This window comes from Ovis canadensis, chromosome 13 (assembly GCF_042477335.2).
Source record: "Ovis canadensis isolate MfBH-ARS-UI-01 breed Bighorn chromosome 13, ARS-UI_OviCan_v2, whole genome shotgun sequence".
Lineage (NCBI taxonomy): Eukaryota > Metazoa > Chordata > Mammalia > Artiodactyla > Bovidae > Ovis > Ovis canadensis.
In genome coordinates, this window is record NC_091257.1 from 14,989,031 (window position 1) to 15,129,266 (window position 140,236).

Below are 140,236 nucleotides of genomic sequence, written 5' to 3' on the forward strand. Positions count from 1 at the left end.
CTCTCGGGATTCCTCTCCCGTCGATGCCGGGGCCTAAGCCCTTGTGTGTAGTCGGGGCCGGAACCTGAGGATTCCTCTCCAGTGCTGACATGGATCTTGGGGTACTTCTGGAGTCTCCCCAGGGGAGTCAGTGCTCGTCTCGAATGCGGGCATGCACTTGCGCTTTCCTCCACAGCGGTAGCAGCAGTGTGACGCAGTCCGCCGGGTGGATCAAAGGATCTATGGTTTTCCCTCGAGTCTTTCCCACGAGTCTTTCCCACGAGGCTTTCCCACAGGGCGGTCCCACGTGCACACGTGGTGGGAGTCGATCCTCGGCTTGAAGGTCAAGGCAGTGCAGGGAAAACAGGTTCCTCTGGAATGGACTGACACATCTGGGGGACTCTTGGAATGTTGGCACGACCCTGGAGTTCCTCTCGCCTTTCCTGTGGAGAGTGCCTCCTCTTGAGATGCGACGGGAACGCCGGGAATTCCTTCCCTACGAAACAGGGAAAGGATCCCTCATCTCGAGCTAGGAGGCGGTAACGTGGCTCCCCTGGTTGTGTGCGGGACCCTCGTTCTTCTTCTCGAGTGGAGACGGGTATGTCGGGGAACTTCTTGAGTTGCAGCAAGGGTGAAAAGGACCCTTTGGAAGTTCCAGTGGTTAGATGTGATTAGCCTCGAGAAGCCTCAGCGGAAATGGGCCTCATCTCGCCTGGAGGGCAAAACCTCCTGGATTTTCTCCAGTTGGCAGGTGCTCTCGACTTACGACGGGGACCTCGGGGACACGCTCTGGTGGCCACAGGAAAGGCCAGTCCCCATGCGAGTTCCTCGGGGGCCTGTCGGGATTCCTCTCCCGTCGATGCCGGGGCCTAAGACCTTGTGTGGAGTCGGGGCCGGAACCTGTGGATTCCTCTCCAGTGCTGACATGGATCTTGGGGTATTTCTGGAGTCTCCCCAGGGGAGTCAGTCCTCGTCTCGAATGCGGGCATGCACTTGCGCTTTCCTGCAGAGCGGTAGCAGCAGTGTCACGCAGTCCGCCGCGTGGATCAAAGGATCTATGGCTTTCCCTCGAGTCTTTCCCAAGAGGCTTTCCCACGAGGCTTTCCCAAAGGGCTGTCCCACGTGCACACGTGGTGGGATTCGATCCTCGGCTTGAAGGTCAAGGCAGTGCAGGGAAAACAGGTTCCTCTGGAATGGACTGACACATCTGGGGGACTCTTGGAATGGTGGCACGACCCTGGAGTTCCTCTCGCCTTTCCTGTGGAGAGCGCCTCCTCTTGAGATGCGACGGGAACGCCGGGAATTCTTTCCCTACGAAACAGGGAAAGGATCATTCATCTCGAGCTAGGAGGTGGAAACGGGGCTCCCCTGGATGTGTGCGGGACCCTCGTGCTTCCTCTCGTGTGGAGACAGGTATGTCGGGGAACTTCTTGAGTTGCAGCAAGGGTGTGAAGGACCCTTTGGAAGTTCCAGTGTTTAGATGTGATTAGCCTCGAGAAGCCTCAGCGGAAATGGGCCTCATCTCGCCTGGAGGGCAAAACCTCCTGGATTTTCTCGAGTTGCGGCAGGTGCTCTCGACTTACGACGGGGACCTCGGGGACCCGCTCTGGTGGCCTCAGGAAAGGCCAGTCCCCATGCGAGTTCCTCAGGGGCCTGTCGGGATTCCTCTCCCGTCGATGCCGGGGCCTAAGACCTTGTGTGGAGTCGGGGCCGGAACCTGTGGATTCCTCTCCAGTGCTGACATGGGTCTTGGGGTACTTCTGGAGGCTCCCCAGGGGGGTCAGTCCTTGTCTCGAATGCGGGCATGCACTTGCGCTTTTCTGCAGAGCGGTAGCAGCTGTGTCATGCAGTCCGCCCCGTGGATCAAAGGATCTATGGTTTTCCCTCGAGTCTTTCCCACGAGGCTTTCCCACGAGGCTTTCCCACAGGGCTGTCCCACGTGCACACCTGGTGGGAGTCGATCCTCGGCTTGAAGGTCAAGGCAGTGCAGGGTAAACAGGTTCCTCTGGAATGGACTGACACATCTGGGGGACTCTTGGAATGGTGGCACGACCCTGGAGTTCCTCTCGCCTTTCCTGTGGAGAGCGCCTCCTCTTGAGATGCGACGGGAACGCCGGGAATTCTTTCCCTACGAAAGAGGGAAAGGATCCCTCATCTCGAGCTAGAAGCGGAAACGGGGCTCCCCTGGATGTGTGCGGGACCCTCGTGCTTCCTCTCGAGTGGAGACGGGTATGTCGGGGAACTTCTTGAGTTGCAGCAATGGTGTGAAGGAACCTTTGGAAGTTCCAGTGGTTAGATGTGATTAGCCTCGAGAAGCCTCAGCGGAAATGGGCCTCATCTCGCCTGGAGGGCAAAACCTCCTGGATTTTCTCGAGTTGCGGCAGGTGCTCTCGACTTACGACGGGGACCTCGGGGACCGCTCTGGTGGCCTCAGGAAAGGCCAGTCCCCATGCGAGTTCCTCGGGGGCCTCTCGGGATTCCTCTCCCGTCGATGCCGGGGCCTAAGACTTTGTGTGGAGTCGGGGCCGGAACCTGAGGATTCCTCTCCAGTGCTGACATGGATCTTGGGGTACTTCTGGAGTCTCCCCAGGGGAGTCAGTCCTCGTCTCGAATGCGGGCATGCACTTGCGCTTTCCTCCAGAGCGGTAGCAGCAGTGTGACGCAGTCCGCCGGGTGGATCAAAGGATCTATGGTTTTCCCTCGAGTCTTTCCCACGAGTCTTTCCCACGAGGCTTTCCCACAGGGGGGTCCCACGTGCACACGTGGTGGGAGTCGATCCTCGGCTTGAAGGTCAAGGCAGTGCAGGGAAAACAGGTTCCTCTGGAATGGACTGACACATCTGGGGGACTCTTGGAATGTTGGCACGACCCTGGAGTTCCTCTCGCCTTTCCTGTGGAGAGCGCCTCCTCTTGAGATGCGACGGGAACGCCGGGAATTCTTTCCCTACGAAACAGGGAAAGGATCCCTCATCTCGAGCTAGGAGGCGGAAACGGGGCTCCCCTGGATGTGTGCGGGACCCTCGTGCTTCCTCTCCAGTGGAGACGGGTATGTCGGGGAACTTTTGAGTTGCAGCAAGGGTGTGAAGGACCCTTTGGAAGTTCCAGTGGTTAGATGTGATTAGCCTCGAGAAGCCTCAGCGGACATGGGCCTCATCTCGCCTGGAGGGCAAAACCTCCTGGATTTTCTCGAGTTGTGGCAGGTGCTCTCGACTTACGACGGGGACCTCAGGGACCCGCTCTGGTGGCCTCAGGAAAGGCCAGTCCCCATGCGAGTTCCTCGGGGGCCTCTCGGGATTCCTTTTCCGTCGATGCCGGGGCCTAAGTCCTTGTGTGGAGTCGGGGCCGGAACCTGAGGATTCCTCTCCAGTGCTGACATGTATCTTGGGGGTACTTCTGGAGTCTCCCCAGGGGAGTAAGTTCTCGTCTCGAATGCGGGCATGCACTTGCGCTTTCCTCCAGAGCGGTAGCAGCAGTGTCACGCAGTCCGCCGCGTTGATCAAAGGATCTATGGTTTTCCCTCGAGTCTTTCCCACGAGGCTTTCCGACGAGGCTTTCCAACAGGGCTGTCCCACGTGCAGACGTGTTGGGAGTCGATCCTCGGCTTGAACGTCAAGGAAGTGAAGGGAAAACAAGTTCCTCTGGAATGGACTGACACATCTGGGGGACTCTTGGAATGGTGGCACGACCCTGGAGTTCCTCTCGCCTTTCCTGTGGAGAGCGCCTCCTCTTGAGATGCGACGGGTATCCGGGAATTCTTTCCCTACGAAACAGGGGAAGGATCCCTCAGCTCGAGCTAGGAGGCGGAAACGGGGCTCCCCTGGATGTGTGCGGACCCTCGTGCTTCCTCTCGAGTGGAGACGGGTATGTCGGGGAACTTCTTGAGTTGCAGCAAGGGTGTGAAGGACAGTTTGGAAGTTCCAGTGGTTAGATGTGATTAGCCTCGAGAAGCCTCAGCGGAAATGGGCCTCATCTCGCCTGGAGGGCAAAACCTCCTGGATTTTCTCGAGTTGCGGCAGGTGCTCTCGACTTACGAAGGGGACCTCGGGGACACGCTCTGGTGGCCTCAGGAAAGGCCAGTCCCCATGCGAGTTCCTCGGGGGCCTCTCGGGATTCCTCTCCCGTCGATGCCGGGGCCTAAGACCTTGTGTGGAGTCGGGGCCGGAACCTGAGGATTCCTCTCCAGTGCTCACATGGATCTTGGGGTACTTCTGGAGTCTCCCCAGGGGAGTCAGTGCTCGTCTCGAATGCGGGCATGCACTTGCGCTTTCCTCCAGAGTGGTAGCAGCAGTGTCACGCAGTCCGCCGCGTGGATCAAAGGATCTATGGTTTTCCCTCGAGTCTTTCCCACGAGGCTTTCCCACGAGGCTTTCCCACAGGGCGGTCCCACGTGCACACGTGGTGGGAGTCGATCCTCGGCTTGAAGGTCAAGGCAGTGCAGGAAAACAGGTTCCTCTGGAATGGACTGACACATCTGGGGGACTCTTGGAATGGTGGCACGACCCTGGAGTTCCTCTCGCCTTTCCTGTGGAGAGCGCCTCCTCTTGAGATGCGACGGGAACGCCGGGAATTCTTTCCCTACGAAACAGGGAAAGGATCCCTCATCTCGAGCTAGGAGGCGGAAACGGGGCTCCCCTGGTTGTGTGCGGGACCCTCGTGCTTCCTCTCGAGTGTAGAAGGGTATGTCGGGGAACTTCCTGAGCTGCAGCAAGGGTGTGAAGGACCCTATGGAAGTTCCAGTGGTTAGATGTGATTAGCCTCGAGAAGCCTCAGCGGAAATGGGCCTCATCTCGCCTGGAGTCCAAAACCTCCTGGATTTTCTCGAGTTGCGGTAGGTGCTCTCGACTTACGACGGGGACCTCTGGGACCCGCTCTGGTGGCCTCAGGAAAGGCCAGTCCCCATGCGAGTTCCTCGGGGGCCTCTCGGGATTCCTCTCCCGTCGATGCCGGGGCCTAAGCCCTTGTGTGGAGTTGGGGCCGGAACCTGAGGATTCCTCTCCAGTGCTGACATGGATCTTGGGGTACTTCTGGAGTCTCCCCAGGGGAGTCAGTGCTCGTCTCGAATGCGGGCATGCACTTGCGCTTTCCTCCACAGCGGTAGCAGCAGTGTGACGCAGTCCGCCGGGTGGATCAAAGGATCTATGGTTTTCCCTCGAGTCTTTCCCACGAGTCTTTCACACGAGGCTTTCCCACAGGGCGGTCCCACGTGCACACGTGGTGGGAGTCGATCCTCGGCTTGAAGGTCAAGGCAGTGCAGGGAAAACAGGTTCCTCTGGAATGGACTGACACATCTGGGGGACTCTTGGAATGTTGGCACGACCCTGGAGTTCCTCTCGCCTTTCCTGTGGAGAGTGCCTCCTCTTGAGATGCGACGGGAACCCCGGGAATTCCTTCCCTACGAAACAGGGAAAGGATCCCTCATCTCGAGCTAGGAGGCGGAAACGTGGCTCCCCTGGTTGTGTGCGGGACCCTCGTTCTTCTTCTCGAGTGGAGACGGGTATGTCGGGGAACTTCTTGAGTTGCAGCAAGGGTGAAAAGGACCCTTTGGAAGTTCCAGTGGTTAGATGTGATTAGCCTCGAGAAGCCTCAGCGGAAATGGGCCTCATCTCGCCTGGAGGGCAAAACCTCCTGGATTTTCTCCAGTTGGCAGGTGCTCTCGACTTACGACGGGGACCTCGGGGACACGCTCTGGTGGCCACAGGAAAGGCCAGTCCCCATGCGAGTTCCTCGGGGGCCTGTCGGGATTCCTCTCCCGTCGATGCCGGGGCCTAAGACCTTGTGTGGAGTCGGGGCCGGAACCTGTGGATTCCTCTCCAGTGCTGACATGGATCTTGGGGTATTTCTGGAGTCTCCCCAGGGGAGTCAGTCCTCGTCTCGAATGCGGGCATGCACTTGCGCTTTCCTGCAGAGCGGTAGCAGCAGTGTCACGCAGTCCGCCGCGTGGATCAAAGGATCTATGGCTTTCCCTCGAGTCTTTCCCACGAGGCTCTCCCACGAGGCTTTCCCACAGGGCTGTCCTACGTGCACACGTGGTGGGATTCGATCCTCGGCTTGAAGGTCAATTCAGTGCAGGGAAAACAGGTTCCTCTGGAATGGACTGACACATCTGGGGGACTCTTGGAATGGTGGCACGACCCTGGAGTTCCTCTCGCCTTTCCTGTGGAGAGCGCCTCCTCTTGAGATGCGACGGGTACGCCGGGAATTCTTTCCCTAGGAAACAGGGAAAGGATCCCTCATCTCGAGCTAGGAGGCGGAAACGGGGCTTCCCTGGATGTGTGCGGACCCTCGTGCTTCCTCTCGAGTGGAGACGGGTATGTCGGGGAACTTCTTGAGTTGCAGCAAGGGTGTGAAGGACCCTTTGGAAGTTCCAGTGGTTAGATGCGATTAGCCTCAAGAAGCCTCAGCGGAAATGAGCCTCATCTCGCCTGGAGGGAAAATCTCCTGTATTTTCTCGAGTTGCGGCAGGTGCTCTCGACTTACGACGGGGACCTCGGGGACCCGCTCTGGTGGCCACAGGAAAGGCCAGTCCCCATGCGAGTTCCTCGGGGGCCTCTCGGGATTCCTCTCCCGCCGATGCCGGGGCCTAAGTCCTTGTGTGGAGTCGTGGCCGGAACCTGTGGATTCCTCTCCAGTGCTGACATGGATCTTGGGGTACTTCTGGAGTCTCCCCAGGGGAGCCAGTCCTCATCTCGAATGCGGGCATGCACTTGCGCTTTCCTGCAGAGCGGTAGCAGCAGTGTCACGCAGTCCGCCGGGTGGATCAAAGGATCTATGGCTTTCCCTCGAGTCTTTCCCAAGAGGCTTTCCCACGAGGCTTTCCCAAAGGGCTGTCCCACGTGCACACGTGGTGGGATTCGATCCTCGGCTTGAACGTCAAGGCAGTGCAGGGAAAACAGGTTCCTCTGGAATGGACTGACACATGTGGGGGACTCTTGGAATGGTGGCACGACCCTGGAGTTCCTCTCGCCTTTCCTGTGGAGAGCGCCTCCTCTTGAGATGTGACGGGAACGCCGGGAATTTTTTCCCTACGAAACAGGGAAAGGATCATTCATCTCGAGCTAGGAGGTGGAAACGGGGCTCCCCTGGATGTGTGCGGGACCCTCGTGCTTCCTCTCGTGTGGAGACGGGTATGTCGGGGAACTTCTTGAGTTGCAGCAAGGGTGTGAAGGACCCTTTGGAAGTTCCAGTGTTTAGATGTGATTAGCCTCGAGAAGCCTCAGCGGAAATGGGCCTCATCTCGCCTGGAGGGCAAAACCTCCTGGATTTTCTCGAGTTGCGGCAGGTGCTCTCGACTTACGACGGGGACCTCGGGGACCCGCTCTGGTGGCCTCAGGAAAGGCCAGTCCCCATGCGAGTTCCTCGGGGGCCTGTCGGGATTCCTCTCCCGTCGATGCCGGGGCCTAAGACCTTGTGTGGAGTCGGGGCCGGAACCTGTGGATTCCTCTCCAGTGCTGACATGGGTCTTGGGGTACTTCTGGAGGCTCCCCAGGGGGGTCAGTCCTTGTCTCGAATGCGGGCATGCACTTGCGCTTTTCTGCAGAGCGGTAGCAGCTGTGTCATGCAGTCCGCCCCGTGGATCAAAGGATCTATGGTTTTCCCTCGAGTCTTTCCCACGAGGCTTTCCCACGAGGCTTTCCCACAGGGCTGTCCCACGTGCACACCTGGTGGGAGTCGATCCTCGGCTTGAAGGTCAAGGCAGTGCAGGGTAAACAGGTTCCTCTGGAATGGACTGCCACATCTGGGGGACTCTTGGAATGGTGGCACGATCCTGGAGTTCCTCTCGCCTTTCCTGTGGAGAGCGCCTCCTCTTGAGATGCGACGGGAACGCCGGGAATTCTTTCCCTACGAAACAGGGGAAGGATCCCTCATCTCGAGCTAGAAGCGGAAACGGGGCTCCCCTGGATGTGTGCGGGACCCTCGTGCTTCCTCTCGAGTGGAGACGGGTATGTCGGGGAACTTCTTGAGTTGCAGCAATGGTGTGAAGGAACCTTTGGAAGTTCCAGTGGTTAGATGTGATTAGCCTCGAGAAGCCTCAGCGGAAATGGGCCTCATCTCGCCTGGAGGGCAAAACCTCCTGGATTTTCTCGAGTTGCGGCAGGTGCTCTCGACTTACGACGGGGACCTCGGGGACCGCTCTGGTGGCCTCAGGAAAGGCCAGTCCCCATGCGAGTTCCTCGGGGGCCTCTCGGGATGTCTCTCCCGTCGATGCCGGGGCCTAAGACCTTGTGTGGAGTCGGGGCCGGAACCTGAGGATTCCTCTCCAGTGCTGACATGGATCTTGGGGTACTTCTGGAGTCTCCCCAGGGGAGTCAGTGCTCGTCTCGAATGCGGGCATGCACTTGCGCTTTCCTCCAGAGCGGTAGCAGCAGTGTCACGCAGTCCGCCGCGTGGATCAAAGGATCTATGGTTTTCCCTCGAGTCTTTCCCACGAGGCTTTCCCACAGGGCGGTCCCACGTGCACACGTGGTGGGAGTCGATCCTCGGCTTGAACTTCAAGGCAGTGCAGGGAAAACAGTTTCCTTTGGAATGGACTGACACATCTGGAGGACTCTTGGAATGGTGGCACGACCCTGGAGTTCCTCTCGCCTTTCCTGTGGAGAGCGCCTCCTCTTGAGATGCGAGGGGAACGCCGGGAATTCTTTACCTAAGAAACAGGGAAAGGATCCCTCATCTCGAGCTAGGAGGCGGAAACGGGGCTCCCCTGGATGTGTGCGGGACCCCACGTAATTCTTCTCGAGTGGAGACGGGTATGTCTGGGAACTTCTCGAGTTGCAGCAAGGGTGTGAAGGACCCTTTGGAAGTTCCAGTGGTTAGATGTGATTAGCCTCGAGAAGCCTCAGCGGAAATGGGCCTCATCTCGCCTGGAGGGCAAAACCTCCTGGATTTTCTCGAGTTGCGGCAGGTGCTCTCGACTTACGATGGGGACCTCAGGGACCCGCTCTGGTCGCCTCAGGAAATGCCAGTCCCCATGCGAGTTCCTCGGGGGCCTGTCGGGATTCCTCTCCCATCGATGCCGGGGCCTAAGACCTTGTGTGGAGTCGGGGCAGCAACCTGAGGATTCCTCTCCAGTGCTGACATGGATCTTGGGGTACTTCTGGAGTCTCCCCAGGGGAGTCAGTGCTCGTCTCGAATTCGGACATGCACTTGCGCTTTCCTCCAGAGCGGTAGCAGCAGTGTCACGCAGTCCGCCGCGTGGATCAAAGGATCTATGGTTTTCCCTCGAGTCTTTCCCACGAGGCTTTCCCACAGGGCGGTCCAACGTGCACACGTGGTGGGAGTCGATCCTCGGCTTGAACGTCAAGGCAGTGCAGGGAAAACAGGTTCCTTTGGAATGGACTGACACATCTGGAGGACTCTTGCAATGGTGGCACGACCCTGGAGTTCCTCTCGCCTTTTCTGTGGAGAGCGCCTCCTCTTGAGATGCGACGGGAACGCCGGGAATTCTTTCCCTACGAAACAGGGAAAGGATCCCTCATCTCGAGCTAGGAGGCGGAAACGGGGCTCCCCTGGATGTGTGCGGGACCCTCGGGCTTCCTCTCGAGTGGAGACGGGTATGTCGGGGAACTTCTTGAGTTGCAGCAATGGTGTGAAGGACCCTTTGGAAGTTCCAGTGGTTACATGTTATTAGCCTCGAGAAGCCTCAGCGGAAATGGGCCTCATCTCTCCTGGAGGGCAAAGCCTACCGGATTTTCTCGAGTTGCGGCAGGTGCTCTCGACTTACGACGGGGACCTCAGGGACCCGCTCTGGTGGCCTCAGGAAAGGCCAGTCCCCATGCGAATTCCTCGGGGGCCTCTCGGGATTCCTCTCCCGTCGATGCCGGGGCCTAAGACATTGTGTGGAGTCGGGGCCGGAACCTGAGGATTCCTCTCCAGTGCTGACATGGATCTTGGGGTACTTCTGGAGTCTCCCCAGGGGAGTCAGTGCTCGTCTCGAATGCGGGCATGCACTTGCGCTTTCCTCCAGAGCTGTAGCAGCAGTGTCACGCAGTCCGCCGCGTGGATCAAAGGATCTATGGTTTTCCCTCGAGTCTTTCCCACGACGCTTTCCCACGAGGCATTCCCACAGGGCTGTCCCACGTGCACACGTGGTGGGAGTCGATCCTCGGCTTGAACGTCAAGGCAGTGCAGGGAAAACAGGTTTCTCTGGAAAGGACTGACACATCTGGGGGACTCTTGGAATGGTGGCACGACCCTGGAGTTCCTCTCGCCTTTCCTGTGGAGAGCGCCTCCTCTTGAGATGCGACGGGAACGCCGGGAATTCTTTCCCTACGAAACAGGGAAAGGATCCCTCATCTCGAGCTAGGAGGCGGAAACGGGGCTCCCCTGGATGTGTGCGGGACCCCACGTAATTCTTCTCGAGTGGAGACGGGTATGTCGGGGAACTTCTCGAGTTGCAGCAAGGGTGTGAAGGACCCATTTGAAGTTCCAGTGGTTAGATGTGATTAGCCTCGAGAAGCCTCAGCGGAAATGGGCCTCATCTCGCCTGGAGGGCAAAACCTCCTGGATTTTCTCGAGTTGCGGCAGGTGCTCTCGACTTACGATGGGGACCTCAGGGACCCGCTCTGGTGGCCTCAGGAAATGCCAGTCCCCATGCGAGTTCCTCCGGGGCCTGTCGGATTCCTCTCCCGTCGATGCCGGGGCCTAAGACCTTGTGTGGAGTCGGGGCCGGAACCTGAGGATTCCTCTCCAGTGCTGACATGGATCTTGGGGTACTTCTGGAGTCTCCCCAGGGGAGTCAGTGCTCGTCTCGAATGCGGGCATGCACTTGCGCTTTCCTGCAGAGCGGTAGCAGCAGTGTCACGCAGTCCGCCGCGTGGATCAAAGGATCTATGGTTTTCCCTCGAGTCTTTCCCACGAGGCTTTCCGACGAGGCTTTCCCACAGGGCGGTCCCACGTACACACGTGGTGGGAGTCGATCCTCGGCTTGAACGTCAAGGCAGTGCAGGGAAAACAGGTTCCTCTGGAATGGACTGACACATCTGGGGGACTCTTGGAATGGTGGCACGACCCTGGAGTTCCTCTCGCCTTTCCTGTGGAGAGCGCCTCCTCTTGAGATGCGACGGGAACCCCGGGAATTCTTTGCCTACGAAACAGGGAAAGGATCCCTCATCTCGAGCTAGGAGGCGGAAACGGGGATCCCCTGGATGTGTGCGGGACCCTCGTGCTTCCTCTCCAGTGGAGACGGGTATGTCGGGGAACTTCTTGAGTTGCAGCAAGGGTGTGAAGGACCCTTTGTAAGTTCCAGTGGTTAGATGTGATTAGCCTCGAGAAGCCTCAGCGGAAATGGGCCTCATCTCGCCTGGAGGGCAAAACCTCCTGGATTTTCTCGAGTTGCGGCAGGTGCTCTCAACTTACAACGGGGACCTCAGGGACCCGCTCTGGTGGCCTCAGGAAAGGCCAGTCCCCATGCGAGTTCCTCGGGGGCCTCTCGGGATTCCTCTCCCGTCAATGCCGGGGCCTAAGACCTTGTGTGGAGTCGGGGCCGGAACCTGAGGATTCCTCTCCAGTGCTGACATGGATCTTGGGGTACTTCTGGAGTCTCCCCAGGGGAGTCAGTGCTCGTCTCGAATGCGGACATGCACTTGCGCTTTCCTCCAGAGCGGTAGCAGCAGTGTCACGCAGTCCGCCGCGTGGATCAAAGGATCTATGGTTTTCCCTCGAGTCTTTCCCACGAGGCTTTCCCACAGGGCGGTCCCACGTGCACACATGGTGGGAGTCGATCCTCGGCTTGAACGTCAAGGCAGTGCAGGGAAAACAGGTTCCTCTGGAATGGACTGACACATCTGGGGGACTCTTGGAATGGTGGCACGACCCTGGAGTTCCTCTCGCCTTTCCTGTGGAGAGTGCCTCCTCTTGAGATGCGACGGGAACGCCGGGAATTCTTTGCCTACGAAACAGGGAAAGGATCCCTCATCTCGAGCTAGGAGGCGGAAACGGGGCTCACCTGGATGTGTGCGGGACCCCACGTAATTCCTCTCGAGTGGAGACGGGTATGTCGGGGAACTTCTCGAGTTGCAGCAAGGGTGTGAAAGACCCTTTGGACGTTCCAGTTGTTAGATGTGATTAGCCTGGAGAAGCCCCAGCGGAAATGGGCCTCATCTCGCCTGGAGGGCAAAACCTCCTGGATTTTCTCGAGTTGCGGCAGGTGCTCTCGACTTACGATGGGGACCTCAGGGACCCGCTCTGGTGGCCTCAGGAAAGGCCAGTCCCCATGCGAGTTCCTCGGGGGCCTCTCGTGATTCCTCTCCCGTCGATGCCGGGGCCTAAGACCTTGTGTGGAGTCGGGGCCGGAACCTGAGGATTCCTCTCAAGTGCTGACATGGATCTTGGGGTACTTCTGGAGTCTCCCCAGGGGAGTCAGTGCTCGTCTCGAATGCGGGCATGCACTTGCACTTTCCTCCAGAGCGGTAGCAGCAGTGTCACGCAGTCCGCCGGGTGGTTCAAAGGATCTAAGGTTTTCCCTCGAGTCTTTCCCACGAGGCTTTCCGACGAGGCTTTCCCACAGGGCGGTCCCACGTGCACACGTGGTGGGAGTCGATCCTCGGCTTGAACGTCAAGGCAGTGCAGGGAAAACAGGTTCCTTTGGAATGGACTGACACATCTGGAGGACTCTTGCAATGGTGGCACGACCCTGGAGTTCCTCTCGCCTTTCCTGTGGAGAGCGCCTCCTCTTGAGATGCGACGGGAACGCCGAGAATTCTTTCCCTACGAAACAGGGAAAGGATCTCTCATCTCGAGCTAGGAGGCTGAAACGGGGCTCTCCTGGATGTGTGCGGGACCCTCGTGCTTCCTCTCGAGTGGAGACGGGTATGTCGGGGAACTTCTTGAGTTGCAGCAAGGGTGTGAAGGACCCTTTGGAAGTTCCAGTGGTTAGATGTGATTAGCCTCGAGAAGCCTCAGCGGAAATGGGCCTCATCTCGCCTGGAGGGCAAAACCTCCTGGATTTTCTCGAGTTGCGGCAGGTGCTCTCGACTTACGACGGGGACCTCAGGGACCCGCTCTGGTGGCCTCAGGAAAGGCCAGTCCCCATGCGAGTTCCTCGGGGGCCTCTCGGGATTCCTCTCCCGTCAATGCCGGGGCCTAAGACCTTGTGTGGAGTCGGGGCCGGAACCTGAGGATTCCTCTCCAGTTCTGACATGGATCTTGGGGTACTTCTGGAGTCTCCCTAGGGGAGTCAGTGCTCGTCTCGAATGCGGACATGCACTTGGGCTTTCCTCCAGAGCGGTAGCAGCAGTGTCACACAGTCCACCGCGTGGATCAAAGGATCTATGGTTTTCCCTCGAGTCTTTCCCACGAGGCTTTCCGACCAGGCTTTCCCACAGGGCGGTCCCACGTGCACACGTGGTGGGGGTCGATCCTCGGCTTGAAGGTCAAGGCAGTGCAGGGAAAACAGGTTCTGCTGGAATGGACTGACACATCTGGGGGACTCTTGGAATGGTGGCACGACCCTGGAGTTCCTCTCGCCTTTCCTGTGGAGAGCGCCTCCTCTTGAGATGCGACGGGAACGCCGGGAATTCTTTACCTACGAAACAGGGAAAGGATCTCTCATCTCGAGCTAGGAGGCGGAAACGGGGCTCTCCTGGATGTGTGCGGGACCCTCGTGCTTCCTCTCGAGTGGAGACGGGTATGTCGGGGAACTTCTTGAGTTGCAGCAAGGGTGTGAAGGACCCTTTGGAAGTTCCAGTGGTTAGATGTGATTAGCCTCGAGAAGCCTCAGCGGAAATGGGCCTCATCTCGCCTGGAGGGCAAAACCTCCCGGATTTTCTCGAGTTGCGGCAGGTGCTCTCGACTTACGACGTGGACCTCAGGGACCCGCTCTGGTGGCCTCAGGAAAGGCCAGTCCCCATGCGAGTTCCTCGGGGGCCTCTCGGGATTCCTCTGCCGTCGATGCCGGGGCCTAAGACCTTGTGTGGAGTCGGGGCCGGAACCTGAGGATTCCTCTCCAGTGCTGACATGGATCTTGGGGTACTTCTGGGGTCTCCCCAGGGGAGTCAGTGCTCGTCTCGAATGCGGGCATGCACTTGCGATTCCCTCAGAGCGGTAGCAGCAGTGTCACGCAGTCCGCCGCGTGGATCAAAGGATCTATGGTTTTCCCTCGAGTCTTTCCCACGAGGCTTTCCGACGAGGCATTCCCACAGGGCTGTCCCACGTGCACACGTGGTGGGAGTCGATCCTCGGCTTGAACGTCAAGGCAGTGCAGGGAAAACAGGTTCCTCTGGAAAGGACTGACACATCTGGGGGACTCTTGGAATGGTGGCACGACCCTGGAGTTCCTCTCGCCTTTCCTGTGGAGAGCGCCTCCTCTTGAGATGCGACGGGAACGCCGGGAATTCTTTCCCTACGAAACAGGGAAAGGATCCCTCATCTCGAGCTAGGAGGCGGAAACGGGGCTCCCCTGGATGTGTGCGGGACCCTCGTGCTTCCTCTCGAGTGGAGACGGGTATGTCGGGGAACTTCTCGAGTTGCAGCAAGGGTGTGAAGTACCCTTTGGAAGTTCCAGTGGTTAGATATGATTAGCCTCGAGAAGCCTCAGCGGAAATGGGCCTCATCTCGCCTGGAGGGCAAAACTTCCTGGATTTTCTCGAGTTGCGGCAGGTGCTCTCGACTTACGATGGGGACCTCAGGGACCCGCTCTGGTGGCCTCAGGAAAGGCCAGTCCCCATGCGAGTTCCTCGGGGGCCTCTGGTGATTCCTCTCCCGTCGATGCCGGGGCCTAAGACCTTGTGTGGAGTCGGGGCCGGAACCTGAGGATTCCTCTCCAGTGCTGACATGGATCTTGGGGTACTTCTGGAGTCTCCCCAGGGGAGTCAGTGCTCGTCTCGAATGCGGGCATGCACTTGCGCTTTCCTCCAGAGCGGTAGCAGCAGTGTCACGCAGTCCGCCGGGTGGATCAAAGGATCTATGGTTTTCCCTCGAGTCTTTCCCACGAGGCTTTCTGACGAGGCTTTCCCACAGGGCGGTCCCACGTGCACACGTGGTGGGAGTCGATCCTCGGCTTGAACGTCAAGGCAGTGCAGGGAAAACAGGTTCCTCTGGAATGGACTGACACATCTGGGGGACTCTTGGAATGGTGGCACGACCCTGGAGTTCCTCTTGCCTTTCCTGTGGAGAGCGCCTCCTCTTGAGATGCGACGGGAACGCCGGGAATTCTTTCCCTACGAAACAGGGAAAGGATCCCTCATCTCGAGCTAGGAGGCGGAAACGGGACTCCACTGGATGTGTGCGGGACCCTCGTGCTTCCTCTCGAGTGGAGACGGGTATGTCAGGGAACTTCTTGAGTTGCAGCTAGGGTGTGAAGGACCCTTTGGAAATTCCAGTGGTTAGATGTGATTAGCCTCGAGAAGCCTCAGCGGAAATGGGCCTCATCTCGCCTGGAGGGCAAAACCTACCAGATTTTCTCGAGTTGCGGAAGGTGCTCTCGACTTACGATGGGGACCTCAGGGACCCGCTCTGGTGGCCTCAGGAAAGGCCAGTCCCCATGCGAGTTCCTCGGGGGCCTCTCGGGATTCCTCTCCCGTCGATGCCGGGGCCTAAGACCTTGTGTGGAGTCGGGGCCGGAACCTGAGGATTCCTCTCCAGTGCTGACATGGATCTTGGGGTACTTCTGGAGTCTCCCCAGGGGAGTCAGTGCTCGTCTCGAATGCGGGCATGCACTTGCGCTTTCCTGCAGAGCGGTAGCAGCAGTGTCACGCAGTCCGCCGCGTGGATCAAAGGATCTATGGTTTTCCCTCGAGTCTTTCCCACGAGGCTTTCCGACGAGGCTTTCCCACAGGGCGGTCCCACGTGCACACGTGGTGGGAGTCGATCCTCGGCTTGAACGTCAAGGCAGTGCAGGGAAAACAGGTTCCTCTGGAATGGACTGACACATCTGGGGGACTATTGGAATGGTGGCACGACCCTGGAGTTCCTCTCGCCTTTCCTGTGGAGAGCGCCTCCTCTTGAGATGCGACGGGAACCCCGGGAATTCTTTGCCTACGAAACAGGGAAAGGATCCCTCATCTCGAGCTAGGAGGCGGAAACTGGGATCCCCTGGATGTGTGCGGGACCCTCGTGCTTCCTCTCGAGTGGAGACGGGTATGTCGGGGAACTTCTTGAGTTGCAGCAAGGGTGTGAAAGACCCTTTGTAAGTTCCAGTGGTTAGATGTGATTAGCCTCGAGAAGCCTCAGCGGAAATGGGCCTCATCTCGCCTGGAGGGCAAAACCTCCTGGATTTTCTCGAGTTGCGGCAGGTGCTCTCGACTTACGACGGGGACCTCAGGGACCCGCTCTGGTGGCCTCAGGAAAGGCCAGTCCCCATGCGAGTTCCTCGGGGGCCTCTCGGGATTCCTCTCCCGTCAATGCCGGGGCCTAAGACCTTGTGTGGAGTCGGGGCCGGAACCTGAGGATTCCTCTCCAGTTCTGACATGGATCTTGGGGTACTTCTGGAGTCTCCATAGGGGAGTCAGTGCTCGTCTCGAATGCGGACATGCACTTGCGCTTTCCTCCAGAGCGGTAGCAGCAGTGTCACACAGTCCACCGCGTGGATCAAAGGATCTATGGTTTTCCCTCGAGTCTTTCCCACGAGGCTTTCCGACCAGGCTTTCCCACAGGGCGGTCCCACGTGCACACGTGGTGGGGGTCGATCCTCGGCTTGAACGTCAAGGCAGTGCAGGGAAAACAGGTTCCGCTGGAATGGACTGACACATCTGGGGGACTCTTGGAATGGTGGCACGACCCTGGAGTTCCTCTCGCCTTTCCTGTGGAGAGCGCCTCCTCTTGAGATGCGACGGGAACGCCGGGAATTCTTTCCCTACGAAACAGGGAAAGGATCCCTCATCTCGAGCTAGGAGGCGGAAACGGGGCTCCCCTGGATGTGTGCGGTACCCCACGTAATTCCTCTCGAGTGGAGACGGGTATGTCGGGGAACTTCTCGAGTTGCAGCAAGGGTGTGAAGGACCCTTTGGAAGTTCCAGTGGTTAGATGTGATTAGCCTCGAGAAGCCTCAGCGGAAATGGGCCTCATCTCGCCTGGAGGGCACAACCTCCTGGATTTTCTCGAGTTGCGGCAGGTGCTCTTGACTTACGATGGGGACCTCAGGGACCCGCTCTGGTGGCCTCAGGAAAGGCCAGTCCCCATGCGAGTTCCTAGGGGGCCTCTCGGGATACCTCTCCCGTCGATGCCGGGGCCTAAGACCGTGTCTGGAGTCGGGGCCGGAACCTGAGGATTCCTCTCCAGTGCTGACATGGATCTTGGGGTACTTCTGGAGTCTCCCCAGCGGAGTCAGTGCTCGTCTCGAATGCGGGCATGCACTTGCGATTATCTCCAGAGCGGTAGGAGCAGTGTCACGCAGTCCGCCGCGTGGATCAAAGGATCTATGGTTTTCCCTCGAGTCTTTCCCACGAGGCTTTCCCACGAGACTTTCCCACAGGTCTGTCCCACGTGCACACGTGGTGGGAGTCGATCCTCGGCTTGAACATCAAGGCTGTGCATGGAAAAGAGTTTCGTCTGGAATGGACTGAAACATCTGGGGGACTCTTGGAATGGTGGCACGACCCTGGAGTTCCTCTCGCCTTTCCTGTGGAGAGCGCCTCCTCTTGAGATGCGACGGGAACGCTGGGAATTCTTTCCCTACGAAACAGGGAAAGGATCCCTCATCTCGAGCTAGGAGGCGGAAACGGGGCTCCCCTGGATGTGTGCGGGACCCTCGTGCTTCCTCTCGAGTGGAGACGGGTATGTCAGGGAACTTCTTGAGTTGCAGCAAGGGTGTGAAGGACCCTTTGGAAGTTCCAGTGGTTAGATGTGATTAGCCTCGAGAAGCCTCAGCGGAAAGGGGCCTCATCTCGCCTGGAGGGCAAAACCTCCTGGATTTTCTCGAGTTGCGGCAGGTTCTCTCGACTTACGACGGGGACCTCAGGGACCCGCTCTGGTGGCCTCGGGAAAGACCAGTCCCCATGCCAGTTCCTCGGGGGCCTCTCGGGATTCCTCTCCCGTCGATGCCGGGGCCTAAGACCTTGTGTGGAGTCGGGGCCGGAACCTTAGGATTCCTCTCCAGTGCTGACATGGATCTTGGGGTACTTCTGGAGTCTCCCCAGGGGAGTCAGTCCTCGTCTCGAATGCGGGCATGCACTTGGGCTTTCCTCCAGAGCGGTAGCAGCAGTGTCACGCAGTCCGCCGCGTGGATCAAAGGATCTATGTTTTTCCCTCGAGTCTTTCCCACGAGGCTTTCCCACGAGACTTTCCCACTGGGCTGTCTCCCGTGCACTCGTGGTGGGAGTCGATCCTCGGCTTGAATGTCAAGGAAGTGCAGGGAAAAAGAGGTTCCTCTGGAATGGACTGACACATCTGGGGGTCTCTTGGAATGGTGGCACGACCATGGAGTTCCTCTCGCCTTTCCTGTTGAGAGCGCCTCCTCTTGAGATGCGACGGGAACGCCGAGAATTCTTTCCCTACGAAACAGGGAAAGGATCCCTCATCTCGAGCTAGGAGGCGGAAACGGGGCTCACCTGGATGTGTGCGGGACCCCACGTAATTCCTCTCGAGTGGAGACGGGTATGTCGGGGAACTTCTCGAGTTGCAGCAAGGGTGTGAAAGACCCTTTGGACGTTCCAGTTGTTAGATGTGATTAGCCTGGAGAAGCCCCAGCGGAAATGGGCCTCATCTCGCCTGGAGGGCAAAACCTCCTGGATTTTCTCGAGTTGCGGCAGGTGCTCTCGACTTACGATGGGGACCTCAGGGACCCGCTCTGGTGGCCTCAGGAAAGGCCAGTCCCCATGCGAGTTCCTCGGGGGCCTCTCGTGATTCCTCTCCCGTCGATGCCGGGGCCTAAGACCTTGTGTGGAGTCGGGGCCGGAACCTGAGGATTCCTCTCAAGTGCTGACATGGATCTTGGGGTACTTCTGGAGTCTCCCCAGGGGAGTCAGTGCTCGTCTCGAATGCGGGCATGCACTTGCGCTTTCCTCCAGAGCGGTAGCAGCAGTGTCACGCAGTCCGCCGGGTGGTTCAAAGGATCTAAGGTTTTCCCTCGAGTCTTTCCCACGAGGCTTTCCGACGAGGCTTTCCCACAGGGCGGTCCCACGTGCACACGTGGTGGGAGTCGATCCTCGGCTTGAACGTCAAGGCAGTGCAGGGAAAACAGGTTCCTTTGGAATGGACTGACACATCTGGAGGACTCTTGCAATGGTGGCACGACCCTGGAGTTCCTCTCGCCTTTCCTGTGGAGAGCGCCTCCTCTTGAGATGCGACGGGAACGCCGAGAATTCTTTCCCTACGAAACAGGGAAAGGATCTCTCATCTCGAGCTAGGAGGCTGAAACGGGGCTCTCCTGGATGTGTGCGGGACCCTCGTGCTTCCTCTCGAGTGGAGACGGGTATGTCGGGGAACTTCTTGAGTTGCAGCAAGGGTGTGAAGGACCCTTTGGAAGTTCCAGTGGTTAGATGTGATTAGCCTCGAGAAGCCTCAGCGGAAATGGGCCTCATCTCGCCTGGAGGGCAAAACCTCCTGGATTTTCTCGAGTTGCGGCAGGTGCTCTCGACTTACGACGGGGACCTCAGGGACCCGCTCTGGTGGCCTCAGGAAAGGCCAGTCCCCATGCGAGTTCCTCGGGGGCCTCTCGGGATTCCTCTCCCGTCAATGCCGGGGCCTAAGACCTTGTGTGGAGTCGGGGCCGGAACCTGAGGATTCCTCTCCAGTTCTGACATGGATCTTGGGGTACTTCTGGAGTCTCCCTAGGGGAGTCAGTGCTCGTCTCGAATGCGGACATGCACTTGGGCTTTCCTCCAGAGCGGTAGCAGCAGTGTCACACAGTCCACCGCGTGGATCAAAGGATCTATGGTTTTCCCTCGAGTCTTTCCCACGAGGCTTTCCGACCAGGCTTTCCCACAGGGCGGTCCCACGTGCACACGTGGTGGGGGTCGATCCTCGGCTTGAAGGTCAAGGCAGTGCAGGGAAAACAGGTTCTGCTGGAATGGACTGACACATCTGGGGGACTCTTGGAATGGTGGCACGACCCTGGAGTTCCTCTCGCCTTTCCTGTGGAGAGCGCCTCCTCTTGAGATGCGACGGGAACGCCGGGAATTCTTTACCTACGAAACAGGGAAAGGATCTCTCATCTCGAGCTAGGAGGCGGAAACGGGGCTCTCCTGGATGTGTGCGGGACCCTCGTGCTTCCTCTCGAGTGGAGACGGGTATGTCGGGGAACTTCTTGAGTTGCAGCAAGGGTGTGAAGGACCCTTTGGAAGTTCCAGTGGTTAGATGTGATTAGCCTCGAGAAGCCTCAGCGGAAATGGGCCTCATCTCGCCTGGAGGGCAAAACCTCCCGGATTTTCTCGAGTTGCGGCAGGTGCTCTCGACTTACGACGTGGACCTCAGGGACCCGCTCTGGTGGCCTCAGGAAAGGCCAGTCCCCATGCGAGTTCCTCGGGGGCCTCTCGGGATTCCTCTGCCGTCGATGCCGGGGCCTAAGACCTTGTGTGGAGTCGGGGCCGGAACCTGAGGATTCCTCTCCAGTGCTGACATGGATCTTGGGGTACTTCTGGGGTCTCCCCAGGGGAGTCAGTGCTCGTCTCGAATGCGGGCATGCACTTGCGATTCCCTCAGAGCGGTAGCAGCAGTGTCGCGCAGTCCGCCGCGTGGATCAAAGGATCTATGGTTTTCCCTCGAGTCTTTCCCACGAGGCTTTCCGACGAGGCATTCCCACAGGGCTGTCCCACGTGCACACGTGGTGGGAGTCGATCCTCGGCTTGAACGTCAAGGCAGTGCAGGGAAAACAGGTTCCTCTGGAAAGGACTGACACATCTGGGGGACTCTTGGAATGGTGGCACGACCCTGGAGTTCCTCTCGCCTTTCCTGTGGAGAGCGCCTCCTCTTGAGATGCGACGGGAACGCCGGGAATTCTTTCCCTACGAAACAGGGAAAGGATCCCTCATCTCGAGCTAGGAGGCGGAAACGCGGCTCCCCTGGATGTGTGCGGGACCCTCGTGCTTCCTCTCGAGTGGAGACGGGTATGTCGGGGAACTTCTCGAGTTGCAGCAAGGGTGTGAAGTACCCTTTGGAAGTTCCAGTGGTTAGATATGATTAGCCTCGAGAAGCCTCAGCGGAAATGGGCCTCATCTCGCCTGGAGGGCAAAACTTCCTGGATTTTCTCGAGTTGCGGCAGGTGCTCTCGACTTACGATGGGGACCTCAGGGACCCGCTCTGGTGGCCTCAGGAAAGGCCAGTCCCCATGCGAGTTCCTCGGGGGCCTCTGGTGATTCCTCTCCCGTCGATGCCGGGGCCTAAGACCTTGTGTGGAGTCGGGGCCGGAACCTGAGGATTCCTCTCCAGTGCTGACATGGATCTTGGGGTACTTCTGGAGTCTCCCCAGGGGAGTCAGTGCTCGTCTCGAATGCGGGCATGCACTTGCGCTTTCCTCCAGAGCGGTAGCAGCAGTGTCACGCAGTCCGCCGGGTGGATCAAAGGATCTATGGTTTTCCCTCGAGTCTTTCCCACGAGGCTTTCTGACGAGGCTTTCCCACAGGGCGGTCCCACGTGCACACGTGGTGGGAGTCGATCCTCGGCTTGAACGTCAAGGCAGTGCAGGGAAAACAGGTTCCTCTGGAATGGACTGACACATCTGGGGGACTCTTGGAATGGTGGCACGACCCTGGAGTTCCTCTTGCCTTTCCTGTGGAGAGCGCCTCCTCTTGAGATGCGACGGGAACGCCGGGAATTCTTTCCCTACGAAACAGGGAAAGGATCCCTCATCTCGAGCTAGGAGGCGGAAACGGGACTCCACTGGATGTGTGCGGGACCCTCGTGCTTCCTCTCGAGTGGAGACGGGTATGTCAGGGAACTTCTTGAGTTGCAGCTAGGGTGTGAAGGACCCTTTGGAAATTCCAGTGGTTAGATGTGATTAGCCTCGAGAAGCCTCAGCGGAAATGGGCCTCATCTCGCCTGGAGGGCAAAACCTACCAGATTTTCTCGAGTTGCGGAAGGTGCTCTCGACTTACGATGGGGACCTCAGGGACCCGCTCTGGTGGCCTCAGGAAAGGCCAGTCCCCATGCGAGTTCCTCGGGGGCCTCTCGGGATTCCTCTCCCGTCGATGCCGGGGCCTAAGACCTTGTGTGGAGTCGGGGCCGGAACCTGAGGATTCCTCTCCAGTGCTGACATGGATCTTGGGGTACTTCTGGAGTCTCCCCAGGGGAGTCAGTGCTCGTCTCGAATGCGGGCATGCACTTGCGCTTTCCTGCAGAGCGGTAGCAGCAGTGTCACGCAGTCCGCCGCGTGGATCAAAGGATCTATGGTTTTCCCTCGAGTCTTTCCCACGAGGCTTTCCGACGAGGCTTTCCCACAGGGCGGTCCCACGTGCACACGTGGTGGGAGTCGATCCTCGGCTTGAACGTCAAGGCAGTGCAGGGAAAACAGGTTCCTCTGGAATGGACTGACACATCTGGGGGACTATTGGAATGGTGGCACGACCCTGGAGTTCCTCTCGCCTTTCCTGTGGAGAGCGCCTCCTCTTGAGATGCGACGGGAACCCCGGGAATTCTTTGCCTACGAAACAGGGAAAGGATCCCTCATCTCGAGCTAGGAGGCGGAAACTGGGATCCCCTGGATGTGTGCGGGACCCTCGTGCTTCCTCTCGAGTGGAGACGGGTATGTCGGGGAACTTCTTGAGTTGCAGCAAGGGTGTGAAAGACCCTTTGTAAGTTCCAGTGGTTAGATGTGATTAGCCTCGAGAAGCCTCAGCGGAAATGGGCCTCATCTCGCCTGGAGGGCAAAACCTCCTGGATTTTCTCGAGTTGCGGCAGGTGCTCTCGACTTACGACGGGGACCTCAGGGACCCGCTCTGGTGGCCTCAGGAAAGGCCAGTCCCCATGCGAGTTCCTCGGGGGCCTCTCGGGATTCCTCTCCCGTCAATGCCGGGGCCTAAGACCTTGTGTGGAGTCGGGGCCGGAACCTGAGGATTCCTCTCCAGTTCTGACATGGATCTTGGGGTACTTCTGGAGTCTCCATAGGGGAGTCAGTGCTCGTCTCGAATGCGGACATGCACTTGCGCTTTCCTCCAGAGCGGTAGCAGCAGTGTCACACAGTCCACCGCGTGGATCAAAGGATCTATGGTTTTCCCTCGAGTCTTTCCCACGAGGCTTTCCGACCAGGCTTTCCCACAGGGCGGTCCCACGTGCACACGTGGTGGGGGTCGATCCTCGGCTTGAAGGTCAAGGCAGTGCAGGGAAAACAGGTTCCGCTGGAATGGACTGACACATCTGGGGGACTCTTGGAATGGTGGCACGACCCTGGAGTTCCTCTCGCCTTTCCTGTGGAGAGCGCCTCCTCTTGAGATGCGACGGGAACGCCGGGAATTCTTTCCCTACGAAACAGGGAAAGGATCCCTCATCTCGAGCTAGGAGGCGGAAACGGGGCTCCCCTGGATGTGTGCGGTACCCCACGTAATTCCTCTCGAGTGGAGACGGGTATGTCGGGGAACTTCTCGAGTTGCAGCAAGGGTGTGAAGGACCCTTTGGAAGTTCCAGTGGTTAGATGTGATTAGCCTCGAGAAGCCTCAGCGGAAATGGGCCTCATCTCGCCTGGAGGGCACAACCTCCTGGATTTTCTCGAGTTGCGGCAGGTGCTCTTGACTTACGATGGGGACCTCAGGGACCCGCTCTGGTGGCCTCAGGAAAGGCCAGTCCCCATGCGAGTTCCTAGGGGGCCTCTCGGGATACCTCTCCCGTCGATGCCGGGGCCTAAGACCGTGTCTGGAGTCGGGGCCGGAACCTGAGGATTCCTCTCCAGTGCTGACATGGATCTTGGGGTACTTCTGGAGTCTCCCCAGCGGAGTCAGTGCTCGTCTCGAATGCGGGCATGCACTTGCGATTATCTCCAGAGCGGTAGGAGCAGTGTCACGCAGTCCGCCGCGTGGATCAAAGGATCTATGGTTTTCCCTCGAGTCTTTCCCACGATGCTTTCCCACGAGACTTTCCCACAGGTCTGTCCCACGTGCACACGTGGTGGGAGTCGATCCTCGGCTTGAACATCAAGGCTGTGCATGGAAAAGAGTTTCGTCTGGAATGGACTGAAACATCTGGGGGACTCTTGGAATGGTGGCACGACCCTGGAGTTCCTCTCGCCTTTCCTGTGGAGAGCGCCTCCTCTTGAGATGCGACGGGAACGCTGGGAATTCTTTCCCTACGAAACAGGGAAAGGATCCCTCATCTCGAGCTAGGAGGCGGAAACGGGGCTCCCCTGGATGTGTGCGGGACCCTCGTGCTTCCTCTCGAGTGGAGACGGGTATGTCAGGGAACTTCTTGAGTTGCAGCAAGGGTGTGAAGGACCCTTTGGAAGTTCCAGTGGTTAGATGTGATTAGCCTCGAGAAGCCTCAGCGGAAAGGGGCCTCATCTCGCCTGGAGGGCAAAACCTCCTGGATTTTCTCGAGTTGCGGCAGGTTCTCTCGACTTACGACGGGGACCTCAGGGACCCGCTCTGGTGGCCTCGGGAAAGACCAGTCCCCATGCCAGTTCCTCGGGGGCCTCTCGGGATTCCTCTCCCGTCGATGCCGGGGCCTAAGACCTTGTGTGGAGTCGGGGCCGGAACCTTAGGATTCCTCTCCAGTGCTGACATGGATCTTGGGGTACTTCTGGAGTCTCCCCAGGGGAGTCAGTCCTCGTCTCGAATGCGGGCATGCACTTGGGCTTTCCTCCAGAGCGGTAGCAGCAGTGTCACGCAGTCCGCCGCGTGGATCAAAGGATCTATGTTTTTCCCTCGAGTCTTTCCCACGAGGCTTTCCCACGAGACTTTCCCACTGGGCTGTCTCCCGTGCACTCGTGGTGGGAGTCGATCCTCGGCTTGAATGTCAAGGAAGTGCAGGGAAAAAGAGGTTCCTCTGGAATGGACTGACACATCTGGGGGTCTCTTGGAATGGTGGCACGACCATGGAGTTCCTCTCGCCTTTCCTGTTGAGAGCGCCTCCTCTTGAGATGCGACGGGAACGCCGAGAATTCTTTCCCTACGAAACAGGGAAAGGATCCCTCATCTCGAGCTAGGAGGCGGAAACGGGGCTCCCCTGGATGTGTGCGGGACCCTCGGGCTTCCTCTCGAGTGGAGACGGGTATGTCAGAGAACTTCTTGAGTTGCAGGAAGGGTGTGAAGGACCCTTTGGAAGTTCCAGTGGTTAGATGTGATTAGCCTCGAGAAGCCTCAGCGGAAATGGGCCTCATCTCGCCTGGAGGGCAAAACCTCCTGGATTTTCTCGAGTTGCGGCAGGTGCTCTCGACTTACGACGGGGACCTCAGGAACCCGCTCTTGTGGCCTCAGGAAAGGCCAGTCCCCATGCGAGTTCCTCGGAGGCCTCTCGGGATTCCTCTCCCGTCGATGCCGGGGCCTAAGACCTTGTGTGGAGTAGGTGCCGGAACCTGAGGATTCCTCTCCAGTGCTGACATGGATCTTGGGGTACTTCTGGAGTCTCCCCAGGGGAGTCAGTCCTCGTCTCAAATGCGGGCATGCACTTGCGCTTTCCTCCGGAGCGGTAGCAGCAGTGTCACGCAGTCCGCAGCGTGGATCAAAGGATCTATGGTTTTCCCTCGAGTCTTTCCCACGAGGCTTTCCCATGATGCTTTCCCACAGGGCTGTCCCACGTGCACACGTGGTGGGAGTCGATCCTCTGCTTGAACGTCAAGGCAGTGCAGGGAAAACAGGTTCCTCTGGAATGGACTGACACATCTGGGGGACTCTTGGAATGGTGGCACGACCCTGGAGTTCCTCTCGCTTTTCCTGTGGAGAGCGCCTCCTCTTGAGATGCGACGGGAACGCCGGGAATTCTTTCCCTACGAAAGAGGGAAAGGATCCCTCATCTCTAGCTAGGAGGCGGAAACGGGGCTCCCATGGATGTGTGCGGGACCTTCGTGCTTCCCCTCGAGTGGAGACGGGTATGTCGGGGAACTTCGTGAGTTGCAGCAAGGGTGTGAAGGACCCTTTGGAAGTTCCAGTGGTTAGATGTGATTAGCCTCGAGAAGCCTCAGCGGAAATGGGCCTCATCTCGCCTGGAGGGCAAAACCTCCTGGATTTTCTCGAGTTGCGGCAGGTGCTCTCGACTTACGACGGGGACCTCAGGGACCCGCTCTGGTGGCCTCAGGAAAGGCCAGTCCCCATGCGAGTTCCTCGGGGGCCTCTCGGGATTGCTCTCCCGTCGATGCCGGGGCCTAAGACCTTGTGTGGAGTAGGGGCCGGAACCTGAGGATTCCTCTCCAGTGCTGACATGGATCTTGGGGTACTTCTGGAGTCTCCCCAGGGGAGTCAGTGCTCGTCTCGAATGCGGGCATGCACTTGCGCTTTCCTCCAGAGCGGTAGCAGCAGTGTCACGCTGTCCACCGCGTGGATCAAAGGATCTATGGTTTTCCCTCGAGTCTGTCACACGAGGCTTTAACACCAGGCTTTCCCAAAGGATTGTCCCACGTGCACACGTGGTGGGAGTCGATCCTCGGCTTGAACGTCGAGGCAGTGCAGGGAAAACAGGTTCCTATGGAATGGACTGACACATCTGGGGGACTCTTGGAATGGTGGCACGACCCTGGAGTTCCTCTCGCCTTTCCTGTGGAGAGGGCATCCTCTTGAGATGCAACGGGAACGCCGGGAATTCTTTCCCTACGAAACAGGGAAAGGATCCCTCATCTCGAGCTAGGAGGCGGAAACGGGGCTCCCCTGGATGTGTGCGGGACCCTCGTGCTTCCTCTCGAGTGGAGACGGGTATGTCGGGGAACTTCTTGAGTTGCAGCAAGGATGTGAAGGACCCTTTGGAAGTTCCAGTGGTTAGATGTGATTAGCCTCGAGAAGCCTCAGCGGAAATGGGCCTCATCTCGCCTGGAGGGCAAAACCTCCTGGATTTTCTCGAGTTGCGGCAGGTGCTCTCGACTTACGACGGGGACCTCAGGGACCCGCTCTGGTGGCCTCAGGAAAGGCCAGTCCCCATGCGAGTTCCTCGGAGGCCTCTTGGGATTCCTCTCCCGTCGATGCCGGGGCCTAAGACCTTCTGTGGAGTAGGTGCCGGAACCTGAGGATTCCTCTCCAGTGCTGACATGGATCTTGGGGTACTTCTGGAGTCTCCCCAGGAGTCAGTCCTCGTCTCGAATGCTGGCATGCACTTGCGCTTTCCTCCAGAGCGGTAGCAGCAGTGTCACCCATTCCGCAGCGTGGATCAAAGGATCTATGGTTTTCCCTCGAGTCTTTCCCGCGAGGCTTTCCCACGAGGCTTTCCCACAGGGCTGTCCCACGTGCACACGTGGTGGGAGTCGATCCTCGGCTTGAACGTCGAGGCAGTGCAGGGAAAACAGGATCCTCTGGAATGGACTGACACATCTGGGGGACTCTTGGAATGGTGGCACGACCCTGGAGTTCCTCTCGCCTTTCCTGTGGAGAGCGCATCCTCTTGAGATGCGACTGGAACGCCGGGAATTCTTTCCCTTCGAAATAGGGAAAGGAACCCTCATCTCGAGCTAGGAGGCGGAAACGGGGCTCCCCTGGATGTGTGCGGGACCCTCGTGCTTCCTCTCGAGTGGAGACGGGTATGTCGGGAACTTCTTGAGTTGCAGCAAGGGTGTGAAGGACCCTTTGGAAGTTCCAGTGGTTAGATGTGATTAGCCTCGAGAAGCCTCAGCGGAAAGGGGCCTCATCTCGCCTGGAGGGCAAAACCTCCTGGATTTTCTCGAGTTGCGGCAGGTTCGCTCGACTTACTACAGGGACCTCAGGGACCCCCTCTGGTGGCCTCAACAAAGACCAGTCCCCATGCGAGTTCCTCGGGGGCCTCTCGGGATTCCTCTTCCGTCGATGCCGGGGCCTAAGACCTTGTGTGGAGTCGGGGCCGGAACCTTAGGATTCCTCTCCAGTGCTGACATGGATCTTGGGGTACTTCTGGAGTGTCCCCAGGGGAGTCAGTGCTCGTCTCGAATGCTGGCATGCACTTGCGCTTTCCTCCAGAGCGGTAGCAGCAGTGTCACCCAGTCCGCCGCGTTGATCAAAGGATCTATGGTTTTCCCTCGAGTCTTTCCCACGAGGCTTTCCCACGAGGCTTTCCCACAGGGCTCTCCCACGTGCACACGTGGTGGGAGTCGATCCTCGGCTTGAACGTCAAGGCTGTGCAGGGAAAACAGTTTCCTCTGGAATGGACTGAAACATCTGGGAGACTCTTGGAATGGTGGCACGACCCTGGAGTTCCTCTCGAGTTTCCTGTGGAGAACGCCTCCTCTTGAATGCGACGGGAACGCCAGGTTTCTTTCCCTACGAAACAGGGAAAGGATCCCTCATCTCGAGCTAGGAGGCGGAAACGGGGCTCCCCTGGATGTGTGCGGGACCTTCGTGCTTCCTCTCGAGTGGAGACGGGTATGTCGGGGAACTTCTTGAGTTGCAGCAAGGGTGTGAAAGACCCTTTGGAAGTTCCAGTGGTTAGATGTGATTAGCCTCGAGAAGCCTCAGCGGAAAGGGGCCTCATCTCGTCTGGAGGGCAAAACCTCCTGGATTTTCTCGAGTTGCTGCAGGTTCTCTCGACTTACGACAGGGACCTCAGGGACCCGCTCTGGTGGCCTCAGGAAAGACCAGTCCCCATGCCAGTTCCTCGGGGGCCTCTCGGGATACCTCTCCCGTCGATGCCGGGGCCTAAGACCTTGTCTGGAGTCGGAGCCGGAACCTTAGGATTCCTCTCCAGTGCTGACATGGATCTTGGGGTACTTCTGGAGTCTCCCCAGGGGAGTAAATCCTCGTCTCGAATGCGGGCATGCACTTGCGCTTTCCTCCAGAGCGGTAGCAGCAGTGTCACGCAGTCCGGCGCGTGGGTCAAAGGATCTATGGTTTTCCCTCGAGTCTTTTCCACGAGGCTTTCCGACGAGACTTTCCCACAGGGCTGTCCCACGTGCACTCGTGGTGGGAGTCGATCCTCGGCTTGAATGTCAAGGCAGTGCAGGGAAAAAGAGGTTCCTCTGGAATGGACTGACACATCTGGGGGTCTCTTGGAATCGTGGCACGACCCTGGAGTTCCTCTCGCCTTTCCTGTTCAGAGCGCCTCCTCTTGAGTTGCGACGGGAACGCCGAGAATTCTTTCCCTACGAAACAGGGAAAGGATCCCTCATCTCGAGCTAGGAGGCGGAAACAGGGCTCCCCTGGATGTGTGCGGGACCCTCGGGCTTCCTCTCGAGTCGAGACGGATATGTCAGGGAACTTCTTGAGTTGCAGGAAGGGTGTGAAGGACCCTTTGGAAGTTCCAGTGGTTAGATGTGATTAGCCTCGAGAAGCCTCCGCGGCAATGGGCCTCATCTCGCCTGGAGGGCAAAACCTCCTGGATTTTCTCGAGTTGCGGCAGGTGCTCTCGACTTACGACGGGGACCTCACGGACCCGCTCTGCTGGCCTCAGGAAAGGCCAGACCCCATGCGAGTACCTCGGGGGCCTGTCGGGATACCTCTCCCATCGATGCCGGGGCCTAAGACCTTGTGTGGAGTCGGGGCCGGAACCTGAGGATTCCTCTCCAGTGCTGATATGGATCTTGGGGTACTTCTGGAGTCTCCCCAGGGGAGTCAGTCCTCGTCTCGAATGCGGGCATGCACTTGCGCTTTCCTCCAGAGCGGTAGCAGCAGTGTCACGCAGTCCGCCGCGTGGATCAAAGGATCTATGGTTTTCCCTCGAGTCTTTCCCACGAGGCTTTCCCACGAGGCTTTCCCACAGGGCGGTCCCACGTGCACACGTGGTGGAATTCGATCCTCGGCTTGAACGTGAAGGCAGTGCAGGGAAAACAGGTTCCTCTGGAATGGACTGACACATCTGGGGGACTCTTGGAATGGTGGCACGACCCTGGAGTTCCTCTCGCTTTTCCTGTGGAGAGCGCCTCCTCTTGAGATGCGATGGGAACACCGGGAATTCTTTCCCTACGAAAGAGGGAAAGGATCCCTCATCTCTAGCTAGGAGGCGGAAACGGGGCTCCCCTGGATGTGTGCGGGACCTTCGTGCTTCCTCTCGAGTGGAGACGGGTATGTCGGGGAACTTCGTGAGTTGCAGCAAGGGTGTGAAGGACCCTTTGGAAGTTCCAGTGGTTAGATGTGATTAGCCTCGAGAAGCCTCAGCGGAAATGGGCCTCATCTCGCCTGGAGGGCAAAACCTCCTGGATTTTCTCGAGTTGCGGCAGGTGCTCTCGACTTACGACGGGGACCTCAGGGACCCGCTCTGTTGGCCTCAGGAAAGGCCAGTCCCCATGCGAGTTCCTCGGGGGCCTCTCGGGATTGCTCTCCCGTCGATGCCGGGGCCTAAGACCTTGTGTGGAGTAGGGGCCGGAACCTGAGGATTCCTCTCCAGTGCTGACATGGATCTTGGGGTACTTCTGGAGTCTCCCCAGGGGAGTCAGTGCTCGTCTCGAATGCGGGCATGCACTTGCGCTTTCCTCCAGAGCGGTAGCAGCAGTGTCACGCTGTCCACCGCGTGGATCAAAGGTTCTATGGTTTTCCCTCGAGTCTTTCCGACGAGGCTTTCCCACGAGGCTTTCCCACAGGGCGGTCCCACGTGCACACGTGGTGGAAGTCGATCCTCGGCTTGAACGTGAAGGCAGTGCAGGGAAAACAGGTTCCTCTGGAATGGACTGACACATCTGGGGGACTCTTGGAATGGTGGCACGACCCTGGAGTTCCTCTCGCCTTTCCTGTGGAGAGCGCCTCCTCTTGAGATGCGACGGGAACGCCGGGAATTCTTTCCCTTCTAAACAGGGAAAGGATCCCTCATCTCGAGCTAGGAGGCGGAAACGGGGCTCCCCTGGATGTGTGCGGGACCCTCGTGCTTCCTCTCGAGTGGAGACGGGTATGTCGGGGAACTTCTTGAGTTGCAGCAAGGGTGTGAAGGACCCTTTGGAAGTTCCAGTGGTTAGATGTGATTAGCCTCGAGAAGCCTCAGCGGAAATGGGCCTCATCTCGCCTGGAGGGCAAAACCTACCGGATTGTCTCGAGTTGCGGCAGGTGCTCTCGACTTACGATGGGGACCTCAGGGACCCGCTCTGGTGGCCTCATGAAAGGCCAGTCCCCATGCGAGTTCCTCGGAGGCCTCTCGGGATTCCTCTCCCGTCGATGCCGGGGCCTAAGACCTTGTGTGGAGTCGGGGCCGGAACCTGAGGATTCCTCTCCAGTGCTGACATGGATCCTGGGGTACTTCTGGAGTCTCCCCAGGGGAGTCAGTGCTCTTCTCGAATGTGGGCATGCACCTGCGCTTTCCTCCAGAGCGGTAGCAGCAGTGTCACGCAGTCCGCCGCGTGGATCAAAGGATCTATGGTTTTCCCTCGAGTCTTTCCCACGAGGCTTTCCGACAAGGCTTTCTCACAGGGCGGTCCCACGTGCACACGTGGTGGGAGTCGATCCTCGGCTTGAACGTCAAGGCAGTGCAGGGAAAACAGGTTTCTCTGGAATGGACTGACACGTCTGGGGGACTCTTGGAATGGTGGCACGACCCTGGAGTTCCTCTCGCCTTTCCTGTGGAGAGCGCCTCCTCTTGAGATGCGACGGGAACGCCGGGAATTCTTTCCCTACGAAACAGGGAAAGGATCCCTCATCTCGAGCTAGGAGGCGGAAACGGAGCTCCCCTGGATGTGTGCGGGACCCACGTGCTTCCTCTCGAGTGGAGACGGGTATGTCGGGGAACTTCTGGAGTTGCAGCAAGGGTGTGAAGGACCCTTTGGAAGTTCCAGTGGTTAGATGTGATTAGCCTCGAGAAGCCTCAGCGGAAATGGGCCTCATCTCGCCTGGAGGGCAAAACCTCCTGGATTTTCTCGAGTTGCGGCAGGTGCTCTCGACTTACGACGGGGACCTCAGGAACCCGCTCTGGTGGCCTCAGGAAAGGCCAGTCCCCATGCGAGTTCCTCGGAGGCCTCTCGGGATTCCTCTCCCGTCGATGCCGGGGCCTAAGACCTTGTGTGGAGTAGGTGCCGGAACCTGAGGATTCCTCTCCAGTGCTGACATGGATCTTGGGGTACTTCTGGAGTCTCCCCAGGGGAGTCAGTCCTCGTCTCGAATGCGGGCATGCACTTGCGCTTTCCTCCAGAGCGGTAGCAGCAGTGTCACGCAGTCCGCAGCGTGGATCAAAGGATCTATGGTTTTCCCTCGAGTCTTTCCCACGAGGCTTTCCCATGATGCTTTCCCACAGGGCTGTCCCACGTGCACACGTGGTGGGAGTCGATCCTCGGCTTGAACGTCAAGGCAGTGCACGGAAAACAGGTTCCTCTGGAATGGACTGACACATCTGGGGGACTCTTGGAATGGTGGCACGACCCTGGAGTTCTTCTCGCTTTTCCTGTGGAGAGCGCCTCCTCTTGAGATGCGACGGGAACGCCGGGAATTCTTTCCCTACGAAAGAGTGAAAGGATCCCTCATCTCGAGCTAGGAGGCGGAAACGGGGCTCCCCTGGATGTGTGCGGGACCTTCGTGCTTCCTCTCGAGTGGAGACCGGTATGTCGGGGAACTTCGTGAGTTGAAGCAAGGGTGTGAAGGACCCTTTGGAAGTTCCAGTGGTTAGATGTGATTAGCCTCGAGAAGCCTCAGCAGAAATGGGCCTCATCTCGCCTGGAGGGCAAAACCTCCTGGATTTTCTCGAGTTGCGGCAGGTGCTCTCGACTTACGACGGGGACCTCAGGGACCCGCTCTGGTGGCCTCAGGAAAGGCCAGTCCCCATGCGAGTTCCTCGGGGGCCTGTCGGGATTCCTGTCCCATCGATGCCGGGGCCTAAGACCTTGTGTGGAGTCGGGGCCGGAACCTGAGGATTCCTCTCCAGTGCTGACATGGATCTTGGGGTACTTATGGAGTCTCCCCAGGGGAGTCAGTGCTCGTCTCGAATGCGGGCATGCACTTGCGCTTTCCTCCAGAGCGGTAGCAGCAGTGTCACACAGTCCGCCGCGTGGATCAAAGGATCTATGCTTTTCCCTCGAGTCTTTCCCACGAGGCTTTCCCACGAGGCTTTCCCACAGGGCGGTCCCACGTGCACACGTGGTGGGAGTCGATCCTCGGCTTGAACATCAAGGCAGTGCAGGGAATACAGGTTCCTCTGGAATGGACTGACACATCTGGGGGACTCTTGGAATTTTGGCACGAACCTGGAGTTCCTCTCGCTTTTCCTGTGGAGAGCGCCTCCTCTTGAGATGCGACGGAAACACCGGGAATTCTTTCCCTACAAAACAGGGAAAGGATCCCTCATCTCGAGCTAGGAGGCGGAAACGGGGCTCCCCTGGATGTGTGCGGGACCCTCGTGCTTCCTCTCGAGTGGAGACGGGTATGTCGGGGAACTTCTTGAGTTGCAGCAAGGGTGTGAAGGACCCTTTGGAAGTTCCAGTTGTTAGATGTGATTAGCCTCGAGAAGCCTCAGCGGAAATGGGCCTCATCTCGCCTGGAGGGCAAAACCTCCTGGATTTTCTCGAGTTGCGGCAGGTGCTCTCGACTTACGACGCGGACCTCAGGGACCCGCTCTGGTGGCCTCAGGAAAGGCCAGTCCCCATGCGAGTTCCTGGGGGGCCTCTCGGGATTCCTCTCCCGTCGATGCCGGGGCCTAAGACCTTGTGTGGAGTCGGGGCCGGAACCTGAGGATTCCTCTCCAGTGCTGACATGGATCTTGGGGTGCTTCTGGAGTCTCCCCAGGGGAGTCAGTGCTCGTCTCGAATGCGGGCATGCACTTGCGCTTTCCTCCAGAGCGGTAGCAGCTGTGTCACACAGTCCGCCGCGTGGATCAAAGGATCTATGCTTTTCCCTCGAGTCTTTCCCACGAGGCTTTCCCACGAGGCTTTCCCACAGGGCGGTCCCACGTGCACACGTGGTGGGAGTCGATCCTCGGCTTGAACGTCAAGGCAGTGCAGGGAATACAGGTTCCTCTGGAATGGACTGACACATCTGGGGGACTCTTGGAATTTTGGCACGAACCTGGAGTTCCTCTCGCTTTTCCTGTGGAGAGCGCCTCCTCTTGAGATGCGACGGAAACGCCGGGAATTCTTTCCCTACAAAACAGGGAAAGGATCCCTCATCTCGAGCTAGGAGGCGGAAACGGGGCTCCCCTGGATGTGTGCGGGACCCTCGTGCTTCCTCTCGAGTGGAGACGGGTATGTCGGGGAACTTCTTGAGTTGCAGCAAGGGTGTGAAGGACCCTTTGGAAGTTCCAGTTGTTAGATGTGATTAGCCTCGAGAAGCCTCAGCGGAAATGGGCCTCATCTCGCCTGGAGGGCAAAACCTCCTGGATTTTCTCGAGTTGCGGCAGGTGCTCACGACTTACGACGGGGACCTCAGGGACCCGCTCTGGTGGCCTCAGGAAAGGCCAGTCCCCATGCGAGTTCCTGGGGGACCTCTCGGGATTCCTCTCCCGTCGATGCCGGGGCCTAAGACCTTGTGCGGAGTCGGGGCCGGAACCTGAGAATTCCTCTCCAGTGCTGACATGGATCTTGGGGTGCTTCTGGAGTCTCCCCAGGGGAGTCAGTGCTCGTCTCGAATGCGGGCATGCAATTGCGCTTTCCTCCAGAGCGGTAGCAGCAGTGTCACGCAGTCCGCGGCGTGGATCAAAGGATCTATGGTTTTCCCTCGAGTCTTTCCCACGAGGCTTTCCCTTGAGGCTTTCCCACAGGGCTGTCCCACGTGCCCATGTGGTGGGAGTCGATCCTCGGCTTGAAGGTCAAGGCAGTGCAGGGAAAACAGGTTCCTCTGGAATGGACTGAAACATCTGGGGGACTCTTGGAATGGTGGCACGACCCTGGAGTTCCTCTCGCCTTTCATGTGGAGAGCGCCTCCTCTTGAGATGCGACGGGAACGCCGGGAATTCTTTCCCTACGAAACAGGGAAAGGATCCCTCATCTCGAGCTAGAAGGCGGAAACGGGGCTCCCCTGGATGTGGGTGGGACCCTCGTGCTTCCTCTCGAGTGGAGACGGGTATGTCGGGGAACTTCTTGAGTTGCAGCAAGGGTATGAAGGAACCTTTGGAAGTTCCAGTGGTTAGATGTGATTAGCCTCGAGAAGCCTCAGCGGAAATGGGCCTCATCTCGCCTGGAGGGCAAAACCTCCTGGATTTTCTCGAGTTGCGGCAGGTGCTCTCGACTTACGACGGGGACCTCGGGGACATGCTCTGGTGCCCTCAGGAAAGGCCAGTCCCCATGCGAGTTCCTCGGGGGCCTGTCGGAATTCCTCTTCCGTCGATGCCGGGGCCTAAGACCTTGTGTGGAGTCGGGGCCAGAACCTGTGGATTCCTCTCCAGTGCTGACATGGATCTTGGGATACTTCTGGAGTCTCCCCAGGGGAGTCAGTCCTCGTCTCCAATGCGGGCATGCACTTGCGCTTTCCTCCAGAGCGGTAGCAGCAGTGTGACGCAGTCCGCCGGGTGGATCAAAGGATCTATGGTTTTCCCTCGAGTCTTTCCCACGAGTCTTTCCCACGAGGCTTTCCCACAGGGCGGTCCCACGTGCACACGTGGTGGGAGTCGATCCTCGGCTTGAAGGTCAAGGCAGTGCAGGGAAAACAGGTTCCTCTGGAATGGACTGACACATCTGGGGGACTCTTGGAATGTTGGCACGACCCTGGAGTTCCTCTCGCCTTTCCTGTGGAGAGCGCCTCCTCTTGAGATGCGACGGGAACGCCGGGAATTCTTTCCCTACGAAACAGGGAAAGGATCCCTCATCTCGAGCTAGGAGGTGGAAACGGGGCTCCCCTGGATGTGTGCGGGACCCTCGTGCTTCCTCTCCAGTGGAGACGGGTATGTCGGGGAACTTCTTGAGTTGCAGCAAGGGTGTGAAGGACCCTTTGGAAGTTCCAGTGGTTAGATGTGATTAGCCTCGAGAAGCCTCAGCGGAAATGGGCCTCATCTCGCCTGGAGGGCAAAACCTCCTGGATTTTCTCGAGTTGCGGCAGGTGCTCTCGACTTACGACGGGGACCTCAGGGACCCGCTCTGGTGGCCTCAGGAAAGGCCAGTCCCCATGCGAGTTCCTCGGGGGCCTGTCGGGATTCCTCTCCCATCGATGCCGGGGCCTAAGACCTTGTGTGGAGTCGGGGCCGCAACCTGAGGATTCCTCTCCAGTGCTGACATGGATCTTGGGGTACTTCTGGAGTCTCCCCAGCGGAGTCAGTGCTTGTCTCGAATGCGGGCATGCACTTGCGCTTTCCTCCAGTGCGGTAGCAGCAGTGTCACGCAGTCCGCCGCGTGGATCAAAGGATCTATGGTTTTCCCACGAGGCTTTCCGACGAGGCTTTCCCACAGGGCTGTCCCACAGGGCGATCCCACGTGCACACGTGGTGGGAGTCGATCCTCGGCTTGAACGTCAAGGCAGTACAGGGAAAACAGGTTTCTCTGGAATGGACTGACACATCTGGGGGACTCTTGAAATGGTGGCACGACCCTGGAGTTCCTTTCGCCTTTCCTGTGGAGAGCGCCTCCTCTTGAGATGCGACGGGAACGCCGGGAATTCTTTCCCTACGAAACAGGGAAAGGATCCCTCATCTCGAGCTAGGAGGCGGAAACGGGGCTCCCCTGGATGTGTGCGGGACCCTCGTTCTTCCTCTCGAGTGGAGACGGGTATGTCGGGGAACTTCTTGAGTTGCAGCAAGGGTGTGAAGGACCCTTTGGAAGTTCCAGTGGTTAGATGTGATTAGCCTCGAGAAGCCTCAGCGGAAATGGGCCTCATCTCGCCAGGAGGGCAAAACCTCCTGGATTTTCTCGAGTTGCGGCAGGTGCTCTCGACTTACGGCGGGGACCTCAGGGACCCGCTCTGGTGGCCTCAGGAAAGACCAGTCCCCATGCGAGTTCCTCGGGGGCCTCTCGGGATTCCTCTCCCGTCGATGCCGGGGCCTAAGACCTTGTGTGGAGTCGGGGCCGCAACCTGAGGATTCCTCTCCAGTGCTGACATGGATCTTGGGGTACTTCTGGAGTCTCCCTAGGGGAGTCAGTCCTCGTCTCGAATGCGGGCATGCACTTGCGCTTTCCTCCAGAGCGGTAGCAGCAGTGTCACGCAGTCCGCCGGGTGGATCAAAGGATCTATGGTTTTCCCTCGAGTCTTTCCCACGAGTCTTTCCCACGAGGCTTTCCCACAGGGGGGTCCCACGTGCACACGTGGTGGGAGTCGATCCTCGGCTTGAAGGTCAAGTCAGTGCAGGGAAAACAGGTTCCTCTGGAATGGACTGACACATCTGGGGGACTCTTGGAATGGTGGCACGACCCTGGAGTTCCTCTCGCCTTTCCTGTGGAGAGCGCCTCCTCTTGAGATGCGACGGGAACGCCGGGAATTCTTTCCCTACGAAACAGGGAAAGGATCCCTCATCTCGAGCTAGGAGGCGGAAACGGGGCTCCCCTGGATGTGTGCGGGACCCTCCTGCTTCCTCTCGAGTGGAGACGGGTATGTTGGGGAACTTTTTGAGTTGCAGCAAGGGTGTGAAGGACCCTTTGGAAGTTCCAGTGCTTAGATGTGATTAGCCTCGAGAAGCCTCAGCGGAAATGGGCCTCATCTCGCCTGGAGGGCAAAACCTCCTGGATTTTCTCGAGTTGCGGCAGGTGCTCTCGACTTACGACGGGGACCTCCGGGACCCGCTCTGGTGGCCTCAGGAAAGGCCAGTCCCCATGCGAGTTCCTCGGGGGCCTCTCGGGATTCCTCTCCCGTCGATGCCGGGGCCTAAGACCTTGTGTGGAGTCGGGGCCGGAACCTGAGGATTCCTCTCCAGTGCTGACATGGATCTTGGGGTACTTCTGGAGTCTCCCCAGGGGAGTCAGTGCTCGTCTCGAATGCGGGCATGCACTTGCGCTTTCCTCCAGAGCGGTAGCAGCAGTGTCACCCAGTCCGCCGCGTGGATCAAAGGATCTATGGTTTTCCCTCGAGTCTTTCCCACGAGGCTTTCCCACGAGGCTTTCCCACAGGGCTGTCCCACGTGCACACGTGGTGGGAGTCCATCCTCGGCTTGAACGTCAAGGCAGTGCAGGGAAAACAGGTTCCTCTGGAATGGACTGACATATCTGGGGGACTCTTGGAATGGTGGCACGACCCTGGAGTTCCTCTCGCCTTTCCTGTGGAGAGCGCCTCCTCTTGAGATGCGACGGGAACGCCGGGAATTCTTTCCCTATGAAACAGGGAAAGGATCCCTCATCTCGAGCTAGGAGGCGGAAACGGGCCTCCCCTGCATGTGTGCGGGACCCTCGTGCTTCCTCTCGAGTGGTGATGGGTATGTCGGGTACTTCTTGAGTTGCAGCAAGGGTGTGAAGGACCCTTTGGAAGTTCCAGTGGTTAGATGTGATTAGCCTCGAGAAGCCTCAGCGGAAATGGGCCTTATCTCGCCTGGAGGGCAAAACCTCCTGGATTTTCTCGAGTTGCGGCAGGTGCTCTCGACTTACGATGGGGACCTCAGGGACCCTCTCTGGTGGCCTCAGGAAAGGCCAGTCCCCATGCGAGTTCCTCGGGGGCCTCTCGGGATTCCTCTCCCGTCGATGCCGGGGCCTAAGCCCTGTGGGGAGTCGGGGCCGGAACCTCAGGATTCCTCTCCTGTGCTGACATGGACCTTGGGGTACTTCTGGAGTCTCCCCAGGGGAGTCAGTGCTCGTCTCGAATGCGGGCATGCACTTGCGCTTTCTTCCAGAGCCGTAGCAGCAGTGTCACGCAGTCCGCCGCTTGGATCAAAGGATCTATGGTTTTCCCTCTAGTCTTTCCCAAGAGGCTTTCCCAAGAGGCTTTCCCACAGGGCGGTCCCACGTGCACACGTGGTGGGAGTCGATCCTCGGCTTGAACTCAAGGCAGTGCAGGGAAAACAGGTTCCTTTGGAATGGACTGACACATCTGGAGGACTCTTGGAATGGTGGCACGACCCTGGAGTTCCTCTCGCCTTTCCTGTGGAGAGCGCCTCCTCTTGAGATGCGACGGGAACGCCGGGAATTCTTTACCTAAGAAACAGGGAAAGGATCCCTCATCTCGAGCTAGGAGGCGGAAAGGGGCTCCCCTGGATGTGTGCGGGACCCTCGTGCTTCCTCTCGAGTGGAGACGGGTATGTCGGGGAACTTCTTGAGTTGCAGCAAGGGTGTGAAGGACCCTTTGGAAGTTCCAGTGGTTAGATGTGATTAGCCTCGAGAAGCCTCAGCGGAAATGGGCCTCATCTCGCCTGGAGGGCAAAACCTACCGGATTTTCTGGAGTTGCGGCAGGTGCTCTCGACTTACGACGGGGACCTCAGGGACCCGCTCTGGTGGCCTCAGGAAAGGCCAGTCCCCATGCGAGTTCCTCGGGGGCCTCTCGGGATTCCTCTCCCGTCGATGCCGGGGCCTAAGACCTTGTGTGGTGTCGGGGCCGGAACCTGAGGATTCCTCTCCAGTGCTGACATGGATCTTGGGGTACTTCTGGAGTCTCCCCAGGGGAGTCAGTGCTCGTCTCGAATGCGGGCATGCACTTGCGCTTTCCTCCAGAGCGGTAGCAGCAGTGTCACGCAGTCCGCCGCGTGGATCAAAGGATCTATGGTTTTCCACGAGTCTTTCCCACGAAGCTTTCCGACGACGCTTTCCCACAAGGCTGTGCCACGTGCACACGTGGTGGGAGTCGATCCTCGGCTTGAATGTCAAGTCAGTGCAGGGAAAACAGGTTCCTCTGGAATGGACTGACACATCTGGGGGACTCTTGGAATGGTGGCACGACCCTGGAGTTCCTCTCGCCTTTCCTGTGGAGAGCGCATCCTCTTGAGATGTGACGGGAACGCCTGGAATTCTATCCCTAGGAAACAGGGAAAGGATCCCTCATCTCGAGCTAGGAGGCGGAAACGGGGCTCCCCTGGATGTGTGCGGGACCCCACGTAATTCTTCTCGAGTGGAGACGGCTATGTCGGGGAACTTCTCGAGTTGCAGCAAGGGTGTGAAGGACCCTTTGGAAGTTCCAGTGGTTAGAAATGATTAGCCTCGAGAAGCCTCAGCGGAAATGGGCCTCATCTCGCCTGGAGGGCAAAACCTCCTGGATTTTCTCGAGTTGCGGCAGGTGCTCTCGACTTACGATGGGGACCTCAGGGACCCGCTCTGGTGGCCTCAGGAAATGCCAGTCCCCATGCGAGTTCCTCGGGGGCCTGTCGGGATTACTCTCCCATCGATGCCGGGGCCTAAGACCTTGTGTGGAGTCGGGGCAGCAACCTGAGGATTCCTCTCCAGTGCTGACATGGATCTTGGGGTACTTCTGGAGTCTCCCTAGGGGAGTCAGTGCTCGTCTCGATTTCGGACATGCACTTGCGCTTTCCTCCAGAGCGGTAGCAGCAGTGTCACGCAGTCCGCCGCGTGGATCAAAGGATCTATGGTTTTCCCTCGAGTCTTTCCCACGAGGCTTTCCCACAGGGCGGTCCCACGTGCACACGTGGTGGGAGTCGATCCTCGGCTTGAACGTCAAGGCAGTGCAGGGAAAACAGGTTTCTTTGGAATGGACTGACACATCTGGAGGACTCTTGCAATGGTGGCACGACCCTGGAGTTCCTCTCGCCTTTCCTGTGGAGAGCGCCTCCTCTTGAGATGCGACGGGAACGCCGGGAATTCTTTACCTAAGAAACAGGGAAAGGATCCCTCATCTCGAGATAGGAGGCGGAAACGGGGCTCCCCTGGATGTGTGCGGGACCCTCGTGCTTCCTCTCGAGTGGAGACGGGTATGTCGGGGAACTTCTTGAGTTGCAGCAAGGGTGTGAAGGAACCTTTGGAAGTTCCAGTGGTTAGATGTGATTAGCCTCGAGAAGCCTCAGCGGAAATGGGCCTCATCTCGCCTGGAGGGCAAAACCTACCGGATTTTCTCGAGTTGCGGCAGGTGCTCTCGACTTACGACGGGGACCTCAGGGACCCGCTCTGGTGGCCTCAGGAAAGGCCAGTCCCCATGCGAGTTCCTCGGGGGCCTCTCGGGATTCCTCTCCCGTCGATGCCGGGGCCTAAGACCTTGTGTGGAGTCGGGGCCGGAACCTGAGGATTCCTCTCCAGTGCTGACATGGATCTTGGGGTACTTCTGGAGTCTCCCCAGGGGAGTCAGTGCTCGTCTCGAATGCGGGCATGCACTTGCGCTTTCCTGCAGAGCGGTAGCAGCAGTGTCACGCAGTCCGCCGCGTGGATCAAAGGATCTATGGTTTTCCCTCGAGTCTTTCCCACGAGGCTTTCCGACGAGGCTTTCCCACAGGGCGGTCCCACGTGCACACGTGGTGGGAGTCGATCCTCGGCTTGAACGTCAAGGCAGTGCAGGGAAAACAGGTTCCTCTGGAATGGACTGACACATCTGGGGGACTCTTGGAATGGTGGCACGACCCTGGAGTTCCTCTCGCCTTTCCTGTGGAGAGCGCCTCCTCTTGAGATGCGACGGGAACCCCGGGAATTCTTTGCCTACGAAACAGGGAAAGGATCCCTCATCTCGAGCTAGGAGGCGGAAACGGGGCTCACCTGGATGTTTGCGGGACCCCACGTAATTCCTCTCGAGTGGAGACGGGTATGTCGGGGAACTTCTCTAGTTGCAGCAAGGGTGTGAAAGACCCTTTGGAAGTTCCAGTGGTTAGATGTGATTAGCCTGGAGAAGCCTCAGCGGAAATGGGCCTCATCTCGCCTGGAGGGCAAAACCTCCTGGATTTTCTCGAGTTGCGGCAGGTGCTCTCGACTTACGATGGGGACCTCAGGGACCCGCTCTGGTGGCCTCAGGAAAGGTCAGTCCCCATGCGAGTTCCTCGGGGGCCTGTCGGGATTCCTCTCCCGTCGATGCCGGGGCCTAAGACCTTGTGTGGAGTCGGGGCCGGAACCTGAGGATTCCTCTCCAGTGCTGACATGGATCTTGGGGTACTTCTGGAGTCTCCCCAGGGGAGTCAGTGCTCGTCTCGTATGCGGGCATGCACTTGCGCTTTCCTCCAGAGCGGTAGCAGCAGTGTCACGCAGTCGGCCGCGTGGATCAAAGGATCTATGGTTTTCCCACGAGGCTTTCCGACGAGGCTTTCCCACAGGGCTGTCCCACGTGCACACGTGGTGGGAGTCGATCCTCGGCTTGAACGTCAAGGCAGTGCAGGGAAAACAGGTTCCTCTGGAAAGGACTGACACATCTGGGGGACTCTTGGAATGGTGGCACGACCCTGGAGTTCCTCTCGCCTTTCCTGTGGAGAGCGCCTCCTCTTGAGATGCGACGGGAACGCCGGGAATTCTTTCCCTACGAAACAGGGAAAGGATCCCTCATCTCGAGCTAGGAGGCGGAAACGGGGCTCCCCTGGATGTGTGCGGGACCCTCGTGCTTCCTCTCGAGTGGAGACTGGTATGTCGGGGAACTTCTCGAGTTGCAGCAAGGGTGTGAAGGACCCTTTGGAAGTTCCAGTGGTTAGATGTGATTAGCCTCGAGAAGCCTCAGCGGAAATGGGCCTCATCTCGCCTGGAGGGCAAAACCTCCTGGATTTTCTCGAGTTGCGGCAGGTGCTCTCGACTTACGACGGGGACCTCAGGGACCCGCTCTGGTGGCCTCAGGAAAGGCCAGTCCCCATGCGAGTTCCTCGGGGGCCTCTCGGGATTCCTCTCCCGTCAATGCCGGGGCCTAAGACCTTGTGTGGAGTCGGGGCCGGAACCTGAGGATTCCTCTCCAGTTCTGACATGGATCTTGGGGTACTTCTGGAGTCTCCCTAGGGGAGTCAGTGCTCGTCTCGAATGCGGACATGCACTTGCGCTTTCCTCCAGAGCGGTAGCAGCAGTGTCACACAGTCCACCGCGTGGATCAAAGGATCTATGGTTTTCCCTCGAGTCTTTCCCACGAGGCTTTCCGACCAGGCTTTCCCACAGGGCGGTCCCACGTGCACACGTGGTGGGGGTCGATCCTCGGCTTGAACGTCAAGGCAGTGCAGGGAAAACAGGTTCCGCTGGAATGGACTGACACATCTGGGGGACTCTTGGAATGGTGGCACGACCCTGGAGTTCCTCTCGCCTTTCCTGTGGAGAGCGCCTCCTCTTGAGATGCGACGGGAACGCCGGGAATTCTTTCCCTACGAAACAGGGAAAGGATCCCTCATCTCGAGCTAGGAGGCGGAAACGGGGCTCCCCTGGATGTGTGCGGGACCCCACGTAATTCCTCTCGAGTGGAGACGGGTATGTCGGGGAACTTCTCGAGTTGCAGCAAGGGTGTGAAGGACCCTTTGGAAGTTCCAGTGGTTAGATGTGATTAGCCTCGAGAAGCCTCAGCGGAAATGGGCCTCATCTCGCCTGGAGGGCACAACCTCCTGGATTTTCTCGAGTTGCGGCAGGTGCTCTTGACTTACGATGGGGACCTCAGGGACCCGCTCTGGTGGCCTCAGGAAAGGCCAGTCCCCATGCGAGTTCCTCGGGGGCCTCTCGGGATTCCTCTCCCGTCGATGCCGGGGTCTAAGACCTTGTGTGGAGTCGGGGCCGGAACCTGAGGATTCCTCTCCAGTGCTGACATGGATCTTGGGGTACTTCTGGAATCTCCCCAGGGGAGTCAGTGCTCGTCTCGAATGCGGGCATGCACTTGCGCTTTCCTCCAGAGCGGTAGCAGCAGTGTCACGCAGTCCGCCCTGTGGATCAAAGGATCTATGGTTTTCCCTCGAGTCTTTCCCACGAGGCTTTCCGACGAGGCTTTCCCACAGGGCGGTCCCACGTGCACACGTGTTGGGAGTCGATCCTCGGCTTGAACGTCAAGGCAGTGCAGGGAAAACAGGTTCCTCTGGAATGGACTGACACATATGGGGGACTCTTGGAATGGTGGCACGACCCTGGAGTTCCTCTCGCCTTTCCTGTGGAGAGCGCCTCCTCTTGAGATGCGACGGGAACCCCGGGAATTCTTTGCCTACGAAACAGGGAAATTATCCCTCATCTCGAGCTAGGAGGCGGAAACGGGGCTCACCTGGATGTTTGCGGGACCCCACGTAATTCCTCTCGAGTGGAGACGGGTATGTCGGGGAACTTCTCGAGTTGCAGCAAGGGTGTGAAAGACCCTTTGGAAGTTCCAGTGGTTAGATGTGATTAGCCTGGAGAAGCCTCATCGGAAATGGGCCTCATCTCGCCTGGAGGGCAAAACCTCCTGGATTTTCTCGAGTTGCGGCAGGTGCTCTCGACTTACGATGGGGACCTCAGGGACCCGCTCTGGTGGCCTCAGGAAAGGTCAGTCCCCATGCGAGTTCCTCGGGGGCCTGTCGGGATTCCTCTCCCGTCGATGCCGGGGCCTAAGACCTTGTGTGGAGTCGGGGCCGGAACCTGAGGATTCCTCTCCAGTGCTGACATGGATCTTGGGGTACTTCTGGAGTCTCCCCAGGGGAGTCAGTGCTCGTCTCGAATGCGGGCATGCACTTGCGCTTTCCTCCAGAGCGGTAGCAGCAGTGTCACGCAGTCCGCCGCGTGGATCAAAGGATCTATTGTTTTCCCACGAGGCTTTCCGACGAGGCTTTCCCACAGGGCTGTCCCACGTGCACACGTGGTGGGAGTCGATCCTCGGCTTGAACGTCAAGGCAGTGCAGGGAAAACAGGTTCCTCTGGAAAGGACTGACACATCTGGGGGACTCTTGGAATGGTGGCACGACCCTGGAGTTCCTCTCGCCTTTCCTGTGGAGAGCACCTCCTCTTGAGATGCGACGGGAACGCCGGGAATTCTTTCCCTACGAAACAGGGAAAGGATCCCTCATCTCGAGCTAGGAGGCGGAAACGGGGCTCCCCTGGATGTGTGCGGGACCCTCGTGCTTCCTCTCGAGTGGAGACGGGTATGTCGGGGAACTTCTCGAGTTGCAGCAAGGGTGTGAAGGACCCATTGGAAGTTCCAGTGGTTAGATGTGATTAGCCTCGAGAAGCCTCAGCGGAAATGGGCCTCATCTCGCCTGGAGGGCAAAACCTCCTGGATTTTCTCGAGTTGCGGCAGGTGCTCTCGACTTACGACGGGGACCTCAGGGACCCGCTCTGGTGGCCTCAGGAAAGGCCAGTCCCCATGCGAGTTCCTCGGGGGCCTCTCGGGATTCCTCTCCCGTCAATGCCGGGGCCTAAGACCTTGTGTGGAGTCGGGGCCGGAACCTGAGGATTCCTCTCCAGTTCTGACATGGATCTTGGGGTACTTCTGGAGTCTCCCTAGGGGAGTCAGTGCTCGTCTCGAATGCGGACATGCACTTGCGCTTTCCTCCAGAGCGGTAGCAGCAGTGTCACACAGTCCACCGCGTGGATCAAAGGATCTATGGTTTTCCCTCGAGTCTTTCCCACGAGGCTTTCCGACCAGGCTTTCCCACAGGGCGGTCCCACGTGCACACGTGGTGGGGGTCGATCCTCGGCTTGAAGGTCAAGGCAGTGCAGGGAAAACAGGTTCCGCTGGAATGGACTGACACATCTGGGGGACTCTTGGAATGGTGGCACGACCCTGGAGTTCCTCTCGCCTTTCCTGTGGAGAGCGCCTCCTCTTGAGATGCGACGGGAACGCCGGGAATTCTTTCCCTACGAAACAGGGAAAGGATCCCTCATCTCGAGCTAGGAGGCGGAAACGGGGCTCCCCTGGATGTGTGCGGGACCCCACGAAATTCCTCTCGAGTGGAGCCGGGTATGTCGGGGAACTTCTCGAGTTGCAGCAAGGGTGTGAAGGACCCTTTGGAAGTTCCAGTGGTTAGATGTGATTAGCCTCGAGAAGCCTCAGCGGAAATGGGCCTCATCTCGCCTGGAGGGCACAACCTCCTGGATTTTCTCGAGTTGCGGCAGGTGCTCTTGACTTACGATGGGGACCTCAGGGACCCGCTCTGGTGGCCTCAGGAAAGGCCAGTCCCCATGCGAGTTCCTCGGGGGCCTCTCGGGATTCCTCTCCCGTCGATGCCGGGGCCTAAGACCTTGTGTGGAGTCGGGGCCGGAACCTGAGGATTCCTCTCCAGTGCTGACATGGATCTTGGGGTACTTCTGGAATCTCCCCAGGGGAGTCAGTGCTCGTCTCGAATGCGGGCATGCACTTGCGCTTTCCTCCAGAGGGGTAGCAGCAGTGTCACGCAGTCCGCCCTGTGGATCAAAGTATCTATGGGTTTCCCTCGAGTCTTTCCCACGAGGCTTTCCCACGAGGCTTTCCCACAGGGCTGTCCCACGTGCACACGTGTTGGGAGTCGATCCTCGGATTGAACGTCAAGGCAGTGCAGGGAAAAAAGGTTCCTCTGGAATGGACTGACACATCTGGGGGACTCTTGGAATGGTGGCACGACCCTGGAGTTCCTTTCGCCTTTCCTGTGGAGAGCGCCTCCTCTTGAGATGCGACGGGAACGCCGGGAATTCTTTCCCTACGAAACAGGGAAAGGATCCCTCATCTCGAGCTAGGAGGCGGAAACGGGGCTCCCCTGGATGTGTGCGTGACCCTCGTGTTTCCTCTCGAGTGGTGACGGGTATGTCGGGGAACTTCTTGAGTTGCAGCAAGGGTGTGAAGGACGCTTTTGAAGTTCCAGTGGTTAGATGTGACTCGCCTCGAGAAGCCTCAGCGGAAATGGGCCTCATCTCGCCTGGAGGGCAAAACCTCCTGGATTTTCTCGAGTTGCGGCAGGTGCTCTCGACTTACGATGGGGACCTCAGGGACCCGCTCTGGTGGCCTCAGGAAAGGCCAGTCCCCATGGGAGTTCCTCGGGGGCCTCTCGGGATTCCTCTTCCGTCGATGCCGGGGCCTAAGCCCTTGTGGGGAGTCGGGGCCGGAACCTGAGGATTCCTCTCCAGTGCTGACATGGATCTTGGGGTACTTCTGGAGTCTCCCCAGGGGAGTCAGTCCTCGTCTCGAATGCGGGCATGCACTTGCGCTTTCCTCCAGAGCGGTAGCAGCATTGTCACGCAGTCCGCCGCGTGGATCAAAGGATCTCTGGTTTTCCCTCGAGTCTTTCCCACGAGGCTTTCCCACGAGGCTTTCCCACAGGGCTGTCCCACGTGCACACGTGGTGGGAGTCGATCCTCGGCTTGCACGTTAAGGCAGTGTAGGGAAAACAGGTTCCTCTGGAATGGACTGACACATCTGGGGGACTCTTGGAATGGTGGCACGACCCTGGAGTTCCTCTCGCCTTTCCTGTGGAGAGCGCCTCCTCTTGAGATGCGACGGGAACGCCGGGAATTCTTTCCCTACGAAACAGGGAAAGGATCCCTCATCTCGAGCTAGAAGGCGGAAACGGGGCTCCCCTGGATGTGGGTGGGACCCTCGTGCTTCCTCTCGAGTGGAGACGGGTATGTCGGGGAACTTCTTGAGTTGCAGCAAGGGTATGAAGGAACCTTTGGAAGTTCCAGTGGTTAGATGTGATTAGCCTCGAGAAGCCTCAGCGGAAATGGGCCTCATCTCGCCTGGAGGGCAAAACCTCCTGGATTTTCTCGAGTTGCGGCAGGTGCTCTCGACTTACGACGGGGACCTCGGGGACATGCTCTGGTGACCTCAGGAAAGGCCAGTCCCCATGCGAGTTCCTCGGGGGCCTGTCGGAATTCCTCTTCCGTCGATGCCGGGGCCTAAGACCTTGTGTGGAGTCGGGGCCAGAACCTGTGGATTCCTCTCCAGTGCTGACATGGATCTTGGGATACTTCTGGAGTCTCCCCAGGGGAGTCAGTCCTCGTCTCCAATGCGGGCATGCACTTGCGCTTTCCTCCAGAGCGGTAGCAGCAGTGTGACGCAGTCCGCCGGGTGGATCAAAGGATCTATGGTTTTCCCTCGAGTCTTTCCCACGAGTCTTTCCCACGAGGCTTTCCCACAGGGCGGTCCCACGTGCACACGTGGTGGGAGTCGATCCTCGGCTTGAAGGTCAAGGCACTGCAGGGAAAACAGGTTCCTCTGGAATGGACTGACACATCTGGGGGACTCTTGGAATGTTGGCACGACCCTGGAGTTCCTCTCGCCTTTCCTGTGGAGAGCGCCTCCTCTTGAGATGCGACGGGAACGCCGGGAATTCTTTCCCTACGAAACAGGGAAAGGATCCCTCATCTCGAGCTAGGAGGTGGAAACGGGGCTCCCCTGGATGTGTGCGGGACCCTCGTGCTTCCTCTCCAGTGGAGACGGGTATGTCGGGGAACTTCTTGAGTTGCAGCAAGGGTGTGAAGGACCCTTTGGAAGTTCCAGTGGTTAGATGTGATTAGCCTCGAGAAGCCTCAACGGAAATGGGCCTCATCTCGCCTGGAGGGCAAAACCTCCTGGATTTTCTCGAGTTGCGGCAGGTGCTCTCGACTTACGACGGGGACCTCAGGGACCCGCTCTGGTGGCCTCAGGAAAGGCCAGTCCCCATGCGAGTTCCTCGGGGGCCTCTCGGGATTGCTCTCCCGTCGATGCCGGGGCCTAAGACCTTGTGTGGAGTAGGGGCCGGAACCTGAGGATTCCTCTCCAGTGCTGACATGGATCTTGGGGTACTTCTGGAGTCTCCCCAGGGGAGTCAGTGCTCGTCTCGAATGCGGGCATGCACTTGCGCTTTCCTCCAGAGCGGTAGCAGCAGTGTCACGCTGTCCACCGCGTGGATCAAAGGTTCTATGGTTTTCCCTCGAGTCTTTCCCACGAGGCTTTCCCACGAGGCTTTCCCACAGGGCGGTCCCACGTGCACACGTGGTGGAAGTCGATCCTCGGCTTGAACGTGAAGGCAGTGCAGGGAAAACAGGTTCCTCTGGAATGGACTGACACATCTGGGGGACTCTTGGAATGGTGGCACGACCCTGGAGTTCCTCTCGCCTTTCCTGTGGAGAGCGCCTCCTCTTGAGATGCGACGGGAACGCCGGGAATTCTTTCCCTTCTAAACAGGGAAAGGATCCCTCATCTCGAGCTAGGAGGCGGAAACGGGGCTCCCCTGGATGTGTGCGGGACCCTCGTGCTTCCTCTCGAGTGGAGACGGGTATGTCGGGGAACTTCTTGAGTTGCAGCAAGGGTGTGAAGGACCCTTTGGAAGTTCCAGTGGTTAGATGTGATTAGCCTCGAGAAGCCTCAGCGGAAATGGGCCTCATCTCGCCTGGAGGGCAAAACCTACCGGATTGTCTCGAGTTGCGGCAGGTGCTCTCGACTTACGATGGGGACCTCAGGGACCCGCTCTGGTGGCCTCATGAAAGGCCAGTCCCCATGCGAGTTCCTCGGAGGCCTCTCGGGATTCCTCTCCCGTCGATGCCGGGGCCTAAGACCTTGTGTGGAGTCGGGGCCGGAACCTGAGGATTCCTCTCCAGTGCTGACATGGATCTTGGGGTACTTCTGGAGTCTCCCCAGGGGAGTCAGTGCTCTTCTCGAATGTGGGCATGCACTTGCGCTTTCCTCCAGAGCGGTAGCAGCAGTGTCACGCAGTCCGCCGCGTGGATCAAAGGATCTATGGTTTTCCCTCGAGTCTTTCCCACGAGGCTTTCCGACAAGGCTTTCTCACAGGGCGGTCCCACGTGCACACGTGGTGGGAGTCGATCCTCGGCTTGAACGTCAAGGCAGTGCAGGGAAAACAGGTTTCTCTGGAATGGACTGACACGTCTGGGGGACTCCTGGAATGGTGGCACGACCCTGGAGTTCCTCTCGCCTTTCCTGTGGAGAGCGCCTCCTCTTGAGATGCGACGGTAACGCCGGGAATTCTTTCCCTACGAAAAAGGGAAAGGATCCCTCATCTCGAGCTAGGAGGCGGAAACGGGGCTCCCCTGGATGTGTGCGGGACCCTCGTGCTTCCTCTCGAGTGGAGACGGGTATGTCGGGGAACTTCTTGAGTTGCAGCAAGGGTGTGAAGGACCCTTTGGAAGTTCCAGTGGTTAGATGTGATTAGCCTCGAGAAGCCTCAGCGGAAATGGGCCTCATCTCGCCTGGAGGGCAAAACCTCCTGGATTTTCTCGAGTTGCGGCAGGTGCTCTCGACTTACGATGGGGACCTCAGGGACCCGCTCTGGTGGCCTCAGGAAAGGCCAGTCCCCATGCGAGTTCCTCGGGGGCCTTCCGTGATTCCTCTCCTGTCGATGCCGGGGCCTAAGACCTTGTATGGAGTCGGGGCCGGAACCTGAGGATTCCTCTCCAGTGCTGACATGGATCTTGGGGTACTTCTGGAGTCTCCCCAGGGGAGTCAGTGCTCGTCTCGAATGCGGGCATGCACTTGCGCTTTCCTCCAGAGCGGTAGCAGCAGTGTCACGCAGTCCGCCGCGTGGATCAAAGGATCTATGGTTTTCCCTCGAGTCTTTCCCACGAGGCTTTCCGACGAGGCTTTCCCACAGGGCGGTCCCACGTGCACACGTGGTGGGAGTCGATCCTCGGCTTGAACGTCAAGGCAGTGCAGGGAAAACAGGTTCCTCTGGAATGGACTGACACATCTGGGGGACTCTTGGAATGGTGGCAAGACCCTGGAGTTCCTCTCGCCTTTCCTGTGGAGAGCGCCTCCTCTTGAGATGCGACGGGAACCCCGGGAATTCTTTGCCTACGAAACAGGGAAAGGATCCCTCATCTCGAGCTAGGAGGCGGAAACGGGGCTCAACTGGATGTGTGCGGGACCCCACGAAATTCCTCTCGAGTGGAGACGGGTATGTCGGGGAACTTCTCGAGTTGCAGCAAGGGTGTGAAAGACCCTTTGGAAGTTCCAGTGGTTAGATGTGATTAGCCTGGAGAAGCCTCAGCGGAAATGGGCCTCATCTCGCCTGGAGGGCAAAACCTCCTGGATTTTCTCGAGTTGCGGCAGGTGCTCTCGACTTACGATGGGGACCTCAGGGACCCGCTCTGGTGGCCTCAGGAAAGGTCAGTCCCCATGCGAGTTCCTCGGGGGCCTGTCGGGATTCCTCTCCCGTCGATGCCGGGGCCTAAGACCTTGTGTGGAGTCGGGGCCGGAACCTGAGGATTCCTCTCCAGTGCTGACATGGATCTTGGGGTACTTCTGGAGTCTCCCCAGGGGAGTCAGTGCTCGTCTCGAATGCGGACATGCACTTGCGCTTTCCTCCAGAACGGTAGCAGCAGTGTCACGCAGTCCGCTGCGTGGATCAAAGGATCTATGGTTTTCCCTCGAGTCTTTCCCACGAGGCTTTCCCACAGGGCGGTCCCACGTGCACACGTGGTGGGAGTCGATCCTCGGCTTGAACGTCAAGGCAGTGCAGGGAAAACAGGTTCCTCTGGAAAGGACTGACACATCTGGGGGACTCTTGGAATGGTGGCACGACCCTGGAGTTCCTCTCGCCTTTCCTGTGGAGAGCGCCTCCTCTTGAGATGCGACGGGAACGCCGGGAATTCTTTCGCTACGAAACAGGGAAAGGATCCCTCATCTCGAGCTAGGAGGCGGAAACGGGGCTCCCCTGGATGTGTGCGGGACCCTCGTGCTTCCTCTCGAGTGGAGACGGGTATGTCAGGGAACTTCTTGAGTTGCAGCAAGGGTGTGAAGGACCCTTTGGAAATTCCAGTGGTTAGATGTGATTAGCCTCGAGAAGCCTCAGCGGAAATGGGCCTCATCTCGCCTGGAGGGCAAAACCTACCAGATTTTCTCGAGTTGCGGAAGGTGCTCTCAACTTACGACGGGGACCTCAGGGACCCGCTCTGGTGGCCTCAGGAAAGGCCAGTCCCCATGCGAGTTCCTCGGGGGCCTCTCGGGATTCCTCTCCCGTCGATGCCGGGGCCTAAGACCTTGTGTGGAGTCGGGGCCGGAACCTGAGGATTCCTCTCCAGTGCTGACATGGATCTTGGGGTACTTCTGGAGTCTCCCCAGGGGAGTCAGTGCTCGTCTCGAATGCGGGCATGCACTTGCGCTTTCCTGCAGAGCGGTAGCAGCAGTGTCACGCAGTCCGCCGCGTGGATCAAAGGATCTATGGTTTTCCCTCGAGTCTTTCCCACGAGGCTTTCAGACGAGGCTTTCCCACAGGGCGGTCCCACGTGCACACGTGGTGGGAGTCGATCCTCGGCTTGAACGTCAAGGCAGTGCAGGGAAAACAGGTTCCTCTGGAATGGACTGACACATCTGGGGGACTCTTGGAATGGTGGCACGACCCTGGAGTTCCTCTCGCCTTTCCTGTGGAGAGCGCCTCCTCTTGAGATGCGACGGGAACCCCGGGAATTCTTTCCCTACGAAACAGGGAAAGGATCCCTCATCTCGAGCTAGGAGGCGGAAACGGGGCTCCCCTGGATGTGTGTGGGACCCTCGTGCTTCCTCTCGAGTGGAGACGGGTATGTCGGGGAACTTCTTGAGTTGCAGCAAGGGTGTGAAGGACCCTTTGGAAGTTCCAGTGTTTAGATGTGATTAGCCTCGAGAAGCCTCAGCGGAAATGGGCCTCATCTCGCCTGGAGGGCAAAACCTCCTGGATTTTCTCGAGTTGCGGCAGGTGCTCTCGACTTATGACGGGGACCTCAGGGACCCGCTCTGGTGGCCTCAGGAAAGGCCAGTCCCCATGCGAGTTCCTCGGGGGCCTCTCGGGATTCCTCTCCCGTCAATGCCGGGGCCTAAGACCTTGTGTGGAGTCGGGGCCGGAACCTGAGGATTCCTCTCCAGTGCTGACATGGATCTTGGGGTACTTCTGGAGTCTCCCCAGGGGAGTCAGTGCTCGTCTCGAATGCGGGCATGCACTTGCGATTTCCTCCAGAGCGGTAGCAGCAGTGTCACGCATTCCACCGCGTGGATCAAAGGATCTATGGTTTTCCCTCGAGTCTTTCCCACGAGGCTTTCCCACGAGGCTTTCCCACAGGGCGGTCCCACGTGCACACGTGGTGGGGGTCGATCCTCGGCTTGAACGTCAAGGCAGTGCAGGGAAAACAGGTTCCGCTGGAATGGACTGACACATCTGGGGGACTCTTGGAATGGTGACACGACCCTGGAGTTCCTCTCGCCTTTCCTGTGGAGAGCGCATCCTCTTGAGATGTGACGGGAACGCCTGGAATTCTATCCCTAGGAAACAGGGAAAGGATCCCTCATCTCGAGCTAGGAGGCGGAAACGGGGCTCCCCTGGATGTGTGCGGGACCCCACGTAATTCTTCTCGAGTGGAGACGGGTATGTCGGGGAACTTCTCGAGTTGCAGCAAGGGTGTGAAGGACCCTTTGGAAGTTCCAGTGGTTAGATGTGATTAGCCTCGAGAAGCCTCAGCGGAAATGGGCCTCATCTCGCCTGGAGGGCAAAACCTCCTGGATTTTCTCGAGTTGCGGCAGGTGCTCTCGACTTACGATGGGGACCTCAGGGACCCGCTCTGGTGGCCTCAGGAAATGCCAGTCCCCATGCGAGTTCCTCGGGGGCCTGTCGGGATTCCTCTCCCATCGATGCCGGGGCCTAAGACCTTGTGTGGAGTCGGGGCAGCAACCTGAGGATTCCTCTCCAGTGCTGACATGGATCTTGGGGTACTTCTGGAGTCTCCCCAGGGGAGTCAGTGCTCGTCTCGATTTCGGACATGCACTTGCGCTTTCCTCCAGAGCGGTAGCAGCAGTGTCACGCAGTCCGCCGCGTGGATCAAAGGATCTATGGTTTTCCCTCGAGTCTTTCCCACGAGGCTTTCCCACAGGGCGGTCCCACGTGCACACGTGGTGGGAGTCGATCCTCGGCTTGAACGTCAAGGCAGTGCAGGGAAAACAGGTTTCTTTGGAATGGACTGACACATCTGGAGGACTCTTGCAATGGTGGCACGACCCTGGAGTTCCTCTCGCCTTTCCTGTGGAGAGCGCCTCCTCTTGAGATGCGACGGGAACGCCGGGAATTCTTTACCTAAGAAACAGGGAAAGGATCCCTCATCTCGAGATAGGAGGCGGCAACGGGGCTCCCCTGGATGTGTGCGGGACCCTCGTGCTTCCTCTCGAGTGGAGACGGGTATGTCGGGGAACTTCTTGAGTTGCAGCAAGGGTGTGAAGGAACCTTTGGAAGTTCCAGTGGTTAGATGTGATTAGCCTCGAGAAGCCTCAGCGGAAATGGGCCTCATCTCGCCTGGAGGGCAAAACCTACCGGATTTTCTCGAGTTGCGGCAGGTGCTCTCGACTTACGACGGGGACCTCAGGGACCCGCTCTGGTGGCCTCAGGAAAGGCCAGTCCCCATGCGAGTTCCTCGGGGGCCTCTCGGGATTCCTCTCCCGTCGATGCCGGGGCCTAAGACCTTGTGTGGAGTCGGGGCCGGAACCTGAGGATTCCTCTCCAGTGCTGACATGGATCTTGGGGTACTTCTGGAGTCTCCCCAGGGGAGTCAGTGCTCGTCTCGAATGCGGGCATGCACTTGCGCTTTCCTCCAGAGCGGTAGCAGCAGTGTCACGCAGTCCGCCGCGTGGATCAAAGGATCTATGGTTTTCTCTCGAGTCTTTCCCACGAGGCTTTCCCACGAGGCTTTCCCACAGGGCGGTCCCACGTGCACACGTGGTGGGAGTCGATCCTCGGCTTGAACGTCAAGGCAGTGCAGGGAAAACAGGTTCCTCTGGAAAGGACTGACACATCTGGGGGACTCTTGGAATGGTGGCACGACCCTGGAGTTCCTCTCGCCTTTCCTGTGGAGAGCGCCTCCTCTTGAGATGCGACGGGAACGCCGGGAATTCTTTCCCTACGAAACAGGGAAAGGATCCCTCATCTCGAGCTAGGAGGCGGAAACGGGGCTCCCCTGGATGTGTGCGGGACCCTCGTGCTTCCTCTCGAGTGGAGACGGGTATGTCGGGGAACTTCTTGAGTTGCAGCAAGGGTGTGAAGGACCCTTTGGAAGTTCCAGTGGTTAGATGTGATTAGCCTCGAGAAGCCTCAGCGGAAAGGGGCCTCATCTCGCCTGGAGGGCAAAACCTCCTGGATTTTCTCGAGTTGCGGCAGGTGCTCTCGACTTACGATGGGGACCTCAGGGACCCGCTCTGGTGGCCTCAGGAAAGGCCAGTCCCCATGCGAGTTCCTCGGGGGCCTTCCGTGATTCCTCTCCTGTCGATGCCGGGGCCTAAGACCTTGTATGGAGTCGGGGCCGGAACCTGAGGATTCCTCTCCAGTGCTGACATGGATCTTGGGGTACTTCTGGAGTCTCCCCAGGGGAGTCAGTGCTCGTCTCGAATGCGGGCATGCACTTGCGCTTTCCTCCAGAGCGGTAGCAGCAGTGTCACGCAGTCCGCCACGTGGATCAAAGGATCTATGGTTTTCCCTCGAGTCTTTCCCACGAGGCTTTCCGACGAGGCTTTCCCACAGGGCGGTCCCACGTGCACACGTGGTGGGAGTCGATCCTCGGCTTGAACGTCAAGGCAGGGCAGGGAAAACAGGTTCCTCTGGAAAGGACTGACACATCTGGGGGACTCTTGGAATGGTGGCACGACCCTGGAGTTCCTCTCGCCTTTCCTGTGGAGAGCGCCTCCTCTTGAGATGCGACGGGAACGCCGGGAATTCTTTCGCTACAAAACAGGGAAAGGATCCCTCATCTCGAGCTAGGAGGCAGAAACGGGGCTCCCCTGGATGTGTGCGGGACCCTCGTGCTTCCTCTCGAGTGGAGACGGGTATGTCAGGGAACTTCTTGAGTTGCAGCAAGGGTGTGAAGGACCCTTTGGAAATTCCAGTGGTTAGATGTGATTAGCCTGGAGAAGCCTCAGCGGAAATGGGCCTCATCTCGCCTGGAGGGCAAAACCTACCAGATTTTCTCGAGTTGCGGAAGGTGCTCTCAACTTACGACGGGGACCTCAGGGACCCGCTCTGGTGGTCTCAGGAAAGGCCAGTCCCCATGCGAGTTCCTCGGGGGCCTCTCGGGATTCCTCTCCCGTCGATGCCGTGGCCTAAGACCTTGTGTGGAGTCGGGGCCGGAACCTGAGGATTCCTCTCCAGTGCTGACATGGATCTTGGGGTAATTCTGGAGTCTCCCCAGGGGAGTCAGTGCTCGTCTCGAATGCGGGCATGCACTTGCGCTTTCCTGCAGAGCGGTAGCAGCAGTGTCACGCAGTCCGCCGCGTGGATCAAAGGATCTATGGTTTTCCCTCGAGTCTTTCCCACGAGGCTTTCAGACGAGGCTTTCCCACAGGGCGGTCCCACGTGCACACGTGGTGGGAGTCGATCCTCGGCTTGAACGTCAAGGCAGTGCAGGGAAAACAGGTTCCTCTGGAATGGACTGACACATCTGGGGGACTCTTGGAATGGTGGCACGACCCTGGAGTTCCTCTCGCCTTTCCTGTGGAGAGCGCCTCCTCTTGAGATGCGACGGGAACCCCGGGAATTCTTTGCCTACGAAACAGGGAAAGGATCCCTCATCTCGAGCTAGGAGGCGGAAACGGGGCTCAACTGGATGTGTGCGGGACCCCACGAAATTCCTCTCGAGTTGAGACGGGTATGTCGGGGAACTTCTCGAGTTGCAGCAAGGGTGTGAAAGACCCTTTGGAAGTTCCAGTGGTTAGATGTGATTAGCCTGGAGAAGCCTCAGCGGAAATGGGCCTCATCTCGCCTGGAGGGCAAAACCTCCTGGATTTTCTCGAGTTGCGGCAGGTGCTCTCGACTTACGATGGGGACCTCAGGGACCCGCTCTGGTGGCCTCAGGAAAGGTCAGTCCCCATGCGAGTTCCTCGGGGGCCTGTCGGGATTCCTCTCCCGTCGATGCCGGGGCCTAAGACCTTGTGTGGAGTCGGGGCCGGAACCTGAGGATTCCTCTCCAGTGCTGACATGGATCTTGGGGTACTTCTGGAGTCTCCCCAGGGGAGTCAGTGCTCGTCTCGAATGCGGACATGCACTTGCGCTTTCCTCCAGAACGGTAGCAGCAGTGTCACGCAGTCCGCCGCGTGGATCAAAGGATCTATGGTTTTCCCTCGAGTCTTTCCCACGAGGCTTTCCCACAGGGCGGTCCCACGTGCACACGTGGTGGGAGTCGATCCTCGGCTTGAACGTCAAGGCAGTGCAGGGAAAACAGGTTCCTCTGGAAAGGACTGACACATCTGGGGGACTCTTGGAATGGTGGCACGACCCTGGAGTTCCTCTCGCCTTTCCTGTGGAGAGCGCCTCCTCTTGAGATGCGACGGGAACTCCGGGAATTCTTTCGCTACGAAACAGGGAAAGGATCCCTCATCTCGAGCTAGGAGGCGGAAACGGGGCTCCCCTGGATGTGTGCGGGACCCTCGTGCTTCCTCTCGAGTGGAGACGGGTATGTCAGGGAACTTCTTGAGTTGCAGCAAGGGTGTGAAGGACCCTTTGGAAATTCCAGTGGTTAGATGTGATTAGCCTCGAGAAGCCTCAGCGGAAATGGGCCTCATCTCGCCTGGAGGGCAAAACCTACCAGATTTTCTCGAGTTGCGGAAGGTGCTCTCAACTTACGACGGGGACCTCAGGGACCCGCTCTGGTGGCCTCAGGAAAGGCCAGTCCCCATTCGAGTTCCTCGGGGGCCTCTCGGGATTCCTCTCCCGTCGATGCCGGGGCCTAAGACCTTGTGTGGAGTCGGGGCCGGAACCTGAGGATTCCTCTCCAGTGCTGACATGGATCTTGGGGTACTTCTGGAGTCTCCCCAGGGGAGTCAGTGCTCGTCTCGAATGCGGGCATGCACTTGCGCTTTCCTGCAGAGCGGTAGCAGCAGTGTCACGCAGTCCGCCGCGTGGATCAAAGGATCTATGGTTTTCCCTCGAGTCTTTCCCACGAGGCTTTCCGACGAGGCTTTCCCACAGGGCGGTCCCACGTGCACACGTGGTGGGAGTCGATCCTCGGCTTGAACGTCAAGGCAGTGCAGGGAAAACAGGTTCCTCTGGAATGGACTGACACATCTGGGGGACTCTTGGAATGGTGGCACGACCCTGGAGTTCCTCTCGCCTTTCCTGTGGAGAGCGCCTCCTCTTGAGATGCGACGGGAACCCCGGGAATTCTTTGCCTACGAAACAGGGAAAGGATCCCTCATCTCGAGCTAGGAGGCGGAAACGGGGCTTCCCTGGATGTTTGCGGGACCCCACGTAATTCCTCTCGATTGGAGACGGGTATGTCGGGGAACTTCTCGAGTTGCAGCAAGGGTGTGAAAGACCCTTTGGAAGTTCCAGTGGTTAGATGTGATTAGCCTGGAGAAGCCTCAGCCGAAATGGGCCTCATCTCGCCTGGAGGGCAAAACCTCCTGGATTTTCTCGAGTTGCGGCAGGTGCTCTCGACTTACGATGGGGACCTCAGGGACCCGCTCTGGTGGCCTCAGGAAAGGTCAGTCCCCATGCGAGTTCCTCGGGGGCCTGTCGGGATTCCTCTCCCGTCGATGCCGGGGCCTAAGACCTTGTGTGGAGTCGGGGCCGGAACCTGAGGATTCCTCTCCAGTACTGACATGGATCTTGGGGTACTTCTGGAGTCTCCCCAGGGGAGTCAGTGCTCGTCTCGAATGCGGGCATGCACTTGCGCTTTCCTCCAGAGCGGTAGCAGCAGTGTCACGCAGTCCGCCGCGTGGATCAAAGGATCTATGGTTTTCCCACGAGGCTTTCCGACGAGGCTTTCCCACAGGGCTGTCCCACGTGCACACGTGGTGGGAGTCGATCCTCGGCTTGAACGTCAAGGCAGTGCAGGGAAAACAGGTTCCTCTGGAAAGGACTGACACATCTGGGGGACTCTTGGAATGGTGGCACGACCCTGGAGTTCCTCTCGCCTTTCCTGTGGAGAGCGCCTCCTCTTGAGATGCGACGGGAACGCCGGGAATTCTTTCCCTACGAAACAGGGAAAGGATCCCTCATCTCGAGCTAGGAGGCGGAAACGGGGCTCCCCTGGATGTGTGCGGGACCCTCGTGCTTCCTCTCGTGTGGAGACGGGTATGTCGGGGAACTTCTCGAGTTGCAGCAAGGGTGTGAAGGACCCTTTGGAAGTTCCAGTGGTTAGATGTGATTAGCCTCGAGAAGCCTCAGCGGAAATGGGCCTCATCTCGCCTGGAGGGCAAAACCTCCTGGATTTTCTCGAGTTGCGGCAGGTGCTCTCGACTTACGACGGGGACCTCAGGGACCCGCTCTGGTGGCCTCAGGAAAGGCCAGTCCCCATGCGAGTTCCTCGGGGGCCTCTCGGGATTCCTCTCCCATCAATGCCGGGGCCTAAGACCTTGTGTGGAGTCGGGGCCGGAACCTGAGGATTCCTCTCCAGTTCTGACATGGATCTTGGGGTACTTCTGGAGTCTCCCTAGGGGAGTCAGTGCTCGTCTCGAATGCGGACATGCACTTGCGCTTTCCTCCAGAGCGGTAGCAGCAGTGTCACACAGTCCACCGCGTGGATCAAAGGATCTATGGTTTTCCCTCGAGTCTTTCCCACGAGGCTTTCCGACCAGGCTTTCCCACAGGGCGGTCCCACGTGCACACGTGGTGGGGGTCGATCCTCGGCTTGAACGTCAAGGCAGTGCAGGGAAAACAGGTTCCGCTGGAATGGACTGACACATCTGGGGGACTCTTGGAATGGTGGCACGACCCTGGAGTTCCTCTCGCCTTTCCTGTGGAGAGCGCCTCCTCTTGAGATGCGACGGGAACGCCGGGAATTCTTTCCCTACGAAACAGGGAAAGGATCCCTCATCTCGAGCTAGGAGGCGGAAACGGGGCTCCCCTGGATGTGTGCGGGACCCCACGTAATTCCTCTCGAGTGGAGACGGGTATGTCGGGGAACTTCTCGAGTTGCAGCAAGGGTGTGAAGGACCCTTTGGAAGTTCCAGTGGTTAGATGTGATTAGCCTCGAGAAGCCTCAGCGGAAATGGGCCTCATCTCGCCTGGAGGGCACAACCTCCTGGATTTTCTCGAGTTGCGGCAGGTGCTCTTGACTTACGACGGGGACCTCAGGGACCCGCTCTGGTGGCCTCAGGAAAGGCCAGTCCCCATGCGAGTTCCTCGGGGGCCTCTCGGGATTCCTCTCCCGTCGATGCCGGGGCCTAAGACCTTGTGTGGAGTCGGGGCCGGAACCTGAGGATTCCTCTCCAGTGCTGACATGGATCTTGGGGTACTTCTGGAATCTCCCCAGGGGAGTCAGTGCTCGTCTCGAATGCGGGCATGCAGTTGCGCTTTCCTCCAGAGCGGTAGCAGCAGTGTCACGCAGTCCGCCCTGTGGATCAAAGGATCTATGGTTTTCCCTCGAGTCTTTCCCACGAGGCTTTCCGACGAGGCTTTCCCACAGGGCGGTCCCACGTGCACACGTGTTGGGAGTCGATCCTCGGCTTGAAAGTCAAGGCAGTGCAGGGAAAACAGGTTCCTCTGGAATGGACTGACACATATGGGGGACTCTTGGAATGGTGGCACGACCCTGGAGTTCCTCTCGCCTTTCCTGTGGAGAGCGCCTCCTCTTGAGATGCGACGGGAACCCCGGGAATTCTTTGCCTACGAAACAGGGAAAGGATCCCTCATCTCGAGCTAGGAGGCGGAAACGGGGCTCACCTGGATGTTTGCGGGACCCCACGTAATTCCTCTCGAGTGGAGACGGGTATGTCGGGGAACTTCTCGAGTTGCAGCAAGGGTGTGAAAGACCCTTTGGAAGTTCCAGTGGTTAGATGTGATTAGCCTGGAGAAGCCTCAGCGGAAATGGGCCTCATCTCGCCTGGAGGGCAAAACCTCCTGGATTTTCTCGAGTTGCGGCAGGTGCTCTCGACTTACGATGGGGACCTCAGGGACCCGCTCTGGTGGCCTCAGGAAAGGTCAGTCCCCATGCGAGTTCCTCGGGGGCCTGTCGGGATTCCTCTCCCGTCGATGCCGGGGCCTAAGACCTTGTGTGGAGTCGGGGCCGGAACCTGAGGATTCCTCTCCAGTACTGACATGGATCTTGGGGTACTTCTGGAGTCTCCCCAGGGGAGTCAGTGCTCGTCTCGAATGCGGGCATGCACTTGCGCTTTCCTCCAGTGCGGTAGCAGCAGTGTCACGCAGTCCGCCGCGTGGATCAAAGGATCTATGGTTTTCCCACGAGGCTTTCCGACGAGGCTTTCCCACAGGGCTGTCCCACGTGCACACGTGGTGGGAGTCGATCCTCGGCTTGAACGTCAAGGCAGTGCAGGGAAAACAGGTTCCTCTGGAAAGGACTGACACATCTGGGGGACTCTTGGAATGGTGGCACGACCCTGGAGTTCCTCTCGCCTTTCCTGTGGAGAGCGCCTCCTCTTGAGATGCGACGGGAACGCCGGGAATTCTTTCCCTACGAAACAGGGAAAGGATCCCTCATCTCGAGCTAGGAGGCGGAAACGGGGCTCCCCTGGATGTGTGCGGGACCCTCGTGCTTCCTCTCGAGTGGAGACGGGTATGTCGGGGAACTTCTCGAGTTGCAGCAAGGGTGTGAAGGACCCTTTGGAAGTTCCAGTGGTTAGATGTGATTAGCCTCGAGAAGCCTCAGCGGAAATGGGCCTCATCTCGCCTGGAGGGCAAAACCTCCTGGATTTTCTCGAGTTGCGGCAGGTGCTCTCGACTTACGACGGGGACCTCAGGGACCCGCTCTGGTGGCCTCAGGAAAGGCCAGTCCCCATGCGAGTTCCTCGGGGGCCTCTCGGGATTCCTCTCCCGTCAATGCCGGGGCCTAAGACCTTGTGTGGAGTCGGGGCCGGAACCTGAGGATTCCTCTCCAGTTCTGACATGGATCTTGGGGTACTTCTGGAGTCTCCCTAGGGGAGTCAGTGCTCGTCTCGAATGCGGACATGCACTTGCGCTTTCCTCCAGAGCGGTAGCAGCAGTGTCACACAGTCCACCGCGTGGATCAAAGGATCTATGGTTTTCCCTCGAGTCTTTCCCACGAGGCTTTCCGACCAGGCTTTCCCACAGGGCGGTCCCACGTGCACACGTGGTGGGGGTCGATCCTCGGCTTGAACGTCAAGGCAGTGCAGGGAAAACAGGTTCCGCTGGAATGGACTGACACATCTGGGGGACTCTTGGAATGGTGGCACGACCCTGGAGTTCCTCTCGCCTTTCCTGTGGAGAGCGCCTCCTCTTGAGATGCGACGGGAACGCCGGGAATTCTTTCCCTACGAAACAGGGAAAGGATCCCTCATCTCGAGCTAGGAGGCGGAAACGGGGCTCCCCTGGATGTGTGCGGGACCCCACGTAATTCCTCTCGAGTGGAGACGGGTATGTCGGGGAACTTCTCGAGTTGCAGCAAGGGTGTGAAGGACCCTTTGGAAGTTCCAGTGGTTAGATGTGATTAGCCTCGAGAAACCTCAGCGGAAATGGGCCTCATCTCGCCTGGAGGGCACAACCTCCTGGATTTTCTCGAGTTGCGGCAGGTGCTCTTGACTTACGATGGGGACCTCAGGGACCCGCTCTGGTGGCCTCAGGAAAGGCCAGTCCCCATGCGAGTTCCTCGGGGGCCTCTCGGGATTCCTCTCCCGTCGATGCCGGGGCCTAAGACCTTGTGTGGAGTCGGGGCCGGAACCTGAGGATTCCTCTCCAGTGCTGACATGGATCTTGGGGTACTTCTGGAATCTCCCCAGGGGAGTCAGTGCTCGTCTCGAATGCGGGCATGCACTTGCGCTTTCCTCCAGAGCGGTAGCAGCAGTGTCACGCAGTCCGCCCTGTGGATCAAAGGATCTATGGTTTTCCCTCGAGTCTTTCCCACGAGGCTTTCCGACGAGGCTTTCCCACAGGGCGGTCCCACGTGCACACGTGTTGGGAGTCGATCCTCGGCTTGAACGTCAAGGCAGTGCAGGGAAATCAGGTTCCTCTGGAATGGACTGACACATATGGGGGACTCTTGGAATGGTGGCACGACCCTGGAGTTCCTCTCGCCTTTCCTGTGGAGAGCGCCTCCTCTTGAGATGCGACGGGAACGCCGGGAATTCTTTCCCTACGAAACAGGGAAAGGATCCCTCATCTCGAGCTAGGAGGCGGAAACGGGGTTCCCCTGGATGTGTGCGGGACCATCGTGCTTCCTCTCGAGTGGTGACGGGTATGTCGGGGAACTTCTTGATTTGCAGCAAGGGTGTGAAGGACCCTTTGGAAGTTCCAGTGGTTAGATGTGATTAGCCTCGAGAAGCCTCAGCGGAAATGGGCCTCATCTCACCTGGAGGGCAAAACCTCCTGGATTTTCTCGAGTTGCGGCAGGTGCTCTCGACTTACGACGGGGACCTCAGGGACCCGCTCTAGTGGCCTCAGGAAAGGCCAGTCCCCATGCGAGTTCCTCGGAGGCCTCTCGAGATTCCTCTCCCGTCGATGCCGGGGCCTAAGCCCTTGTGTGGAGTCGGGGCAGGAACCTGAGTATTCCTCTCCAGTGCTGACATGGATCTTGGGGTACTTCTGGAGTCTCCCCAGGGGAGTCAGTGCTCGTCTCGAATGTGGGCATGCACTTGCGCTTTCCTCCAGAGCGGTAGCAGCAGTGTCACGCAGTCCGCCGCGTGGATCAAAGGATCTCTGGTTTTCCCTCGAGTCTTTCCCACGAGGCTTTCCCACGAGGCTTTCCCACAGGGCTGTCCCACGTGCACACGTGGTGGGAGTCGATCCTCGGCTTGCACGTTAAGGCAGTGTAGGGAAAACAGGTTCCTCTGGAATGGACTGACACATCTGGGGGACTCTTGGAATGGTGGCACGACCCTGGAGTTCCTCTCGCCTTTCCTGTGGAGAGCGCCTCCTCTTGAGATGCGACGGGAACGCCGGGAATTCTTTCCCTACGAAACAGGGAAAGGATCCCTCATCTCGAGCTAGAAGGCGGAAACGGGGCTCCCCTGGATGTGGGTGGGACCCTCGTGCTTCCTCTCGAGTGGAGACGGGTATGTCGGGGAACTTCTTGAGTTGCAGCAAGCGTGTGAAGGACCCTTTGGAAGTTCCAGTGGTTAGATGTGATTGGCCTCGAGAAGGCTCAGCGGAAATGGGCCTCATCTCGCCTGGAGGGCAAAACCTCCTGGATTTTCTCGAGTTGCGGCAGGTGCTCTCGACTTACGACGGGGACCTCGGGGACATGCTCTGGTGACCTCAGGAAAGGCCAGTCCCCATGCGAGTTCCTCGGGGGCCTGTCGGAATTCCTCTTCCGTCGATGCCGGGGCCTAAGACCTTGTGTGGAGTCGGGGCCAGAACCTGTGGATTCCTCTCCAGTGCTGACATGGATCTTGGGATACTTCTGGAGTCTCCCCAGGGGAGTCAGTCCTCGTCTCCAATGCGGGCATGCACTTGCGCTTTCCTCCAGAGCGGTAGCAGCAGTGTGACGCAGTCCGCCGGGTGGATCAAAGGATCTATGGTTTTCCCTCGAGTCTTTCCCACGAGTCTTTCCCACGAGGCTTTCCCACAGGGCGGTCCCACGTGCACACGTGGTGGGAGTCGATCCTCGGCTTGAAGGTCAAGGCACTGCAGGGAAAACAGGTTCCTCTGGAATGGACTGACACATCTGGGGGACTCTTGGAATGTTGGCACGACCCTGGAGTTCCTCTCGCCTTTCCTGTGGAGAGCGCCTCCTCTTGAGATGCGACGGGAACGCCGGGAATTCTTTCCCTACGAAACAGGGAAAGGATCCCTCATCTCGAGCTAGGAGGTGGAAACGGGGCTCCCCTGGATGTGTGCGGGACCCTCGTGCTTCCTCTCCAGTGGAGACGGGTATGTCGGGGAACTTCTTGAGTTGCAGCAAGGGTGTGAAGGACCCTTTGGAAGTTCCAGTGGTTAGATGTGATTAGCCTCGAGAAGCCTCAGCGGAAATGGGCCTCATCTCGCCTGGAGGGCAAAACCTCCTGGATTTTCTCGAGTTGCGGCAGGTGCTCTCGACTTACGAAGGGGACCTCGGGGACACGCTCTGGTGGCCTCAGGAAAGGCCAGTCCCCATGCGAGTTCCTCGGGGGCCTGTCGGAATTCCTCTTCCGTCGATGCCGGGGCCTAAGACCTTGTGTGGAGTCGGGGCCAGAACCTGTGGATTCCTCTCCAGTGCTGACATGGATCTTGGGATACTTCTGGAGTCTCCCCAGGGGAGTCAGTCCTCGTCTCCAATGCGGGCATGCACTTGCGCTTTCCTCCAGAGCGGTAGCAGCAGTGTGACGCAGTCCGCCGGGTGGATCAAAGGATCTATGGTTTTCCCTCGAGTCTTTCCCACGAGTCTTTCCCACGAGGCTTTCCCACAGGGCGGTCCCACGTGCACACGTGGTGGGAGTCGATCCTCGGCTTGAAGGTCAAGGCACTGCAGGGAAAACAGGTTCCTCTGGAATGGACTGACACATCTGGGGGACTCTTGGAATGTTGGCACGACCCTGGAGTTCCTCTCGCCTTTCCTGTGGAGAGCGCCTCCTCTTGAGATGCGACGGGAACGCCGGGAATTCTTTCCCTACGAAACAGGGAAAGGATCCCTCATCTCGAGCTAGGAGGTGGAAACGGGGCTCCCCTGGATGTGTGCGGGACCCTCGTGCTTCCTCTCCAGTGGAGACGGGTATGTCGGGGAACTTCTTGAGTTGCAGCAAGGGTGTGAAGGACCCTTTGGAAGTTCCAGTGGTTAGATGTGATTAGCCTCGAGAAGCCTCAACGGAAATGGGCCTCATCTCGCCTGGAGGGCAAAACCTCCTGGATTTTCTCGAGTTGCGGCAGGTGCTCTCGACTTACGACGGGGACCTCAGGGACCCGCTCTGGTGGCCTCAGGAAAGGCCAGTCCCCATGCGAGTTCCTCGGGGGCCTCTCGGGATTGCTCTCCCGTCGATGCCGGGGCCTAAGACCTTGTGTGGAGTAGGGGCCGGAACCTGAGGATTCCTCTCCAGTGCTGACATGGATCTTGGGGTACTTCTGGAGTCTCCCCAGGGGAGTCAGTGCTCGTCTCGAATGCGGGCATGCACTTGCGCTTTCCTCCAGAGCGGTAGCAGCAGTGTCACGCTGTCCACCGCGTGGATCAAAGGTTCTATGGTTTTCCCTCGAGTCTTTCCCACGAGGCTTTCCCACGAGGCTTTCCCACAGGGCGGTCCCACGTGCACACGTGGTGGAAGTCGATCCTCGGCTTGAACGTGAAGGCAGTGCAGGGAAAACAGGTTCCTCTGGAATGGACTGACACATCTGGGGGACTCTTGGAATGGTGGCACGACCCTGGAGTTCCTCTCGCCTTTCCTGTGGAGAGCGCCTCCTCTTGAGATGCGACGGGAACGCCGGGAATTCTTTCCCTTCTAAACAGGGAAAGGATCCCTCATCTCGAGCTAGGAGGCGGAAACGGGGCTCCCCTGGATGTGTGCGGGACCCTCGTGCTTCCTCTCGAGTGGAGACGGGTATGTCGGGGAACTTCTTGAGTTGCAGCAAGGGTGTGAAGGACCCTTTGGAAGTTCCAGTGGTTAGATGTGATTAGCCTCGAGAAGCCTCAGCGGAAATGGGCCTCATCTCGCCTGGAGGGCAAAACCTACCGGATTGTCTCGAGTTGCGGCAGGTGCTCTCGACTTACGATGGGGACCTCAGGGACCCGCTCTGGTGGCCTCATGAAAGGCCAGTCCCCATGCGAGTTCCTCGGAGGCCTCTCGGGATTCCTCTCCCGTCGATGCCGGGGCCTAAGACCTTGTGTGGAGTCGGGGCCGGAACCTGAGGATTCCTCTCCAGTGCTGACATGGATCTTGGGGTACTTCTGGAGTCTCCCTAGGGGAGTCAGTGCTCTTCTCGAATGTGGGCATGCACTTGCGCTTTCCTCCAGAGCGGTAGCAGCAGTGTCACGCAGTCCGCCGCGTGGATCAAAGGATCTATGGTTTTCCCTCGAGTCTTTCCCACGAGGCTTTCCGACAAGGCTTTCTCACAGGGCGGTCCCACGTGCACACGTGGTGGGAGTCGATCCTCGGCTTGAACGTCAAGGCAGTGCAGGGAAAACAGGTTTCTCTGGAATGGACTGACACGTCTGGGGGACTCCTGGAATGGTGGCACGACCCTGGAGTTCCTCTCGCCTTTCCTGTGGAGAGCGCCTCCTCTTGAGATGCGACGGGAACGCCGGGAATTCTTTCCCTACGAAACAGGGAAAGGATCCCTCATCTCGAGCTAGGAGGCGGAAACGGGGCTCCCCTGGATGTGTGCGGGACCCTCGTGCTTCCTCTCGAGTGGAGACGGGTATGTCGGGGAACTTCTTGAGTTGCAGCAAGGGTGTGAAGGACCCTTTGGAAGTTCCAGTGGTTAGATGTGATTAGCCTCGAGAAGCCTCAGCGGAAATGGGCCTCATCTCGCCTGGAGGGCAAAACCTCCTGGATTTTCTCGAGTTGCGGCAGGTGCTCTCGACTTACGATGGGGACCTCAGGGACCCGCTCTGGTGGCCTCAGGAAAGGCCAGTCCCCATGCGAGTTCCTCGGGGGCCTTCCGTGATTCCTCTCCTGTCGATGCCGGGGCCTAAGACCTTGTATGGAGTCGGGGCCGGAACCTGAGGATTCCTCTCCAGTGCTGACATGGATCTTGGGGTACTTCTGGAGTCTCCCCAGGGGAGTCAGTGCTCGTCTCGAATGCGGGCATGCACTTGCGCTTTCCTCCAGAGCGGTAGCAGCAGTGTCACGCAGTCCGCCGCGTGGATCAAAGGATCTATGGTTTTCCCTCGAGTCTTTCCCACGAGGCTTTCCGACGAGGCTTTCCCACAGGGCGGTCCCACGTGCACACGTGGTGGGAGTCGATCCTCGGCTTGAACGTCAAGGCAGTGCAGGGAAAACAGGTTCCTCTGGAATGGACTGACACATCTGGGGGACTCTTGGAATGGTGGCACGACCCTGGAGTTCCTCTCGCCTTTCCTGTGGAGAGCGCCTCCTCTTGAGATGCGACGGGAACCCCGGGAATTCTTTGCCTACGAAACAGGGAAAGGATCCCTCATCTCGAGCTAGGAGGCGGAAACGGGGCTCAACTGGATGTGTGCGGGACCCCACGAAATTCCTCTCGAGTGGAGACGGGTATGTCGGGGAACTTCTCGAGTTGCAGCAAGGGTGTGAAAGACCCTTTGGAAGTTCCAGTGGTTAGATGTGATTAGCCTGGAGAAGCCTCAGCGGAAATGGGCCTCATCTCGCCTGGAGGGCAAAACCTCCTGGATTTTCTCGAGTTGCGGCAGGTGCTCTCGACTTACGATGGGGACCTCAGGGACCCGCTCTGGTGGCCTCAGGAAAGGTCAGTCCCCATGCGAGTTCCTCGGGGGCCTGTCGGGATTCCTCTCCCGTCGATGCCGGGGCCTAAGACCTTGTGTGGAGTCGGGGCCGGAACCTGAGGATTCCTCTCCAGTGCTGACATGGATCTTGGGGTACTTCTGGAGTCTCCCCAGGGGAGTCAGTGCTCGTCTCGAATGCGGACATGCACTTGCGCTTTCCTCCAGAACGGTAGCAGCAGTGTCACGCAGTCCGCTGCGTGGATCAAAGGATCTATGGTTTTCCCTCGAGTCTTTCCCACGAGGCTTTCCCACAGGGCGGTCCCACGTGCACACGTGGTGGGAGTCGATCCTCGGCTTGAACGTCAAGGCAGTGCAGGGAAAACAGGTTCCTCTGGAAAGGACTGACACATCTGGGGGACTCTTGGAATGGTGGCACGACCCTGGAGTTCCTCTCGCCTTTCCTGTGGAGAGCGCCTCCTCTTGAGATGCGACGGGAACGCCGGGAATTCTTTCGCTACGAAACAGGGAAAGGATCCCTCATCTCGAGCTAGGAGGCGGAAACGGGGCTCCCCTGGATGTGTGCGGGACCCTCGTGCTTCCTCTCGAGTGGAGACGGGTATGTCAGGGAACTTCTTGAGTTGCAGCAAGGGTGTGAAGGACCCTTTGGAAATTCCAGTGGTTAGATGTGATTAGCCTCGAGAAGCCTCAGCGGAAATGGGCCTCATCTCGCCTGGAGGGCAAAACCTACCAGATTTTCTCGAGTTGCGGAAGGTGCTCTCAACTTACGACGGGGACCTCAGGGACCCGCTCTGGTGGCCTCAGGAAAGGCCAGTCCCCATGCGAGTTCCTCGGGGGCCTCTCGGGATTCCTCTCCCGTCGATGCCGGGGCCTAAGACCTTGTGTGGAGTCGGGGCCGGAACCTGAGGATTCCTCTCCAGTGCTGACATGGATCTTGGGGTACTTCTGGAGTCTCCCCAGGGGAGTCAGTGCTCGTCTCGAATGCGGGCATGCACTTGCGCTTTCCTGCAGAGCGGTAGCAGCAGTGTCACGCAGTCCGCCGCGTGGATCAAAGGATCTATGGTTTTCCCTCGAGTCTTTCCCACGAGGCTTTCAGACGAGGCTTTCCCACAGGGCGGTCCCACGTGCACACGTGGTGGGAGTCGATCCTCGGCTTGAACGTCAAGGCAGTGCAGGGAAAACAGGTTCCTCTGGAATGGACTGACACATCTGGGGGACTCTTGGAATGGTGGCACGACCCTGGAGTTCCTCTCGCCTTTCCTGTGGAGAGCGCCTCCTCTTGAGATGCGACGGGAACCCCGGGAATTCTTTCCCTACGAAACAGGGAAAGGATCCCTCATCTCGAGCTAGGAGGCGGAAACGGGGCTCCCCTGGATGTGTGTGGGACCCTCGTGCTTCCTCTCGAGTGGAGACGGGTATGTCGGGGAACTTCTTGAGTTGCAGCAAGGGTGTGAAGGACCCTTTGGAAGTTCCAGTGTTTAGATGTGATTAGCCTCGAGAAGCCTCAGCGGAAATGGGCCTCATCTCGCCTGGAGGGCAAAACCTCCTGGATTTTCTCGAGTTGCGGCAGGTGCTCTCGACTTATGACGGGGACCTCAGGGACCCGCTCTGGTGGCCTCAGGAAAGGCCAGTCCCCATGCGAGTTCCTCGGGGGCCTCTCGGGATTCCTCTCCCGTCAATGCCGGGGCCTAAGACCTTGTGTGGAGTCGGGGCCGGAACCTGAGGATTCCTCTCCAGTGCTGACATGGATCTTGGGGTACTTCTGGAGTCTCCCCAGGGGAGTCAGTGCTCGTCTCGAATGCGGGCATGCACTTGCGATTTCCTCCAGAGCGGTAGCAGCAGTGTCACGCATTCCACCGCGTGGATCAAAGGATCTATGGTTTTCCCTCGAGTCTTTCCCACGAGGCTTTCCCACGAGGCTTTCCCACAGGGCGGTCCCACGTGCACACGTGGTGGGGGTCGATCCTCGGCTTGAACGTCAAGGCAGTGCAGGGAAAACAGGTTCCGCTGGAATGGACTGACACATCTGGGGGACTCTTGGAATGGTGACACGACCCTGGAGTTCCTCTCGCCTTTCCTGTGGAGAGCGCATCCTCTTGAGATGTGACGGGAACGCCTGGAATTCTATCCCTAGGAAACAGGGAAAGGATCCCTCATCTCGAGCTAGGAGGCGGAAACGGGGCTCCCCTGGATGTGTGCGGGACCCCACGTAATTCTTCTCGAGTGGAGACGGGTATGTCGGGGAACTTCTCGAGTTGCAGCAAGGGTGTGAAGGACCCTTTGGAAGTTCCAGTGGTTAGATGTGATTAGCCTCGAGAAGCCTCAGCGGAAATGGGCCTCATCTCGCCTGGAGGGCAAAACCTCCTGGATTTTCTCGAGTTGCGGCAGGTGCTCTCGACTTACGATGGGGACCTCAGGGACCCGCTCTGGTGGCCTCAGGAAATGCCAGTCCCCATGCGAGTTCCTCGGGGGCCTGTCGGGATTCCTCTCCCATCGATGCCGGGGCCTAAGACCTTGTGTGGAGTCGGGGCAGCAACCTGAGGATTCCTCTCCAGTGCTGACATGGATCTTGGGGTACTTCTGGAGTCTCCCCAGGGGAGTCAGTGCTCGTCTCGATTTCGGACATGCACTTGCGCTTTCCTCCAGAGCGGTAGCAGCAGTGTCACGCAGTCCGCCGCGTGGATCAAAGGATCTATGGTTTTCCCTCGAGTCTTTCCCACGAGGCTTTCCCACAGGGCGGTCCCACGTGCACACGTGGTGGGAGTCGATCCTCGGCTTGAACGTCAAGGCAGTGCAGGGAAAACAGGTTTCTTTGGAATGGACTGACACATCTGGAGGACTCTTGCAATGGTGGCACGACCCTGGAGTTCCTCTCGCCTTTCCTGTGGAGAGCGCCTCCTCTTGAGATGCGACGGGAACGCCGGGAATTCTTTACCTAAGAAACAGGGAAAGGATCCCTCATCTCGAGATAGGAGGCGGCAACGGGGCTCCCCTGGATGTGTGCGGGACCCTCGTGCTTCCTCTCGAGTGGAGACGGGTATGTCGGGGAACTTCTTGAGTTGCAGCAAGGGTGTGAAGGAACCTTTGGAAGTTCCAGTGGTTAGATGTGATTAGCCTCGAGAAGCCTCAGCGGAAATGGGCCTCATCTCGCCTGGAGGGCAAAACCTACCGGATTTTCTCGAGTTGCGGCAGGTGCTCTCGACTTACGACGGGGACCTCAGGGACCCGCTCTGGTGGCCTCAGGAAAGGCCAGTCCCCATGCGAGTTCCTCGGGGGCCTCTCGGGATTCCTCTCCCGTCGATGCCGGGGCCTAAGACCTTGTGTGGAGTCGGGGCCGGAACCTGAGGATTCCTCTCCAGTGCTGACATGGATCTTGGGGTACTTCTGGAGTCTCCCCAGGGGAGTCAGTGCTCGTCTCGAATGCGGGCATGCACTTGCGCTTTCCTCCAGAGCGGTAGCAGCAGTGTCACGCAGTCCGCCGCGTGGATCAAAGGATCTATGGTTTTCTCTCGAGTCTTTCCCACGAGGCTTTCCCACGAGGCTTTCCCACAGGGCGGTCCCACGTGCACACGTGGTGGGAGTCGATCCTCGGCTTGAACGTCAAGGCAGTGCAGGGAAAACAGGTTCCTCTGGAAAGGACTGACACATCTGGGGGACTCTTGGAATGGTGGCACGACCCTGGAGTTCCTCTCGCCTTTCCTGTGGAGAGCGCCTCCTCTTGAGATGCGACGGGAACGCCGGGAATTCTTTCCCTACGAAACAGGGAAAGGATCCCTCATCTCGAGCTAGGAGGCGGAAACGGGGCTCCCCTGGATGTGTGCGGGACCCTCGTGCTTCCTCTCGAGTGGAGACGGGTATGTCGGGGAACTTCTTGAGTTGCAGCAAGGGTGTGAAGGACCCTTTGGAAGTTCCAGTGGTTAGATGTGATTAGCCTCGAGAAGCCTCAGCGGAAAGGGGCCTCATCTCGCCTGGAGGGCAAAACCTCCTGGATTTTCTCGAGTTGCGGCAGGTGCTCTCGACTTACGATGGGGACCTCAGGGACCCGCTCTGGTGGCCTCAGGAAAGGCCAGTCCCCATGCGAGTTCCTCGGGGGCCTTCCGTGATTCCTCTCCTGTCGATGCCGGGGCCTAAGACCTTGTATGGAGTCGGGGCCGGAACCTGAGGATTCCTCTCCAGTGCTGACATGGATCTTGGGGTACTTCTGGAGTCTCCCCAGGGGAGTCAGTGCTCGTCTCGAATGCGGGCATGCACTTGCGCTTTCCTCCAGAGCGGTAGCAGCAGTGTCACGCAGTCCGCCACGTGGATCAAAGGATCTATGGTTTTCCCTCGAGTCTTTCCCACGAGGCTTTCCGACGAGGCTTTCCCACAGGGCGGTCCCACGTGCACACGTGGTGGGAGTCGATCCTCGGCTTGAACGTCAAGGCAGGGCAGGGAAAACAGGTTCCTCTGGAAAGGACTGACACATCTGGGGGACTCTTGGAATGGTGGCACGACCCTGGAGTTCCTCTCGCCTTTCCTGTGGAGAGCGCCTCCTCTTGAGATGCGACGGGAACGCCGGGAATTCTTTCGCTACGAAACAGGGAAAGGATCCCTCATCTCGAGCTAGGAGGCAGAAACGGGGCTCCCCTGGATGTGTGCGGGACCCTCGTGCTTCCTCTCGAGTGGAGACGGGTATGTCAGGGAACTTCTTGAGTTGCAGCAAGGGTGTGAAGGACCCTTTGGAAATTCCAGTGGTTAGATGTGATTAGCCTGGAGAAGCCTCAGCGGAAATGGGCCTCATCTCGCCTGGAGGGCAAAACCTACCAGATTTTCTCGAGTTGCGGAAGGTGCTCTCAACTTACGACGGGGACCTCAGGGACCCGCTCTGGTGGCCTCAGGAAAGGCCAGTCCCCATGCGAGTTCCTCGGGGGCCTCTCGGGATTCCTCTCCCGTCGATGCCGTGGCCTAAGACCTTGTGTGGAGTCGGGGCCGGAACCTGAGGATTCCTCTCCAGTGCTGACATGGATCTTGGGGTAATTCTGGAGTCTCCCCAGGGGAGTCAGTGCTCGTCTCGAATGCGGGCATGCACTTGCGCTTTCCTGCAGAGCGGTAGCAGCAGTGTCACGCAGTCCGCCGCGTGGATCAAAGGATCTATGGTTTTCCCTCGAGTCTTTCCCACGAGGCTTTCCGACGAGGCTTTCCCACAGGGCGGTCCCACGTGCACACGTGGTGGGAGTCGATCCTCGGCTTGAACGTCAAGGCAGTGCAGGGAAAACAGGTTCCTCTGGAATGGACTGACACATCTGGGGGACTCTTGGAATGGTGGCACGACCCTGGAGTTCCTCTCGCCTTTCCTGTGGAGAGCGCCTCCTCTTGAGATGCGACGGGAACCCCGGGAATTCTTTGCCTACGAAACAGGGAAAGGATCCCTCATCTCGAGCTAGGAGGCGGAAACGGGGCTCAACTGGATGTGTGCGGGACCCCACGAAATTCCTCTCGAGTTGAGACGGGTATGTCGGGGAACTTCTCGAGTTGCAGCAAGGGTGTGAAAGACCCTTTGGAAGTTCCAGTGGTTAGATGTGATTAGCCTGGAGAAGCCTCAGCGGAAATGGGCCTCATCTCGCCTGGAGGGCAAAACCTCCTGGATTTTCTCGAGTTGCGGCAGGTGCTCTCGACTTACGATGGGGACCTCAGGGACCCGCTCTGGTGGCCTCAGGAAAGGTCAGTCCCCATGCGAGTTCCTCGGGGGCCTGTCGGGATTCCTCTCCCGTCGATGCCGGGGCCTAAGACCTTGTGTGGAGTCGGGGCCGGAACCTGAGGATTCCTCTCCAGTGCTGACATGGATCTTGGGGTACTTCTGGAGTCTCCCCAGGGGAGTCAGTGCTCGTCTCGAATGCGGACATGCACTTGCGCTTTCCTCCAGAACGGTAGCAGCAGTGTCACGCAGTCCGCCGCGTGGATCAAAGGATCTATGGTTTTCCCTCGAGTCTTTCCCACGAGGCTTTCCCACAGGGCGGTCCCACGTGCACACGTGGTGGGAGTCGATCCTCGGCTTGAACGTCAAGGCAGTGCAGGGAAAACAGGTTCCTCTGGAAAGGACTGACACATCTGGGGGACTCTTGGAATGGTGGCACGACCCTGGAGTTCCTCTCGCCTTTCCTGTGGAGAGCGCCTCCTCTTGAGATGCGACGGGAACTCCGGGAATTCTTTCGCTACGAAACAGGGAAAGGATCCCTCATCTCGAGCTAGGAGGCGGAAACGGGGCTCCCCTGGATGTGTGCGGGACCCTCGTGCTTCCTCTCGAGTGGAGACGGGTATGTCAGGGAACTTCTTGAGTTGCAGCAAGGGTGTGAAGGACCCTTTGGAAATTCCAGTGGTTAGATGTGATTAGCCTCGAGAAGCCTCAGCGGAAATGGGCCTCATCTCGCCTGGAGGGCAAAACCTACCAGATTTTCTCGAGTTGCGGAAGGTGCTCTCAACTTACGACGGGGACCTCAGGGACCCGCTCTGGTGGCCTCAGGAAAGGCCAGTCCCCATTCGAGTTCCTCGGGGGCCTCTCGGGATTCCTCTCCCGTCGATGCCGGGGCCTAAGACCTTGTGTGGAGTCGGGGCCGGAACCTGAGGATTCCTCTCCAGTGCTGACATGGATCTTGGGGTACTTCTGGAGTCTCCCCAGGGGAGTCAGTGCTCGTCTCGAATGCGGGCATGCACTTGCGCTTTCCTGCAGAGCGGTAGCAGCAGTGTCACGCAGTCCGCCGCGTGGATCAAAGGATCTATGGTTTTCCCTCGAGTCTTTCCCACGAGGCTTTCCGACGAGGCTTTCCCACAGGGCGGTCCCACGTGCACACGTGGTGGGAGTCGATCCTCGGCTTGAACGTCAAGGCAGTGCAGGGAAAACAGGTTCCTCTGGAATGGACTGACACATCTGGGGGACTCTTGGAATGGTGGCACGACCCTGGAGTTCCTCTCGCCTTTCCTGTGGAGAGCGCCTCCTCTTGAGATGCGACGGGAACCCCGGGAATTCTTTGCCTACGAAACAGGGAAAGGATCCCTCATCTCGAGCTAGGAGGCGGAAACGGGGCTCACCTGGATGTTTGCGGGACCCCACGTAATTCCTCTCGATTGGAGACGGGTATGTCGGGGAACTTCTCGAGTTGCAGCAAGGGTGTGAAAGACCCTTTGGAAGTTCCAGTGGTTAGATGTGATTAGCCTGGAGAAGCCTCAGCGGAAATGGGCCTCATCTCGCCTGGAGGGCAAAACCTCCTGGATTTTCTCGAGTTGCGGCAGGTGCTCTCGACTTACGATGGGGACCTCAGGGACCCGCTCTGGTGGCCTCAGGAAAGGTCAGTCCCCATGCGAGTTCCTCGGGGGCCTGTCGGGATTCCTCTCCCGTCGATGCCGGGGCCTAAGACCTTGTGTGGAGTCGGGGCCGGAACCTGAGGATTCCTCTCCAGTGCTGACATGGATCTTGGGGTACTTCTGGAGTCTCCCCAGGGGAGTCAGTGCTCGTCTCGAATGCGGGCATGCACTTGCGCTTTCCTCCAGAGCGGTAGCAGCAGTGTCACGCAGTCCGCCGCGTGGATCAAAGGATCTATGGTTTTCCCACGAGGCTTTCCGACGAGGCTTTCCCACAGGGCTGTCCCACGTGCACACGTGGTGGGAGTCGATCCTCGGCTTGAACGTCAAGGCAGTGCAGGGAAAACAGGTTCCTCTGGAAAGGACTGACACATCTGGGGGACTCTTGGAATGGTGGCACGACCCTGGAGTTCCTCTCGCCTTTCCTGTGGAGAGCGCCTCCTCTTGAGATGCGACGGGAACGCCGGGAATTCTTTCCCTACGAAACAGGGAAAGGATCCCTCATCTCGAGCTAGGAGGCGGAAACGGGGCTCCCCTGGATGTGTGCGGGACCCTCGTGCTTCCTCTCGTGTGGAGACGGGTATGTCGGGGAACTTCTCGAGTTGCAGCAAGGGTGTGAAGGACCCTTTGGAAGTTCCAGTGGTTAGATGTGATTAGCCTCGAGAAGCCTCAGCGGAAATGGGCCTCATCTCGCCTGGAGGGCAAAACCTCCTGGATTTTCTCGAGTTGCGGCAGGTGCTCTCGACTTACGACGGGGACCTCAGGGACCCGCTCTGGTGGCCTCAGGAAAGGCCAGTCCCCATGCGAGTTCCTCGGGGGCCTCTCGGGATTCCTCTCCCATCAATGCCGGGGCCTAAGACCTTGTGTGGAGTCGGGGCCGGAACCTGAGGATTCCTCTCCAGTTCTGACATGGATCTTGGGGTACTTCTGGAGTCTCCCTAGGGGAGTCAGTGCTCGTCTCGAATGCGGACATGCACTTGCGCTTTCCTCCAGAGCGGTAGCAGCAGTGTCACACAGTCCACCGCGTGGATCAAAGGATCTATGGTTTTCCCTCGAGTCTTTCCCACGAGGCTTTCCGACCAGGCTTTCCCACAGGGCGGTCCCACGTGCACACGTGGTGGGGGTCGATCCTCGGCTTGAACGTCAAGGCAGTGCAGGGAAAACAGGTTCCGCTGGAATGGACTGACACATCTGGGGGACTCTTGGAATGGTGGCACGACCCTGGAGTTCCTCTCGCCTTTCCTGTGGAGAGCGCCTCCTCTTGAGATGCGACGGGAACGCCGGGAATTCTTTCCCTACGAAACAGGGAAAGGATCCCTCATCTCGAGCTAGGAGGCGGAAACGGGGCTCCCCTGGATGTGTGCGGGACCCCACGTAATTCCTCTCGAGTGGAGACGGGTATGTCGGGGAACTTCTCGAGTTGCAGCAAGGGTGTGAAGGACCCTTTGGAAGTTCCAGTGGTTAGATGTGATTAGCCTCGAGAAGCCTCAGCGGAAATGGGCCTCATCTCGCCTGGAGGGCACAACCTCCTGGATTTTCTCGAGTTGCGGCAGGTGCTCTTGACTTACGACGGGGACCTCAGGGACCCGCTCTGGTGGCCTCAGGAAAGGCCAGTCCCCATGCGAGTTCCTCGGGGGCCTCTCGGGATTCCTCTCCCGTCGATGCCGGGGCCTAAGACCTTGTGTGGAGTCGGGGCCGGAACCTGAGGATTCCTCTCCAGTGCTGACATGGATCTTGGGGTACTTCTGGAATCTCCCCAGGGGAGTCAGTGCTCGTCTCGAATGCGGGCATGCAGTTGCGCTTTCCTCCAGAGCGGTAGCAGCAGTGTCACGCAGTCCGCCCTGTGGATCAAAGGATCTATGGTTTTCCCTCGAGTCTTTCCCACGAGGCTTTCCGACGAGGCTTTCCCACAGGGCGGTCCCACGTGCACACGTGTTGGGAGTCGATCCTCGGCTTGAAAGTCAAGGCAGTGCAGGGAAAACAGGTTCCTCTGGAATGGACTGACACATATGGGGGACTCTTGGAATGGTGGCACGACCCTGGAGTTCCTCTCGCCTTTCCTGTGGAGAGCGCCTCCTCTTGAGATGCGACGGGAACCCCGGGAATTCTTTGCCTACGAAACAGGGAAAGGATCCCTCATCTCGAGCTAGGAGGCGGAAACGGGGCTCACCTGGATGTTTGCGGGACCCCACGTAATTCCTCTCGAGTGGAGACGGGTATGTCGGGGAACTTCTCGAGTTGCAGCAAGGGTGTGAAAGACCCTTTGGAAGTTCCAGTGGTTAGATGTGATTAGCCTGGAGAAGCCTCAGCGGAAATGGGCCTCATCTCGCCTGGAGGGCAAAACCTCCTGGATTTTCTCGAGTTGCGGCAGGTGCTCTCGACTTACGATGGGGACCTCAGGGACCCGCTCTGGTGGCCTCAGGAAAGGTCAGTCCCCATGCGAGTTCCTCGGGGGCCTGTCGGGATTCCTCTCCCGTCGATGCCGGGGCCTAAGACCTTGTGTGGAGTCGGGGCCGGAACCTGAGGATTCCTCTCCAGTACTGACATGGATCTTGGGGTACTTCTGGAGTCTCCCCAGGGGAGTCAGTGCTCGTCTCGAATGCGGGCATGCACTTGCGCTTTCCTCCAGTGCGGTAGCAGCAGTGTCACGCAGTCCGCCGCGTGGATCAAAGGATCTATGGTTTTCCCACGAGGCTTTCCGACGAGGCTTTCCCACAGGGCTGTCCCACGTGCACACGTGGTGGGAGTCGATCCTCGGCTTGAACGTCAAGGCAGTGCAGGGAAAACAGGTTCCTCTGGAAAGGACTGACACATCTGGGGGACTCTTGGAATGGTGGCACGACCCTGGAGTTCCTCTCGCCTTTCCTGTGGAGAGCGCCTCCTCTTGAGATGCGACGGGAACGCCGGGAATTCTTTCCCTACGAAACAGGGAAAGGATCCCTCATCTCGAGCTAGGAGGCGGAAACGGGGCTCCCCTGGATGTGTGCGGGACCCTCGTGCTTCCTCTCGAGTGGAGACGGGTATGTCGGGGAACTTCTCGAGTTGCAGCAAGGGTGTGAAGGACCCTTTGGAAGTTCCAGTGGTTAGATGTGATTAGCCTCGAGAAGCCTCAGCGGAAATGGGCCTCATCTCGCCTGGAGGGCAAAACCTCCTGGATTTTCTCGAGTTGCGGCAGGTGCTCTCGACTTACGACGGGGACCTCAGGGACCCGCTCTGGTGGCCTCAGGAAAGGCCAGTCCCCATGCGAGTTCCTCGGGGGCCTCTCGGGATTCCTCTCCCGTCAATGCCGGGGCCTAAGACCTTGTGTGGAGTCGGGGCCGGAACCTGAGGATTCCTCTCCAGTTCTGACATGGATCTTGGGGTACTTCTGGAGTCTCCCTAGGGGAGTCAGTGCTCGTCTCGAATGCGGACATGCACTTGCGCTTTCCTCCAGAGCGGTAGCAGCAGTGTCACACAGTCCACCGCGTGGATCAAAGGATCTATGGTTTTCCCTCGAGTCTTTCCCACGAGGCTTTCCGACCAGGCTTTCCCACAGGGCGGTCCCACGTGCACACGTGGTGGGGGTCGATCCTCGGCTTGAACGTCAAGGCAGTGCAGGGAAAACAGGTTCCGCTGGAATGGACTGACACATCTGGGGGACTCTTGGAATGGTGGCACGACCCTGGAGTTCCTCTCGCCTTTCCTGTGGAGAGCGCCTCCTCTTGAGATGCGACGGGAACGCCGGGAATTCTTTCCCTACGAAACAGGGAAAGGATCCCTCATCTCGAGCTAGGAGGCGGAAACGGGGCTCCCCTGGATGTGTGCGGGACCCCACGTAATTCCTCTCGAGTGGAGACGGGTATGTCGGGGAACTTCTCGAGTTGCAGCAAGGGTGTGAAGGACCCTTTGGAAGTTCCAGTGGTTAGATGTGATTAGCCTCGAGAAACCTCAGCGGAAATGGGCCTCATCTCGCCTGGAGGGCACAACCTCCTGGATTTTCTCGAGTTGCGGCAGGTGCTCTTGACTTACGATGGGGACCTCAGGGACCCGCTCTGGTGGCCTCAGGAAAGGCCAGTCCCCATGCGAGTTCCTCGGGGGCCTCTCGGGATTCCTCTCCCGTCGATGCCGGGGCCTAAGACCTTGTGTGGAGTCGGGGCCGGAACCTGAGGATTCCTCTCCAGTGCTGACATGGATCTTGGGGTACTTCTGGAATCTCCCCAGGGGAGTCAGTGCTCGTCTCGAATGCGGGCATGCACTTGCGCTTTCCTCCAGAGCGGTAGCAGCAGTGTCACGCAGTCCGCCCTGTGGATCAAAGGATCTATGGTTTTCCCTCGAGTCTTTCCCACGAGGCTTTCCGACGAGGCTTTCCCACAGGGCGGTCCCACGTGCACACGTGTTGGGAGTCGATCCTCGGCTTGAACGTCAAGGCAGTGCAGGGAAATCAGGTTCCTCTGGAATGGACTGACACATATGGGGGACTCTTGGAATGGTGGCACGACCCTGGAGTTCCTCTCGCCTTTCCTGTGGAGAGCGCCTCCTCTTGAGATGCGACAGGAACGCCGGGAATTCTTTCCCTACGAAACAGGGAAAGGATCCCTCATCTCGAGCTAGGAGGCGGAAACGGGGTTCCCCTGGATGTGTGCGGGACCATCGTGCTTCCTCTCGAGTGGTGACGGGTATGTCGGGGAACTTCTTGATTTGCAGCAAGGGTGTGAAGGACCCTTTGGAAGTTCCAGTGGTTAGATGTGATTAGCCTCGAGAAGCCTCAGCGGAAATGGGCCTCATCTCACCTGGAGGGCAAAACCTCCTGGATTTTCTCGAGTTGCGGCAGGTGCTCTCGACTTACGACGGGGACCTCAGGGACCCGCTCTAGTGGCCTCAGGAAAGGCCAGTCCCCATGCGAGTTCCTCGGAGGCCTCTCGAGATTCCTCTCCCGTCGATGCCGGGGCCTAAGCCCTTGTGTGGAGTCGGGGCAGGAACCTGAGTATTCCTCTCCAGTGCTGACATGGATCTGGGGTACTTCTGGAGTCTCCCCAGGGGAGTCAGTGCTCGTCTCGAATGTGGGCATGCACTTGCGCTTTCCTCCAGAGCGGTAGCAGCAGTGTCACGCAGTCCGCCGCGTGGATCAAAGGATCTCTGGTTTTCCCTCGAGTCTTTCCCACGAGGCTTTCCCACGAGGCTTTCCCACAGGGCTGTCCCACGTGCACACGTGGTGGGAGTCGATCCTCGGCTTGCACGTTAAGGCAGTGTAGGGAAAACAGGTTCCTCTGGAATGGACTGACACATCTGGGGGACTCTTGGAATGGTGGCACGACCCTGGAGTTCCTCTCGCCTTTCCTGTGGAGAGCGCCTCCTCTTGAGATGCGACGGGAACGCCGGGAATTCTTTCCCTACGAAACAGGGAAAGGATCCCTCATCTCGAGCTAGAAGGCGGAAACGGGGCTCCCCTGGATGTGGGTGGGACCCTCGTGCTTCCTCTCGAGTGGAGACGGGTATGTCGGGGAACTTCTTGAGTTGCAGCAAGCGTGTGAAGGACCCTTTGGAAGTTCCAGTGGTTAGATGTGATTGGCCTCGAGAAGGCTCAGCGGAAATGGGCCTCATCTCGCCTGGAGGGCAAAACCTCCTGGATTTTCTCGAGTTGCGGCAGGTGCTCTCGACTTACGACGGGGACCTCGGGGACATGCTCTGGTGACCTCAGGAAAGGCCAGTCCCCATGCGAGTTCCTCGGGGGCCTGTCGGAATTCCTCTTCCGTCGATGCCGGGGCCTAAGACCTTGTGTGGAGTCGGGGCCAGAACCTGTGGATTCCTCTCCAGTGCTGACATGGATCTTGGGATACTTCTGGAGTCTCCCCAGGGGAGTCAGTCCTCGTCTCCAATGCGGGCATGCACTTGCGCTTTCCTCCAGAGCGGTAGCAGCAGTGTGACGCAGTCCGCCGGGTGGATCAAAGGATCTATGGTTTTCCCTCGAGTCTTTCCCACGAGTCTTTCCCACGAGGCTTTCCCACAGGGCGGTCCCACGTGCACACGTGGTGGGAGTCGATCCTCGGCTTGAAGGTCAAGGCACTGCAGGGAAAACAGGTTCCTCTGGAATGGACTGACACATCTGGGGGACTCTTGGAATGTTGGCACGACCCTGGAGTTCCTCTCGCCTTTCCTGTGGAGAGCGCCTCCTCTTGAGATGCGACGGGAACGCCGGGAATTCTTTCCCTACGAAACAGGGAAAGGATCCCTCATCTCGAGCTAGGAGGTGGAAACGGGGCTCCCCTGGATGTGTGCGGGACCCTCGTGCTTCCTCTCCAGTGGAGACGGGTATGTCGGGGAACTTCTTGAGTTGCAGCAAGGGTGTGAAGGACCCTTTGGAAGTTCCAGTGGTTAGATGTGATTAGCCTCGAGAAGCCTCAACGGAAATGGGCCTCATCTCGCCTGGAGGGCAAAACCTCCTGGATTTTCTCGAGTTGCGGCAGGTGCTCTCGACTTACGACGGGGACCTCAGGGACCCGCTCTGGTGGCCTCAGGAAAGGCCAGTCCCCATGCGAGTTCCTCGGGGGCCTCTCGGGATTGCTCTCCCGTCGATGCCGGGGCCTAAGACCTTGTGTGGAGTAGGGGCCGGAACCTGAGGATTCCTCTCCAGTGCTGACATGGATCTTGGGGTACTTCTGGAGTCTCCCCAGGGGAGTCAGTGCTCGTCTCGAATGCGGGCATGCACTTGCGCTTTCCTCCAGAGCGGTAGCAGCAGTGTCACGCTGTCCACCGCGTGGATCAAAGGTTCTATGGCTTTCCCTCGAGTCTTTCCCACGAGGCTTTCCCACGAGGCTTTCCCACAGGGCGGTCCCACGTGCACACGTGGTGGAAGTCGATCCTCGGCTTGAACGTGAAGGCAGTGCAGGGAAAACAGGTTCCTCTGGAATGGACTGACACATCTGGGGGACTCTTGGAATGGTGGCACGACCCTGGAGTTCCTCTCGCCTTTCCTGTGGAGAGCGCCTCCTCTTGAGATGCGACGGGAACGCCGGGAATTCTTTCCCTTCTAAACAGGGAAAGGATCCCTCATCTCGAGCTAGGAGGCGGAAACGGGGCTCCCCTGGATGTGTGCGGGATCCTCGTGCTTCCTCTCGAGTGGAGACGGGTATGTCGGGGAACTTCTTGAGTTGCAGCAAGGGTGTGAAGGACCCTTTGGAAGTTCCAGTGGTTAGATGTGATTAGCCTCGAGAAGCCTCAGCGGAAATGGGCCTCATCTCGCCTGGAGGGCAAAACCTACCGGATTGTCTCGAGTTGCGGCAGGTGCTCTCGACTTACGATGGGGACCTCAGGGACCCGCTCTGGTGGCCTCATGAAAGGCCAGTCCCCATGCGAGTTCCTCGGAGGCCTCTCGGGATTCCTCTCCCGTCGATGCCGGGGCCTAAGACCTTGTGTGGAGTCGGGGCCGGAACCTGAGGATTCCTCTCCAGTGCTGACATGGATCTTGGGGTACTTCTGGAGTCTCCCCAGGGGAGTCAGTGCTCTTCTCGAATGTGGGCATGCACTTGCGCTTTCCTCCAGAGCGGTAGCAGCAGTGTCACGCAGTCCGCCGCGTGGATCAAAGGATCTATGGTTTTCCCTCGAGTCTTTCCCACGAGGCTTTCCGACAAGGCTTTCTCACAGGGCGGTCCCACGTGCACACGTGGTGGGAGTCGATCCTCGGCTTGAACGTCAAGGCAGTGCAGGGAAAACAGGTTTCTCTGGAATGGACTGACACGTCTGGGGGACTCCTGGAATGGTGGCACGACCCTGGAGTTCCTCTCGCCTTTCCTGTGGAGAGCGCCTCCTCTTGAGATGCGACGGGAACGCCGGGAATTCTTTCCCTACGAAACAGGGAAAGGATCCCTCATCTCGAGCTAGGAGGCGGAAACGGAGCTCCCCTGGATGTGTGCGGGACCCTCGTGATTCCTCTCGAGTGGAGACGGGTATGTCGGGGAACTTCTGGAGTTGCAGCAAGGGTGTGAAGGACCCTTTGGAACTTCCAGTGGTTTGATGTGATTAGCCTCGAGAAGCCTCAGCGGAAATGGGCCTCATCTCGCCTGGAGGGCAAAACCTCCTGGATTTTCTCGAGTTGCGGCAGGTGCTCTCGACTTACGACGGGGACCTCAGGGACCCGCTCTGGTGGCCTCAGGAAAGGCCAGTCCCCATGCGAGTTCCTCGGGGGCCTGTCGGGATTCCTCTCCCATCGATGCCGGGGCCTAAGACCTTGTGTGGAGTCGGGGCCGCAACCTGAGGATTCCTCTCCAGTGCTGACATGGATCTTGGGGTACTTCTGGAGTCTCCCCAGCGGAGTCAGTGCTTGTCTCGAATGCGGGCATGCACTTGCGCTTTCCTCCAGAGCGGTAGCAGCAGTGTCACGCAGTCCGCCGCGTGGATCAAAGGATCTATGGTTTTCCCTCGAGTCTTTCCCACGGGGCTTTCCGACGAGGCTTTCCCACAGGGCGATCCCACGTGCACACGTGGTGGGAGTCGATCCTCGGCTTGAACCTCAAGGCAGTACAGGGAAAACAGGTTTCTCTGGAATGGACTGACACATCTGGGGGACTCTTGAAATGGTGGCACGACCCTGGAGTTCCTCTCGCCTTTCCTGTGGAGAGCGCCTCCTCTTGAGATGCGACGGGAACGCCGGGAATTCTTTCCCTACGAAACAGGGAAAGGATCCCTCATCTCGAGCTAGGAGGCGGAAACGGGGCTCCCCTGGATGTGTGCGGGACCCTCGTTCTTCCTCTCGAGTGGAGACGGGTATGTCGGGGAACTTCTTGAGTTGCAGCAAGGGTGTGAAGGACCCTTTGGAAGTTCCAGTGGTTAGATGTGATTAGCCTCGAGAAGCCTCAGCGGAAATGGGCCTCATCTCGCCTGGAGGGCAAAACCTCCTGGATTTTCTCGAGTTGCGGCAGGTGCTCTCGACTTACGGCGGGGACCTCAGGGACCCGCTCTGGTGGCCTCAGGAAAGACCAGTCCCCATGCGAGTTCCTCGGGGGCCTCTCGGGATACCTCTCCCGTCGATGCCGGGGCCTAAGACCTTGTGTGGAGTCGGGGCCGGAACCTGAGGATTCCTCTCCAGTGCTGACATGGATCTTGGGGTACTTCTGGAGTCTCCCCAGGGGAGTCAGTGCTCGTCTCGAATGCGGGCATGCACTTGCGCTTTCCTCGAGAGCAGTAGCAGCAGTGTGACGCAGTCCGCCGGGTGGATCAAAGGATCTATGGTTTTCCCTCGAGTCTTTCCCACGAGTCTTTCCCACGAGGCTTTCCCCCAGGGCGGTCCCACGTGCACACGTGGTGGGAGTCGATCCTCGGCTTGAAGGTCAAGGCAGTGCAGGGAAAACAGGTTCCTCTGGAATGGACTGACACATCTGGGGGACTCTTGGAATGTTGGCACGACCCTGGAGTTCCTCTCGCCTTTCCTGTGGAGAGCGCCTCCTCTTGAGATGCGACGGGAACGCCGGGAATTCTTTCCCTACGAAACAGGGAAAGGATCCCTCATCTCGAGCTAGGAGGTGGAAACGGGGCTCCCCTGGATGTGTGCGGGACCCTCGTGCTTCCTCTCCAGTGGAGACCGGTATGTCGGGGAACTTCTTGAGTTGCAGCAAGGGTGTGAAGGACCCTTTGGAAGTTCCAGTGGTTAGATGTGATTAGCATCGAGAAGCCTCAGCGGAAATGGGCCTCATCTCGCCTGGAGGGCAAATCTCCTGGATTTTCTCGAGTTGCGGCAGGTGCTCTTGACTTACGACGGGGACCTCGGGGACCCGCTCTGGTGGCCACAGGAAAGGCCAGTCCCCATGCGAGTTCCTCGGGGGCCTCTCGGGATTCCTCTCCCGTCGATGCCGGGGCCTAAGACCTTGTGTGGAGTCGGGGCCGGAACCTGTGGATTCCTCTCCAGTGCTGACATGGATCTTGGGGTACTTCTGGAGTTTCCCCAGGGGAGTCAGTCCTCGTGTCGAATGCGGGCATGCACTTGCGCTTTCCTGCAGAGCGGTAGCAGCAGTGTCAAGCAGTCCGCCGCGTGGATCAAAGGATCTATGGCTTTCCCTCGAGTCTTTCCCACGAGTCTTTCCCACGAGGCTTTCCCACAGGGCTGTCCCACGTGCACACGTGGTGGGATTCGATCCTCGGCTTGAAGGTCAAGGCAGTGCAGGAAAACAGGTTCCTCTGGAATGGACTGACACATCTGGGGGACTCTTGGAATGGTGGCACGACCCTGGAGTTCCTCTCGCCTTTCCTGTGGAGAGCGCCTCCTCTTGAGATGCGACGGGAACGCCGGGAATTCTTTCCCTACGAAACAGGGAAAGGATCCCTCATCTCGAGCTAGGAGGCGGAAACGGGGTTCCCCTGGTTGTCTGCGGGACCCTCGTGCTTCCTCTCGAGTGTAGAAGGGTATGTCGGGGAACTTCCTGAGCTGCAGCAAGGGTGTGAAGGACCCTATGGAAGTTCCAGTGGTTAGATGTGATTAGCCTCGAGAAGCCTCAGCGGAAATGGGCCTCATCTCGCCTGGAGTCCAAAACCTCCTGGATTTTCTCGAGTTGCGGCAGGTGCTCTCGACTTACGACGGGGACCTCTGGGACCCGCTCTGGTGGCCTCAGGAAAGGCCAGTCCCCATGCGAGTTCCTCGGGGGCCTCTCGGGATTCCTCTCCCGTCGATGCCGGGGCCTAAGCCCTTGTGTGGAGTCGGGGCCGGAACCTGAGGATTCCTCTCCAGTGCTGACATGGATCTTGGGGTACTTCTGGAGTCTCCCCAGGGGAGTCAGTGCTCGTCTCGAATGCGGGCATGCACTTGCGCTTTCCTCCAAAGCGGTAGCAGCAGTGTGACGCAGTCCGCCGGGTGGATCAAAGGATCTATGGTTTTCCCTCTAGTCTTTCCCACGAGTCTTTCCCACGAGGCTTTCCCACAGGGCGGTCCCACGTGCACACGTGGTGGGAGTCGATCCTCGGCTTGAAGGTCAAGGCAGTGCAGGGAAAACAGTTTCCTCTGGAATGGACTGACACATCTGGGGGACTCTTGGAATGTTGGCACGACCCTGGAGTTCCTCTCGCCTTTCCTGTGGAGAGTGCCTCCTCTTGAGATGCGACGGGAACGCCGGGAATTCCTTCCCTACGAAACAGGGAAAGGATCCCTCATCTCGAGCTAGGAGGTGGAAACGGGGCTCCCCTGGATGTGTGCGGGACCCTCGTGCTTCCTCTCGAGTGGAGACCGGTATGTCGGGGAACTTTTGAGTTGCAGCAAGGGTGTGAAGGACCCTTTGGAAGTTCCAGTGGTTAGATGTGATTAGCCTCGAGAAGCCTCAGCGGACATGGGCCTCATCTCGCCTGGAGGGCAAAACCTCCTGGATTTTCTCGAGATGTGGCAGGTGCTCTCGACTTACGACGGGGACCTCAGGGACCCGCTCTGGTGGCCTCAGGAAAGGCCAGTCCCCATGCGAGTTCCTCGGGGGCCTCTCGGGATTCCTTTTCCGTCGATGCCGGGGCCTAAGACCTTGTGTGGAGTCGGGGCCGGAACCTGAGGATTCCTCTCCAGTGCTGACATGTATCTTGGGGTACTTCTGGAGTCTCCCCAGGGGAGTAAGTTCTCGTCTCGAATGCGGGCATGCACTTGCGCTTTCCTCCAGAGCGATAGCAGCAGTGTCACGCAGTCCGCCGCGTTGATCAAAGGATCTATGTTTTTCCCTCGAGTCTTTCCCACGAGGCTTTCCGACGAGGCTTTCCAACAGGGCTGTCCCACGTGCAGACGTGTTGGGAGTCGATCCTCGGCTTGAACGTCAAGGAAGTGAAGGGAAAACAAGTTCCTCTGGAATGGACTGACACATCTGGGGGACTCTTGGAATGGTGGCCCGACCCTGGAGTTCCTCTCGCCTTTCCTGTGGAGAGCGCCTCCTCTTGAGATGCGACGGGAACGCCGGGAATTCTTTCCCTATGAAACAGGGAAAGGATCCCTCATCTCGAGCTAGGAGGCGGAAACGGGCCTCCCCTGCATGTGTGCGGGACCCTCGTGCTTCCTCTCGAGTGGTGATGGGTATGTCGGGTACTTCTTGAGTTGCAGCAAGGGTGTGAAGGACCCTTTGGAAGTTCCAGTGGTTAGATGTGATTAGCCTCGAGAAGCCTCAGCGGAAATGGGCCTTATCTCGCCTGGAGGGCAAAACCTCCTGGATTTTCTCGAGTTGCGGCAGGTGCTCTCGACTTACGATGGGGACCTCAGGGGCCCTCTCTGGTGGCCTCAGGAAAGGCCAGTCCCCATGCGAGTTCTTCGGGGGCCTCTCGGGATTCCTCTCCCGTCGATGCCGGGGCCTAAGCCCTGAGGGGAGTCGGGGCCGGAACCTCAGGATTCCTCTCCAGTGCTGACATGGATCTTGGGGTACTTCTGGAGTCTCCCAGGGGAGTCAGTGCTCGTCTCGAATGCGGGCATGCACTTGCGCTTTCTTCCAGAGCCGTAGCAGCAGTGTCACGCAGTCCGCCGCGTGGATCAAAGGATCTATGGTTTTCCCTCTAGTCTTTCCCAAGAGGCTTTCCGACGAGGCTTTCCCACAGGGCGGTCCCACGTGTACACGTGGTGGGAGTCGATCCTCGGCTTGAACGTCAAGGCAGTGCAGGGAAAACAGGTTCCTCTGGAATGGACTGACACATCTGGGGGACTCTTGGAATGGTGGCACGACCCTGGAGTTCCTATCGCCTTTCCTGTGGACAGCGCCTCCTCTTGAGATGCGACGGGAACGCCGGGAATTCTTTCCCTACGAAACAGGGAAAGGATCCCTCATCTCCAGCTAGGAGGCGGAAACGGGGCTCCCCTGGATGTGTGCGGGACCCTCGTGCTTCCTCTCGAGTGGAGACGGGTATGTCGGGGAACTTCTTGAGTTGCAGCAAGGGTGTGAAGGACCCTTTGGAAGTTCCAGTGGTTAGATGTGATTAGCCTCGAGAAGCCTCAGCGGAAATGGGCCTCATCTCGCCTGGAGGGCAAAACCTACCGGATTTTCTCGAGTTGCGGCAGGTGCTCTCGACTTACGACGGGGACCTCAGGGACCCGCTCTGGTGGCCTCAGGAAAGGCCAGTCCCCATGCGAGTTCCTCGGGGGCCTCTCGGGATTCCTCTCCCGTCGATGCCGGGGCCTAAGACCTTGTGTGGAGTCGGGGCCGGAACCTGAGGATTCCTCTCCAGTGCTGACATGGATCTTGGGGTACTTCTGGAGTCTCCCCAGGGGAGTCAGTGCTCGTCTCGAATGCGGGCATGCACTTGCGCTTTCCTCCAGAGCGGTAGCAGCAGTGTCACCCAGTCCGCCGCGTGGATCAAAGGATCTATGGTTTTCCCTCGAGTCTTTCCCACGAGGCTTTCCGACGACTCTTTCCCACAAGGCTGTCCCACGTGCACACGTGGTGGGAGTCGATCCTCGGCTTGAATGTCAAGTCAGTGCAGGGAAAACAGGTTCCTCTGGAATGGACTGACACATCTGGGGGACTCTTGGAATGGTGGCACGACCCTGGAGTTCCTCTCGCCTTTCCTGTGGAGAGCGCCTCCTCTTGAGATGCGACGGGAACGCCGGGAATTCTATCCCTAGGAAACAGGGAAAGGATCCCTCATCTCGAGCTAAATGGCGGAAACGGGGCTCCCCTGGATGTGTGCGGGACCCCACGTAATTCTTCTCGAGTGGAGACGGGTATGTCTGGGAACTTCTCGAGTTGCAGCAAGGGTGTGAAGGACCCTTTGGAAGTTCCAGTGGTTAGATGTGATTAGCCTCGAGAAGCCTCATCGGAAATGGGCCTCATCTCGCCTGGAGGGCAAAACCTCCTGGATTTTCTCGAGTTGCGGCAGGTGCTCTCGACTTACGATGGGGACCTCAGGGACCCGCTCTGGTGACCTCAGGAAATGCCAGTCCCCATGCGAGTTCCTCGGGGGCCTGTCGGGATTCCTCTCCCATCGATGCCGGGGCCTAAGACCTTGTGTGGAGTCGGGGCAGCAACCTGAGGATTCCTCTCCAGTGCTGACATGGATCTTGGGGTACTTCTGGAGTCTCCCCAGTGGAGTCAGTGCTCGTCTCGAATTCGGACATGCACTTGCGCTTTCCTCCAGAGCGGTAGCAGCAGTGTCACGCAGTCCGCCGCGTGGATCAAAGGATATATGGTTTTCCCTCGAGTCTTTCCCACGAGGCTTTCCCACAGGGCGGTCCCACGTGCACACGTGGTGGGAGTCGATCCTCGGCTTGAACGTCAAGGCAGTGCAGGGAAAACAGGTTTCTTTGGAATGGACTGACACATCTGGAGGACTCTTTCAATGGTGGCACGACCCTGGAGTTCCTCTCGCCTTTCCTGTGGAGAGCGCCTCCTCTTGAGATGCGACGGGAACGCCGGGAATTCTTTACCTAAGAAACAGGGAAAGGATCCCTCATCTCGAGATAGGAGGCGGAAACGGGGCTCCCCTGGATGTGTGCGGGACCCTCGTGCTTCCTCTCGAGTGGAGACGGGTATGTCGGGGAACTTCTTGAGTTGCAGCAAGGGTGTGAAGGAACCTTTGGAAGTTCCAGTGGTTAGATGTGATTAGCCTGGAGAAGCCTCAGCGGAAATGGGCCTCATCTCGCCTGGAGGGCAAAACCTACCGGATTTTCTCGAGTTGCGGCAGGTGCTCTCAACTTACGACGGGGACCTCAGGGACCCGCTCTGGTGGCCTCAGGAAAGGCCAGTCCCCATGCGAGTTCCTCGGGGGCCTCTCGGGATTCCTCTCCCGTCGATGCCGGGGCCTAAGACCTTGTGTGGATTCGGGGCCGGAACCTGAGGATTCCTCTCCAGTGCTGACATGGATCTTGGGGTACTTCTGGAGTCTCCCCAGGGGAGTCAGTGCTCGTCTCGAATGCGGGCATGCACTTGCGCTTTCCTCCAGAGCGGTAGCAGCAGTGTCACGCAGTCCGCCGCGTGGATCAAAGGATCTATGGTTTTCCCTCGAGTCTTTCCCACGAGGCTTTCCCACGAGGCTTTCCCACAGGGCGGTCCCACGTGCACACGTGGTGGGAGTCGATCCTCGGCTTGAACGTCAAGGCAGTGCAGGGAAAACAGGTTCCTCTGGAAAGGACTGACACATCTGGGGGACTCTTGGAATGGTGGCACGACCCTGGAGTTCCTCTCGCCTTTCCTGTGGAGAGCGCCTCCTCTTGAGATGCGACGGGAACGCCGGGAATTCTTTCCCTACGAAACAGGGAAAGGATCCCTCATCTCGAGCTAGGAGGCGGAAACGGGGCTCCCCTGGATGTGTGCGGGACCCTCGTGCTTCCTCTCGAGTGGAGACGGGTATGTCGGGGAACTTCTTGAGTTGCAGCAAGGTTGTGAAGGACCCTTTGGAAGTTCCAGTGGTTAGATGTGATTAGCCTCGAGAAGCCTCAGCGGAAATGGGCCTCATCTCGCCTGGAGGGCAAAACCTCCTGGATTTTCTCGAGTTGCGGCAGGTGCTCTCGACTTACGATGGGGACCTCAGGGACCCGCTCTGGTGGCCTCAGGAAAGGCCAGTCCCCATGCGAGTTCCTCGGGGGCCTTCCGTGATTCCTCTCCTGTCGATGCCGGGGCCTAAGACCTTGTATGGAGTCGGGGCCGGAACCTGAGGATTCCTCTCCAGTGCTGACATGGATCTTGGGGTACTTCTGGAGTCTCCCCAGGGGAGTCAGTGCTCGTCTCGAATGCGGGCATGCACTTGCGCTTTCCTCCAGAGCGGTAGCAGCAGTGTCACGCAGTCCGCCGCGTGGATCAAAGGATCTATGGTTTTCCCTCGAGTCTTTCCCACGAGGCTTTCCGACGAGGCTTTCCCACAGGGCGGTCCCACGTGCACACGTGGTGGGAGTCGATCCTCGGCTTGAACGTCAAGGCAGTGCAGGGAAAACAGGTTCCTCTGGAATGGACTGACACATCTGGGGGACTCTTGGAATGGTGGCACGACCCTGGAGTTCCTCTCGCCTTTCCTGTGGAGAGCGCCTCCTCTTGAGATGCGACGGGAACCCCGGGAATTCTTTGCCTACGAAACAGGGAAAGGATCCCTCATCTCGAGCTAGGAGGCGGAAACGGGGCTCACCTGGATGTTTGCGGGACCCCACGTAATTCCTCTCGAGTGGAGACGGGTATGTCGGGGAACTTCTCGAGTTGCAGCAAGGGTGTGAAAGACCCTTTGGAAGTTCCAGTGGTTAGATGTGATTAGCCTGGAGAAGCCTCAGCGGAAATGGGCCTCATCTCGCCTGGAGGGCAAAACCTTCTGGATTTTCTCGAGTTGCGGCAGGTGCTCTCGACTTACGATGGGGACCTCAGGGACCCTCTCTGGTGGCCTCAGGAAAGGTCAGTCCCCATGCGAGTTCCTCGGGGGCCTGTCGGGATTCCTCTCCCGTCGATGCCGGGGCCTAAGACCTTGTGTGGAGTCGGGGCCGGAACCTGAGGATTCCTCTCCAGTGCTGACATGGATCTTGGGGTACTTCTGGAGTCTCCCCAGGGGAGTCAGTGCTCGTCTCGAATGCGGGCATGCACTTGCGCTTTCCTCCAGAGAAGTAGCAGCAGTGTCACGCAGTCCGCCGCGTGGATCAAAGGATCTATGGTTTTCCCACGAGGCTTTCCGACGAGGCTTTCCCACAGGGCTGTCCCACGTGCACACGTGGTGGGAGTCGATCCTCGGCTTGAACGTCAAGGCAGTGCAGGGAAAACAGGTTCCTCTGGAAAGGACTGACACATCTGGGGGACTCTTGGAATGGTGGCACGACCCTGGAGTTCCTCTCGCCTTTCCTGTGGAGAGCGCCTCCTCTTGAGATGCGACAGGAACGCCGGGAATTCTTTCCCTACGAAACAGGGAAAGGATCCCTCATCTCGAGCTAGGAGGCGGAAACGGGGCTCCCCTGGATGTGTGCGGGACCCTCGTGCTTCCTCTCGAGTGGAGACGGGTATGTCGGGGAACTTCTCGAGTTGCAGCAAGGGTGTGAAGGACCCTTTGGAAGTTCCAGTGGTTAGATGTGATTAGCCTCGAGAAGCCTCAGTGGAAATGGGCCTCATCTCGCCTGGAGGGCAAAACCTCCTGGATTTTCTCGAGTTGCGGCAGGTGCTCTCGACTTACGACGGGGACCTCAGGGACCCGCTCTGGTGGCCTCAGGAAAGGCCAGTCCCCATGCGAGTTCCTCGGGGGCCTCTCGGGATTCCTCTCCCGTCAATGCCGGGGCCTAAGACCTTGTGTGGAGTCGGGGCCGGAACCTGAGGATTCCTCTCCAGTTCTGACATGGATCTTGGGGTACTTCTGGAGTCTCCCTAGGGGAGTCAGTGCTCGTCTCGAATGCGGACATGCACTTGCGCTTTCCTCCAGAGCGGTAGCAGCAGTGTCACACAGTCCACCGCGTGGATCAAAGGATCTATGGTTTTCCCTCGAGTCTTTCCCACGAGGCTTTCCGACCAGGCTTTCCCACAGGGCGGTCCCACGTGCACACGTGGTGGGGGTCGATCCTCGGCTTGAACGTCAAGGCAGTGCAGGGAAAACAGGTTCCGCTGGAATGGACTGACACATCTGGGGGACTCGTGGAATGGTGGCACGACCCTGGAGTTCCTCTCGCCTTTCCTGTGGAGAGCGCCTCCTCTTGAGATGCGACGGGAACGCCGGGAATTCTTTCCCTACGAAACAGGGAAAGGATCCCTCATCTCGAGCTAGGAGGCGGAAACGGGGCTCCCCTGGATGTGTGCGGGACCCCACGTAATTCCTCTCGAGTGGAGATGGGTATGTCGGGGAACTTCTCGAGTTGCAGCAAGGGTGTGAAGGACCCTTTGGAAGTTCCAGTGGTTAGATGTGATTAGCCTCGAGAAGCCTCAGCGGAAATGGGCCTCATCTCGCCTGGAGGGCACAACCTCCTGGATTTTCTCGAGTTGCGGCAGGTGCTCTTGACTTACGATGGGGACCTCAGGGACCCGCTCTGGTGGCCTCAGGAAAGGCCAGTCCCCATGCGAGTTCCTCGGGGGCCTCTCGGGATTCCTCTCCCGTCGATGCCGGGGCCTAAGACCTTGTGTGGAGTCGGGGCCGGAACCTGAGGATTCCTCTCCAGTGCTGACATGGATCTTGGGGTACTTCTGGAATCTCCCCAGGGGAGTCAGTGCTCGTCTCGAATGCGGGCATGCACTTGCGCTTTCCTCCAGAGCGGTAGCAGCAGTGTCACGCAGTCCGCCCTGTGGATCAAAGGATCTATGGTTTTCCCTCGAGTCTTTCCCACGAGGCTTTCCGACGAGGCTTTCCCACAGGGCGGTCCCACGTGCACACGTGTTGGGAGTCGATCCTCGGCTTGAACGTCAAGGCAGTGCAGGGAAAACAGGTTCCTCTGGAATGGACTGACACATATGGGGGACTCTTGGAATGGTGGCACGACCCTGGAGTTCCTCTCGCCTTTCCTGTGGAGAGCGCCTCCTCTTGAGATGCGACGGGAACCCCGGGAATTCTTTGCCTACGAAACAGGGAAAGGATCCCTCATCTCGAGCTAGGAGGCGGAAACGGGGCTCACCTGGATGTTTGCGGGACCCCACGTAATTCCTCTCGAGTGGAGACGGGTATGTCGGGGAACTTCTCGAGTTGCAGCAAGGGTGTGAAAGACCCTTTGGAAGTTCCAGTGGTTAGATGTGATTAGCCTGGAGAAGCCTCAGCGGAAATGGGCCTCATCTCGCCTGGAGGGCAAAACCTCCTGGATTTTCTCGAGTTGCGGCAGGTGCTCTCGACTTACGATGGGGACCTCAGGCACCCGCTCTGGTGGCCTCAGGAAAGGTCAGTCCCCATGCGAGTTCCTCGGGGGCCTGTCGGGATTCCTCTCCCGTCGATGCCGGGGCCTAAGACCTTGTGTGGAGTCGGGGCCGGAACCTGAGGATTCCTCTCCAGTGCTGACATGGATCTTGGGGTACTTCTGGAGTCTCCCCAGGGGAGTCAGTGCTCGTCTCGAATGCGGGCATGCAGTTGCGCGTTCCTCCAGAGCGGTAGCAGCAGTGTCACGCAGTCCGCCGCGTGGATCAAAGGATCTATGGTTTTCCCACGAGGCTTTCCGACGAGGCTTTCCCACAGGGCTGTCCCACGTGCACACGTGGTGGGAGTCGATCCTCGGCTTGAACGTCAAGGCAGTGCAGGGAAAACAGGTTCCTCTGGAAAGGACTGACACATCTGGGGGACTCTTGGAATGGTGGCACGACCCTGGAGTTCCTCTCGCCTTTCCTGTGGAGAGCACCTCCTCTTGAGATGCGACGGGAACGCCGGGAATTCTTTCCCTACGAAACAGGGAAAGGATCCCTCATCTCGAGATAGGAGGCGGAAACGGGGCTCCCCTGGATGTGTGCGGGACCCTCGTGCTTCCTCTCGAGTGGAGACGGGTATGTCGGGGAACTTCTCGAGTTGCAGCAAGGGTGTGAAGGACCCTTTGGAAGTTCCAGTGGTTAGACGTGATTAGCCTCGAGAAGCCTCAGCGGAAATGGGCCTCATCTCGCCTGGAGGGCAAAACCTCCTGGATTTTCTCGAGTTGCGGCAGGTGCTCTCGACTTACGACGGGGACCTCAGGGACCCGCTCTGGTGGCCTCAGGAAAGGCCAGTCCCCATGCGAGTTCCTCGGGGGCCTCTCGGGATTCCTCTCCCGTCAATGCCGGGGCCTAAGACCTTGTGTGGAGTCGGGGCCGGAACCTGAGGATTCCTCTCCAGTTCTGACATGGATCTTGGGGTACTTCTGGAGTCTCCCTAGGGGAGTCAGTGCTCGTCTCGAATGCGGACATGCACTTGCGCTTTCCTCCAGAGCGGTAGCAGCAGTGTCACACAGTCCACCGCGTGGATCAAAGGATCTATGGTTTTCCCTCGAGTCTTTCCCACGAGGCTTTCCGACCAGGCTTTCCCACAGGGCGGTCCCACGTGCACACGTGGTGGGGGTCGATCCTCGGCTTGAACGTCAAGGCAGTGCAGGGAAAACAGGTTCCGCTGGAATGGACTGACACATCTGGGGGACTCTTGGAATGGTGGCACGACCCTGGAGTTCCTCTCGCCTTTCCTGTGGAGAGCGCCTCCTCTTGAGATGCGACGGGAACGCCGGGAATTCTTTCCCTACGAAACAGGGAAAGGATCCCTCATCTCGAGCTAGGAGGCGGAAACGGGGCTCCCCTGGATGTGTGCGGGACCCCACGTAATTCCTCTCGAGTGGAGACGGGTATGTCGGGGAACTTCTCGAGTTGCAGCAAGGGTGTGAAGGACCCTTTGGAAGTTCCAGTGGTTAGATGTGATTAGCCTCGAGAAGCCTCAGCGGAAATGGGCCTCATCTCGCCTGGAGGGCACAACCTCCTGGATTTTCTCGAGTTGCGGCAGGTGCTCTTGACTTACGATGGGGACCTCAGGGACCCGCTCTGGTGGCCTCAGGAAAGGCCAGTCCCCATGCGAGTTCCTCGGGGGCCTCTCGGGATTCCTCTCCCGTCGATGCCGGGGCCTAAGACCTTGTGTGGAGTCGGGGCCGGAACCTGAGGATTCCTCTCCAGTGCTGACATGGATCTTGGGGTACTTCTGGAATCTCCCCAGGGGAGTCAGTGCTCGTCTCGAATGCGGGCATGCACTTGCGCTTTCCTCCAGAGCGGTAGCAGCAGTGTCACGCAGTCCGCCGCGTGGATCAAAGGATCTCTGGTTTTCCCTCGAGTCTTTCCCACGAGGCTTTCCGACGAGGCTTTCCCACAGGGCGGTCCCACGTGCACACGTGGTGGGAGTCGATCCTCGGCTTGAACGTCAAGGCAGTGCAGGGAAAACAGGTTCCTCTGGAATGGACTGACACATATGGGGGACTCTTGGAATGGTGGCACGACCCTGGAGTTCCTCTCGCCTTTCCTGTGGAGAGCGCCTCCTCTTGAGATGCGACGGGAACGCCGGGAATTCTTTCCCTACGAAACAGGGAAAGGATCCCTCATCTCGAGCTAGGAGGCGGAAACGGGGTTCCCCTGGATGTGTGCGGGACCATCGTGCTTCCTCTCGAGTGGTGACGGGTATGTCGGGGAACTTCTTGATTTGCAGCAAGGGTGTGAAGGACCCTTTGGAAGTTCCAGTGGTTAGATGTGATTAGCCTCGAGAAGCCTCAGCGGAAATGGGCCTCATCTCACCTGGAGGGCAAAACCTCCTGGATTTTCTCGAGTTGCGGCAGGTGCTCTCGACTTACGACGGGGACCTCAGGGACCCGCTCTCGTGGCCTCAGGAAAGGCCAGTCCCCATGCGAGTTCCTCGGAGGCCTCTCGAGATTCCTCTCCCGTCGATGCCGGGGCCTAAGCCCTTGTGTGGAGTCGGGGCAGGAACCTGAGTATTCCTCTCCAGTGCTGACATGGATCTTGGGGTACTTCTGGAGTCTCCCCAGGGGAGTCAGTGCTCGTCTCGAATGCGGGCATGCACTTGCGCTTTCCTCCAGAGGGGTAGCAGCAGTGTCACGCAGTCCGCCCTGTGGATCAAAGTATCTATGGGTTTCCCTCGAGTCTTTCCCACGAGGCTTTCCCACGAGGCTTTCCCACAGGGCTGTCCCACGTGCACACGTGTTGGGAGTCGATCCTCGGCTTGAACGTCAAGGCAGTGCAGGGAAAAAAGGTTCCTCTGGAATGGACTGACACATCTGGGGGACTCTTGGAATGGTGGCACGACCCTGGAGTTCCTTTCGCCTTTCCTGTGGAGAGCGCCTCCTCTTGAGATGCGACGGGAACGCCGGGAATTCTTTCCCTACGAAACAGGGAAAGGATCCCTCATCTCGAGCTAGGAGGCGGAAACGGGGCTCCCCTGGATGTGTGCGTGACCCTCGTGTTTCCTCTCGAGTGGTGACGGGTATGTCGGGGAACTTCTTGAGTTGCAGCAAGGGTGTGAAGGACGCTTTGGAAGTTCCAGTGGTTAGATGTGACTCGCCTCGAGAAGCCTCAGCGGAAATGGGCCTCATTCGCCTGGAGGGCAAAACCTCCTGGATTTTCTCGAGTTGCGGCAGGTGCTCTCGACTTACGATGGGGACCTCAGGGACCCGCTCTGGTGGCCTCAGGAAAGGCCAGTCCCCATGGGAGTTCCTCGGGGGCCTCTCGGGATTCCTCTCCCGTCGATGCCGGGGCCTAAGCCCTTGTGGGGAGTCGGGGCCGGAACCTGAGGATTCCTCTCCAGTGCTGACATGGATCTTGGGGTACTTCTGGAGTCTCCCCAGGGGAGTCAGTGCTCGTCTCGAATGCGGGCATGCACTTGCACTTTCCTCCAGAGCGGTAGCAGCAGTGTCACGCAGTCCGCCGCATGGATCAAAGGATCTATGGTTTTCCCTCGAGTTTTTCCCAGGAGGCTTTCCCACCAGGCTTTCCCACAGGGCGGTCCCACGTGCACACGTGGTGGGAGTCGATCCTCGGCTTGAACGTCAAGGCAGTGCAGGGAAAACAGGTTCCTCTGGAATGGACTGACACATCTGGGGGACTCTTGGAATGGTGGCACGACCCTGGAGTTCCTCTCGCCTTTCCTGTGAAGAGTGCCTCCTCTTGAGATTCGACGGGAACGCCGGGAATTCTTTCCCTAAGAAACAGGGAAAGGATCCCTCATCTCGAACTAGGAGGCGGAAACGGGGCTCCCCTGGATGTGTGCGGGACCCTCGTGCTTCCTCTCGAGTGGAGACGGGTATGTCGGGGAACTTCTTGAGTTGCAGCAAGGGTGTGAAGGACCCTTTGGAAGTTCCAGTGTTTAGATGTGATTAGCCTCGAGAAGCCTCAGCGGAAATGGGCCTCATCTCGCATGGAGGGCAAAACCTCCTGGATTTTCTCGAGTTGCGGCAGGTGCTCTCGACTTACGACAGGGACCTCAGGGACCCGCTCTGGTGGCCTCAGGAAAGGCCAGTCCCCATGCAGTTCCTCGGGGGCTTCTCAGGATTCCTCTTCCATTTAAGCCTTGGCCTAAGACCTTGTGTGGAGTCGGGGCCGGAACCTGAGGATTCCTCTCCAGTGCTGACATGGATCTTGGGGTACTTCTGGAGTCTCCCCAGGGGAGTCAGTGCTCGTCTCGAATGCGGGCATGCACTTGCACTTTCCTCCAGAGCGGTAGCAGCAGTGTCACACAGTCCGCCGCGGGAATCAAGGGATCTATGGCTTTCCCTCGGGGCTTTCCCACGAGGCTTTCCAACTGGGCTGTCCCACGTGCCACCGTGGTGGGAGTCGATCCTCGGCTTGAACGTCAAGGCAGTGCAGGGAAAACAGGTTCCTCTGGAATGGACTGACACATCTGGGCGACTCTTGGAATGGTGGCACGACCCTGGAGTTCCTCTCGCCTTTCCTGTGGAGAGCGCCTCCTCTTGAGATGCGACGGGAACGCCGGGAATTCTTTCCCTACGAAACAGGGAAAGGATCCCTCATTTCGAGCTAGGAGGCGGAAACGGGGCTCCCCTGGATGTGTGCGGGACCCTCGTGCTTCCTCTCGAGTGGAGACGGGTATGTCGGGGAACTTCTTGTGTTGCAGCAAGGGTGTGAAGGACCCTTTGGAAGTTCCAGTGGTCAGATGTGATTAGCCTCGAGAAGCGTCAGCGGAAATGGGCCTCATCTCGCCTGGAGGGCAAAACCTCCTGGATTTTCTCGAGTTGCGGCAGGTGCTCTTGACTTACGACGGGTACCTCAGGGACCCGCTATTGTGGGCTCAGGAAAGGCCAGACCCCATGCAAGTTCCTCGGGGCCCTCTCGGGATTCCTCTCCCGTCGATGCCGGGGCCTAAGACCTTGTTTGGAGACGGGGCCGGTACCTGAGGATTCCTCTCCAGTGCTGACATGGATCTTGGGGTAATTCTGGAGTCTCCCCAGGGGAGTCAGTCCTCGTCTAGAATGCGGGCATGCACCTGCGCTTTCCTCCAGAGCGGTAGCAGCAGTGTCCCGCAGTCCGCCGCGTGGAGCAAAGGATCTATGGTTTTCTCTCGAGTCTTTCCCACGAGGCTTTCCCACGAGGCTTTCGCATAGGGCGGTCCCACGTGCACACGTGGTGGGAGTCGATCCTCGGCTTGAACGTCAAGGCAGTGCAGGGAAAACACGTTCCTCTGGAATGGCCTGACACATCTGGGGGCTCTTGGAATGGTGGTACGACCCTGGAGTTCCTCTCGCCTTTCCTGTGGAGAGCGCCTCCTCCTAAGATTCGACGGGAACGCCGGGAATTCTTTCCCTACGAAACAGGGAAAGGATCCCTCATCTCGAGCTAGGAGGCGGAAACGGGGCTCCCCTGGATATGTGCGGCACGCTCGTGCTTCCTCTCGAGTGGAGACGGGTATGTCGGGGAACTTCTTGAGTTGCAGCAAGGGTGTGAAGGACCCTTTGGAAGTTCCAGTGGTTAGATGTGATTAGCCTCGAGAAGCCTCAGCGGAAATGGGCCTCACCTCGCCTGGAGGGGAAAACCTCCTGGATTTTCTCGGGTTGCATTAGGTGCTCTCGACTTACGACGGGGACCTCAGGGACCCGCTCTGGTGGCCTCAGGAAACCCCAGTCCCCATGCGAGTTCCTCGGGGGCCTCTCGGGATTGCTCTCCCGTCGATGCCGGGGCCTAAGACCTTGTGTGGAGTCGGGGCCGGAACCTGAGAATTCCTCTCCAGTGCTGAGATGGATCTTGGGGTACTTCTGGAGTCTCCACAGGGGAGTCAGTCCTCGTCTCGAATGCGGGCATGCCCTTGCGCTTTCCTCCAGAGCGGTAGCAGCAGTGTCACGCATTCCGCCGCGTGGAGCAAAGGATCTATGGTTTTCCCTCGAGTCTTTCCCACGAGGCTTTCCCACGAGGCTTTCCCACAGGGCGCCCCCACGTGCACACGTGGTGGGAGTCGATCCTCGGCTTGAACGTCAAGGCAGTGCAGGGAAAACACGTTCCTCTGGAATGGACTGACACACCTGAGGGCTCTTGGAATGGTGGCACGACCCTGGAGTTCCTCTAGCCTTTCCTGTGGAGAGCGCCTCCTCTTGAGATGCGACAGGAACGCCGGGAATTCTTTCCCTACGAAACAGGGAAAGGATCCCTCATCTCGAGCTAGGAGGCGGAAACGGGGCTCCCCTGGATGTGTGCGGGTCGCTAGTGCTTCCTCTCGAGTGGAGACGGGTATGTCGGGGAACTTCTTGAGTTGCAGCAAGGGTGTGAAGGACCCTTTGGAAGTTCCGGTGGTTAGATGTGATTAGCCTCGAGAAGCCTCAGCGGAAGTGGGCCTCATCTCGCCTGGAGGGCAAAACCTCCTGGATTTTCTCGAGTTGCGGCAGGTGCTCTCGACTTACGACGGGGACGTCAGGGACCCGCTCTGGTGGCCTCAGGAAAGGCCAGTCCCCTGCGAGTTCCTCGGGGGCCTCTCGGGATTGCTCTCCCGTCGATGCCGGGGCCTAATACCTTGTGTGGAGTCGGGGCCGGAATCTGAGGTTTCCTCTCCTGTGCTGACATGGATCTTGGGGTACTTCTGGAGTCTCCCCAGGGGAGTCAGTCCTCGTCTCGAATGCGGGCATGCCCTTCCCTTTCCTCCAGAGCGGTAGCAGCAGTGTCAGGCAGTCCGCCGCGTGGAGCAAAGGATCTATGGTTTTCCCTCGAGTCTTTCCCACGAGGCTTTCCCACGAGGCTTTCGCATAGGGCGGTCCCACGTGCACACGTGGTGGGAGTCGATCCTCGGCTTGAACGTCAAGGCAGTGCAGGGAAAACACGTTCCTCTGGAATGGACTGACACATCTGGGGGCTCTTGGAATGGTGGTACGACACTGGAGTTCCTCTCGCCTTTCCTGTGGAGAGCGCCTCCTCCTAAGATTCGACGGGAACGCCGGGAATTCTTTCCCTACGAAACAGGAAAAGCATCCCTCATCTCGAGCTAGGAGGCGGAAACGGGGCTCCCCTGGATATGTGCGGCACGCTCGTGCTTCCTCTCGAGTGGAGACGGGTATGTCGGGGAACTTCTTGAGTTGCAGCAAGGGTGTGAAGGACCCTTTGGAAGTTCCAGTGGTTAGATGTGATTAGCCTCGAGAAGCCTCAGCGGAAATGGGCCTCACCTCGCCTGGAGGGGAAAACCTCCTGGATTTTCTCGGGTTGCATTAGGTGCTCTCGACTTACGACGGGGACCTCAGGGACCCGCTCTGGTGGCCTCAGGAAACCCCAGTCCCCATGCGAGTTCCTCGGGGGCCTCTCGGGATTGCTCTCCCGTCGATGCCGGGGCCTAAGACCTTGTGTGGAGTCGGGGCCGGAGCCTGAGGATTCCTCTCCAGTGCTGACATGGATCATGGGGTACTTCTGGAGTCTCCTCAGGGGAGTCAGTCCTCGTCTCGAATGCTGGCATGCACTTGTGCTTTCCTCCAGAGCGGTAGCAGCAGTGTCACGCAGTCCGCCGCGTGGAGTAAAGGATCTATGGTTTTCCCTCGAGTCTTTCCCACGAGGCTTTCCCTCGAGGCTTTCCCACAGGGCTGTCCCACGTGCACACGTGGTGGGAGTCGATCCTCGGCTTGAACGTCAAGGCATGCAGGGAAAACAAGTTCCTCTGGAATGGACTGACACACCTGGGGGACTCTTGGCATGGTGGCACCACCCTGGAGTTCCTCTCGCCTTTCCTGTGGAGAGCGACTCCTCTTGAGATGCGTCGGGAACGCCGAGAATTCTTTCCCTACGAAACAGGGAAAGGATCCCTCATCTCGAGCTAGGAGGAGGAAACGGGGCTCCCCTGGATGTGTGCGGGACCCTCGTGCTTCCTCTCGAGTGGAGCCGGGTATGTCGGGGAACTTCTTGAGTTGCAGCAAGGGTGTGAAGGACCCTTTGGAAGTTCCAGTGGTTAGATGTGATTAGCCTCGAGAAGCCTCAGCGGATATGGGCCTCACCTCGCCTGGAGGGGAAAACCTCCTGGATTTTCTCGGGTTGCGTTAGGTGCTCTCGACTTACGACGGGGACCTCAGGGACCCGCTCTGGTGGCCTCAGGAAAGGCCAGTCCCCATGCGAGTTCCTCGGGGGCCTCTCGGGATTGCTCTCCCGTCGATGTCGGGGCCTAAGACATTGTGTGGATTCGGGGCCGGAACCTGAGGATTCCTCTCCAGTGCTGACATGGATCTTGGGGTACTCCTGGAGTCTCCCCAGGGGAGTCAGTCCTCGTCTCGAATGCGGTCATGCACTTGAGCTTTCCTCCATAGCGGTAGCAGCAGTGTCAGGCAGTCCGCCGCGTGGAGCAAAGGATCTATGGTTTTCCCTCGAGTCTTTCCCACGAGGCTTTCCCACGAGTCTTTCCCAGAGGGCTGTCCCACGTGCACACGTGGTGGGAGTCGATCCTCGGCTTGAACGTCAAGACAGTGCAGGGAAAACAGTTTCCTCTGGAATGGACTGACACATCTGGGGGACTCTTGGAATGGTGGCACGACCCTGGAGTTCCTCTCGCCTTTCCTGTGGAGAGCGCCTCCTCTTGAGATGCGACGGGAACGCCGGGACTTCTTTCCCTACGAAACAGGGAAAGGATCCCTCATCTCGAGCTAGGAGGCGGAAACGGGGCTCCCTTGGATGTGTGCGGGACGCTAGTGCTTCCTCTCGAGTGGAGCCGGGTATGTCGGGGAACTTCTTGAGTTGCAGCAAGGGTGTGAAGGACCCTTTGGAAGTTCCAGTGGTTAGATGTGATTAGCCTCGAGAAGCCTCCGCGGAAATGGGCCTCATCTCGCCTGGAGGGCAAAACCTCCTGGATTTTCTCGAGTTGCGGCAGCTGCTCTCGACTTACGACGGGGACCTCAGGGACCCGCTCTGGTGGCCTCAGGAAAGGCCAGTCCCCATGCGAGTTCCTCGGGGGCCTCTCGGGATTGCTCTCCCGTCGATGCCGGGGCCTAATACCTTGTGTGCAGTTGGGGCCGGAACCTGAGGATTCCTCTCCAGTGCTGACATGAATCTTGGGGTACTTCTGGAGTCTCCCCAGGGGAGTCAGTCCTCGTCTCGAATGCGGGCATGCACTTGCGCTTTCCTCCAGAGCGGTAGCAGCAGTGTCACGCATTCCGCCGCGTGGAGCAAAGGATCTATGGTTTTCCCTCGAGTCTTTCCCACGAGGCTTTCCCACGAGGCTTTCCCACAGGGCGCCCCCACGTGCACACGTGGTGGGAGTCGATCCTCGGCTTGAACGTCAAGGCAGTGCAGGGAAAACACGTTCCTCTGGAATGGACTGACACACCTGAGGGCTCTTGGAATGGTGGCACGACCCTGGAGTTCCTCTAGCCTTTCCTGTGGAGAGCGCCTCCTCTTGAGATGCGACAGGAACGCCGGGAATTCTTTCCCTACGAAACAGGGAAAGGATCCCTCATCTCGAGCTAGGAGGCGGAAACGGGGCTCCCCTGGATGTGTGCGGCACGCTCGTGCTTCCTCTCGAGTAGAGACGGGTATGTCGGGGAACTCCTTGATTTGCAGCAAGGGTGTGAAGGACCCTTTGGATGTTCCAGTGGTTAGATGTGATTAGCCTCGAGAAGCCTCAGCGGAAATGGGCCTCACCTCGCCTGGAGGGGAAAACCTCCTGGATTTTCTCGAGTTGCATCAGGTGCTCTCGACTTACGACGGGGACCTCAGGGACCCGCTCTGGTGGCCTCAGGAAAGGCCAGTCCCCATGCGAGTTCCTCGGGGGCCTCTCGGGATTCCTCTCCCTTCGATGCCGGGGCCTAAGACCTTGTGTGGAGTCGGGGCCGGAACCTGAGGATTCCTCTCCAGTGCTGACACGGATCTTGAGGTACTTCTGGAGTCTCCTCAGGGGAGTCAGTCCTCATCTCGAATGCGGGCATGCACTTGTGCTTTCCTGCAGAGCGGTAGCAGCAGTGTCATGCAGTCCGCCGCGTGGAGTAAAGGATCTATGGTTTTCCCTCGAGTCTTTCCCACGAGGCTTTCCAACGAGGCTTTCCCACAGGGCTGTCCCACGTGCACACGTGGTGGGAGTCGATCCTCGGCTTGAACGTCAAGGCAGTGCAGGGAAAACAGGTTCCTCTGGAATGGACTGACATATCTGGGGGCTCTTGGAATGGTGGCACGACCCTGGAGTTCCTCTCGCCTTTCCTGTGGAGAGCGCCTCCTCTTGAGATGCGACGGGAACGCCGGGAATTCTTTCCCTGCGAAACAGGGAAAGGATCCCTCATCTCGAGCTAGGAGGCGGAAACGGGGCTCCCCTGGATATGTGCGGCACGCTCGTGCTTCCTCTCGAGTGGAGACGGGTATGTCGGGGAACTTCTTGAGTTGCAGCAAGGGTGTGAAGGACCCTTTGGAAGTTCCAGTGGTTAGATGTGATTAGCCTCGAGAAGCCTCAGCGGAAATGGGCCTCACCTCGCCTGGAGGGGAAAACCTCCTGGATTTTCTCGGGTTGCATTAGGTGCTCTCGACTTACGACGGGGACCTCAGGGACCCGCTCTGGTGGCCTCAGGAAACCCCAGTCCCCATGCGAGTTCCTCGGGGGCCTCTCGGGATTGCTCTCCCGTCGATGCCGGGGCCTAAGACCTTGTGTGGAGTCGGGGCCGGAGCCTGAGGATTCCTCTCCAGTGCTGACATGGATCATGGGGTACTTCTGGAGTCTCCTCAGGGGAGTCAGTCCTCGTCTCGAATGCTGGCATGCACTTGTGCTTTCCTCCAGAGCGGTAGCAGCAGTGTCACGCAGTCCGCCGCGTGGAGTAAAGGATCTATGGTTTTCCCTCGAGTCTTTCCCACGAGGCTTTCCCTCGAGGCTTTCCCACAGGGCTGTCCCACGTGCACACGTGGTGGGAGTCGATCCTCGGCTTGAACGTCAAGGCATGCAGGGAAAACAAGTTCCTCTGGAATGGACTGACACACCTGGGGGACTCTTGGCATGGTGGCACCACCCTGGAGTTCCTCTCGCCTTTCCTGTGGAGAGCGACTCCTCTTGAGATGCGTCGGGAACGCCGAGAATTCTTTCCCTACGAAACAGGGAAAGGATCCCTCATCTCGAGCTAGGAGGAGGAAACGGGGCTCCCCTGGATGTGTGCGGGACCCTCGTGCTTCCTCTCGAGTGGAGCCGGGTATGTCGGGGAACTTCTTGAGTTGCAGCAAGGGTGTGAAGGACCCTTTGGAAGTTCCAGTGGTTAGATGTGATTAGCCTCGAGAAGCCTCAGCGGATATGGGCCTCACCTCGCCTGGAGGGGAAAACCTCCTGGATTTTCTCGGGTTGCGTTAGGTGCTCTCGACTTACGACGGGGACCTCAGGGACCCGCTCTGGTGGCCTCAGGAAACTCCAGTCCCCATGCGAGTTCCTCGGGGGCCTCTCGGGATTGCTCTCCCGTCGATGCCGGGGCCTAAGACCTTGTGTGGAGTCGGGGCCGGAGCCTGAGGATTCCTCTCCAGTGCTGACATGGATCATGGGGTACTTCTGGAGTCTCCTCAGGGGAGTCAGTCCTCGTCTCGAATGCTGGCATGCACTTGTGCTTTCCTCCAGAGCGGTAGCAGCAGTGTCACTCAGTCCGCAGCGTGGAGCAAAGGATCTATGTTTTTCCCTCGAGTCTTTCACACGAGGCTTTCCCACGAGGCTTTTCCACAGGGCTGTCCCACGTGCACACGTGGTGGGAGTCGATCCTGGGCTTGAACGTCAAGGCAGTGCAGGGAAAACAGGTTCCTCTGCAATGGACTGACACATCTGGGGGACTCTTGGAATGGTGGCACGACCCTGGAGTTCCTCTCGCCTTTCCTGTGGAGAGCGCCTCCTCTTGAGATGCGACGGGAACGCCGGGAATTCTTTCGCTACGAAACAGGGAAAGGATCCCTCATCTCGAGCTAGGAGGCGGAAACGGGGCTCCCCTGGATGTGTGCGGGACGCTAGTGCTTCCTCTCGAGTGGAGCCGGGTATATCGGGGAACTTCTTGAGTTGCAGAAAGGGTGTGAAGGACCCTTTGGAGGTTCCAGTGGTTAGATGTGATTAGCCTCGAGAAGCCTCAGCGGAAATGGGCCTCATCTCGCCTGGAGGGCAAAACCTCCTGGATTTTCTCGAGTTGCGGCAGGTGCTCTCGACTTACGACGGGGACCTCAGGGACCCGCTCTGGTGGCCTCAGGAAAGGCCAGTCCCCATGCGAGTTCCTCGGGGGCCTCTCGGGATTGCTCTCCCGTCGATGTCGGGGCCTAAGACATTGTGTGGATTCGGGGCCGGAACCTGAGGATTCCTCTCCAGTGCTGACATGGATCTTGGGGTACTCCTGGAGTCTCCCCAGGGGAGTCAGTCCTCGTCTCGAATGCGGTCATGCACTTGAGCTTTCCTCCAGAGCGGTAGCAGCAGTGTCACGCAGTCCGCCGCGTGGAGCAAAGGATCTATGGTTTTCCCTCGAGTCTTTCCCACGAGGCTTTCCCACGAGTCTTTCCCAGAGGGCTGTCCCACGTGCACACGTGGTGGGAGTCGATCCTCGGCTTGAACGTCAAGACAGTGCAGGGAAAACAGTTTCCTCTGGAATGGACTGAAACATCTGGGGGACTCTTGGAATGGTGGCACGACCCTGGAGTTCCTCTCGCCTTTCCTGTGGAGAGCGCCTCCTCTTGAGATGCGCCGGGAACGCCGGGACTTCTTTCCCTACGAAACAGGGAAAGGATCCCTCATCTCGAGCTAGGAGGCGGAAACGGGGCCCCCTTGGATGTGTGCGGGACGCTAGTGCTTCCTCTCGAGTGGAGACGGGTATGTCGGGGAACTTCTTGAGTTGCAGCAAGGGTGTGAAGGACCCTTTGGAAGTTCCAGTGGTTAGATGTGATTAGCCTCGAGAAGCCTCCGCGGAAATGGGCCTCATCTCGCCTGGAGGGCAAAACCTCCTGGATTTTCTCGAGTTGCGGCAGGTGCTCTCGACTTACGACGGGGACCTCAGGGACCCGCTCTGGTGGCCTCAGGAAAGGCCAGTCCCCATGCGAGTTCCTCGGGGGCCTCTCGGGATTGCTCTCCCGTCGATGCCGGGGCCTAATACCTTGTGTGCAGTTGGGGCCGGAACCTGAGGATTCCTCTCCAGTGCTGACATGGATCTTGGGGTACTTCTGGAGTCTCCCCAGGGGAGTCAGTCCTCGTCTCGAATGCGGGCATGCACTTGCGCTTTCCTCCAGAGCGGTAGCAGCAGTGTCACGCATTCCGCCGCGTGGAGCAAAGGATCTATGGTTTTCCCTCGAGTCTTTCCCACGAGGCTTTCCCACGAGGCTTTCCCACAGGGCGCCCCCACGTGCACACGTGGTGGGAGTCGATCCTCGGCTTGAACGTCAAGGCAGTGCAGGGAAAACACGTTCCTCTGGAATGGACTGACACACCTGAGGGCTCTTGGAATGGTGGCACGACCCTGGAGTTCCTCTAGCCTTTCCTGTGGAGAGCGCCTCCTCTTGAGATGCGACAGGAACGCCGGGAATTCTTTCCCTACGAAACAGGGAAAGGATCCCTCATCTCGAGCTAGGAGGCGGAAACGGGGCTCCCCTGGATGTGTGCGGGACGCTAGTGCTTCCTCTCGAGTGGAGACGGGTATGTCGGGGAACTTCTTGAGTTGCAGCAAGGGTGTGAAGGACTCTTTGGAAGTTCCAGTGGTTAGATGTGATTAGCCTCGAGAAGCCTCCGCGGAAATGGGCCTCATCTCGCCTGGAGGGCAAAACCTCCTGGATTTTTTCGAGTTGCAGCAGGTGCCCTCGACTTACGACGGGGACCTCAGGGAATCGCTCTGGTGGCCTCAGGAAAGGCCAGTCCCCATGCGAGTTCCTCGGGGGCCTCTCGGGATTCCGCTCCCGGCGATGCCGGGACCTAAGACCTTGTGTGGATTCGGGGCCGGAACCTGAGGATTCCTCTCCAGTGCTGACATGGATCTTGGGGTACTCCTGGAGTCTCCCCAGGGGAGTCAGTCCTCGTCTCGAATGCGGTCATGCACTTGAGCTTTCCTCCATAGCGGTAGCAGCAGTGTCAGGCAGTCCGCCGCGTGGAGCAAAGGATCTATGGTTTTCCCTCGAGTCTTTCCCACGAGGCTTTCCCACGAGTCTTTCCCAGAGGGCTGTCCCACGTGCACACGTGGTGAGAGTCGATCCTCGGCTTGAACGTCAAGACAGTGCAGGGAAAACAGTTTCCTCTGGAATGGACTGACACATCTGGGGGACTCTTGGAATGGTGGCACGACCCTGGAGTTCCTCTCGCCTTTCCTGTGGAGAACGCCTCCTCTTGAGATGCGCCGGGAACGCCGGGACTTCTTTCCCTACGAAACAGGGAAAGGATCCCTCATCTCGAGCTAGGAGGCGGAAACGGGGCTCCCTTGGATGTGTGCGGGACGCTAGTGCTTCCTCTCGAGTGGAGACGGGTATGTCGGGGAACTTCTTGAGTTGCAGCAAGGGTGTGAAGGACCCTTTGGAAGTTCCAGTGGTTAGATGTGATTAGCCTCGAGAAGCCTCCGCGGAAATGGGCCTCATCTCGCCTGGAGGGCAAAACCTCCTGGATTTTCTCGAGTTGCGGCAGGTGCTCTCGACTTACGACGGGGACCTCAGGGACCCGCTCTGGTGGCCTCAGGAAAGGCCAGTCCCCATGCGAGTTCCTCGGGGGCCTCTCGGGATTGCTCTCCCGTCGATGCCGGGGCCTAATACCTTGTGTGCAGTCGGGGCCGGAACCTGAGAATTCCTCTCCAGTGCTGACATGGATCTTGGGGTAATTCTGGAGTCTCCCCAGGGGAGTCAGTCCTCGTCTCGAATGCGGGCATGCACTTGCGCTTTCCTCCAGAGCGGTAGCAGCAGTGTCACGCATTTCGCCACGTGGAGCAAAGGATCTATGGTTTTCCCTCGAGTCTTTCCCACGAGGCTTTCCCACGAGGCTTTCCCACAGGGCGCCCCCACGTGCACACGTGGTGGGAGTCGATCCTCGGCTTGAACGTCAAGGCAGTGCAGGGAAAACACGTTCCTCTGGAATGGACTGACACACCTGAGGGCTCTTGGAATGGTGGCACGACCCTGGAGTTCCTCTAGCCTTTCCTGTGGAGAGCGCCTCCTCTTGAGATGCGACAGGAACGCCGGGAATTCTTGCCCTACGAAACAGGGAAAGGATCCCTCATCTCGAGCTAGGAGGCGGAAACGGGGCTCCCCTGGATGTGTGCGGCACGCTCGTGCTTCCTCTCGAGTAGAGACGGGTATGTCGGGGAACTCCTTGATTTGCAGCAAGGGTGTGAAGGACCCTTTGGATGTTCCAGTGGTTAGATGTGATTAGCCTCGAGAAGCCTCAGCGGAAATGGGCCTCACCTCGCCTGGAGGGGAAAACCTCCTGGATTTTCTCGAGTTGCATCAGGTGCTCTCGACTTACGACGGGGACCTCAGGGACCCGCTCTGGTGGCCTCAGGAAAGGCCAGTCCCCATGCGAGTTCCTCGGGGGCCTCTCGGGATTCCTCTCCCTTCGATGCCGGGGCCTAAGACCTTGTGTGGAGTCGGGGCCGGAACCTGAGGATTCCTCTCCAGTGCTGACACGGATCTTGAGGTACTTCTGGAGTCTCCTCAGGGGAGTCAGTCCTCATCTCGAATGCGGGCATGCACTTGTGCTTTCCTGCAGAGCGGTAGCAGCAGTGTCATGCAGTCCGCCGCGTGGAGTAAAGGATCTATGGTTTTCCCTCGAGTCTTTCCCACGAGGCTTTCCAACGAGGCTTTCCCACAGGGCTGTCCCACGTGCACACGTGGTGGGAGTCGATCCTCGGCTTGAACGTCAAGGCAGTGCAGGGAAAACAGGTTCCTCTGGAATGGACTGACATATCTGGGGGCTCTTGGAATGGTGGCACGACCCTGGAGTTCCTCTCGCCTTTCCTGTGGAGAGCGCCTCCTCTTGAGATGCGACGGGAACGCCGGGAATTCTTTCCCTGCGAAACAGGGAAAGGATCCCTCATCTCGAGCTAGGAGGCGGAAACGGGGCTCCCCTGGATATGTGCGGCACGCTCGTGCTTCCTCTCGAGTGGAGACGGGTATGTCGGGGAACTTCTTGAGTTGCAGCAAGGGTGTGAAGGACCCTTTGGAAGTTCCAGTGGTTAGATGTGATTAGCCTCGAGAAGCCTCAGCGGAAATGGGCCTCACCTCGCCTGGAGGGGAAAACCTCCTGGATTTTCTCGGGTTGCATTAGGTGCTCTCGACTTACGACGGGGACCTCAGGGACCCGCTCTGGTGGCCTCAGGAAACCCCAGTCCCCATGCGAGTTCCTCGGGGGCCTCTCGGGATTGCTCTCCCGTCGATGCCGGGGCCTAAGACCTTGTGTGGAGTCGGGGCCGGAGCCTGAGGATTCCTCTCCAGTGCTGACATGGATCATGGGGTACTTCTGGAGTCTCCTCAGGGGAGTCAGTCCTCGTCTCGAATGCTGGCATGCACTTGTGCTTTCCTCCAGAGCGGTAGCAGCAGTGTCACGCAGTCCGCCGCGTGGAGTAAAGGATCTATGGTTTTCCCTCGAGTCTTTCCCACGAGGCTTTCCCTCGAGGCTTTCCCACAGGGCTGTCCCACGTGCACACGTGGTGGGAGTCGATCCTCGGCTTGAACGTCAAGGCATGCAGGGAAAACAAGTTCCTCTGGAATGGACTGACACACCTGGGGGACTCTTAGCATGGTGGCACCACCCTGGAGTTCCTCTCGCCTTTCCTGTGGAGAGCGACTCCTCTTGAGATGCGTCGGGAACGCCGAGAATTCTTTCCCTACGAAACAGGGAAAGGATCCCTCATCTCGAGCTAGGAGGAGGAAACGGGGCTCCCCTGGATGTGTGCGGGACCCTCGTGCTTCCTCTCGAGTGGAGACGGGTATGTCGGGGAACTTCTTGAGTTGCAGCAAGGGTGTGAAGGACCCTTTGGAAGTTCCAGTGGTTAGATGTGATTAGCCTCGAGAAGCCTCAGCGGATATGGGCCTCACCTCGCCTGGAGGGGAAAACCTCCTGGATTTTCTCGGGTTGCGTTAGGTGCTCTCGACTTACGACGGGGACCTCAGGGACCCGCTCTGGTGGCCTCAGGAAACTCCAGTCCCCATGCGAGTTCCTCGGGGGCCTCTCGGGATTGCTCTCCCGTCGATGCCGGGGCCTAAGACCTTGTGTGGAGTCGGGGCCGGAGCCTGAGGATTCCTCTCCAGTGCTGACATGGATCATGGGGTACTTCTGGAGTCTCCTCAGGGGAGTCAGTCCTCGTCTCGAATGCTGGCATGCACTTGTGCTTTCCTCCAGAGCGGTAGCAGCAGTGTCACTCAGTCCGCAGCGTGGAGCAAAGGATCTATGTTTTTCCCTCGAGTCTTTCACACGAGGCTTTCCCACGAGGCTTTTCCACAGGGCTGTCCCACGTGCACACGTGGTGGGAGTCGATCCTGGGCTTGAACGTCAAGGCAGTGCAGGGAAAACAGGTTCCTCTGCAATGGACTGACACATCTGGGGGACTCTTGGAATGGTGGCACGACCCTGGAGTTCCTCTCGCCTTTCCTGTGGAGAGCGCCTCCTCTTGAGATGCGACGGGAACGCCGGGAATTCTTTCGCTACGAAACAGGGAAAGGATCCCTCATCTCGAGCTAGGAGGCGGAAACGGGGCTCCCCTGGATGTGTGCGGGACGCTAGTGCTTCCTCTCGAGTGGAGCCGGGTATATCGGGGAACTTCTTGAGTTGCAGAAAGGGTGTGAAGGACCCTTTGGAAGTTCCAGTGGTTAGATGTGATTAGCCTCGAGAAGCCTCAGCGGAAATGGGCCTCATCTCGCCTGGAGGGCAAAACCTCCTGGATTTTCTCGAGTTGCGGCAGGTGCTCTCGACTTACGACGGGGACCTCAGGGACCCGCTCTGGTGGCCTCAGGAAAGGCCAGTCCCCATGCGAGTTCCACGGGGGCCTCTCGGGATTGCTCTCCCGTCGATGTCGGGGCCTAAGACATTGTGTGGATTCGGGGCCGGAACCTGAGGATTCCTCTCCAGTGCTGACATGGATCTTGGGGTACTCCTGGAGTCTCCCCAGGGGAGTCAGTCCTCGTCTCGAATGCGGTCATGCACTTGAGCTTTCCTCCATAGCGGTAGCAGCAGTGTCAGGCAGTCCGCCGCGTGGAGCAAAGGATCTATGGTTTTCCCTCGAGTCTTTCCCACGAGGCTTTCCCACGAGTCTTTCCCAGAGGGCTGTCCCACGTGCACACGTGGTGGGAGTCGATCCTCGGCTTGAACGTCAAGACAGTGCAGGGAAAACAGTTTCCTCTGGAATGGACTGACACATCTGGGGGACTCTTGGAATGGTGGCACGACCCTGGAGTTCCTCTCGCCTTTCCTGTGGAGAGCGCCTCCTCTTGAGATGCGACGGGAACGCCGGGACTTCTTTCCCTACGAAACAGGGAAAGGATCCCTCATCTCGAGCTAGGAGGCGGAAACGGGGCTCCCTTGGATGTGTGCGGGACGCTAGTGCTTCCTCTCGAGTGGAGACGGGTATGTCGGGGAACTTCTTGAGTTTGCAGCAAGGGTGTGAAGGACCCTTTGGAAGTTCCAGTGGTTAGATGTGATTAGCCTCGAGAAGCCTCCGCGGAAATGGGCCTCATCTCGCCTGGAGGGCAAAACCTCCTGGATTTTCTCGAGTTGCGGCAGGTGCTCTCGACTTACGACGGGGACCTCAGGGACCCGCTCTGGTGGCCTCAGGAAAGGCCAGTCCCCATGCGAGTTCCTCGGGGGCCTCTCGGGATTGCTCTCCCGTCGATGCCGGGGCCTAATACCTTGTGTGCAGTTGGGGCCGGAACCTGAGGATTCCTCTCCAGTGCTGACATGGATCTTGGGGTACTTCTGGAGTCTCCCCAGGGGAGTCAGTCCTCGTCTCGAATGCGGGCATGCACTTGCGCTTTCCTCCAGAGCGGTAGCAGCAGTGTCACGCATTCCGCCGCGTGGAGCAAAGGATCTATGGTTTTCCCTCGAGTCTTTCCCAGGAGGCTTTCCCACGAGGCTTTCCCACAGGGCGCCCCCACGTGCACACGTGGTGGGAGTCGATCCTCGGCTTGAACGTCAAGGCAGTGCAGGGAAAACACGTTCCTCTGGAATGGACTGACACACCTGAGGGCTCTTGGAATGGTGGCACGACCCTGGAGTTCCTCTAGCCTTTCCTGTGGAGAGCGCCTCCTCTTGAGATGCGACAGGAACGCCGGGAATTCTTTCCCTACGAAACAGGGAAAGGATCCCTCATCTCGAGCTAGGAGGCGGAAACGGGGCTCCCCTGGATGTGTGCGGCACGCTCGTGCTTCCTCTCGAGTAGAGACGGGTATGTCGGGGAACTCCTTGATTTACAGCAAGGGTGTGAAGGACCCTTTGGATGTTCCAGTGGTTAGATGTGATTAGCCTCGAGAAGCCTCAGCGGAAATGGGCCTCACCTCGCCTGGAGGGGAAAACCTCCTGGATTTTCTCGAGTTGCATCAGGTGCTCTCGACTTACGACGGGGACCTCAGGGACCCGCTCTGGTGGCCTCAGGAAAGGCCAGTCCCCATGCGAGTTCCTCGGGGGCCTCTCGGGATTCCTCTCCCTTCGATGCCGGGGCCTAAGACCTTGTGTGGAGTCGGGGCCGGAACCTGAGGATTCCTCTCCAGTGCTGACACGGATCTTGAGGTACTTCTGGAGTCTCCTCAGGGGAGTCAGTCCTCATCTCGAATGCGGGCATGCACTTGTGCTTTCCTGCAGAGCGGTAGCAGCAGTGTCATGCAGTCCGCCGCGTGGAGTAAAGGATCTATGGTTTTCCCTCGAGTCTTTCCCACGAGGCTTTCCAACGAGGCTTTCCCACAGGGCTGTCCCACGTGCACACGTGGTGGGAGTCGATCCTCGGCTTGAACGTCAAGGCAGTGCAGGGAAAACAGGTTCCTCTGGAATGGACTGACACATCTGGGGGCTCTTGGAATGGTGGCACGACCCTGGAGTTCCTCTCGCCTTTCCTGTGGAGAGCGCCTCCTCTTGAGATGCGACGGGAACGCCGGGAATTCTTTCCCTGCGAAACAGGGAAAGGATCCCTCATCTCGAGCTAGGAGGCGGAAACGGGGCTCCCCTGGATATGTGCGGCACGCTCGTGCTTCCTCTCGAGTGGAGACGGGTATGTCGGGGAACTTCTTGAGTTGCAGCAAGGGTGTGAAGGACCCTTTGGAAGTTCCAGTGGTTAGATGTGATTAGCCTCGAGAAGCCTCAGCGGAAATGGGCCTCATCTCGCCTGGAGGGCAAAACCTCCTGGATTTTCTCGAGTTGCGGCAGGTGCTCTCGACTTACGACGGGGACCTCAGGGACCCGCTCTGGTGGCCTCAGGAAAGGCCAGTCCCCTGCGAGTTCCTCGGGGGCCTCTCGGGATTGCTCTCCCGTCGATGCCGGGGCCTAATACCTTGTGTGGAGTCGGGGCCGGAACCTGAGGTTTCATCTCCTGTGCTGACATGGATCTTGGGGTACTTCTGGAGTCTCCCCAGGGGAGTCACTCCTCGTCTCGAATGCGGGCATGCCCTTCCCTTTCCTCCAGAGCGGTAGCAGCAGTGTCACGCAGTCCGCCGCGTGGAGCAAAGGATCTATGGCTTTCCCTCGAGTCTTTCCCACGAGGCTTCCCCATGAGGCTTTCCCACAGGGCTGTCCCACGTGCACACGTGGTGGGAGTCGATCCTCGGCTTGAACGTCAAGACAGTGCAGGGAAAACAGTTTCCTCTGGATGGACTGACACATCTGGGGGACTCTTGGAATGGTGGCACGACCCTGGAGTTCCTCTCGCCTTTCCTGTGGAGAGCGCCTCCTCTTGAGATGCGCGGGGAACGCCGGGAATTCTTTCGCTACGAAACAGGGAAAGGATCCCTCATCTCGAGCTAGGAGGCGGAAACGGGGCTCCCCTGGATGTGTGCGGGACGCTAGTGCTTCCTCTCGAGTGGAGACGGGTATGTCGGGGAACTTCTTGAGTTGCAGCAAGGGTGTGAAGGACTCTTTGGAAGTTCCAGTGGTTAGATGTGATTAGCCTCGAGAAGCCTCCGCGGAAATGGGCCTCATCTCGCCTGGAGGGCAAAACCTCCTGGATTTTTTCGAGTTGCAGCAGGTGCTCTCGACTTACGACGGGGACCTCAGGGAATCGCTCTGGTGGCCTCAGGAAAGGCCAGTCCCCATGCGAGTTCCTCGGGGGCCTCTCGGGATTCCGCTCCCGGCGATGCCGGGACCTAAGACCTTGTGTGGATTCGGGGCCGGAACCTGAGGATTCCTCTCCAGTGCTGACATGGATCTTGGGGTACTCCTGGAGTCTCCCCAGGGGAGTCAGTCCTCGTCTCGAATGCGGTCATGCACTTGAGCTTTCCTCCATAGCGGTAGCAGCAGTGTCAGGCAGTCCGCCGCGTGGAGCAAAGGATCTATGGTTTTCCCTCGAGTCTTTCCCACGAGGCTTTCCCACGAGTCTTTCCCAGTGGGCTGTCCCACGTGCACACGTGGTGAGAGTCGATCCTCGGCTTGAACGTCAAGACAGTGCAGGGAAAACAGTTTCCTCTGGAATGGACTGACACATCTGGGGGACTCTTGGAATGGTGGCATGACCCTGGAGTTCCTCTCGCCTTTCCTGTGGAGAGCGCCTCCTCTTGAGATGCGCCGGGAACGCCGGGACTTCTTTCCCTACGAAACAGGGAAAGGATCCCTCATCTCGAGCTAGGAGGCGGAAACGGGGCTCCCTTGGATGTGTGCGGGACGCTAGTGCTTCCTCTCGAGTGGAGACGGGTATGTCGGGGAACTTCTTGAGTTGCAGCAAGGGTGTGAAGGACCCTTTGGAAGTTCCAGTGGTTAGATGTGATTAGCCTCGAGAAGCCTCCGCGGAAATGGGCCTCATCTCGCCTGGAGGGCAAAACCTCCTGGATTTTCTCGAGTTGCGGCAGGTGCTCTCGACTTACGACGGGGACCTCAGGGACCCGCTCTGGTGGCCTCAGGAAAGGCCAGTCCCCATGCGAGTTCCTCCGGGGGCCTCTCGGGATTGCTCTCCCGTCGATGCCGGGGCCTAATACCTTGTGTGCAGTCGGGGCCGGAACCTGAGGATTCCTCTCCAGTGCTGACATGGATCTTGGGGTACTTCTGGAGTCTCCCCAGGGGAGTCAGTCCTCGTCTCGAATGCGGGCATGCACTTGCGCTTTCCTCCAGAGCGGTAGCAGCAGTGTCACGCATTCCGCCGCGTGGAGCAAAGGATCTATGGTTTTCCCTCGAGTCTTTCCCACGAGGCTTTCCCACGAGGCTTTCCCACAGGGCGCCCCCACGTGCACACGTGGTGGGAGTCGATCCTCGGCTTGAACGTCAAGGCAGTGCAGGGAAAACACGTTCCTCTGGAATGGACTGACACACCTGAGGGCTCTTGGAATGGTGGCACGACCCTGGAGTTCCTCTAGCCTTTCCTGTGGAGAGCGCCTCCTCTTGAGATGCGACAGGAACGCCGGGAATTCTTTCCCTACGAAACAGGGAAAGGATCCCTCATCTCGAGCTAGGAGGCGGAAACGGGGCTCCCCTGGATGTGTGCGGCACGCTCGTGCTTCCTCTCGAGTAGAGACGGGTATGTCGGGGAACTCCTTGATTTGCAGCAAGGGTGTGAAGGACCCTTTGGATGTTCCAGTGGTTAGATGTGATTAGCCTCGAGAAGCCTCAGCGGAAATGGGCCTCACCTCGCCTGGAGGGGAAAACCTCCTGGATTTTCTCGAGTTGCATCAGGTGCTCTCGACTTACGACGGGGACCTCAGGGACCCGCTCTGGTGGCCTCAGGAAAGGCCAGTCCCCATGCGAGTTCCTCGGGGGCCTCTCGGGATTCCTCTCCCTTCGATGCCGGGGCCTAAGACCTTGTGTGGAGTCGGGGCCGGAACCTGAGGATTCCTCTCCAGTGCTGACACGGATCTTGAGGTACTTCTGGAGTCTCCTCAGGGGAGTCAGTCCTCATCTCGAATGCGGGCATGCACTTGTGCTTTCCTGCAGAGCGGTAGCAGCAGTGTCATGCAGTCCGCCGCGTGGAGTAAAGGATCTATGGTTTTCCCTCGAGTCTTTCCCACGAGGCTTTCCAACGAGGCTTTCCCACAGGGCTGTCCCACGTGCACACGTGGTGGGAGTCGATCCTCGGCTTGAACGTCAAGGCAGTGCAGGGAAAACAGGTTCCTCTGGAATGGACTGACATATCTGGGGGCTCTTGGAATGGTGGCACGACCCTGGAGTTCCTCTCGCCTTTCCTGTGGAGAGCGCCTCCTCTTGAGATGCGACGGGAACGCCGGGAATTCTTTCCCTGCGAAACAGGGAAAGGATCCCTCATCTCGAGCTAGGAGGCGGAAACGGGGCTCCCCTGGATATGTGCGGCACGCTCGTGCTTCCTCTCGAGTGGAGACGGGTATGTCGGGGAACTTCTTGAGTTGCAGCAAGGGTGTGAAGGACCCTTTGGAAGTTCCAGTGGTTAGATGTGATTAGCCTCGAGAAGCCTCAGCGGAAATGGGCCTCATCTCGCCTGGAGGGCAAAACCTCCTGGATTTTCTCGAGTTGCGGCAGGTGCTCTCAACTTACGACGGGGACCTCAGGGACCCGCTCTGGTGGCCTCAGGAAAGGCCAGTCCCCTGCGAGTTCCTCGGGGGCCTCTCGGGATTGCTCTCCCGTCGATGCCGGGGCCTAATACCTTGTGTGGAGTCAGGGCCGGAACCTGAGGTTTCATCTCCTGTGCTGACATGGATCTTGGGGTACTTCTGGAGTCTCCCCAGGGGAGTCAGTCCTCGTCTCGAATGCGGGCATGCCCTTCCCTTTCCTCCAGAGCGGTAGCAGCAGTGTCACCCAGTCCGCCGCATGGAGCAAAGGATCTATGGCTTTCCCTCGAGTCTTTCCCACGAGGCTTCCCCATGAGGCTTTCCCACAGGGCTGTCCCACGTGCACACGTGGTGGGAGTCGATCCTCGGCTTGAACGTCAAGTCAGTGCAGGGAAAACAGTTTCCTCTGGAATGGACTGACACATCTGGGGGACTCTTGGAATGGTGGCACGACCCTGGAGTTCCTCTCGCCTTTCCTGTGGAGAGCGCCTCCTCTTGAGATGCGCCGGGAACGCCGGGACTTCTTTCCCTACGAAACAGGGAAAGGATCCCTCATCTCGAGCTAGGAGGCGGAAACGGGGCTCCCCTGGATGTGTGCGGGACGATAGTGCTTCCTCTCGAGTGGAGACGGGTATGTCGGGGAACTTCTTGAGTTGCAGCAAGGGTGTGAAGGACTCTTTGGAAGTTCCAGTGGTTAGATGTGATTAGCCTCGAGAAGCCTCCGCGGAAATGGGCCTCATCTCGCCTGGAGGGCAAAACCTCCTGGATTTTTTCGAGTTGCAACAAGTGCTCTCGACTTACTACGGGGACCTCAGGGACCCGCTCTGGTGGCCTCAGGAAAGGCCAGTCCCCATGCGAGTTCCTCGGGGGCCTCTCGGGATTGCTCTCCCGTCGATGCCGGGGCCTAAGACCTTGTGTGGAGTCGGGGCCGGAACCTGAGAATTCCTCTCCAGTGCTGACATGGATCTTGGGGTACTTCTGGAGTCTCGACAGGGGAGTCAGTCCTCGTCTCGAATGCGGGCATGCACTTGCGCTTTCCTCCAGAGCGGTAGCAGCAGTGTCACGCATTCCGCCGCGTGGAGCAAAGGATCTATGGTTTTCCCTCGAGTCTTTCCCACGAGGCTTTCCCACGAGGCTTTCCCACAGGGCGCCCCCACGTGCACACGTGGTGGGAGTCGATCCTCGGCTTGAACGTCAAGGCAGTGCAGGGAAAACACGTTCCTCTGGAATGGACTGACACACCTGAGGGCTCTTGGAATGGTGGCACGACCCTGGAGTTCCTCTAGCCTTTCCTGTGGAGAGCGCCTCCTCTTGAGATGCGACAGGAACGCCGGGAATTCTTTCCCTACGAAACAGGGAAAGGATCCCTCATCTCGAGCTAGGAGGCGGAAACGGGGCTCCCCTGGATGTGTGCGGGACGCTAGTGCTTCCTCTCGAGTGGAGACGGGTATGTCGGGGAACTTCTTGAGTTGCAGCAAGGGTGTGAAGGACCCTTTGGAAGTTCCAGTGCTTAGATGTGATTAGCCTCGAGAAGCCTCAGCGGAAGTGGGCCTCATCTCGCCTGGAGGGCAAAACCTCCTGGATTTTCTCGAGTCGCGGCAGGTGCTCTCGACTTACGACGGGGACGTCAGGGACCCGCTCTGGTGGCCTCAGGAAAGGCCAGTCCCCTGCGAGTTCCTCGGGGGCCTCTCGTGATTGCTCTCCCGTCGATGCCGGGGCCTAATACCTTGTGTGGAGTCGGGGCCGGAATCTGAGGTTTCTTCTCCTGTGCTGACATGGATCTTGGGGTACTTCTGGAGTCTCCCCAGGGGAGTCAGTCCTCGTCTCGAATGCGGGCATGCCCTTCCCTTTCCTCCAGAGCGGTAGCAGCAGTGTCACGCAGTCCGCCGCGTGGAGCAAAGGATCTATGGTTTTCTCTCGAGTCTTTCCCACGAGGCTTTCCCACGAGGCTTTCGCATAGGGCGGTCCCACGTGCACACGTGGTGGGAGTCGATCCTCGGCTTGAACGTCAAGGCAGTGCAGGGAAAGCACGTTCCTCTGGAATGGACTGACACATCTGGGGGCTCTTGGAATGGTGGTACGACACTGGAGTTCCTCTCGCCTTTCCTGTGGAGAGCGCCTCCTCCTAAGATTCGACGGGAACGCCGGGAATTCTTTCCCTACGAAACAGGAAAAGCATCCCTCATCTCGAGCTAGGAGGCGGAAACGGGGCTCCCCTGGATATGTGCGGCACGCTCGTGCTTCCTCTCGAGTGGAGACGGGTATGTCGGGGAACTTCTTGAGTTGCAGCAAGGGTGTGAAGGACCCTTTGGAAGTTCCAGTGGTTAGATGTGATTAGCCTCTAGAAGCCTCAGCGGAAATGGGCCTCACCTCGCCTGGAGGGGAAAACCTCCTGGATTTTCTCGGGTTGCATTAGGTGCTCTCGACTTACGACGGGGACCTCAGGGACCCGCTCTGGTGGCCTCAGGAAAACCCAGTCCCCATGCGAGTTCCTCGGGGGCCTCTCGGGATTGCTCTCCCGTCGATGCCGGGGCCTAAGACCTTGTGTGGAGTCGGGGCCGGAACCTGAGGATTCCTCTCCAGTGCTGACATGGATCATGGGGTACTTCTGGAGTCTCCTCAGGGGAGTCAGTCCTCGTCTCGAATGGGGGCATGCACTTGTGCTTTCCTCCAGAGCGGTAGCAGCAGTGTCACGCAGTCCGCCGCGTGGAGTAAAGGATCTATGGTTTTCCCTCGAGTCTTTCCCACGAGGCTTTCCCTCGAGGCTTTCCCACAGGGCTGTCCCACGTGCACACGTGGTGGGAGTCGATCCTCGGCTTGAACGTCAAGGCATGCAGGGAAAACAAGTTCCTCTGGAATGGACTGACACACCTGGGGGACTCTTGGCATGGTGGCACCACCCTGGAGTTCCTCTCGCCTTTCCTGTGGAGAGCGACTCCTCTTGAGATGCGTCGGGAACGCCGAGAATTCTTTCCCTACGAAACAGGGAAAGGATCCCTCATCTCGAGATAGGAAGCGGAAACGGGGCTCCCCTGGATGTGTGCGGGACCCTCGTGCTTCCTCTCGAGTGGAGACGGGTATGTCGGGGAGCTTCTGGAGTTGCAGCAAGGGTGTGAAGGACCCTTTCGAAGTTCCAATGGTTAGATGTGATTAGCCTCGAGAAGCCTCAGCGGAAATGGGCCTCATCTCGCCTGGAGGGCAAAACCTCCTGGATTTTCTCGAGGTGCGGCAGGTGCTCTCGACTTTCGAAGGGACCCTCAGGGAACCGCTCTGGTTGCCTCAGGAAAGGCCAGTCCCCTGCGAGTTCCTCGGGGTCCTCTCGGCATTCCTCTCCCGTCGATGCCGGGGCCTAAGACCTTGTGTGGAGTCGGGGCCGGAACCTGAGGATTCCTCTCCACTGCTGACATGGATCTTGGGGTACTTCTGGAGTCTCCCCAGGGGAGTCAGTCCTCGTCTCGAATGCGGGCATGCACTTGCCCTTTCCTCCACAGCGGTAGCAGCAGTGTCATGCAGTCCTTCGCGTGGATCAAAGGATCTATGGTTTTCCCTCCAGTCTTTCACACGAGGCTTTCCCACGAGGCTTTCCCACGAGGCTTTCCCACAGGGCTGTCCCACGTGCACACGTGGTAGAAGTCGATCCTCGGCTTGAACGTCAAGGCAGTGCAGGGAAAACAGGTTCCTCTGGAATCGACTGACACATCTGGGGGACTCTTGGAATGGTGGCAAGACCCTGGAGTTCCTCTCGCTTAACCTGTGGAGAGCGCCTCCTCTTGAGATGCGACGGGAATGCCGGGAATTCTTTACCTACGAAACAGGGAAAGGATCCCTCATCTCGAGCTAGGAGGCGGAAACGGGGCTCCCCTGGTTGTTTGCGGGACCCTCGTGCTTCCTCTCGATTGGAGACGGCTATGTCGGGGAACTTCTTGAGTTGCAGCAAGGGTGTGAAGGACCCTTTGAAAGTTCCAGTGGTTAGATGTGATTAGCCTCGAGAAGCCTCAGCGGAAATGGGCCTCATCTCGCCTGGAGGGCAAAACCTCCTGGATTTTCTCAGGTTGCGGCAGGTGCTCTCGACTTACGACGGGGCCCTCAGGGACCCGCTCTGGTGGCCTCAGGAAAGGTCAGTCCCCTGCAAGTTCCTCGGGGGCCTCTCGGGATTCCTCTCCCGTCGATGCCGGGGCCTAAGACCTTGTGTGGCGTCGGGGCCGGAACCTGAGGATTCCTCTCCGGTGCTTACATGGATCTTGGGGTACTTCTGGCGTCTTCCCAGGGGAGTCAGTCCTTGTCTTGAATGCGGGCATGCACTTGCGCTTTCCTCCAGAGCGGTAGCAGCAGTGTCACGCAATCTCCGCATGGATCAAGGGATCTATGGCTTTCCCTCGAGGATTTCCCACGAGGCTTTCCCACAGGGCTGTCCCACGTGCCACCGTGGTGGGAGTCCATCCTCCGTGTGAACGTCGAGGCAGTGCAGGGAAAACAGGCTCCTCTGGAATGGACTGACACATCTCGGGGACTCTTGGAATGGTGGCACGACCCTGGAGTTCCTCTCGCCTTTCCTGTGGAGAGCGCCTCCTCTTGATATGCGACGGGAACGCCGGGAATTCTTTCCCTAGGAAAGAGGGAAAGGATCCCTCATCTCGAGCTAGGAGGCGGAAACCGGGCTCCCCTAGATGTGTGCGGGACCCTCGTGCTTCCTCTCGAGTGGAGACAGGTATGTCGGGGAACTTCTTGAGTTGCAGCAAGGGTGTGAAGGACCCTTTGGAAGTTCCAGTGGTTAGATGTGATTAGCCTCGAGAAGCCTCAGCCGTAATGGGCCTCATCTCGCCTGGAGGGCAAAACCTCCTGGATTTTCTCGAGTTGCGGCAGGTGCTCTCGACTACGACGGGGCCCTCAGGGACCCGCTCTGGTGGCCTCAGGAAAGGTCAGTCCCCATGCGAGTTCCTCGGGGGCCTCTCGGGATTCCTCTCCCGTCGATGCCGGGGCCTAAGACCTTGTGTGGAGTCGGGGACGTAACCTGAGGATTCCTCTCCGGTGCTTACATGGATCTTGGGGTACTTCTGGCGTCTCCCCAGGTGAGTCAGTCGTTGTCTTGAATGCGGGCATGCACTGGCGCTTTCCTCCAGAGCGGTAGCAGCAGTGTCACGCAGTCCGCCGCATGGATCAAGGGATCTATGGCTTTCCCTCGAGGCTTTCCCACGAGGCTTTCCCACAGGGCTGTCCCACGTGCCACCGTGGTGGGAGTCGATCCTCCGCGTGAACGTCGAGGCAATGCAGGGAAAACAGGTTCCTCTGGAATGGACTGACACATCTGGGGGACTATTGGAATGGTGGCACGACCCTGGAGATCCTCTCGCCTTTCCTGTGGAGAGCGCCTCCTCTTGAGATGCGACGGGAACGCCGGGAATTCTTTCCCTACGAAACAGGGAAAGGATCCCTCATCTCGAGCTAGGAGGCGGAAACGGGGCTCCCCTGGGTGTGTGCGGGACCCTCGTGCTTCCTCTCGAGTGGAGACGGGTATGTCGGGGAACTTCTTGAGTTGCAGCAAGGATGTGAAGGACCCTTTGGAAGTTCCAGTCGTTAGATGTGATTAGCCTCGAGAAGCCTCAGCGGAAATGGGCCTCATCTCGCCTGGAGGGCAAAACTTCCTGGATTTTCTCGAGTTGCGGCAGGTGCTCTCGACTTACGGCGGGGACATCAGGGACCCGCTCTGGTGGCCTCAGAAAAGGCCAATCCCCATGCGAGTTCCTCGGGGGCCTCTCGGGATTCCTCTCCCGTCGATGCCGGTGCCTAAGACCTTGTGTGGAGTTGGGGCCGGAACCTGAGGATTCCTCTCCAGTGCTGACATGGTTCTTGGGGTACTTCTGGAGTCTCCCCAGGGGAGTCAGTCCTCGTCTCGAATGCGGGCATGCACTTGTGCTTTCCTCCAGAGCGGTAGCAGCAGTGTCACGCAGTCCGCCCAGTGGAGCAAAGGATCTATGGTTTTCCCTCGAGTCTTTCCCACGAGGCTTTCCCACGAGGCTTTCCCACAGGGCTGTCCCACGTGCACACGTGGTGGGAGTCGATCCTCGGCTTGAACGTCAAGGCAGTGCAGGGAAAACAGGTTCCTCTGCAATGGACTGACACATCTGGGGGACTCTTGGAATGGTGGCACGACCCTGGAGTTCCTCTCGCCTTTCCTGTGGAGAGCGCCTCCTCTTGAGATGCGACGGGAAAGCCGGGAATTCTTTCCCCACGATACAGGGAAAGGATCCCTCATCTCGAGCTAGGAGGCGGAAACGGGGCTCCCCTGGATGTGTACGGGACCCTCGTGCTTCCTCTCGAGTGGAGACGGGTATGTCGGGGAACTTCTTCAGTTGCAGCAAGGGTGCGAAGGACCCTTTGGAAGTTCCAGTGGTTAGATGTGATTAGCCTCGAGAAGCCTCAGCGGAAATGGGCCTCATCTCGCCTGGAGGGCAAAACCTCCTGGATTTTCTCGAGTTGCGGCAGGTGCTCTCGACTTACGACGGGGACATCAGGGACCCGCTCTGGTGGCCTCAGGTAAGGCCAGTCCCCATGCGAGTTCCTCGGGGGCCTCTCGAGATTCCTCTCCCGTCGATGCCGGGGCCTAAGACCTTGTGTGGAGTCGGGGCCGGAACCTGAGGATTCCTCTCCTGTGCTGACATGGATCTTGGGGTACTAGTAGAGTCTCCCCAAGGGAGTCAGTCCTCGTCTCGAATGCGGGCATGCACTTGCGCTTTCCTGCAGAGCGCTAGCAGCAGTGTCACGCAGTCCGCCGCGTGGATCAAAGGATCTATGGTTTTCCCTCGAGTCTTTCCCACGAGGCTTTCCCAGGAGGATTTCCCACAGGGCTGTCACAGGTGCACACGTGGTGGGAGTCGATCCTCAGCTTGAACGTCAAGGCAGTGCAGGAAAACAGGTTTCTGTGGAATGGACTGACACATCTGGGGGACTCTTGGAATGGTGGCACGACCCTGGAGATCCTCTCGCCTATCCTGTGGAGAGCGCCTCCTCTTGAGATGCGACGGGAACGCCGGGAATTCTTTCCCTACGAAACAGGGAAAGGATCCCTCATCTCGAGCTAGGAGGCGGAAACGGGGCTCCCCTGGATGTGTGCGGGACCCTCGTGCTTCCTCTCGAGTGGAGACGGGTATGTCGGGGAACTTCTTGAGTTGCAGCAAGGATGTGAAGGACCCTTTGGAAGTTCCAGTCATTAGATGTGATTAGCCTCGAGAAGCCTCAGCGGAAATGGGCCTCATCTCGCCTGGAGGGCAAAACCTCCTGGATTTTCTCGAGTTGCTGCAGGTGCTCTCGACTTACGACGGGGCCCTCAGGGACCCGCTCTGGTGGCCTCAGGAAAGGCCAGTCCCCATGCGAGTTCCTCCGGTGCCACTCGGGATTGCTCTCCCTTCCATGCCGGGGGCCTAAGACCTTGTGTGCAGTCGTGGCCGGAACCTGAGGATTCCTCTCCAGTGCTGACATGGATCTTGGGGTACTTCTGGAGTGTCCCCAGGGGAGTCAGTACTCGTCTCGAATGCGGTCATGCACTTGCCCTTTCCTCCAGAGCGGTAGCAGCAGTGTCACGCAGTCCGTCGCGTGTATCAAAGGATCTATGGTTTTCCCTCGAGTCTTTCCCACGAGGCTTTCCCACGAGGCTTTCCCACAGGGCTGTCTTAGGTGCACACGTGGTGGGAGTCGATCCTCGGCTTGAACGTCAAGGCAGTGCAGGGAAAACAGGTTCCTCTGGAATGGACTGACACATCTGGGGGACTCTTGGAATGGTGGCAAGACCCTGGAGTTCCTCTCGCCTTTCCTGTTGTGAGCGCCTCCTCTTGAGATGCGACGGGAACGACGGGAATTCTTTCCCTACGAAACAGGGAAAGGATCCCTCATCTTGAGCTAGGAGGCGGAAACGGGGCTCCCCTGGGTGTGTGCGGGACCCTCGTGCTTCCTCTCGAGTGGAGACGGGTATGTAGGGGAACTTCTTGAGTTGCAGCAAGGATGTGAAGGACCCTTTGGAAGTTCCAGTGGTTAGATGTGATTAGCCTCGAGAAGCCTCAGCGGAAATGGGCCTCATCTCGCCTGGAGGGCAAAACCTCCTGGATTTTCTCTAGTTGCGGCAGGTGCTCTCGACTTACGACGGGGCCCTCAGGGACCCGCTCTGGTGGCCTCAGGAAAGGCCAGTCCCCATGCGAGTTCCACGGGGTCCTCTCGGGATTCCTCGCCCGTCGGTGCCGGGGCCTAAGACCTTGTGTGGAGTCGGGGCCGGAACCTGAGGATTCCTCTCCAGTGCTGACATGGATCTTGGGGTACTTCTGGAGTCTCCCCAGGGGAGTCAGTCCTCGTCTCGAATGCGGGCATGTACTTGCGCTTTGCTCCAGAGCGGTAGAAGCAGTGTTATGCAGTCCGCCGCGTGGATCAAAGGATCTATGGTTTTCCCTCGAGTCTTTCCCACGAGGCTTTCCCCCGAGGCTTTCCCACAGGGCTGTCCCACGTGCACACGTGGTGGGAGTCGATCCTCGGCTTGAACGTCAAGGCAGTGCAGGGAAAACAGGTTCCTCTGGAATGGACTGACACATCTGGGGGACTCTTGGAATGGTGGAACGACCCTGGAGTTCCTCTCGCCTTTCCTGTGGAGAGCGCCTCCTCTTGAGATGCGACGGGAACGCCGGGAATTCTTTCCCTACGAAACAGGGAAATTATCCCTCATCTCGAGCTAGGAAGCGGAAACGGGGCTCCCCTGGATGTTTGCGGGACCCTCGTGCTTCCTCTCAAGTGGAGACGGGTATGTCGGGGAACTTCTTGAGTTGCAGCTAGGGTGTGAAGGACCCTTTGGAATTTCCAGTGGTTAGATGTGATTAGCCTCGAGTAGCCTCAGCGGAACTGGGCCTCATCTCGCCTGGAGGGCAAAACCTCCTGGATATTCTCGAGTTGCGGCTGGTGCTCTCGACTTACGACGGGGACCTCAGGGATCCGCTCTGGTGGCCTCAGGAAAGGCCAGTCCCCATGCGAGTTCCTCGGGGGCCTCTCGGGATACCTCTCCCGTCGATGCCGGGGCCTAAGACCTTGTGTGGAGTCGGGGCCCGAACCTGAGGATTCCTCTCCAGTGCTGACATGGATCTTGGGGTACTTCTGGAGTCTCCCCAGGGGAGTCAGTCCTCGTCTCGAATGCAGGCATGCACTTGCGCTTTCCTCCAGAGCGGCAGCAGCAGTGTCACGCAGTACGCCGCGTGGCTCAAAGGATCTATGGTTTTCCCTCGAGTCTTTCCCACGAGGCTTTCCCCCGAGGCTTTCCCACAGGTCTGTCCCACGTGCACACGTGGTGGGAGTCGATCCTCGGCTTCAACGTCAAAGCAGTGCATGGAAAACAGGTTCCTCTGGAATGGACTCACACATCTGGGGGACTCATGGAATGGTGGCACGACCCTGGAGTTCCTCTCGCCTTACCTGTGGAGAGCGCCTCCTCATGAGTTGCGACGGGAACGCCGGGAATTTTTTCCCTATGTAACAGGGAAAGGATCCCTCATCTCGAGCTAGGAGGCGGAAATGGGGCTCCCCTGGATGTGTGCGGGACCCTAGTGCTTCCTCTTGAGTGGAGACGGGTTTGTCGGGGAACTTCTTGAGTTGCAGCAAGGGTGTGAAGGACCCTTTGTAAGTTCCAGTGGTTAGATGTGATTAGCCTCGAGAAGCCTCTGGGGAAATGGGCCTCATCTCGCCTGGAGGGCAAAACCTCCTGGATTTTCTCGAGTTGCGGCAGGTGCTCTCGACTTAAGACGGGGACCTCAGGGACCCACTCTGGTGGCCTCAGGAAAGGCCAGTCCCCATGAGAGTTCCTCGGGGTCCTCTCGGGATTCCTCGCCCGTCGGTGCCGGGGCCTAAGACCTTGTGTGGAGTCGGGGCCGGAACCTGAGGATTCCTCTCCAGTGCTGACATGGTTCTTGGGGTATTTCTGGAGTCTCCCCAGGGGAGTCAGTCCTCGTCTTGAATGCGGGCATGCACTTGCGCTTTCCTCCAGAGCGGTAGCAGCAGTGTCACGCAGTCCGCCGCATGGATCAAGGGATCTATGGCTTTCCGTCGAGGCTTTCCCCCGAGGCTTTCCCACAGGGCTGTCCCACGTGCACACGTGGTGGGAGTCGATCCTCGGCTTGAACGACAAAGCAGTGCAGGGAAAACAGGTTCCTCTGGAATGGACTGACACATCTGGGGGACTCTTGGAATGGTGGCACGACCCTGGAGTTCCTCTCGCCTTTCCTGTGGAGAGCGCCGCCTCTTGAGATGCGACGGGAACGCCGGGAATTCTTTCCCTACCAAACAGGGAAAGGATCCCTCATCTCGAGCTAGGAGGCGGAAACGGGGCTCCCCTGGATGTGTGCGGGACCCTCGTGCTTCCTCTCGAGTGGAGACGCTTATGTCGGGGAACTTCTTGAGTTGCAGCAAGGGTGTGAAAGACCCTTTGGAAGTTCCAGTGGTTAGATGTGATTAGCCTCGAGAAGCCTCAGCGGAAATGGGCCTCATCTCGCCTGGAGGGCAAAACCTCCTGGATTTTCTCGAGTTGCGGCAGGTGCTCTCGACTTACGACGGGGACCTCAGGAACCCGCTCTGGTGGCCTCAGGAAAGGCCAGTCCCCATGCGAATTCCTCGGGGGCCTCTCGGGATTCCTCTCCCGTCGATGCCGGGGCCTAAGACCTTGTGTGGAGTCGTTGCCGGAACCTGAGGATTCCTCTCCAGTGCTGACATGGATCTTGGGGTATTTCTGGAGTCTCCGCAGGAGAGTCAGTCCTCGTCTCGAATGCGGGCATGCACTTGCGCTTTCCTCCAGAGCGGTAGCAGCACTGTCACGCAGTCCGCCGCGTGGATCAAAGGATCTATGTTTTTCCCTCGAGTCTTTCCCACGAGGCTTTCCCACGATGCTTTCCCACAGGGCTGTCGCACGTGCACACGTGGTGGGAGTCGATCCTCGGCATCGTGGGGCCCACGTGATTTCCCGTGGGGGCCCACGTGATTTCCCCTAGGGGCCCACGTGATTTCCCCGTGGGGCCCACGTGATTTCCCCTGGGTGCCCACGTGATTTCCCCGTGGGGCCCACGTGATTTCCCCTGGGGGCCCACGTGATTTCCCCTGGGGGCCCACGTGATTTCCCCGTGGGGCCCACGTGATTTCCCCGTGGGGCCCACGTGATTTCCCCTGGGGGCCCCCGTGATTTCCCCGTGGGGCCCACGTGATTTCCCCTGGGGGCCCACGTGATTTCCCCTGAGGGCCCACGTGATTTCCCCGTGGGGCCCACGTGATTTCCCCTGGGGGCCCACGTGATTTCCCCGTGGGGCCCACGTGATTTCCCCTGGGGGCCCACGTGATTTCCCCGTGGGGCCCACGTGATTTCCCCGTGGGGCCCACGTGATTTCCCCGTGGTGACCACGTGATTTCCCCTGGGGGCCCACGTGATTTCCCCGTGGGGCCCACGTGATTTCCCCTGGGTGCCCACGTGATTTCCCCGTGGGGCCCACGTGATTTCCCCTGGGGCCCCACGTGATTTCCCAGTGGGGACCACGTGATTTCCCCTGGGGGCCCACGTGATTTCCCCTGGGGGCCCACGTGATTTCCACGTGGGGACCACGTGATTTCCCCTGGGGCCCACGTGATTTCCCCATGGGGCCCACGTGTTTCTCCTGGGGGCCCACGTGATTTCCCCGTGGGGCCCACGTGATTTCCCCTGGGGGCCCACGTGATTTCCCCTGGGGGCCCACGTGATTTCCCCGTGGGGCCCAAGTGATTTCCCCTGGGGGCCCACGTGATTTCCCCTAGGGACACCCGTGATTTCCCCGTGGGGCCCACGTGATTTCCCCTGGGTGCCCACGTGATTTTCCCGTGGGGCCCACGTGATTTCCCCGTGGGGCCCACGTGATTTCCCCTGGGGGCCCTCGTGATTTCCCCGTGGGGCCCACCTGATTTCCCCATTGGGACCACGTGATTTCACCTGGGGGCCCACGTGATTTCCCCTGGGGGCCCACGTGATTTCCCCGTGGGGCCCACGTAATTTCCCCTGGGGAACCACGTGATTTCCCCGTGGGGCCCACGTGATTTCCCCTGGGGGCCCACGTGATTTCCCCTGGGGGCCCACGTGATTTCCGCGTGGAGCCCACGTGATTTCCCCGTGGGGCCCATGTGATTTCCCCTGGGGACCCACGTGATTTCCCCGTGGGGCCCACGTGATTTCCCCGCGGGTCCCACGTGATTTCCGCGTGGAGCCCACGTGATTTCCCCTGGGGGCCCACGTGATTTCCGCGTGGGGCCCACGTGATTTCCCCTGGGGGCCCACGTGTTTTCCCCGTGGGGCCCACGTGATTTCCCCGTGGGGCCCACGTGATTTCCCCTGGGGGCCCACGTTATTTCCGCGTGGAGCCCACGTGGTTTCCCCGTGGGGCCCACGTGATTTCCGCGTGGGCCCACGTGATTTCCCCTGGGGGCCCACGTGATTTCCCCTGGGGGCCCACGTGATTTCCCCTGGCGGCCCACGTGATTTCCCCGTGGGGCCCACATGATTTCCCCGTGGGGCACACGTGATTTCCCCTGGGGGCCCACGTGATTTCCTCTGGGGGCCCACGTGATTTCCCCTGGGGGCCCACGTGATTTCCACGTGGAGCCCACGTGATTTCCCCGTGGGGCCCACGTGATTTTCCCTGGGGGCCCACGTGATTTCCCCGTGGGGCCACGTGATTTCCCCTGGGGGCCCACGTGATTTCCCCGCGGGGCCCACGTGATTTCCCCTGGGGGCCCACGTGATTTCCCCGTGGGGCCCACGTGATTTCCCCGGGGGGCCCACGTGATTTCCCCTGCGGGCCCACGTGATTTCCCCTTGGGGCCCACGTGATTTCCCCGTGGGGCCCACTTGATTTCCCCTGGGGGCCCTCGTGATTTCCCCGTGGGGCCCACCTGATTTCCCCATTGGGACCACGTGATTTCCCCTGGGGGCCCACGTGATTTCCCCTGGGGGCCCACGTGATTTCCCCGTGGGGCCCACGTAATTTCCCCTAGGGACCCACGTGATTTCCCCGTGGGGCCCACGTGATTTCCCCTGGGGGCCCACGTGATTTCCCCTGGGGGCCCACGTGATTTCCGCGTGGAGCCCAGGTGATTTCCCCGTGGGGCCCACGTGATTTCCCCTGGGGGCCCACGTGATTTCCCCGTGGGGCCCACGTGACTTCCCCGCGGGGCCCACGTGATTTGCCCGCGGGGCCCATGTGATTTCCCCTGGGGTCCCACGTGATTTCCCCTGGGGGCCCACGTGATTTCCCCTGGGGGCCCACGTGATTTCCCCGTGGGGCCCACGAGATTTCCCCTGGGGGCCGACGTGATTTCCCCGGGGGGCCCACGTGATTTCCCCTGGGGGCCCACGTGATTTCCCCTGGGGGCCCAGGTGATTTCCCCGTGGGGCCCACGTGATTTCCCCGTGGAGCCCACGTTATTTCCCCTGGGGGCCCACGTGATTTCCCCTGGGGGCCCACGTGATTTCCCCTGGGGGCCCACGTGATTTCCACGTGGAGCCCACGTGATTTCCCCGTGGGGCCCACGTGATTTTCCCTGGGGGCCCACGTGATTTCCCCGTGGGGACACGTGATTTCCCCTGGGGGCCCACGTGATTTCCCCGCGGGGCCCACGTGTTTTCCCCTGGGGGCCCACGGGGTTTCCCCGGGGGGCCCACGTGATTTCCCCGTGGGGCCCACGTGATTTCCCCGTGGGGCCCACGTGATTTCCCCTGGGGGCCCACGTGATTTCCCCTGGGGGCCCACGTGATTTCCCCGTTGGGCCCACGTGATTTTCCCTGGGGGCCCACGTGATTTCCCCGTGGGGCCCACGTGATTTCCCCTGGGGGCCCACGTGATTTCCCCATGGGGCCCTCGTGATTTCCCCGTGGGGCCCACGGGATTTCCCCGTGGGGCCCACGTGATTTCCCCTGGGGGCCCACGTGATTTCCCCTGGGGGCCCACGTGATATCCCCTGGGGGCCCACGTGATTTCCCTTGGGGGCCCTCGTGATTTCCCCTGGGGGCCCACGTGATTTCCCCGTGGGGCCCACGTGATTTCCCCGTGGGGCCCACGTGATTTCCCCTGGGGGCCCACGTGATTTCCCCGTGGGGCCCACGTGATTTCCCCTGGGGTCCCACGTGATATCCCCTGGGGGCCCACGTGATTTCCCTTGGGGGCCCTCGTGATTTCCCCTGGGGGCCCACGTGATTTCCCCGTGGGGCCCACGTGATTTCCCTGTGGGGCCCACGTGATTTCCCCGTGGGGCCCACGTGATTTCCCCTGGGGGCCCACGTGATATCCCCTGGGGGCCCACGTGATTTCCCTTGGGGGCCCTCGTGATTTCCCCTAGGGGCCCACGTGATTTCCCCGTGGGGCCCACGTGATTTCCCCGTGGGGCCCACGTGATTTCCCCTGGGGTCCCACGTGATTTCCCCGTGGGGCCCACGTGATTTCCCCTGGGGTCCCACGTGATTTCCCCGTGGGGCCCACGTGATTTCCCCGTGGGGCCCACGTGATTTCCGCGTGGGCCCACATGATTTCCCCTGGGGGCCCACGTGATTTCCCCTGGGGGCCCACATGATTTCCCCGTGGGGCCCACGTGATTTCCCCTGGGGGCCCAAGTGATTTCCCCGTGGGGCCCACGTGATTTCCCCTGGGGGCCCACGTGATTTCCCCCTGGGGCCCACGTGATTTCCCCTGGGGGCCCACGTGATTTCCCCTGGGGGCCCTCGTGATTTCCCGTGGGGCCCACGTGATTTCCCCTGGGGGCCCACGTGATTTTCCCTGGGGGCCCACGTGATTTCCCCGTGGGGCCACGTGATTTCCCCTGGGGGCCCACGTGATTTCCCCGCGGGGCCCACGTGATTTCCCCTGGGGGCCCACGTGATTTCCCCTGGGGGCCCACGTGATTTCCCCGTGGGGCCCACGTGATTTCCCCGTGGGGCCCACGTGATTTCCCCTGGGGGCCCACGTGATTTCCCCTGGGGGCCCACGTGATTTCCCCGTTGGGCCCACGTGATTTTCCCTGGGGGCCCACGTGATTTCCCCGTGGGGCCCACGTGATTTCCCCTGGGGGCCCACGTGATTTCCCCATGGGGCCCTCGTGATTTCCCCGTGGGGCCCACGGGATTTCCCCGTGGGGCCCACGTGATTTCCCCTGGGGGCCCACGTGATTTCCCCTGGGGGCCCACGTGATATCCCCTGGGGGCCCACGTGATTTCCCTTGGGGGCCCTCGTGATTTCCCCTGGGGGCCCACGTGATTTCCCCGTGGGGCCCACGTGATTTCCCCGTGGGGCCCACGTGATTTCCCCTGGGGGCCCACGTGATTTCCCCGTGGGGCCCACGTGATTTCCCCTGGGGTCCAACGTGATTTCCCCGTGGGGCCCACGTGATTTCCCCGTGGGGCCCACGTGATTTCCGCGTGGGCCCACATGATTTCCCCTGGGGGCCCACGTGATTTCCCCTGGGGGCCCACGTGATTTCCCCGTGGGGCCCACGTGATTTCCCCTGGGGGCCCAAGTGATTTCCCCGTGGGGCCCACGTGATTTCCCCTGGGGGCCCACGTGATTTCCCCCTGGGGCCCCCGTGATTTCCCCGGGGGCCCCACGTGTTTTCCCCTGGGGGCCCTCGTGATTTCCCGTGGGGCCCACGTGATTTCCCCTGGGGGCCCACGTGATTTCCCCGTGGGGCCCAAGTGATTTCCCCTGTGGGCCCACGTGATTTCCCCGTGGGGCCCTCGTGATTTCCCCTGGGGGCCCACGTGATTTCCCCTGGGGGCCCACGTGATTTCCCCGCGGGGCAAACGTGATTTCCCCTGGGGGCCCACGTGATTTCCCCTGAGGGCCCACGTGATTTCCCCGTGGGGTCCACGTGATTTCCCCTGGGGGCCCACGTGACTTCCCCGTGGGGCCCACGTGATTTCCCCGTGGAGCCCACGTGATTTCCCCTGGGGGCCCACGTGATTTCCCTGTGGTGCCCACGTGATTACCCCGGGGGTCCCCCGTGATTTCCCCGTGGGGCCCACGTGATTTCCCCTGGGGGCCCACGTGATTTCCCCTGGGGGCCCAAGTGATTTCCCCGTGGGGCCCAAGTGATTTCCCCTGGGGGCCCACGTGATTTCCCCTAGGGGCACACGTGGTTTCCCCGTGGGGCCCACGTGATTTCCCCTGGGGGCCCACGTAATTTCCCCGTGGGGCCCACGTGATTTCCCCTGGGGGCCCACGTGATTTCCCCGTGGGGCCCACGTGATTTCCCTTGGGGGCCCAAGTGATTTCCCCTGGGGGCCCAAGTGATTTGCCCGTCTGGCCCTCGTGATTTCCCCGTGGGGCCCACGTGATTTCCCCTGGGGGCCCACGTGATTTCCCCCGGGGGCCCACGTGATTTCCCCCGGGGGCCCACGTGATTTCCCCTGGGGGCCCACGTGATTTCCCCTGGGGGCCCCCGTGATTTCCCCGTGGGGCCCACGGGAGTTCCCGGTGGGGCCCACGTGATTTCCCCTGGGGGCCCACGTGATTTCCCCTGGGGGCCCACGTGATATCCACTGGGGGCCCACGTGATTTCCCCGTGGGGCCCACGTGATTTCCCCGTGGGGCCCACGTGATTTCCCCTGGGGGCCCACGTGATTTCCCCTGGGGGCCCACGTGATTTCCCCTGGGGGCCCACGTGATTTCCCCTGGGGGCCCACGTGATTTCCCCGTGGGGCCCACGTGATTTCCCCTGGGGGCCCACGTGATTTCCCCTGGGGCCCCACGTGATTTCCCCGTGGGGCCCACGTGATTTCCCCCGCAGGGCCCACGTGATTTCCCCTGGGGGCCCACGTGATTTCCCCTGGGGGCCCACGTGATTTCCCCTGGGGGCCCACGTGATTTCCCCTGTGGGCCCACGTGATTTCCCCTGTGGGCCCACGTGATTTCCCCTGGGGGCCCACGTGATTTTCCCTGGGGGCCCACGTGATTTCCCCGTTGGACCCACGTGATTTCCCCTGGGGGCCCACGTGATTTCCACGTGGGGCCCACGTGATTTCCCCTGGGGGCCCACGTGATTTCCCCTGGGGGCCCACGTGATTTCCCCGTGGGGCCCACGTGATTTCCCCTGGGGGCCCACGTGATTTCCCCGTGGGGTCCACGTGATTTCCCCTGGGGGCCCACGTGATTTCCCCTGGGAGCCCACGTGATTTCCCCGTGGGGTCCACGTGATTTCCCCTGGGGGCCCACGTGATTTCCCCTGGGGGCCCACGTGATTTCCCCGTGGGGTCCACGTGATTTCCCCTGGGGGCCCACGTGATTTCCCCGTGGGGCCCTCGTGATTTCCCCGTGGGGCCCACGTGATTTCCTCTGGGGGCCCACGTGATTTCCCTGTGGGGCCCAAGTGATTACCCCGGGGGGCCCCCGTGATTTCCCCGTGGGGCCCACGTGATTTCCCCTGGAGGCCCACGTGATTTCCTCTGGGGGCCCACGTGATTTCCCCGTGGGGCCCAAGTGATTTCCCCTGGGGGCACACGTGATTTCCCCTAGGGGCACACGTGATTTCCCCTGGGGGCCCACGTGATTTCCCCTGGGGGCCCACGTGATTTCCCCGTGGGGCCCACGTGATTTCCCCGTGGGGCCCACGTGATTTCCCCTGGGGGCCCACGTGATTTCCCCGTAGGGCCCACGTGTTTACCCCGGGGAGCCCAAGTGATTTCCCCGTGGGTCTCACGTGATTTCCCCTGGGGGCCCACGTGATTTCCCCGTGGGGCCCACGTGATTTCCCCTGGGGGCCCACGTGATTTGCCCTGGGGTCCCAAGTGATTTCACCTGGAGGCCCACTTGATTTCCCCGTGGGGCCCACGTGATTTCCTCTGGGGGCCCAAGTGATTTCCCCTGGGGGCCCACGTGATTTCCCCCGGGGGCCCACGTGATTTCTCCTGGGGGCCCACGTGATTTCCCCGTGGGGCCCACGTGATTTCCCCTGGGGGCCCAGGTGATTTCCCCTGGGGGCCCACGTGATTTCCCGTGGGGGCCCACGTGATTTCCCCTGGGGGCCCACGTGATTTCCCCTGGGGGCCCACGTGATTTCCCCGTGGGGCCCACGTGATTTCCCCGTGGGGCCCACGTGATTTCCCCTGGGGGCCCACGTGATTTCCCCTGGGGGCCCAAGTGATTTCCCCGTGGGGCCCACGTGATTTCCCCTGGGGGCCCACGTGATTTCCCCCTGGGGCCCACGTGATTTCCCCTGGGGGCCCACGTGATTTCCCCTGGGGGCCCTCGTGATTTCCCGTGGGGCCCACGTGATTTCCCCTGGGGGCCCACGTGATTTCCCCGTGGGGCCCAAGTGATTTCCCCTGTGGGCCCACGTGATTTCCCCGTGGGGCCCTCGTGATTTCCCCTGGGGGCCCACGTGATTTCCCCTGGGGGCCCACGTGATTTCCCCGTGGGGCAAACGTTATTTCCCCTGGGGGCCCACGTGATTTCCCCTGAGGGCCCACGTGATTTCCCCGTGGGGTCCACGTGATTTCCCCTGGGCGCCCACGTGACTTCCCCGTGGGGCCCACGTTATTTCCCCGTGGAGCCCACGTGATTTCCCCTGGGCGCCCACGTGATTTCCCTGTGGTGCCCACGTGATTACCCCGGGGGTCCCCCGTGATTTCCCCGTGGGGCCCACGTGATTTCCCCTGGGGGCCCACGTGATTTCCCCTGGGGGCCCACGTGATTTCCCCGTGGGGCCCAAGTGATTTCCCCTGGGGGCCCACGTGATTTCCCCTAGGGGCACACGTGATTTCCCCGTGGGGCCCACGTGATTTCCCCTGGGGGCCCACGTAATTTCCCCGTGGGGCCCACGTGATTTCCCCTGGGGGCCCACGTGATTTCCCCGTGGGGCCCACGTGATTTCCCTTGGGGGCCCAAGTGATTTCCCCTGGGGGCCCAAGTGATTTCCCCGTCTGGCCCTCGTGATTTCCCCGTGGGGCCCACGTGATTTCCCCTGGGGGCCCACGTGATTTCCCCCGGGGGCCCACGTGATTTCCCCCGGGGGCCCACGTGATTTCCCCTGGGGGCCCACGTGATATCCCCTGGGGGCCCACGTGATTTCCCCGTGGGGCCCACGTGATTTCCCGGTGGGGCCCACGTGATTTCCCCTGGGGGCCCACGTGATTTCCCCTGGGGGCCCACGTGATATCCACTGGGGGCCCACGTGATTTCCCCGTGGGGCCCACGTGATTTCCCCGTGGGGCCCACGTGATTTCCCCTGGGGGCCCACGTGATTTCCCCTGGGGGCCCACGTGATTTCCCCTGGGGGCCCACGTGATTTCCCCTGGGGGCCCACGTGATTTCCCCTGGGGGCCCACGTGATTTCCCCTGGGGGCCCACGTGATATCCACTGGGGGCCCACGTGATTTCCCCGTGGGGCCCACGTGATTTCCCCTGGGCGCCCACGTGATTTCCCCGTTGGGCCCACGTGATTTTCCCTGGGGGCCCACGTGATTTCCCCGTGGGGCCCACGTGATTTCCCCTGGGGGCCCACGTGATTTCCCCATGAGGCCCTCGTGATTTCCCCGTGGGGCCCACGTTATTTCCCCGTGGGGCCCACGTGATTTCCCCTGGGGGCCCACGTGATTTCCCCTGGGCGCCCACGTGATTTCCCCGTTGGGCCCACGTGATTTTCCCTGGGGGCCCACGTGATTTCCCCGTGGGGCCCACGTGATTTCCCCTGGGGGCCCACGTGATTTCCCCATGAGGCCCTCGTGATTTCCCCGTGGGGCCCACGTTATTTCCCTTGGGGGCCCTCGTGATTTCCCCTGGGGGCCCACGTGATTTCCCCTGGGGGCCCACGTGATATCCCCGTGGGGCCCACGTGATTTCCCCTGGGGGCCCACGTGATTTCCCCTGGGGGCCCACGTGATTTCCCCTGGGGGCCCACGTGATTTCCCCTGGGGGCCCACGTGATTTCCCCCGGGGGCCCACGTGATTTCCCCTGGGGGCCCACGTGATATCCCCTGGGGGCCCACGTTATTTCCCCGTGGGACCACGTGATTTCCAGGTGGGGCCCACGTGATTTCCCCTGGGGGCCCACGTGATTTCCCCTGGGGGCCCATGTGATATCCACTGGGGGCCCACGTGATTTCCCCGTGGGGCCCACGTGATTTCCCCGTGGGGCCCACGGGATTTCCCCTGGGGGCCCACGTGATTTCCCCTGGGGGCCCACGTGTTTTCCCCGTGGGGCCCACGTGATTTCCCCTGGGGGCCCACGTGATTTCCCCGTTGGGCCCACGTGATATCCCCTGGGGGCCCACGTGATTTCCCCGTGGGGCCCACGTGATTTCCCGGTGGGGCCCACGTGATTTCCCCTGGGGGCCCACGTGATTTCCCCTGGGGGCCCACGTGATATCCACTGGGGGCCCACGTGATTTCCCCGTGGGGCCCACGTGATTTCCCCGTGGGGCCCACGTGATTTCCCCTGGGGGCCCACGTGATTTCCCCGTGGGGCCCACGTGATTTCCCCGTGGGGCCCACGTGATTTCCCCTGGGGGCCCACGTGATTTCCCCTGGGGGCCCACGTGATTTCCCCGTGGGGCCCACGGGATTTCCCCGTAGGGCCCACGTGTTTACCCCGGGGAGCCCAAGTGATTTCCCCGTGGGTCTCACGTGATTTCCCCTGGGGGCCCACGTGATTTCCCCGTGGGCCCCACGTGATTTCCCCTGGGGGCCCACGTGATTTGCCCTGGGGTCCCACGTGATTTCACCTGGAGGCCCACGTGATTTCCCCGTGGGGTCCACGTGATTTTCCCGTGGGGCCCACTTGATTTCCCCTGGGGGCCCAAGCGATTTCCCCTGGGGGCCCACGTGATTTCCCCATGGGGCCACGTGATTTCCCCTGGGGGCCCACGTGATTTCCCCTGGGGGCCCACGTGATTTCCCCTGGGGGCCCACGTGATTTCCCCATGGGGCCCTCGTGATTTCCCCGTGGGGCCCACGGGATTTCCCCGTGGGGCCCACGTGATTTCCCCTGGGGGCCCACGTGATTTCCCCTGGGGGCCCACGTGATATCCCCTGGGGGCCCACGTGATTTCCCCGTGGGGCCCACGTGATTTCCCCGTGGGGCCCACGTGATTTCCCCTGGGGGCCCTCGTGATTTCCCCTGGTGGCCCACGTGATTTCCCCGTGGGGCCCACGTGATTTCCCCGTGGGGCCCACGTGATTTCCGCGTGGGCCCATGTGATTTCCCCTGGGGGAACACGTGATTTCCCCTGGGGGCCCACGTGATTTCCCCGTGGGGCCCACGTGATTTCCCCTGGGGGCCCAAGTGATTTCCCCGTGGGGCCCACGTGATTTCCCCTGGGGGCCCACGTGATTTCCCCCTGGGGCCCACGTGATTTCCCCTGGGGGCCCACGTGATTTCCCCTGGGGGCCCTCGTGATTTCCCATGGGGCTCACGTGATTTCCCCTGGGGGCCCACGTGATTTCCCCGTGGGGCCCAAGTGATTTCCCCGGTGGGCCCAAGTGATTTCCCCGTGGGGCCCACGTGATTTCCCCTGGGGGCCCACGTGATTTCCCCTGGGGGCCCACGTGATTTCCCCTGGGGGCCCACGTGATTTACCCTTGGGGCCCACGTGATGTCCCCGTGGGGCCCACGTGATTTCCCCTGTGGGCCCACGTGATTTCCCCTCTGGGCCCACGTGATTTTCCCTGGGGGCCCACGTGATTTCTCCGTGGGACCCACGTGATTTCCCCGTGGGGGCCCACGTGATTTCCCCGTGGGGCCCACGTGATTTCCCCGTGGGGCCCACGTGATTTCCCCTGGGGGCCCAAGTGATTTCTCCTGGGGGCCCACGTGATTTCCCCGTGGGGCCCACGTGATTTCCCCGTGGGGCCCACGTGATTTCCCCTGGGGGCCCACGTGATTTCCCCATGGGGCCCTCGTGATTTCCCCTGGGGGCCCACGTGATTTCCCCATGGGGCCCTCGTGATTTCCCCGTGGGGCCCACGTGATTTCCCCGTGGGGCTAACGTGATTTCCCCTGGGGGCCCACGTGATTTCCCCTGGGGGCCCACGTGATATCCCCTGGGGGTCCACGTGATTTCCCCGTGGGGCCCACGTGATTTCCCCTGGGGGCCCACGTGATTTCCCCGTGGGGGCCCACGTGATTTCCCCTGGGGGCCCACGTGATTTCCCCTGGTGGCCCACGTGTTTTCCCCGTGGGGCCCACGTGATTTCCCCGTAGGGCCCACGTGATTTCCCCTGGGGGCCCACGTGATTTCCCCTTGGGGCCCACGTGATTTCCCCGTGGGGCCCACGTGATTTCCCCGTGGGGCCCACGTGTTTACCCCGGGGAGCGCAAGTGATTTCCCCGTGGGGCCCACGTGATTTCCCCTGGGGGCCCACGTGATTTCCCCGTGGGGCCCACGTCATTTCCCCTGGGGGCCCACGTGATTTCCCCTCGGGGCCCACGTGATATCCCCTGGGGGCCCACGTGATTTCCCCGTGGGGCCCACGTGATTTCCCCGTGGGGCCCACGTGATTTCCCCTGGGGGCCCACGTGATTTCCCCTGGGGGCCCACGTGATTTCCCCTGGTGTCCCACGTGTTTTCCCCGTGGGGCCCACGTGATTTCCCCGTTGCGACCACGTGATTTCCCCTGGGGGCCCACGTGATTTCCCCGTGGGGCCCACGTGATTTCCCCTGGGGGCCCACGTGATTTGCCCTGGGGGCCCACTTGATTTCACCTGGAGGCCCAAGTGATTTCCCCGTGGGGCCCACGTGATTTCCCTTGGGGGCCCTCGTGATTTCCCCTGGTGGCCCACGTGATTTCCCCTGGGGGCCCACGTGATTTCCCCGTAGGGCCCACGTGTTTACCCCGGGGAGCCCAAGTGATTTCCCCGTGGGTCTCACGTGATTTCCCCTGGGGGCCCACGTGATTTCCCCGTGGGGCCC